Genomic DNA, 120899 nt, shown 5'->3' with positions numbered 1-120899 from the left:
CTTTAACCTCTTTGTGGCTAATAGAAGGTGAAGATCAATACTCTCCTGATCCTTGTCAAAACACAGATCAATAGACTGGGAATGCTGGAAGCAATTGGTGCCTTTGTAAAACAAAAACAGAGCAGGGATGGAGCTGGGTGATCTTGAAAGGTGCCTTCCAACCCAAACCATTCCCTGATTTTACAACTATTCTCACCAATGGCACCATTATCTGCAGCAGCCAAAACTTTGACTCTGCAGAAGAGGGAACAAAACTGGAAAAGGGAATTTTTTTTTTTTTTTAGATTCCTCATTAGCAACGTGAACCTCCTCACATTAGTGATGTATACCTTAATATGCTATTGTAAACTAATTAACAGCCCTGGAGCTGATGGTTTTTTTCCAAGGGACATTATCCTTTCAGCTGGCATCTCAGGCTGAATGCTGATAAGCCTCTTGAACTTTGCAAAACCACTCGACAAAAGTAGCAGGACCAGAATTCGTTAAGGTCTTCTAATTAAGAAGTACAAGGCCCAATTAAGCTCTCACTAATGTGCTGCCCAGCACAGTTGTGCTGAGGATTTTCTCAGCCCCACCAGGGCTGGTTCCTCACTTGAGTTCACCTCCAGCTGCTGGTTTGGGAGAATTTCTGTGAGAAATGGTGTGGGCAGCTGGAACCCTGCATTAACGCTCTGGGACATCTCACTGTTGTGCAGCTGGAATTGTTCTGGGCTCCCTGAGAGCAGCCCAGAGCTGCTTCCCTCTCCTGGGGGAGGCATAGAGCGTGCAGAGCTCAGCCTGATGCTGATTATTTCATTATTGGAACATAAAGAGGCCCCAAATTCCCAGCAGGGGAAATGTGTGTGCTCCCCTCAGCTCCCAGCCTGGATCGTGGCCACACCTCACAGAGCTCCCACCCTGCTTTTATTTCTGGGAGAACACAGCTCAGGACATGCAGCTTCCCCTTTCTACAAAAAAAAAATGTAGAAGAAAATGAAGTTACATCCTGTTGCTCTCCAAGACCTGGTTATAAATGAGCTAAAAAAGCCAATGATCTAAAAATGCCCTTGCCTGGAAAGAAGGATGAACCAAGAAATCTCAGATTTATCCTCAGGTTTGCAGGATCCAGGCAGAAGAGAGGCACCTCAGAAAACCCCTCATAAGCTGAACGATGTCAGGGGAGGAGTTGGTCAGTGCAGAACTCCAGAGGGCACCTGGAGGAATCCCACAGCCTTTTCCTACTGAAACCTCTCTGCTCGGGTGGCCCAGAGCATTCCCCACACACTCCAGTTTCCCCCACCTCGAAACTCTACCCTGCACTCCTCCCTCCTGCATTTTAAACCTAATTTCAATGCCCATTTACCTGTGTGAGTGACTGCTCAGCTCACAAATGAAATACTTTTCAATATGTATGCACTAAACTGAAAGACAATAACAGCCCCGGGGAAGTTCATTCCATCAGGCAATTACCTGTGTGTTTAAAATCACCGTGTAAGTAATCCACACAACCCACTGCTCCTGCACACAACAATAAACAACTTTATCAGCTGTGCCCTGCCTGGGCTGCTGTGCACCAGCTCATTTTATTTCCTAGAGAACCGCCACTAACCAGGGAAATTAATTGAAATCATAAGGCAGAGGGAGGGGGAGGTACCTGCTCTAACAGGAGCTGACAAAAGCACATTTCTGAGAGGGGAGTGATAAAACCACATCCCCCACGGGCAAATGGGCTGATTCCATCACAGAATCCAGGAGTCACTCTCAGATTTGCACCAGCCCGGAGCTCCTCTGCTCTAATTGCTCTGCTGTTGAACATTTAGTCAGAGCTTGAAGCCATTCCCAGGGCCAGCTCCATTTGCATGCCACACATCCCACTGAAATCTGCACACGGAGCTTTCCAGGCAAAACACTGAGAACCTCAATTTATAAATAGGCAACAGGGGAAAAAAAAAGAAGAGGGTTATGCACTCAAGGTACAGCAGCTACATCCTGGCAGCCCCAAGGCATCCATCCAGTGCTCCTGGGTAAAACTGTAATTTTCAGGGCAATACAGAAGGAAATCCATATTTTTGTTTGGAACTCCGGTCTGGGAAGAGCTTTGCAACATCTGACAATTACAAGAGATCAAATTATATCCATTAATTAAATTTTATATCCAGTGTTTCCAGCATCATAAAGGATTAGAAAAAGCAGCCTCTAGGCATTGTATATGTTCTTAATGTATCTGTGCTTCTAAACTATCTTTAATTAATGAAAGAACCCAAAATTACTTATTAATAAGGTTCTGTGGGCTTTGTAAACCTCAGACATTTTGCATGAATTAAAGAACAATATAATGAAGTTTTAATGAATACAAAGTCACAGTTAATGTAAAATTTATATATAGCAAGCCAGAAGGGGAAGGAATTTAAGAGTACTTTTAATCATAGGTTATTGGCAGCTTGGAGAGCTCCTTTTCATACCTTTCTAATGGGTGCTTGGTATTTTTATTATCACACCAGCATGGTCTGACTTGGTACAGTAGGGAAAGTACCAGCACAAAGTTTTGGACTAAGGTGGACTTGGATTAAGTTAAAATCAGAACCATTAAAACCCAAAACAAGGCATTAAAATCAGAAACACACTAAGCTAAAAATTATTTCAAGACAACCATTCAAAAGGAAAATAAAGACAGAAAGAGATGGGAGATATAATATATAATTATTATATATAAAGAATTTATTCCTTTTAATTAACTCTTTGTCAACGCTGAATGCATTCAACACAATTGTAAGTACAATAATATTTCACCCACAAAATTCAAATAGTGCAGGAGACACTGAATGCCAGAGGGTTGGTACAGCTACTGCAACTGTTTTTGATGATAAACAAAACATTTAGTGCTTCCATTTCCCTGTTTCAGTAAGCTCAGTTTTTTAATGACAGTATTTTTCCCTTTGTAAACTGGAGGGTTACAGACCTAGAAAAGGGGTCTCTCACTTTCAACACGACATTTAGTAAAAAAAGTTACAAAACCCATCAGCTTTTAATAAAGAAACACCCTGGAATTCCTCAGCCAAGCTTCGAGCCAATCAAGGACTTCAAGCAAGGAAGCAAAATGTCTTCAGATGTAATTCTGTCGATCCACAGTGATGTCAGCAATTCCATGGAAATAACCTGGAACACCCCAGGAATGAGGAGGAGGGAATGCTCCCTGCACCTTCTGAGCCCCACAGGTCTCTCAGGCAGCAGCTTCAAACCATGAGAAGGCTACAGCACAAAATGGAGCAGCAATTACCCCCAAAGGGACCATCAGCTATCTCAAGAAATGATTCTGAGTCAAATGGGTTCAGTGCATTATGGTTTGGCCTTATAAAAACACCTTAATGCACACTACACTGAGAACACTGCACGGTTCAGGGACACAGGGTTACCATTTAAAATCACTGTGCACTCCCTTACAGGGGACAAACACAGGGATTGAAAAGTGTTGCTAAAAATCCAGTTACAAAAAAGCAAATATTTTATGAAAGAAATATTCTATCTGCAACTATTGGTGCTCCCATTTGATGGGCTGCTGATGTAAATCTAACCAGAAAAGATGCACTCATATATATAAAAATCAAAACAGGCAGGTTTCTCCTTCCAGGCTGGAAAAAAACTCCAAAATATATGGCATATTTAACCAATAAAAGGGAGCTAAGCTTACCCAAGCCTTTCATAATGCACTTCATGAAATATTTTTTCCTTTTAAAAGAGCCACTGGTATTAAATAGAGCTTTTTCTTTACATACAGTATTGGTATATACAAAACAAATACAGAACAAAGACAGACACAAAAATAAAACCAAACCCAAAACAGTGACTTTAATAGTCTTGAAGCTCAGGAATATTTTGGTAGAGGTCCAAAGCCTCTGGGTTTGAGAAAGCTCCCCGCTGCTCCACTTCTTTCCCTGCAATTATTTGCTTCACAGCTACTTCCACTTTCTTCCCATTTACTGTATACTGAAAAACAAAACCAGCAAAGATAAAATTACTTTTTTTTTTCATGCAGTGGTTTTATGAAAATATTCATGAAACCCCCCCACCAACTCCAGAACTCTATCAAAATGTAGCAGAATGCCTTCTCTTTTGTTATACTTGAAGCACTTTCTTCTGAAAATCACTTGAAGAGTAGGTAGAATTCAAAGAGTTTGTGGCAGTTTATTACTCCTACTGGCAATTCTGTGAGAACATGATCAAGCTGCAATATAAAACAACAAAACCACAGTATAAACACTAAAAATATTTGGTTTTTATGTTCTGACACATCCAATGTTCAAACAGTTCTCAATTTTTTAAGAGTAGACACAAAAAACAAAGCCCAACTGCACTGGAAGAAGAAAACCAGGATTTTCTTATCTGAATTGGACAGTTTTCCTAAAAGGGCGAAATGAAACTGAGCTTAAACGGTCCTCTACAGTTAAACATCTCAAAACAAACCATAGCAAATAAAATAAGCTGGAACCAACAGAGGCTTCACCTCCACTTGTGAATCACACAAATTCTATTACATTGTGTGGCTCCAAGTAATAACCCTGCAGAAAAAAAACCCAAAATCTTCTCTTGGGATCAGAGCTGTGATTTCTGACCAGGAGGAAGATGTGCTCCAGGGTGAGCAGGAGCAGCCTAGGCCAGGCTTGGGGGATCTCTGCTTCTAGAGGCACCAAGAATTGCTGAGCCCAGGATCTCTGCTTCTAGAGGCACCAAGGCTTGCTGAGCCCAGGATCTCTGCTTTCACAGGCACCAAGGCTTGCTGAGCCCAGGATCTCTGCTTCTAGAGGCACCAAGGCTTGCTGAGCCCAGGATCTCTGGTTCTAGAGGCACCAAGGATTGCTGAGCCCAGGATCTCTGGTTTTAGAGGCACCAAGGCTTGCTGAGCCCAGGATCTCTGGTTCTAGAGGCACCAAGGCTTGCTGAGCCCAGGATCTCTGCTTCTAGAGGCACCAAGGATTGCTGAGCCCCTGATCTCTGCTTCTAGAGGCACCAAGGCTTGCTGAGCTCCTTCCTGGTGTCACTGGGATTTTGGGGTGGCAGTGTGGAAAAGCTGACACAGAAATCCCTCCTCAATGTCCCTGCTCTGGAACAGGATCCCACCTGCTCAATGTGCTGGGGGAGGAACCCAGGCTGGTCCTGGCTCCAAAGCCACTGAACCTCCTGAGTGAGCTCCAGGCACCCCATTTATCCTGGAGATCATTGAGAACAGGTGGAATAATCCTCAGCACCCCTTACAGTATTGTATCCATACCAAAAATCCAACTTTTCCTTATTAGATCTGCTGAAGTCATGGGTAACCCTGCCCTTCCTGAGCCACCTTCATCTCTCCTCAACAATCAGCAACCCAATTTTCACACATGCCCAGAAACCACAACAGCTCAGTGGCCTGCAAGGGAAATGCCCTCTTTAAAAAAAAGATAAGGCTGCCCCAAGTAAATTAATTTACTTTAATCTTGTGGATAATGACCAGAAGATTTATTTGGTCTGGACAGAACTAGACAGAGTCACACTATGTTTTAAACACTAAATATCCTACTAAAAGCATGTTTTGTGCTGCTAAATCACAGCTGTACTGTTTCTACCAGAACAGTGTCAGGATCAGATTGTTTGCAGATGAGGAGTCAAGCACATTTCCAAAAGGAGCAGAAAATCAGCAGCTTCCCTTCCTTCCAAGCAAAACTTTTAAAGAAAGATGAGAGACAGCTTTGATCACCTCACCACTGGCAGATTTACCTGAAAGGTAATTAAAATTCACTCAATTCAGTCAGTGTGAGCTAATTAATGATCTAGGCAGGCTCTCCTGAGGGGCAGCCCATCCCAAGCACCTCCCTGCTGAACACTCAGGTGATCCACACAGCTCACAAGTTCAGCACTCCACACAGAAGCTGAGCTACAGCCCAGAAAATGGGAACTTAAGGGAATTTTACACTCATGCAAAGACATTCTGAGCCAAGGACTCAAAATTTGCCAACAGCATCCTGAAACAAAATGAACTCAGGAGATCAAGACCAGATCCCTCTGTGGACCACACAGTGCTGCTGAGCCCTACAGCACTTCCACATGGAGAGCCACCCTGCAGGAAAGGGAACCAGGTTCAAATGATGCCTCTGAAGCCTCAACTCTTTGGTTTGGACACACTCAAGTCCATGTGCAAATGGAGTGGGGAAAACCACACTCTGCACCCCTATTCTGCTGCTCAGAGACACTGTAACATCAGAGAGAGCTGTAAAACAGATATTCCAACTGAGGAGTTCACACAAAGAGCTCCAGCAAAGCAGCTTCAACAGACTGAGCATGAAGAGCCTTCAGCTGCACAAGTTTCTCCTCCTGAACAAGCACAACAATTTCATTTTAATTACTGTTACAGTTAAGACAGTGACAGAGCTCCATTTAAGTGGCTAAACAGATGTAAAAGTGAAATGGTTTACAAGATGATCTTCTGAATTTGCCAAGTGCTCTCAGCTCTCCTAAGAAAGTCACTCGTAACAGGAAAACAAAAACAAAATATGCTTATGGATACCCAGAAAAGCTAAAGTTAAATGACCTTTTTAATATTTTCTCTCAAGAGGTTAAAGAACACACTATTGAGAAAAAAGCAACCCATTTAAAAAACAAAAACCACGCTTAGCTGAAGAGGAGATGAAAGGATGTTGCTAGGCAACATAGACAAACTATTTATAAAGCCCGAATACACTTTTGAGATGCTAAAATTTCCACGTACGTGGGCTTGAAGAGCAGTGACAACTGCTCCTTAATTACTATTCAAGGTGACAAAGAAAACAGCAGGCAGCCTCTCCCCTGGCATACCGGGATGCCTTTGGTTTCCAGGATGAGGCTGGGGACGTGGCGGGCGGAGAGCGCGGCGCGGATGGCGTCCTGGATGCGCCGCACCAGGCTGCGGCTGAAGGCGTGGCTGGAGGCCATCTTCAGGAACAGGATCACCCTCTCCTCGCCGTCCTTGTTGTACTGGGGCACACACAGGCTGTCAGACACCTCCTCGAAGGCTTCCACTGCAAGAGGGAGCTTTGTTAGGGACGGGGGATGCGTTTGTGGGGTGGTGTTGTATTTGCGGGGTGCCCCGACGGAGGGAGGAACGGTGAATCTGACTCCATGTTCTCAGGAGGCTGATTTATTGTTTTATGATACTACATTATATTGCAGAATACTAAACTAAAGAATATAGAAAAGATAGTTACAGAATGCTAAAAAGATAATAATGAAAACTTGTGACTCTTTCCAGAGCCTCGACCTTGATTGGCCAAAGAGTCAAAACAACTCACATGAAACCAATGAAACAATCTCCAAACACATTCCACATGTGAGCACAACACAGGAAAACATTCTTATCTCATTTGCTTCTCCTTTTTCTCTGAGGCTTCTCAGCTTCCCAGGAGAAGATCCTGGCCCAAGGGATTTTTCCAGAAAATGTGACTGCCCCAGCTGGGCTTTGCGGAGTGTTCTGGATGCTCAAACAAAACATCACCTCCCCTGCATGGGCAAAGGGAAACTGGCACCCTCTGCCTGCCTAGTTTCAGCTCTTATGTGAAAATCCAGGTTTAAAGCCCACTGAGGTCCATAACAAAGTTTACTGTTACTTTTAGATGAGGTTTTACACAAAGCTGTTTGCTCTGGCTTTGCAGCACACACAGGAGACAAAGTCCTGGTGGCACAAGAACAACCAGGCAGCAGCTCCTTGAGTCTCAGATCAGCACCTCTGCAGGGACAGCTCCCCCCGTCACAACACACTCTTTGAAATACAAAGCACAAGCTCAAGAACTACTTCTAATTACTGGGAAAGGTACAATAAAAACAGTGTCAAGAGCTTGCCTTGAGGGGAAGAAGAAAAGCCTGACAGGTTAGGGGAAAAAGAAAAATCTGCTCCATAAAATGTTGTTTTTGTATATCCTAGTGAGTCACTCCCCACCCTACAGATAGTTGAGGAAAGCAACCAGTTTCAAGTTTACAAAATGAAATTTTACTGATACTAACGTACTCTGTACTGTCTCATTTGAAAAACAGCAAGTTTTTTCCCAATTAATCCTTCTAAACAGCTTTGTAATGCTTGTATTTCACATTTGAGGCAACAATGTCATAGCTGGAAGAGGTGGAAAGTTGATTTCATACCTATGTTGTAGATTTCAGAACTTCCAAATCTTACACCATTTGGATTTAATGTACCATCACTGAAAAACCAGAAAGAAAACAAAGAAACATTAAAGTGTGATTACAGCTTGATCAAGAGGAAAAATTGATGCAATTAAGCAAGTCTCTCTAGTGAAAGCAAAACCACATTAGAAACAGAATTTTAAGAGAATTTGAGTCAAAAAGGCATTTTACTCATTAAAATGAATCTGTACAGAGAACAGCAACATTAATTCACTCAACTTTGTTTCAAACATGAAACATTTTGTTGAAATGCAAACAGTAAATTCAGCCCCAGTTGTGATCCTGAATGTCTGTGATCACTGACAGGCACAACTTCATACCTGACCTTCTCTAAGAAGTTTTGCTGTAAAACAAGGTGGTGGCAAAGCCAAGACCACAAAAGTTACCCAATTCCCCAGCCTGGATGTGCTGCACTCTCAACCCAAACTCCTGGGACCATTATGAACCATGGAACACAAAACCATGTCCAGTACAGTCTTGTGTTCATAAACACAAAAGTGAACCCTGAAATGAGCACCCTTCCCTCAAATCCAGCTGCTCTGATTAAGGGTTGAAACTCACAGTATGAGATTCAATAAAATTAATATAAAGCTAACAAGGGTGGCAGAACCACGTGTATTTTACTCCTAGGTGAAGGTGGCAAATTGTAACACTGGTTTCCTCCCAGCACTCCCACCAGAACCCTGTACCTGCGGCCCAGCATGACAATTCCTCCAGTCTTGGGGTTAATTTTGCAGTAATCACCATGGGCCCAGACACCTGGTGGGGAATGGCAAAGGTTAAGCAGGATTTCCTCATTCAGTCACTCAGCTGACATTAACTGAGTGAAATGCACAGAAATAAAGCTGACATTGAGTGAAACACACAGAAATACAGCTGATATCCTGAGTGAAACACACAGAAATACAGCTCACATTCTGAGTGAAACACACAGAAATACAGCTCACATTCTGAGTGAAACACACAGAAATACAGCTCACATTCTGAGTGAAACACACAGAAATACAGCTCACATTCTGAGTGAAACACACAGAAATACACCAACAATCCACACCACAGTTATGTAAGAACCAGCACACCCAGGAGCAGCTCAGAAATCAGGATCAAGCCCCAGGTTATCATCTGATGGCTTGTTTAAATCACTACACAGCATTCCTTACAAAACCAGCTGCTCTGAACACCTCATTTTGAATTACTGGAAGCCTATTCCACAGAAGTAACAACATTCCCACCCTCCTTTCACTGTCTTTCTTGATCCATTTTTTTATAATGCACAATTCCATACAAGAAGCTTTCTGGGCTTGTGTAATAGGTATCAACAATTCCCTAGGGAGCTTCTGTGCTTAATGTTCTTTATTTGTCTTAATGCAAAAGCAGATTTGACTTTTCAGTATTATTTAAGATTGATACTGCCACAGCAGCCTGCCAAAACCAGAAGTAACACCCAATTCTATTCAAGTTTTTCTGAGGAAAAACACCAATCTCAATTATTTGCACCTAAGACCATTTTCCAACTGAATTGTTACCATCTCAAGCCCATTTACAAGGAAAGACAGAAAAGGGGTCCAGACAGACCCTCAGTCATTTCAGTCCTTAAAGTGTCACACTGATTATTTTCTGTTTACTGCTGTCAGGCTTACATGCAGACTGCAACTTTCACATTCCTCAGGTTTCCTGTGTGACTGTCTCCTGCTGCACATCCTGACTTTTCTTGTGAATCCACTCTGCACTGTTGCTTTTTATTAAAAAAAAAGTTTCCACATCCAAAAAACAGCAGCTGGAGATCCTGCTCTTAAAAAATCCCTGCCCCAGAGGCACCAGGGGTTTTGGCATTGCTGTGCCACAGCAGGATGAGCAGAGTCCCCCACAATTACTCAGAAAAACCTCTGGTCCACTTTATCCTGTGGAAGGCCAAGGCTGCATGTCTGAGGCAGCAAATATTTAATATCTATTTAATCCTCATGCTAATAAGGAAGCAGGTCAGCACTTTTCTCTTGGGATTGACCCCTCCAGGCAGGCAGGAGCAGCCTGGCAGAGGTGCAGCAGCACTCACTGATTGCTCCCTGCCATGTTCATTCCTTCCAGCTCACATCTGTGCCTGCACTGCAGCCTGGGGCAGGCACAGCTGCAGCCAAACTGCATTGGAGCTTTGCAGAAATCCTTACAGCTTTTATTTGGATCTCTGGTCACAACAAAGCATGAGAAAACAGTGAGGTGTTATGAAATAGCTCACCCTGGAAATTGGGACTCAAAGCTGCACCTGTGGCTGTCACTGGGCAGCAGCAAATGAACCTGTGCCTTCCCTTACAGCCCCCAAAGGCCTTCAGGACATACCTGGGAATTTGGAAAAATAAGCTTTTCTGTATTTGCTGCCATTCTCATCGTTCCAGAAGTGTGTGGGCTGGCAGGGGATGGGCTTGGTGCAAACCAGCTCTCCACTTTCACCCCAAACTGGCTTTCCTGTTGAAAAAAAAAGAGGCATTTTCCACATTTCCTTTCTGTAAATAACAGAGTACCAAAGCAAAGAGCATCTACACTTACTACTTGTTGTCAAAGTTAAGATCACCTTGCTACTGTATTTTCAAAGTGTGCACAGTATTCTGGATCATAGTTACCTTCATCATTCCATGCTTCCACTGCCATGCCAAGATTTCTGGCCTGAATTTCTCCTTTGTAAACAGGAACTGTAACATTGTGACCCATGAAACATGAAATTATATCTGTTCCACCTGCAATAAAAGAAATCAATTTAGAATATACAATATTTTTTGGGAAAAGCCAACCTGAAAACTACAACTGCCAACCTTTGCCAAAGGCTTCTGATCCACACTAAGCAGCACAGAACAAACAGCATTATCTAGCATGTTGTGACTTTTATTAAAAGGTTTTCTTCCTTACTTTATATATCTTGTTCTATGTGTATGCCTTTCATGCAGAGCTATCCCTTAAGGCAAAACTTTTCTCCTTCCAACAGTGTCTTTAATCTCATTTAAGGAAATTTCCATTTATAGGAGAGAGAAAACAAACAGGGCCTGCTTTACAGATTTCAGATATTTACAGAATTACTTAGAAATGCTTTCTTGTTTGTTTTCATTAGTTTAAAGTAAGCAGTCAAGCTACATTTACTTAGCTTTTATACCTTATCAGCATGGGAGGAGGGGAGCCAGGCCTTCAGGAGGAACAGTTATCTTAAGAAAAATAGATACTGTCAAAGTGCTTACTTAACTGGAATATTTATAGTCCTTCTAGGACTTTATGGAAGAGAATTAAGACACAAATCAATCATGTTATCTTCTCTCAAAAATAGGCTTCTGCATTGGAGTCTATTAATGTCTGTAGTAGCAAGTTCTGGATTCAGCACTACTCTTACTGAGCCCAGAGTCTGAGATAACTTCAGTAGCAGAACAGTCACATTTTGAAAATCAAACTGAGTTAAAAAGCTCTTTGAAAAAGTCAGTCCTTGTTACAAAGCAAAATGAGGAGTGCTGTGGTGGACCTTATGTGAGCAGAAGTTGCCTCAGCCAGCACTGCTCACAACAAACTGCACAGCATGGGGGCTTGATATTTCTCTAATTATATAATCCACAAAAAAAATCCATCTGCAGTGCCAATTACTTGGCACAAAAGAACTGAAATGGGAACTCTCCAAGAGGTATTTTCTGCTAAAGTCAGCTATATGCAGAACAGTATGTTCTGTAGGTTAATAGACTGTGCTTGATCTCACCCTGCCACCCCTAAGGACAGCCAGTCAAAATAAATGATCATACTTAAAATCCAAAACATCCACCAAAACCACTTTGGAGTGCCTGAGTTTCATTATGGCACAGTGAATTATGCAGAAAACCTCAGCACTAAAGAGACAGCTCATTCCACTTTAACTCTAACCAATCCCAAATGATCCAAAGCTTCCCAAGCAAGCAGCAGGGAGCTGCACAGGCAATCAGAGCATTCCTGAGATGCTGCAGCATAAAAAGCCTCACCTGAAATGGATCCCAGGAGGACACTGCTTTTTATGTGTTTGTAGACATACTCATAGCTTTGAGATTTGAGAGGTGATCCTGTAGACAGGATAGTGTGGAGTGTTTGCAGATTGTGTGTTTCACCTTAAAGAGGAGGAAAGCAGCACAGGTTAAGGCAGAATTTCTCCAAGTGTTTGGAACTGTTTGTCACTACAATCCAGAATAATTACATAAAGGGCTGTGACAAGACAGGGAGCCAGAACCAGGAGAGGAAAGGTAGGAGGGAGGACAGAAGGGATTCACCAGCTTTTTGAGGCTTACATGGTTTTAAATTTTTCTCTTCTAGCACAGCCAGCCACTTTGCACCCGTTCCAAGGATGGTGATCCTAGAGGGAAGAGAAGTTTACATGCTTTGCATATTTAAATATGCTAAGATTCTAAAGACCTGCAATTCCCACTGCAGTGAGCAGAGGCTGTTACACACTCTGTACGTGGATTAGACAAACAATGCAGCCTCTCAGAGCTTTCCAAGTGCAAGGCACATCCTTTTGAACTATCAAAATCAGTCAGATCAAATGTCATCTCTGCAGCTTTGAAACTTTTAACTCTATCTTTAAATATTAAGCAAAGCCTTCCCATCTCCCAGAGACATTCACTTACATTTACAGGAATTTGTAACTGCAGAACACTCCAAAGACATCACAAAATGTTATCATGTTTACTTTATTAATGGGCCATAATTTTCCAAGAGTGCCTTGGTACAGGGAAACTTTGCCATTTCAAGGCACAGTTTGACAAAAAATTGCTCTGGGACAGCAACCAGACATTTTCTGGTGAAACCTGTTTAGTTCTCAGTGGTGAAAGCCTGAGCTGCCCATGCCTAAATGAACAGGAAATTTGGCCCAACTGAACAATTCCCTCCTGCCCTTTAAAAGGGTATTTTGAGCTCCTCAATACAATAGAATTAAAACCTGGTTTCTGCTGATTCCTTTTACATTACAACCATAAACTCACTCAAGAAAATGCAGAGCTAGGTGAGGATAAGGGACACAGCACAGAGCATGGGCAGGACCAACACCAGCAGAGCTGGAATAAGATCCTGCTGGGCTGGGCTCTCCTCCAAAGGCAGGGTGGGAGGTAGGACACTGTTCCAGGCAAGGAGAAGGGGATATTTCAGTGCTGCCCAAAGGGGGCCTCTCTCTTTGCCATGCTGGTGGAGGACTCCCCTCAGGTCGGAACAGGCTCCTTGCACAAACACAGCAGGGCACAGAGCAATTTGCCAGGCACATGGGAAGGGCACACAGAACGGTTTGGCCTGGAAGGAACCCTAGAGATCATCCAGTTCCAGCCCCTGCCATGGGCAGGGAACCTTCCAGCATGAGAGCCCCAGCCCAGAGCCCCTCAGCTCCCCTCTGTGCCAATCCTATGAACTATTTTTACTCTTGTGTAACATCTCACTTTCCTTCCATGCCTCAAACCAGTGCTTATTTTACATTAGAATACAAAATGCTTCTCTATTTTAAGCTCTTTGACACTTCCTCTACAGCACATGTAGAGCCAAATCTCCCTTTATTTCCTCCCAAATGCTACATAAGTGCCTTTAGTCACCACCCCCCAACTCCAGTCACTAATGGCTGTCCACTTGAGTCATTCCTGCCACGCAGGATGAGATATCCCCATGATCCCCTCAGAATATGCTCTCTGAAGGAAACTGTGCTGCATCTTCAGAGGAGAAGGTAATCTTCACATGTTGGAGCCTTTTTTTTTAACATATGAGTGAGCTGGGAACAGACTGCATGATGAAGTAGCACCCAGATGGCCACCGCTTTTAGCGCCAGATTACAAAAGTGAGACATGCAGACACATTTATCTTCACTTGCTCTTGGCATGTGGAGACAATGCTTAAAAATAAGCTGGGCTCTTTCTCGATTCTCATTTTTTTGCCTGTTGTTCCACTAGGGTTTCTTTGGGGGGTGAAGCATGGTTGAAGTTTGTGGGTTTCTTTTGTGCTTTTTACTGGAAGCATTTGGACTTGGCATTAAGCTTCAGTTATAATGGCCAGAGACAAAATGTCAGTCTTTAAATATTACATGTCACAAAAGACAGTGAAGTTTAAATTATTAATGATGCAGAGTCAGAAAGTGACTCTTTTGTCATCCACTTTCCACCACAAACAATTTTAATTATCAATTAAGAATGACACTCATTTTACTGATCATAAAATTCACATTTACTCCTTATGTGCAGCTGGCAAAATAGGAAAGTAACAAAATAAATTTTAAAAAATCCAAGTTTAACAAAGTGTACAAAGCTAAATGGAATCACGGGGTTTTAGAGGTGTTTATCTGCTACCTGCCATTTCTCTAAGCTTCAAGAAAGGGTGCTTTGAGCATTTTCAGGCACAAAAAATGGCAAAAAACAATTACTGAACAGCTTATCAGTATGAATTAGGCATTATAGGTTAAAAAGCAAAATATGAAAATATAAGCAGCCCTGCTGAGCCTTTCCAGTCAATTTATGTCTTTAAGTCAAAGTTCTATATTAAAATCTTAGGTTGAGCTGCTTGAAAAAAGAGTAAAAGAGTTCTTATTTACTAAGTTCTGAGTGTGCTGAGAAATTACTCTTCAGATTGCTCCCAATTACTGCCTTTTGAAAAGGCTGCTCTTGAAAACTATTGAACCAAAAGTCTTTGTTTGCCTGGAATTCTAATACCTGACTCCAATTTGAAACAATCAGCTCTTTGTCTCTCCCCCTCTCTCAGAAAATGTTTTAGTACAAATTTTCAAAAGCAGTTCCACCCAGGGCTGAGCCCAAAGACAAACTGTGCCATGCTGTGCACGAGCTCCTGCCCAAGGGAGCAGCACCTTCAGGGAGGCTGCCTGGGGCAGGGTGACAGGGTGACAGTGCCACCAGCCTGTATTTAACCCTGGATACATACCCCAGTCTGTCAGTCAGGTCCCAGAGCACGTTTGGGGAAGGAACTAGAGGAGATCCATCATACAGCACCACTGAAGCTCCTGTAGCAAGGGCAGACACCAGCCAGTTCCACATCATCCAGCCAGTCTGCAGGAGAGAAGGAACCCCCATGAGCTGGTGCCTGTCAGCTGGCACAGGAGCTGCACCAGCTCCACAAGGATGCAGATCCTGGCAGAAGCTGCACCCAAGCCCCATCCTGCCCTCATGCAGGAGGTGCCACCTTCCCCTCCACTCCCCTGCCTGGATTTCTCCTGCTGTTAAACCCACAGCAGTGGTTTTGTCAGATCACATCAGCACTAAGCTGAAGCTCTGCTCATCCTCTCACCTGCCCCAGCTGCCTGTTCTGATGGATGTTGATCCAAGTGATCCCTACAAACACCTAATGAGCTGGGGATCCCATGGCTCCCTGCACACACAGCTTCACAGCAGAGGCAGGACAAGGCAGAGACAAGGCAATTACCATGATCCCTCCATGGAGGCTCTGCCAGCTGACTAGTCATGTTAGAGTTCACAGGGGAACTCATGAGGAAACACATCAGCCTTCTCAGACTGCTACAGTCACACCAGGCTTAGCAACCACTCTGCTTGATCACAGCATTAGAAATAACCCCCCCACCACATAGGTGAGGTTTATCCCCTTTCCTTTATCAAGCTTGGAGCTGGGCAGCTTCTCTCCTCACAAACAAAACAGACATAAATTCTTGTCTTGAGTATGACCTAGCCCTGCAGGAAGGTGGAATCTGATTTGCAGGTGATATTGATGAGGCAGCTTGATCAATAAACCTAAGACTAGAAATCAATCCATTTTCCTCAGCAGTTAGGTCAGAAACATTTAACATGGGTTTGACCTTTCATCAGAAAGGTCCCTGCTGCGTTTTATCATTTCACCTGATTTTCTTTTCTAAACTCAGACAGGACAATCCCTTGTAGTAAAACAATTTAACACGCAAAGAAGTGTACTTGTGGATTTGTATGACAAGTTGTCCCATCTTTACAGGAAAAAGATGTTCCAGTGTTTCTAAAAATGCCCTAAGCCCCACTTGCCGTTGTGTAGTACATAATCACATCACTGCTGCTCATGTTGCCATGAAGAATGTGCTCCTTCAGGTGCTGGATGAGGGTACCCTGCAAAAACAAAGGAAAATACCAGATCACATCAATGAAAAACAAAACTCTGACAGCACATTAAGACTTAAAAAACACTAACAGTCAATAGCTTGCAGGATGTACTCCAGGATTAAAGCAAGCATTCCCTTCAACTCCAACTGAAGTAAATCCCAGGCCTATCTAACAGCAGCAGCAATTGCATTCTCCATTTTCTCACATAACTCTTCAGCCTCTCTCATTAGACCTCAGCAATTCCCACTGCACATCACTGTTAATCCATGGAATAAACAACTCCCTTCCCTCCCAGCTGCACACAGCCATCAGTGCAGAGTGCTCCATGCAGACCCTCATTTGAACAGCAGGCCTGCAGCAGCCAGCCTTTGCAAGAGGAGCCCTTGGACAGCTTCATTTTCAGTGAATTTGGGCAATGGGAGGAGTGGAGGACTGAGAGCTGCCATAAACTGCAGCAGCTGCTGAACATTAGCACCATGTGTCCAAATTATCTTATCTATTAACATCTGGGAGACAAAAGACCTGACAGCACAGATCTCTTGTAAACACTGGAGTGACTAGAAATGTGAAATGTCTCACTGCTCAGAGCATCAATATTAATAATCTTCTGAAATGCATTATTTCCTTTAGTTGGAAATGCTGCTAAACCACTTCCCTGATCGTCATTAAAGCACAACTTGCTAGGATAAATAAATTTACAGACTACTTCATTAAGTCACTTCACTGCAGTGACAAATTAATGTAGCCAATGTTAAAATAAAAAATGTTTTTTTCATTTATGCAAGGAGTCACAGTGAAACTATTAAGAGTCTCATAAGCATGAAACAAGATTTACACTGAAAGAAAACAGATTACAGATAAACATTCAAAATGAAAAAGGAGAGTCATAAAACTGGCACATGCTTCGGGAGAAAAAGCAGAAAACATTAAATAAAAATAAAGGAGTAAATCTTATTTTCACTTCACTGCTCAAAGGCAGCAGGTCTGAATTCACCTACTGCTGCTGCAACAGCCTCAGCTGTCACAACGCTGCCATCTAGCTACAGCTGCCCTCTCCTACAGCTGAAAACCACCCCAAAGTCGGGATTTGGAAACACTGTGTCGATCTGTATTGGAAAGGTTGCCAAAAGAATTGCAGGTGTTTACATAATTACTGCATTTATAAAGGAAAGCTCATTGTTCCTGCAGGAGATTCTGAAAGAGCCGCACAAAAGATCAAAATTAAAAGTTATATTCAATTCAGATAAATACTGGTTTTCTTTCTCCTTCATTTAGTCTTTGCTACTTCACAGCTTGGAACCAAAAGCGGATTTTTGAGAATGGTTTTAGGTGTAGGCTATGAACAATTTCCCTGCAAAACCTGGGGAGGCTACCTCTCAGGCTGTGGGAGAAGGCAGAGCTGCCCTAAACTCAGCCCAAAACGCTCTCTTGAGTTAATTTATGGGATTCATTTATTTACAGGACTTTTACAACCCTGAGCATTTATCACTTCACAGCAGATCTGGCAGCTGATAAAACTCCCTGGTGTCCTGCTGTGAATTTAAACTCCTGGGGCCAGGCCAGGCTGGGGAGGGGCTGAACATCTGGAGAGTGAGCCCAGCTGTGCAGAGCCCCAGCAGGGCAGGAGGGGCAGGGCTGGGCACTGCCACACTGGGGAGGTGCTGAACATCTGGAGAGTGAGCCCAGCTGTGCAGAGCCCCAGCAGGGCAGGAGGGGCAGGGCTGGGCACTGCCACACTCCTGGGCTGGGCTCTGGGCCCCAAACAGCCCCTGAGGGATCTGCCTGCAGCTGCACAGGGATATGCAGGGCTGCACAGCTTTAAACATAAGCCTTGCGAGTCCTTGAGATGCACAGATGTGAACTGAAGAGGATTCTAGCTCTAAATTCTCTCCTTTGATAGCTGGGAGCAGGGAATTACTGCAAAGGGGCCTGGTAGGAACGAGGCAAGAAGAAACACCAATGTTTTTAGGACTAAATAATAACATTACTAATGTTGTTCTGCAGCACACCCAACTGGCCAAAACCACACAGCTTTGCTTCCAGGATCAAAAAGAAAGCCTACTCCTCTGAGCCACCATTTTTATATCATCTCCCATGCCCTGGCTTCATTTTCTTTATTTATGGATGTCATTTCACTGTGTAGCAAGAAAACAGAGCAGAAACTTACTGCAGAATTAGAGAAACTGGGTTGTGAATTTAAACTAAGCTGCCTGTTGGCATCTAAAATCAGTACAGTAACAAACCAGCATTGGAGCATACTATAAATAAGCAATAACTGAAATGTCTTCACCAAAATGTCATCTCTTCTTGCTGTTTTCACTACCAGAAACACATTTGGTTTAAACTAAAGCTGGAAAATAAAACAAAGACAGTAGGCTAATTCTGCTTTTTTTTTAAATCAAATCAATGCAAATCATCCTATTAATTCCAGTGGAAACAAGATTAAGCCTAGAACAAACAGACAAAGCCAATCAAGTGTGTAAAAGACATCTAAGAATTTATTTGCATGGACTTTGTGTAGGCCCTATTCAAACACTGAGGTCCCTAGTTCAACAATTTGCTTTTCAGCCAGAGGTGCTAGCACCACAAAAAAAAAAAAAAAAGAAAAGAAATAATTCTGCACAACTACAGAGCTGCTCAGTGGAAACAATCATCACAAACAATAGATCTTACTCATCCATCCACCCAGCAAGGATGAGTAGTCTGGACCTAAACTCTAAGGTAGCTCTGCACATGATTCAGCTGGAGAGCAGAGGCATGATTCAGGACAAGCTAACAGGTAATATGGGAAAAGAAAGAACTTTGCAAGAGAAAACTCCCATTTTTTAATCTACAGCTATTTTTCATCTCTACTGTTTATCAGCCATCACTGAACAAAACACCTGTCCTCTTTTTACTAATCCACCTCTGCAAGTGTTTACCCAGTGTAAAGCCAGCACAGCTTCAAAACAGCTGTCAAGCTTCAAAACCCACCTTTCTTCTTCCCAAACACTGGGTTTGTGTCCCAAAGGGCCCACTTGGTACTGCCTGCTATGATCTCCTGCTGATTGGTAACACAGAGCAGAGTGTTTACAGCAGCAGGGCATTTGTCTGGGGGCAAATCCTCCAGTCCCTGCCATCAAAGGGAGGCAAGAACAGCCACACTGGGGCACAGCATCAAAGGATCCTGCCCTCAGGCCACCCAGCCCTGCAGGAGGCTCCCCCTGACTTGCAGAGCAAACAGCACAAATGGGGGACTGGCTAAAAGCTGTGCAGTTCCACTTACACACACTCTGCACAACACACCCTGCCTGCCCTAAATGGGGAAAACCTGCCTCCTATCAAGGATTATAGCAGAATTAAAGTTTCAACAATTGCTGCAATCACTTCCTCTATTTTTAGAGCTTTGGAACATCAACAGCAAGTGGAAAGCACCTGAGCAAGGGTCATTCTGGCACCAATATCAGATATTATCTTTATAATATCTGATTATTATACACAGGCCACTGCCTCAAGCAGTTTCCATGCAATGCAAAAACCACACTCAACGAGATCCCAACTTTTTGGCTTACCCTCCCCTTAAAGTACTATGAGGATGACATACTCTAAACTGATAAACATGAACCAGTGTTCAAGGTAAAAAATGATCCAGGTAATAAAAACTGCAAGCTCCCTATGGGCCTCAAGCTAACCATGTCCAAAAATCAGTTGCAAACACCCAATTGAAATTCTTTGACTTTTCTTCTTCACATATCAGTCAGGCCACTTCCACTGGTGCTTTTGTGAGTGACACTTGCTCCCAGGACACACCTGGAATCTGACAGGTCTCCACACTGATTTCTAAACCAAGGTATTTACTGTCCTTACCAACCCACACTTGCTTTCAAATAGCCACTAACAAATAAAAAGCTTCACTGTCAAGTTACTGAAAAACCACCAGCAATCAATTCTTCCTTAAAGTATATCAGAGTGATGCTGTTAAAGGCAAAATGTAGGGCAAGCAGCAAAGCTCCAGGAGGGAGGACATACCCCTGCTGAGTGAACCATGCACTTTGGTGCCCCTGTGGTGCCTGAGGAATACATGATGAACAGAGGATGGCTGAAAGGCAGCTGCTCAAACTCCAGCTGGGGAGCCTGGTCTCCTTTCCCAGTGGCAAGGAAGTCTTCTAAAAAGACACTGCATAAGAAGGAGGGGGAAAAAAAAAACATTTCAAAACTTTCTGAAAGCATGACCTCAGGCCATGTGTAAGATCACCTCTGTACCCAGCAGTGCTCCCATTACCTGTTTGGAATCTTAGAAATATCTATGGTTTCTCTTGAGGACACATATGGAATCACCACCACTTTCTTTAGGTCTGGAAGCCCTGCAAGAAGGAAGAAAATTATTTCTTACATTCAGTTACATAAGCAAAGGTCTGTTCTGCCTGATTGAATCATAGTGTAATGCACCAAGTAAGAGAAGTAATTCTAATGCACTGAGTATTGAAACCCCAGAGGACTGGATTGTTACCCAAGATATAATTTCCTCAATGCTGCCAGCCTTTTATGTGCAAAGCTGCAAGCCTTAGTGCTGTAATACCTCCCCATTTATCTTCAGCAGCACTTTGCTTAAAAACACCATCATCAGCCCCTGCTCCCACTGCTGGCTAATTCCTGATGATCTATTAAAGTTAAGCAAGCAGAAGAATGCCAAAATTACAGAAAAGACCATTCAGCTTTTACCCAAATCTGTTCTGAAAGCCTCAGTGGCCACTGTGACGCTGCAAAGAAGGAAGAACAGCAACGAGCAGTGGCAGGGCAGGCTCTGAGTGCTCACAGAGCAGATGGGATGCAGTGAAATACCTTTTACCACCCTCAGCAGCTTTTCCAAGTGGTTGTGCTCTTTGCCATTGTATATGACAGCTTCAACAGAGAAGATGAGCTTGGGCTGAATTTGGGAAAATCTGTCCAGCACACCCTAGGGATAAAGAGAAAAGTGGGTTAAAAAATGAAATTAACTGCTAGAGTAGGAAACTTCAGTGGGAGCTAAATGCAAATTTCAAAACAAGCAAGGAATAAGGACAGGAATTAACAGCAGAGTTGTTAAATGACTGGCTGCTTGTCCTTCACTCACACAAGATCTCTGAAGCACAACAGGTTTGTAACAATCCATTTCATGACCCCCAACCAGATCACAATGATAAAACCCCCACGGATCACTTAGGGAAGGGCCAAGCCCACAAAGTCCTAAACAGCTAAAAAATCACCTTGCAGGTCAGATTAGACTCATGTGAAGGGGAGAAGGAGCGGTGATGTGGGCAGAATTGGGCACCTGGTGCTCATGAAGGTGCCCAGGACTCCTGAAGGTGCAGCAGGAGCCCCAGGTGCCCCGGCTGCTCTGACAGGGGGACAAACACCATCCTGGGCGAGAGGGGCCCCCACATGAACTGGCAGCTTTGTTCTGCCACCTCTAACAAAAGAAACCTCACCACTGGTTTTTTAGCAAAATAAATTGATGTTGAACACACACAGACTACCAACAAAAGATACCACAGCTCCTTTAGTATCTCTGCAGCACAACGCATTCAAATGCTAAGTTTTCAGGTGTCTCCTCCAGCTTCCACAGTGTTCAGTAATTTACCACAGCTATCATCCCATTTGAGATTAAAACCCTTCTGGCATTTACTGTTTTCCATGTACACTGCATGCAGCAGCCTATCAGAAATGGATCTTTTTGTATTCAACAGCAAGAAGCAAATCCTTTCAATAAAAGCTCTCAGCACACTGATGTTCAAACCTCTCTAGCTCCATTACTTGAAGCATTAAGAAGTACAAGATTACACAATACTGTAAAATTGTCAGCAAGTCTTCAAGAACAATCTCCTAAATCATGTTGCAGAAATCAGACTTGAGTCATCTGCTTATTCTTCCCAGCATTCTTTATTTTTCTGTTTTCTATTTTGCCCTCTACATTGCAGCCAAAATGAGAAACAAATTATTACCAAATCTGAAGATGAAAGCAAAAACATCACGATCAACTCATCTCTGTTCAACTCCTTTCCAAGCTGAGCTGCTCAGCATTGCAAAGAAATCTGCTGCAAATGGACAGGAGTTCTGTCCTGACAATCCCTCCATGCCACAGGAAAGCACAGGTAAGGGATATGGCTAATTATAAATGTATTACCTGAGAATGTCCCTTACCAGCTTTCCTTCCTATCAAACATGTATTTCCTTTTCCTTGTTCACATTATAAGAAAATACAGTGACAATGCACTGACATTCAAATTTCCCAATTACTTTAAAAAAAAAGCACCAGAATCTGTTCTGGTGACAGAAGAAATTTTCAAGAAGCCCCTGGTGTGTTACCTAACAAACTCAGAAATGGAGATTTATAGTTAATACATTACAGTTACTCTCTAAGGGAGTATGAAGTCAGATTTCCTGCTTTTCTGGTAAATTCTCTGCCTCCTCCTTTGCTCCATTTCTCAGGAGCAGACCAAGCAGCCACACTTGTGCTGTGTGCATTTGTACACGTGTGCAGGGCACACACATCCATTTCCATCATGCCTGGTGTTTAAAAATTCAGACCAATGAGCACTAAGGGGACTCTAAAGAGAAGAATCAAATCTGAAGAGAAGTGTGAATCAGAAGAGAGATGGCTCCAGCTCTCAGGGTCCTAGCAAAGCTGCTAACACACCCAGTCAGATTCATTAGCACTGGCAGCACCAAACCCCACGGGGCAGCCTGCTCTGCCACAAAGGCAACACAAACAGATGGAACACGGAATTGCTACACCGCAACTCCAACCCAACCAGATGGCTCAGCAAGGAATTCCTTCCACAAAAAGCTCAGGTGCAGCAGACATGGCTCATTCTATTCCAGTTCAGTCCAAAAAATTCTGCAGGGCCCCCAAATGGAGCTGCACTGAGCTCACCAAAGGCTGAACTTACAAATGCAACCATTTCTCATGCCCAGGCCAGCACTTTGCCATTAATTGATGGGAATGGGTAACAGGGAGCAGAGAGATGAAGCAGCAGCTGCCAAGAGTGCTGAGGTGCGTGGGAGGCAGCTCAGTGGTGCTCTGACAGCAACTTCCTCAAGGCTGGAAGCCTTTGGAGGGATGGCATTCAGAGCCTGCAGTGTGTAGGCAGCTCTGAGGAGTGACATTTCTGAGCTGCACAAAACACATACATGCAATTGGACTTCAGATGTTGGAAATGCTACACTATTCCCCCAAGCACAAAAAAAATCTTTGTGTATATTAACAGGAATGATGCAACTTCACAAAAAGAGGAATAGCTTTTGCTCAGGGTGGAAGGCAATGTCTCTGAGGGCCTCTGCTGATCTCCTTCATGATTTTAGGATTTGAATTCATGCCAACACACGCTGCCAAAGGAAAATAAATTATATTGATGGCACTGCAGCTCCAAGGCCAAGTTCCATTAAAAAGCTATCACAAAAAACTAAAAGCTGGGCACTGAAAACAACAGCACACCAACATGGCCAGAAAACACACCAGCCCTTTGTAATGCAAGCAAAGTGAGCAATCTTCCCCCAGATAAGAGATCGAATCACATTGCACCAAACACTCCATACCATCATTTTCTGAGCAAGCAGAAAATATTTGTAGAACAGATTGATCATTACATGCTGTAATGATTTTTAATCATTTTTTTTCCCAATTATACACCCCCAAGTGTAAGAACATGGAATGCTGCTGCCCTCTAGTGCTAATCCAGGAATGATTATTCCATACATTTCCCAGACACTGGGGTTAAACACTGAAATTGAGGGGTTTATCTAAAAACATTGTTCTTTGCACTGTGCAATTCAAAACCACTACACTTTCCACATGTAAACTTTTAGATAGAAGAAAGGTTTAATACCCCCCTTAGAAGTTTAGATGCATTGTTGATGTGTGCAAAAAACTTTCCAAAAGAAGCAGAATACATTAATACATTCCCAAAGTTTCTAGGGCACATCTGTTTGGACATCATAACTTCACACAGAGCATTTATTTCTACACTAAAAAGAGCTAATCAGGTCAGTGAGATTAGTATGAAACTCCTCACTGTTGGCAAATAAAGCCTTGTGGAACAGACCCACCAGGGTGGTGCTGAGCTCACCCTGACAGGAGGCAAAGGACGGGACTACCTGGGCAAAGAACCTGGAGTGTGGAAATTGGAGTGAGGCTGCCTGGGGCAGGGTTTGGGAAGAAGAGCCAAGCTCAGATAACTCTGCTGCTCATTTGCACATTTAATATGATAAAAGCTCACCAAGACCATGGAGTGAATGTGAAAATATCCCAACAGTGAGCGGCTAAAGCCACTCAAATCACCCAGATCAGCAGTGACACTGACAGCAGCAGGAGAAGCTCTGAGTGCTGGGCTGTGCCAGGAGGTGGCAGCAAGGCTGAAGGGACAGAAGCCATCTGCCACCTGAATTCATCATCCCCACGTTGGTGTGGGGCTCAGCAAGGCTGCTCTGCACAGGCTCTGGGCTACTCACGTTAATGCCAAAGTCTGGGGAGGTGGAGCTCCAGATGGCACCGATGCTCGCGGCTGCCAGCATTGCCTCCACTGCGTGGATGCTGTTGGGCAAGTAACCTAGGGCAGAGGGGAATGGTTAGAGTGGAACAGCACTAAAAATATATATATAATAGATACAGTGAACAGGCTTTAAAAATCAAAAATCTAGACTGAAGCACCCTTTGAAGTTTTCCACACAATCAATGTTGTACCTTGAAGCCAAATCAGTTACACAAAGAATTAGTAATAAATTCATTTGCAGAACAATTTGTATCTGGGTTTTTATCTCAATATTACTCCCAATTTACAAGTGTTCCTGCTTGATTACTAAGCCTTGCAGAATAAGAGGGCAGCACAGGGAAAAGAGTAACTGGGAGAGAAAATCAGTGCATTGGTTAGGGTACACAGAGACTGAGAACACAGCAGCATGCAGGGCACAGAACAAGTCTGCAGGAGCAGACATCAGAGAAAGAACCAGTATCTGTAAGGAAAGATTATAAATAGCTCAAGAGCAGAGATTCAGCTTCACAAAGCTAAACGCTGGCTGGTAGACACTGCCAGAATCTTAAACACAAACAAGCAAAACCAGTGTCTCAGCTGATAAGGGAGTAACAGAGTGGGGCAAGCCCTGGAACATTCCCACACAAATGTGGCTCTTCAGGTTTCTCTCATTAGCCCGCAGCAAGATTTCAAGATTTAAATTCAATTTATCACGGCATACAGAATAAATTGATGTCAGGAAAGTCAGATTTTAGTTTCAGTGAGCTCAGTTTGAGCAACTCTCCAGAGGGGGCTGGTGCCCAAGTCTGACTGCACTGCTCAGAATCCAGCCCACAAATGGAAAAGTGCAACTGGAATTCACAAACTACACTGAGATGGGTCAAAGACCTGGAGTTTCAGATCACCTTTCTTAAGCAACCAAAAAGATGCCTAAGTACTTTAAAAAAAGCACAGGATGGGCCTAATTGCAGTACTCTGACACGTAATTAGAATTTCACATTTGAAAGCTGAAGTTAAATGGCAATAAAAATGCTTTCCAACCTGTTCAACGGCAGAGGTGGGCACTGAGATCTCAGGCTGCAGGTGCACCACAAGGATCTACAGCCAGCAAACACTCAGCAGTACAAACTTCTCAAAGAAGGATGTTTATGGATGTACATTTCAGGACAGGAACTCAGATCTTAACAGCAATTTCTGCTATGTTTAATATTACAGTTAGGGGGTACCAAGATGGATTTTTGTGAGGTTTTTCTACATTGATTGAAAAAAATCCACCCTTTTTCAACTTTGTAAAAAGTGAATTTTAAGACTTAAACAGAGATTGAAAAATCAGTTTCTTAACCAGCAGTGCCACTGCAGTTACTGAGAGCTGCTGTGCTTTTGGGAGCAGTAACTTTTAAAACAGCATTATGACTTAAGCCAAACAATTTCTGGAAAACACACAACTGTGAACAAAAGCTTCATGCCATGCTAAGGTATAAATTGCTCCCTAGAACTGCCTACAGCTTATAGTGGTTTGTTCAGTGAAGTTCTTCAGCACATAAATGCAGCAAAAGCTCATGCCCATAAAAGCATTATTTATTTTGCTATTTTCCCCTTGGGGTCAAGGCTTATACAAGGCACAGGACCCCAAAATCTCAGTGACGTTTCTTGTAAGACAAATATTCCTCCCTAAATAATTTGAAATCTATGAACCAGAACAGACCAAAACGTCATTTTGGTGTGACAAAAGCAGTTCTTTAACTGATGCCAAATATTTCCACTGAGCAGTTCTTGGATGGGATCACCAGGGGGCCAGAGGGCAAGGAAAACAGAGATCTCTGCCTGTGCTTTGCAGCAGCTGTTCCTTTGCCACAAGCTTCACTTCTGTTCTAAGCAATTCTCCTTCTCACCTCTCCACACAAAAGCCTTCAAGGCAAGATCACAGCTCTCTGCTGATTATTGTGAGGCAGACAATGAAATCATTGCTCTCATCTCTCAGCTGGCTTGGAGTGTGGTTGAGTGTTGGAGGATGCCAGCCAGAAGTGCCCAAAGGTACAAACCATGCTCAGCAACTGACTCTGCATTTCTGTGCCCTCACCTGATCCCAGAGCCCTGCTGCTCTCTGGGCTCTCACAGATTCATCCCAACTCCACCACAGATAAAAATATGGGTCTGTTCTGGCTGGAGATGCTCCAAACACAGCAGAGGAAGAACTGCTCCTTTTCTCTCAACAGCTAAATGACAAACTACTTCTAAATGACACACTACTTCTCTAGTATAGATTAATACTAGATTCTCATTTAGAAGTAAAGTTAATTTTTTCTTCCTGCCACATCTGAGATTTTCCAGCTGATCACAACAACTCCATGCATGAAAAGCTCCCTGCATTTGTCTGTGCCCCTGGAGATACCACACACCCCTCAGGGTCTAAAACTGAAAAAATAGGAATGTTGCAGACAAAGAGGATGAAAAAAGCAACTTCATCTGGATTAGCATCAGAGCAGTGACCACTGTACAAACAGCTCTGTATTATAGAGGAATAATGGTGCTGCTGGTTTAAATATTTATCATGTTTGCTCACATATTTAACTAGGGCCTCCATGTTCCCTGATATAATATTTCAGTTAAGGATCAAAGCTAGGGTTTGTCAGCATGGGGAAGGCTACAGAAAGTATTTCTCTATCTCTGAATCTTTCCTTACCCCTTTCTTGAACCTTCTGTTACCAGAAAGAAAAGGCTCTTCCTCCTTTGGGTGAACTGGAAAGCAACTGAATAAAGGGCTCAAAACTCAGGAGCTGGGAACTCATCAAGCAGGAATATCAGAGTATTACACACAAGGGTTCCAGCAGCACTCCTCCTGACTGAGAAAAATGTATAGTCTCCATAAAAACAGAGAAATGAAAGCTTTACCTGACATAAAACCTGTGAAATCTCTAAGCAGGACAAGCAGCATTTTAAAAACACTGTCTGGATTTTTTTAAGAGGCACTTACAGCCTGATCTGCTCAGGACTAAGTGCCTCAGCATTTTCTGTCAGTTGCTATTTGCTTAATCTAGCACACACCAAGATTACTCGTACATGTGTTCATCTACACTGCAGCACCTTACCAAGAGAATTGGTAAAAACTGTAGTCCAAAAATTGGATAGAATTATGCTGAAAACTATGGCAAAAGTCTGATTTCTCAGAGTGCTGAGAACACATTTGTGCAAGCACCTAATGCCTTCATCAAGTTTAATAAAAGTTTCCTCTTGGAAAAACAGGCACCCAAACATCCAGTTTTGGGCATGGAGAAAAAAAAAAAAACAATTGAACTGGGACCCTGCATCAAAGGTTTTGTCTGAGCCTTGAAAGAATACACCAGGAAGAAGGAAAATAGGGAGCAGCAACTGCAGTATCTTCTCAATGTCTTCTATTACTGAACTACACCAGCTCTTAAACTGCACAGAATTGAGACCAGACTCCTATTTTCCCTTTTCAGCATTTCCTGCTCCTGCAGGACCTTCAAGTGGCCACCCTGCCCAACATGACAGTGGCCTGAAACCATCAGCACCCTGTAATCTCCTTACAAAGCTTTAAAACCCACGTAAGCAGCAGGGCTAATGCAGTTGCTATAGATAAAATAGCAGCTTTAGACAATGTAACTCAATATTTGTTGAGGATGTTTTTGTGTGGAGAAGATCAGATTGTTTCCAACTGCTGACTTGTAACAGAGGAAAGCTGGCTACAAGGATGGAGCAGAAGCAACCCAGAGAAGAGAAATATCCTCCCAGTTGTGTTTTGCTCTTCTTCTAGTCATTATCATTTGCCAGATGGCCACTGGGAGACCAGGAGCACCTCACATGTGGATCTGGGAGCTTGCAGTGGGTATTCCATGCCTCTTCCAACTGTTCAAGCATCATTGACAGCACTGCAAGACATCTTCAGAGGAAGAACTATGTTTCACAACACATCTGCTTCAATTATGTTCACTGTTAAGTGCTCTCAGTGAAGGAAAGGGAAGACTGGAATGAAATGAAGCTGAAAAAAAGTGCTGACACCAGAGCCTGTCCACCCACACTCAGCCACCTCCAGCTCCAACGTGCTATTACTGTCATGATGCAAGCAGAAATTGCACTGAACAAACCAGGGGGGATGTTAAGCGTAATGAGAAGTTAAAGCAGCCTTGTCTTAGAGGCAGCAAAGCGTGGAGATGAAACTCACAGGAAAACAACAGTAAGAGTCATGTGTAATTCACACAGCTCAGATTTGAAGAGAAAGTGTCAACAAAGGGTGTCAGAACCTGACAGGCTGACTGCATGTTAGGCAGCTGTAATGAAGTTCGTAGAGTAGCTCCTTTCCATTTAAAACCTGATTTTTCAGAAGCAGCAGAAGCATGCCCTGTGTTACTACAATGAAACAGCAAGAACTGCCTTTCCCTCTGCCATCTGCTCTAAGTTTTGGGACAAATTACATCCCTGTGGATTCTGGCAAGTTCTGGAGAGCCTGATTTTTGATACTACAAGTGGGTGTAGGACTCCAGCTTCCCCACCCAACACTTAATGGCTCTTGCCCAACTCAGTTTGGGAAGCTTCAGCCTCTGACTGAAGTGTTACATTTGAGCTCTTCCAGTGACTGCCAATATCCTCTGGGATAGCAAAGAAATTGAGACCCTCATAGAAGTACCTAAAGTGACTTTATTAATACTTGACAAATACTATCAACTATGCTTTTTAATTTAAATGAGAGGTAAGCCAGCCACCAAAACAAAAAATCAAAACTCAGCCAGCCTGCAGTGCTAAACAAGACAGTCATTAACTAAAAGGAACTGTCAGTAAAATTATAATAGCATTATTAGCAGCACAGGCTACAGCTGTATTTCAAGATCACATTTTCTCTCCAGCTGCTGAGTACATTTTCCCTGGTGCTGCTGAAGAAATGAACAGATATGACAGCATTAAAGTTGAAAATTGAGATAAAATCCAAGCATCTTCATTCAGACAAACCTTCTCAACTTCACTGTATGGCTCATACCTAATTAAGGATTTAGCTCTAATTCCATGTTAAAAACCAAGCCACCAGCTGTGATAATTTCATGTTTCCAGTTACAGAGCATACTCAAACCATATGCAAGAAATGAGCTCTACTAGAGGAGATTTACATTTCCAGGTCATAGCTGTGGGTTTAAAATTCAGTTTTCAAGACACACGTTCAAGTTTGCAGTATGCAGAAAACAAACCAGAGTTTCATCACTGTGGGTTTGCATCATGTAAGAATTTACACACACTTCTTTAGGATAATGGCCAAGTGTTGCTGAAAGAACATGGGATTCACAATGACACAAACCCCAGAACTGCCAGGTAGGAGCCAAGGAGCTTCAAGGATATTGCAGCTCTGACCTGCACTACACTGACAAATTAATGAGTATCAGAGCACACAAAATAGAGGTGAAGCAGCTCAGCTGGGAGATCAAACCCAGCAGTTTAGAAACCAATGGAACTCCTTTCCAAGCCTGGACTGCACACTGGACAAGCTGTTCACAGCACAAAAACCTGTTTGTACAGAAAACCACACATGACAGTCTCTTGACAGGAAACACTGCTGCAGAAGATGTGGAGAGCTGCTGAAAGCATCTCAGGGTTTAACTCATCTCTGCACTGGTGACTTGAGGAGCTCCTGCCCAGCAGCTGCTCACTGTCCCCACTCTGGGGGCAGGACAGGCTCTCCAGACCCGCAGCTCCCTGAGCACTGGGGCCACAGGCTCAGGAACTGCCAGTGGCACCAGGACAAACAGCCCTGGACCAGCATTTCCCTGACTGCCCCACATCAATCTGCCAGACCTTGTGACTCGGGGCTCAGCCACAGGCACAGCTTCCATCTCCTCTGCTTCCACAGAGTGTTTCTGGAGCAGACCTTGGTGAATGAAGCATTTTCCTTCCCCCTTCAGTGCTAGAGAACCCACAGGCTAGTCCAGGTTCCTTCCCTCTAGAAATGCATTTCTTACAAATGTAAATACAGCAGCACAAGAGCCTTTTCTTTACAATGTTTATTGACATTTTCTGTGAAACACTATTGCACAGGCATGTTTCTGTAACTCTCACTACTCACATGCACATTTCAAAAAAAATTCCACCTCCTGTCCCTTAAGAAAATTACTCACCCACAACTCTGTCTCCTACTTTTACTCCCATCTTCCTCATGGCTGCAGCATACAAAGCTACAGCTTGTCTCAGTTCTTCAAAAGTAACTTTGAGGATTTCTTCTTTGCCTTCCCCTAAGGAAAGAAAAGTAAAGCAATCACTCAGAAATCAGGCATTGCAATGTGAGTCTAGCACAAACAACCAATCCTAGTACAAAGCAATTCTAAGAAAACAGCTTCCACTAAATATTTATAATTTTGTTTATGAAGTTACTCTTAAGCTGCACCAAAAGCTCTTCTTTTTAATGGGAAACAAGTATTAATCAGTGGTGTTTGCTCAGTAGGTATGAGGGCATTCCTAAAGATAAACACCTCTGCAGAAACACAAACTATTCCCTGGAGAAATGTGTGCTCTCAAGGCAGATTCATGGTAAATAGATTGCACTCACCAAGGCTAATTTTCACCATAAGAACCTCATTTTCCCTTTTTGCTCAGTTTTCTCATCAGGTCTAGGAAGCAGCACAAGCTCAAGTTAAGGTTTTATTACAGCAAGTCAGTGACTAGAAAATCATGCACATCCAGGCCTGACTTTTGCTGTGCTTTTGGAACATCTGCCTCTGCCAATGTAGCACAAAGCAAACAAACTAAACTGGACTCAACTCCCCCCTGAAAGGATCTGCAGGGTGTTTTCCCCATTGTACTGAATGTCAGGTGTTACATAAGCCCTTAATAAATCACTCGTGAAACAAAACAAACAAACCTAAACGTTATGAAAGCAAAAATCTGTCACCTTGAAGTCCCTTCCTGCACCTCCTCAGCGTGCCCTATTGCTGCCCTATTTCCACCACCCAGCCCTTGCCATCAAGAACACACACCAAGGATGGCACAGGAGAGGTGAGCTGCACTCCCTGCTCCTTTCACAACAGCTGCCCTCAGCAGGGAATGGCATTTTTCACTCTTTGGCCTTCTCAGACCTTCACAGCAGTAACTCTGGACTCGCACAGAGCAAGGGAGCAGCTCGTGATGCAGAACAGCCCAAGTCCCTGCTCCATGTGGTTCATACACTGAGCAGGGACTGCCAGCAGAGCCTGGGCTCCCACAGGGCAACAGGAAATGAGAACTGATCTTTCTCCATGATTAAAGCCCCAGGAGAGGGGAATCACAAAAAAGACTCACCATGGGAGCCAGGGACAAGTGAAACTGTTTAGGAAAGTTATATTTACACTCCTATGCCCTGTGCCATCCCCAGTGAGCACAAACCTGAGCCAGAGCCCCCAGCCACCACTGTGACCTAGCAGCAGGGAGTTACCAAGAAATACCCTGACTTAAGAGGCCTTAAGAAGATTAAACACAGCAGAAGGTCACAAAAGAGATGCAGGTGGAATTCTGCTCACCACAGAGGAGCCAACTGCTCATTCCAGCATTCATACAATGATCAACTAGGAAATAGTTCTGCTCCTTTTGCTGTCACCACCTGTGATTATGTGACAAAGCAATTTCTGATACACCTCATGACTTCCTAACAAAAAGGCCTACAGGACAATAACCACATGTCAAATCAAGCAATTATGACAAATGTGAAATAACACTTCAAATACCGAGTGATGTTAAACACAGCATGACCTCCACTACCTCTAATAAAACTTCATTTAGCTTGGACAGGATTTTCCAGATCTAGATTCCCAAAGCTGTTTTGCTGGGGTTTTTTGCAGAGCTGTATCACAGACTGTGCAGTGTCACTGACTTTATCACCCTTTTTTCTCTCCTCATCCAAACCAGTTTATTTCCACGTTTCATCAGAGCTGTTTCATCAGGCCTAGCCCTGTGAGCAGCAGAGAAACACAAGGCATTGATGTTCCTTACTTGCTGCATACAGTGCAATCTTGTCATTGTCCTTGTGCTTCAGCAGATTCTCTGCATAGTTCAGGCGGCTGCCCTTGAACCACTCGGGGATCTCTGCGATGCTTTTGGATGTATCCACCACCTGAAAGAGACACACCATCACTCCTGGCAGCTCAGACAAAACTGCATTTTCACAGCACTGTACACAAGTCAGCTCAGCAGTTCCAAGCTCTTTGCAGACCCTGTTAGGCAAGAATCACTTCTCCCAGCTCACAGATGGCAAACAGACACTGATCCTGTAATTAGAGGCCTGGAAAGTTTAATTATTTGTCAACTGTCACATGCAAACACGTCATTACAACAAAACCAGGGAAAATTCCCTGCTGACAGTCCTACCTTTGCACCAGCCTTTAACACACAAGTAAAACAAACCACTGTGACTACACCCAGAGCAGGAGATGCACACAGAGCTCAGGGACACTGGGGGTTTGCCCCTGGGAACCCACATCTGAACTGTGCCAGGCCTTCCTGCCCCCTTGTTTGGGGACTGTGAGCATCCCCCCTGCCCCACCAACAGCAGGAGCTCACACAATGGGAATTCAAAATAATTCATTGTACAGTCAAATGTAACTGAAGAGTTCCAGCTTTTTATCCAAGTTCTCAATTTCTGAGAATTAACAGGATCCAACAACATAATAAACCTGTATTAACTCCCCACTTAGGACTAAGACATGCGAGGAACTGAAAAATGCAATGAAAAATAATAAAATATATAGTCAGCTGAAATAACTTCCCCCATCCTGAACTAATTAAGCCTCAAAGTATTAAACCCCCTCATAAATCACAGGTAAGGCTAACTTTAATAACACTGAGCCCCTTAGCATTAGCCCAAGGTCTAAATTCTTCCCAAAATGGCCCTCTGCTTCTGATTCAGCTGCTCAGCAGCACATTTCTTTGGAAATCTTTAAATAGAAACTTTATTTTACAGCTGTGTTTTTGAAAGCTTCAGTTTGTACCCTCAGGTTCTCTCTCATGGATTGCACATACATTACAGGAACAGCATTCCTCCAGCCCAAGTGAAAGGCTCTTCTGAAAGCCAAGCAAGCCCCAAAATACATCCCACTCCAGCAAACCCAAAGGTTTTTGCTTTGAGAGCAGTGTATGTATTACTGGAGGCAATCTTAAAATTAACTTTTAAGTTAAAACTCATGTTGAAGTGCACTGCTGCATTATTTTATTTCAAATGTATTTTCTAAAAAACAGAGCTCAGATTTCTCTGCTCCTAACAATTGGCACGAACTGAGTTATAACATCTACATCAACTCAGGCTGCACAAATGATTTTTATACTAACACACATTACTGCAGCAATTAGAAGGTGCTCTTGAAACTGACTCATTTCTGGCTTTCTCAGCTTGAAGAAAAGTGAGCAGAATGTTTCCAACGTTTTCCAGGACAAGATCCAAAATAACTGTGTTTTTCTGAAGTGGCAGCAATCCTTCACAGAGTTTCTAGGAGCTGCACTAGCACAGGGAGCTGGAGTCACAGCCAGTATTGGCACAGGTAACACCAGTGAGTCCCAGTTAAGCTCAGTCTTTGGTGCTCTGTGAGATGAACAACTGATCCCTCCCTGAGAGCCCCCGCACAGCACCAACAGGAGTCAGGAGCTGCTCATTCAGACACGTCCTTCATTCACAAGCAGCTGCCTGGAGCGACATTGCCAGCAAGTGACAAAGCCCTGCCAGCACAGCTCTGCACACTGAATTCCTCTGCTCATGTCACAGGTGACACAGATGTCACTCAGAACCTTCACAAGGATTAAATAAAATCCTGGCTGCTTTTACTCTGTGTACACAAGGTTTTATTGTTTTTCTTAGGATGACCTGCGGAAGTAGAGGCCATTTCACTGCTTGGGAACAAAAGAGTCAACTCTGTTTCATTAAAAATTTTAGTCACCTCAAAACAATGTTTACTTCCAGCACACAGCCAGGATCAAGCTGTAAAACTTCAAACTTTTCATCCTTCTAGGTAGCAAAGACCAGCTCAGCTACTCTGACAGTTGCCAGAGTTTGAGTTAGCATCTACAGAAAATGTTAAGTGTTGATAAGGCTCAGACTACACACCCCAAGGCAGGCTAGCTCTTACACTCTTGCTGCATTCTCTCTTCTGAAGGGTGCACCACAGTAAATGAGACAGCTGAGCACACAGCCCCATGGCAGGAAGAACCACTTGATCTACCCTATCAGTACAGAAATCAATAAAACGGGAAAAGCCAAAAGAAACTTGCCAGTCCCCTCTGCAGGACTGCCAGTACTGAGGGCTCTGGAAGAGAGGGACTCCAGGCATTAAGACAAGTCCAGTCCTCCCTACTAAAGGCCAGGAAGGTTCCACTGCATCAAGCTGTTCTAGTAATCAGCCCAACATCTCCCTCAGATGGAGAAGCACAGAGGGATATTGATATCCTACACCAGGGCTAGGCAAGGGCTCCACTGGCAAGAGCTGCAGAGTCACCTTTGTTCCACAGGAGCTCTGTGGCACTGCCTGGCGTTCCACCCGTGCCTGTGTCCAACCACCACCATTTCCCCAGAGATATTCCAAGCCTGCACCTGACTGCAGAGCCTCCACAACCAGTTCTACAAAGCCAGAGTGTAACACTTGTGCTTATCAGGTAAGCTGACTCAGGGAAGGCAAACATGGACTTGACCGAATGCCAGCACGTACAAAACCAGGATGATATTCCCTAAGGCAGAGCACTGGCAGACTCCCCACAAGCAGTCAGGAATGACAAGGTGTGCAAGAGCACAAGGACACAGCAGAACTGTTTAGGACAACAAAACTCGAGGGTTTCACTGCCCTAAAGTGTGCCAGCAACAGAACACCACCATCCACCACACCAGGAAAGCCAGGACTGGGCTGATTCCTTGTATGACTCCCCAGAGTTCTAAGAAGAGGTCAAAAGGCTGATTGTAACATCAGTTTATTTCCCCTTTGTGCTGCACTTGCTGCGAGATAAGCACTGAACTTACCTCATCGTAGAGGCGAGAGCAGATGATGTTACTGAACTTCCAGAATTCTGCCCAGAAGTCTGAGTAGGACTCCACTGACCACTGGTATAATTCATCATAGTTGGCTGGAAGCAACAGATATGTGTCAGCATTATGAGAGAATCACAGGGATCCACACAAACTACACTTAGGGAAAACCCAGATAAAGAAATTTGTGGCTAAAACAATTAGGAAGATAAATGTGACCCCAGAGCGGATCACACTGCTCAAAGCAAGTGGCTACAGAACCAACAGGGTCTGCCTGGACACCTGAACAGATGGCAGCACTTCAGCTGAGTGCCACGAGCCATTTGCCACCACAGAGCCAGCGACCTTTCCTAATAACTCCCTGCAATACCTGCACACTGCCCTCCCATCAGTGCAACTGGAGATTAAACAAGGCCTGCCTGTTGACACTTCCTATCTATCAACAGGACACTTTCACACAGCAAGAGATAAACAAGGCTTCCTGACAAGGGACGTTTGCTGTAAGGTCCCAGATGGGGCCAAAGGGCTCTGATAGCTCAGGGACACAGAGATTAGAGGCACTCTTTATCCAACTGTGGCATCACAGCAAGCACGGCTGATTTTCAGTGAGTATGAGCTCTGACAGACTGCAGCTCTCCTTTTCATGCTGAAACAGCATGGATGAAGTCAAACAAGAGGTTTATTAACTAAACATTAACACCATGGTCTGGCATTAAAAACATGCAAATAAGCAGTTTAAGTCCTACCTGACTGTGAGACACCTGAAGTAACCTGAAGCATCCACAGCAAACCCCCCCAGTTCAAACTGAATGCTGAAAATTAGTGTAAAGCAGCTCTAGTATGAATAACTGAAGCCAATTCTCACTGCAAGCTTGGAAGTGACATTTCCCCATCATGTCCACAATATCTGAAGCTGTGCCAGCAACCAATTAAATCTTTCTGCCATCAGTGACAGTAAGTTTCCTGCTCTGCCAACTGTTCCCTATCTGATGCTTTCAGCTAAACCATTCAAAGGCATTTCACCAATTATCTCTGGGTTTTCAGCCTGTTAACCAGCCAATTGCTGCAAAAGTGAACTCTGCAATCCCTTTTCTAGAAGGAGGGCATCTTCCAGCTTTTTAAAAGAAAAATATTCAAAACAATCTCTGCACTGTTACTCACACTTGGCCAGTGCTTAACTGCTTCCCTACACAGTCTGTCCTTTCCACATCTTATTCCCACATCAATCCTTTCCATCACAGTGAGATTATCCTCACGGAATTATTGATAGACAAGGCAAAGGCTCTTCTATGTGATGCAGATTTTATCCACACATTGGCAAAATCCCAGCCTCTACACACCCTTTTTACACCCCAAAGTTACTCATCACTATCCCCTACTCCACACTTCAGCTGCACAGAGATAAGACTTGACACAAGAAGAATTCAAGTTTCCATCTCCTTCAAAACCCAGTTGTACCATCTGCTCCAAATCATTTGATACGTGCAAGAAGCTGCAGGTCACTACTAATTTGGTTTCCTACAGCACAAACAGTTTGTTCTGGTTTGTCTATACAGTTTGTTCCAAATAAGCTGCAGCATGCAAGTCCTTCAGGGCACAGGCCTGTTACTCAGCAATCAAACTGATTTTTGTGACTGCATTTCCAGGGCCCAGCAGAGGCATTGTCTGGGGTCTATATTGCCCTCAGCTCTCCTCAGAGTCCGCTTCTTAATGCTGGAGAGCATCCATTCTTTGTTGTGAATAGCACTCATGCCAACAAGCACCAGTGCAAGCCTAATGGAAGCTGACAAAGGTTTCTAAATATACACAGGCATCCACCTTCCAACAGAGAAAGCCACTTCCAAGTGGGATGACAAGAGCTCTGGTTGTTCCAGCCATAAACACAGGCAGCCCATCTGAAACTACATTTGCTCTTGATTGTCCGTGCACCACTTACATCATTCCACTCAGGAGCTGCCTAAAACCCTGAATTAATGGCTTCCCATCCAGCAGGAGGGTTAGGATACTACACACCTGGATTCCAATGGGAAAGCACCACAACCAAAACAATGACCTGGCTCACCCACACAGTAACAAAGTTAAGGAAGTGCTTCCCAGACATGAACTGCCAGAAGCACTATTGACACTGCTCCCACTCCAGAACGTGCCTGCTCACACCACTGACACTATAATAGACTGACAAACTTCCAAACCACCTACCAAAACTACTCCTTTCAGCCCACATCAGACAAATGACTACAGGAAAGCTACACAAGAAACTGACATAGGCCCCAAATATCTAGGGAGAATGACATAAAACTGACTAGTTGGAACTGAAGGGTTTGATATCCACATGTACTGAAAATGACACAGCCCATTGATGCACCTGAGCCCCCAGAGCCAGCACCACTGACTCCTGAGAGCCCAGCGGCACCGAAATCTACAGGCAGCACTTAAGGAAAAAACAACCCTGAATTGGAAACACCTCTGCACATCAAACCCCTGCCCAAAGCAGGTCTCATTTCAGCACAACAGGTTGTTTCCAAGTCAAAAAACCACACAGGTATATCTGAACAAGCACAAAGCAGGGATGGCAGTTCAAGAGTAGTGGAAGATGCATAGCAACTTCCACCTCTGAACAAGCTTGTGTATCACCATTCACCTCCCTACTCACCATTCACTTCCCAGCATACCTGACTATTTTAAGACACATACTCCTCATACCGAAATGACCGTAACTGCACTCTCACACGCCTCTGCTGCTGAAGGATCACGCTAAGGCTCACACTCACCTCAGCCATGGCGACAGTGATCCCGCCTTCCCTTTAAAACACGAAGTGACTCGGGTGCCGCTGCCGGTCCCAGCGCTGCCCGCACCCCGGGCGGCTCCGCAGGCAGCGCTGCCCGGGCCGCCATCCAGCCGCACAGCGGGCACGGATAAGGCTGTTTGCCTTTCCCATCCGCACACACCTGCGCTCCAGCGGATGCTGCCCCGGAGGCCTCTGGCTGCGGCTCAAGCGGAGCATCCCTCCCGCAGCTCCGTGCCCACGGGGACCGAGAGCGGAGCGGCACACGGACGGGCCTCACGGTGAGGCCACCGCGGGGCGGCAGCGCCTGCCGGCCCCCACCCCCCGAGCACGGCCCCGGGAAGCGCCCGCCCGCCCCCGCCCAGCGCTCACCCAGGCGGAGCCCACAGCTGCTAGCCACGGCGGCGCGGAACCGGTCCATGTGGGTGTTGCGCTTCGTGTCGGGCTCCCACATCACCTGCGACTCCATGATCTCGGGCTCCCGGGACATGGCGGCGGCGGCAGCGGAGCGAGGCGAGCACCGTCCGTCCCGCAGGCACCCTGACAGCCCGAACCGCACGGCTCCCACCGCGCCCCGGCGCTGACTGCGGCCCCTCCTCCGGGCGCACCCTTTAAAGCGCCGCTGATCGCATCACTCCGTAACCTTCCGCCGCGGAGAAAAGTGCGGGTCGGTGCGCCCCGCCCCGCCCGCCGAGGGGCGGTGGGGACAGCGGGACAGGGGGACGGACAGCGGGACAGCGGGATGGGCGGGCAGGGGCGGCGGGGACGGCCCGGGCAGCGCGGGGGCGCCGGGAGGCGCGGGCGGTGCGGGATGAATGGGGAGCGGCCGCCCGGACAGCCGAGAGCCGCCGCGCCGTCCCTGTCACCTCTAAAGGTCACCAGACGGCCCCGGGAGGAACCATCGCTCCGCGCTCCTCACGGCATCGCCGCAAAAACTCCGCCGCTCTGATTGTTTATTTTTTCCCCAAAGAGGCATGAAGAAGTACCAACAAGTGTCTTTGAGCCAAAATTGAGGCAAGAAACGCGTTTCTCCGTGGCCTCGCCATCCCGGCTGTGCTTGTGTAACGCTCCCAGCCTGCACAGCTTGTGCCTTGGATTAAAACTTAATATTGGTGCTCTGCTTTCTAAATGTGCAATTTGCTGGTGACCATCGAGATTTTGCAGCAACCGATTTCAGTCGGGAGTTGGTGGTAATAAAGCACTTAATGTGCAATTCGCTGCTAGTCCTTGATCTTTAAGGGTCTTTTAGAACCTAAAGGACTCCACGATTCACTGTGTACCCATGCTGCTTATGTAATTTATTTTCAAGGTCATGGTTTGCTTCTAATTAATGGAAACCTCAAAAACAGGAATTTGATGGGAAATTATGCTGGCATACAGTATACGAAAGCAAAGTACATGTACTACATTGTATACTTGCTCTACATGTCATTTACATTTTGGTGCTGCCAGAATACAACTCCTTTATTAAATCTGAAGGCCATGGAAATGTGATTTAAACAATCCACAATTTTTATTTGCATCGAGACAGACCTTAAATCTGGTGTATTTTTAAATAACTCTCCCCAGAGTGACTCGGGGAGGCAGAATGGGAACACGTTATCTGCCTGACGTGCCTCCCTGGCCTTGGCAGTGCCCGGAGGTCAGTGGAAGTGTGAAATCCATGGCCGGACACCTGCCAAGCACAGAGATAAGGGAGAAGGCAGGGCAGGAGCTGCAGTGTCCAGGTCCCAGAGGGTTGGGACCTGGGGATCCACAGCCCATAGTGGGGAAACTGCCTGGAGAATCCATCTTCCTGCAATCTGACGAAGGGGTAACTTAGATTGTTTGCCCGCATGTCGTGTAGCAGTGGATGCACCCACACAGGTTAATGCTCTGTTAATGTCATAAACACTTCACAACCCAAAAGGGGCAGTAGGATTTTGCCTCAGACCCCCAGGCAGCCCCTCTGCGCCGTTCACCTGGGGATGAATGTTATAACAATGAACAAACAGCTCTGGGGCGAGCTTAGGGCCAGGTGTGGGACAGGTGGAGAGTGACACCTCAGCAAACACCTGCTGGATGCCCTCTATGGCTGCAGCGCTCCTTGTCGGGACTGGAAACAGAACTGTAATTTGTGATTTTTACTGAGGGGGTCCCAGCTCAGGAATGTGGGGCTGCCTACTAACCCCAGTGCTCTGGTGAGGCCACACACGAGTCCTGTACCCAGGCTGGGCCTCTCTGGTCAGGGAGGACATTAAAAGTGTGTCCAGGGAAGGGAATGGAGCTGGGGAGGGCCTGGAGCACCAGGAGAGGCTGAGGGAACTGGAAAAGGACTCAGCTTGGAGAAAAGGAGCCTTAGGGGGGTTCCTTGTGGCTCTACACCGCTCCTGACAGGAGAGGACAGCCACGGGGGTCAGGCTCTGCTCCCAGGGAACAAGTGATAGCACAGAGCCTTAAGCTGTGCCAGGAGAGAGGTTTAGCTTAATATTTTTATTTCCACAGACAGTAAATACTGGACTGTACTTCCCAGGGAGGTGATGGAATCACGGTGCTTAAGGACACGTCTGACACGGCACTGAGGGCTCTGGTGTGGATGACAAGGCGGTGTTTGGGTGGCAGACGGGCCCCGGTGCTCACCGCAGCGTTCCCCACCCAGCCATGCCGTGACTCCGCGCCCCGCCCGCCGCCGCCGCGCCCCTCAGGGCCGGGCGGGCCCGCGCTGCGGACGGATCCCGCGCGGCGCACCGCGGCCCGCACGCCGCCGCTCCTGATTGGCTGCGGCGCGCCTGGCCCCACATCAGCCCAGAGCGCGCTCTCCTCGCGGCTGGCCCGACGGGGGAAGAGCCGACGCCAGCAGGGACCAATCAGCGCAGAGGTTTCTCAAGCTGCTCTCCCCGCCGACCAATGAGCGGCCGGATCAGGGGGAGGTGTGCCCAATCAGAGGAGCGCTCTCATGCTCTCGGCGGGAGGGGCGGGGGTCCCTCGGGTCCCCTCAGCGCCGGGGCGGTGCCGAAATTTCCCGTTTTAGCATTAAAAAATCGATTCGGCTGGCAAAGCCGCCTGAGGCCATCGATTCCAGCCTGTGACTCAACATCCCCCTGTGAACCCGACCACGGCAGTGAGCGCCTCATGCAACCTTTCCTGAAACGCCTCCAGGGCCGGTCATTCACCCACCTTCCTTCCCGAATAGCCGCTCTAATGTCTAAAATATCCTTTCTGCTAAATATTCCTCCTAAAAGCAGAGGCAAAACTGCCGCTTTCTCCCACCCAAAGCAACCTGAACTCCTAAAAAGAAAATGAGCAGCTAAATCACCTGAGAAGGGACCCAAAAATCCTCTCGCTGAGCTGAAAAAGGTGTAATTTATAAAGGACTGGCCCGGTTATAGCTCAGGGAGGAAGGGGAACGATGGATTTGCTGATAGAACTGGGCTTTTGGGAAAGCCTGCTAGCACTTCCTCACTTACTAGCAGCAGTTCTACTCTTGTAAAGGAGTTTTACTCCTTATTTAAGAGGAGGTTATGCATCCACGTTCCCTGCCTCCGTTCCAGTTTTCCCTTATCCAAACCAGTTTTTCCCTCTTTCAAAAGCGACTTTGGAAAAATCGGAAGTAAAAGAAGGAAAATTAAACAAACCTTTAATGAGAAAATAGGTATTAACAGGACTGCAGTACTACTGCAATTAAGATTGGAGACTACATTAGGAGGAGGAAAATAGCCTGAATGAGATTAACTGGAATTGCCCATTCCCAAATCTTTTTAAGCCTTGCCTTATGCCTGCTAATAGTAACAATAGGGTAGAAATGAAATCATGTTTTCTGCCTCAGATTAGATTAGGGGCCATTCTAAAGAATCATGCTGCTGATGACATTACCCCACTGAGGGCTCTGAGGTAACCTGGAGTCACCTGCAAGACTAAATTGATGAAATGCCAGAATCTATGAGATAAAAGTTTTGTAATAATACCTCAGGGCAATCTCTGCAATACGCCAAGGCCTGACCATGATCCCTTGAACCAACAGCTGGATTAAGACATCTAAAGATTTTGGAAATTAAAAAATAAAAAAAAAATCCTATATTCAGAGCATCAGCCAGCTGGTTAATGAATCTGGATAAGAATAAGAAATTCCTGGCTCATTTGATATCTGCAGCCTCTATATTGTGTCAGGAGTACAAATAACCAGAATCAAAATCAAAGGTGTTTGGAGAAAAGGAAAAAGAAATAAAAGGAAAAGGAAATGGAAAAAAGGAAAAGAAGAAAAGAAATGTTGACACACTGCAAGAAAACCCTCATGGGGAGGACATTAAGGAAAAAAGGCCTAAATGACAAATGGCCATAAAGAGATCAGCTGTGACAGCTTGAGGCTGTGAGATGAAGCAAAGACAGAAATATGAGGGTCAGGGAGGTTAGGAACTGTAACATCAGCTGGCTTTCTTTAAGGCCATGCCACTTTTTTGAGCATAATGATAATTTTAAAAGAGAGAACCCTGTGATTTGCTAAAACTCAGAGCCCTAGAAGCCCCCGATTTTTTCTAAACACTGCTCAAATTGTTGTTAAATCTCTATTTCTGAGTAAAATAACTTACGGAGTTTTTAGTGCAGATGAGGAAATAGAGAAGCACACCCATGCCTCCTCTGTACAGTGAGACCCTCACCAAAGGACCTTTCCAGAAAGTGAGACCCTTTCCAGAGGACATTCCTCACAGAGAAGCCGAGTGTGGCTGAGATCTGTGTTTCATGCCATGATGCAATGTATTCTTTGGGCAGACACTGTTTCATTTATTTAAACGAGGAGGGTGAAATATCCTGTCATTTCATAAGAGCTGGGCATTTGGAGAGATAAACTCACCTGAAATGGGCTCATTGAGACAGGCCAGGATATCAATGAAATACCAGGAATTTTCCCAAATTGTCCTGACCTCGTGCAAAGGACAGCCACTACCACAGGCCTCTGGAACTCCATGGAGAACAGATGGGAAGACACAACAGAAGGGATTTTGAGGGGATTCCTCCACAGAAATTCACACAGAGAAATAGGAATGTTCCCAAATGTGCACAAACAAGACCCATTGAATCATAAACAGCACAAGGGAAGGCCATGGCAACTGGAAACAAAGCAAAGAAATATACCAGGCACAGAAAACTACACTGATTATCATCAAGGTTATTTTGTATGATGTAACTTGCAAGAAATGCCCCGGAAGCCGACATTTAGTGTGTGCTCAGAGGATAAGCACAACGTGGAATTGACAGAAACCTCCTAAGAACCTCCAAAATATCATCAGTTACCAACCTGTTCTGGGAGAGCATGAGGCTTCAGACTGTACACAGGTAACAACAGATCAGCAAATCTTAAATGAAAGCAAAATTTATAAATGTACAAAGCATCTATATCCTGCTGAAATCGAATCCTAAGTACCTTCCTGGATATGGGCCCGAGCCTTCCAGGGCCAAATAGAAAACAATGCTGAAATGTCCAGGCTGTTCTGCTAAATGTGAAAATAAGTGCTTTGGCCAGACTAAAACTGGGAAAAAGGCCATGGCAGAGATGTCTATATTCTAAATGTCTACTCAGCTATCAGTCCTAGGCTGAGCCACACGGTTTAAACTCCAGGAACATGGAGTATAAAATCAGGTCCCACAGTCTCTCCTCATAAGAGATGCTCCAAACCCCAAATCATCTTTGTGGCCTCAGCTGGACCCTGTCCAGCAGCTCCTTATCTCTCCTGCACCCAGCAGCCCCGAGCTGGGCACGGTGCCCTGTGCAGGCTGCCCTGGAACAGAGGCCAGGCAGAGTCACAGAATAAAGCAGGGATTTATTAGAAGGCCTCCATGGATCCACCTTGGGCAGCACAGGAGCCCAGACAGGGCTACACCCTGGTCAGGGGATCTCTCACTTTTGTAAATTCTGCTCCATTCACGTATTGGAGTTAATTCTGCAATTATAGTTTTAGATTATTAAGTCCCTTGCTGCTTGTTTTTCTCTTTTCATTCCACATTGTTTCTGCTCTTGGGCCTGAGACTTGGATCATTTATCCTCAGTCCCCAGACAGAGATGGAATTGCTTTATCTTACTAATGTGAAGCTCACAACTACACCTTAAAGCAGCCCAGAACCTCAAAACTATAAAATCTAACCCTGTGGCACCAGGCACAGTGCTCTAGCCGTGTGTGTGTGTGGTGGAGGAGTGGGGTTGGTTGGACCCTGTGAAAAACGCCAATCACTTGGTTTTAAAATTTTAATAGTAATAAAATGGTTATAAAAATAGTAATACAATTAGAGTAATAATAATTTGGACAATTTGAATTAGGACAATATGAGACAATAGAAATAAAGAGTTACGGATGTCCAGGTACCTTTTTCGGGGCAGCACAAGCCTGAAGAAGGACCCACGTTAACAGAGGATTAACCCTTAAAAACAATAACCTGTTGCATATTCATACACCTCATCCATGATGCGTAATTTCCATTCAAACACGGGATTCTGTCTGGGCAGTGTCAGCTTCTTCCTCTGAATCCTGACAGCATCGTCCCGACCGAGCGAGGTGGGAAGAAGCTCGTGTCTCCTGATAATGGAGCAATAAATTCTTTTTCTCTGAAAGATTCAGGTGTCCTGTGGCTGCTGCCTCAGTGCGTAGGATGCTTTAGAAGAAAAGCATCCTACATAGCATAGCTTCTATTTTAACATTTTGTTACAACCTAAAACTATATTTAACACACTACTTAAGAGAATTAATAGAACATAACTTTCTAACACAACACATATAATATTTATTTGAATATTTGCGAAAGGCCATTTATAAACCACGCGTTTTTCCCAGCCCCGCCGTGCCGCTCTCGGCTCTCTCCCCTCAGGGCCGCTCTCTCCCCTCAGGGCCGCTCTCGGCTCTCTCCCCTCAGGGCCGCTCTCCGCTCTCTCCCCTCAGGGCCGCTCCCCGCTCTCTCCCCTCAGGGCCGTTCGTCCCCGTGATTTCCTCCCGCCGCGGGAGCCCCGCCCGTGCGGCCGCAGTTGCGGCGCGGGGCCGGCGGGCGGCGCTGCGGCGGGCGCGGCGGGGCGGCCATGGCGGCGGCGCGGCGGGTGCAGCTCCGGGGCCCGGCGCTGCTGCTGCTGCTGCTGCTGCTGCTCGGCGCGGCGGGGCCCGGCGTGCGGGCCGCACGGAGCCGCGGGGCCGACCGCCAGAACAGCCTGCGCCGCGCCGCCAGCGGCCTCTACCAGGGCGTCAGCGGCCTCTTCGGCGAGGACAACGTGCGGGCCCTGCAGAAGGTGAGGTGCCGCTCGCCGCCCCCCTCTGCCCTCCGGCTCCCTCGCCTCGCTGCTCCGGCGCTGAGCGGGCGGCTCTGAGGCCGCAGCCCCGCGTCCCCATCGCCCCGCTCGGTGCGGCACCGGCCGTGGCCTCGTCAGCCACCTCAGGAGCGCTGCTCTGGGGAGCAAACCGGGAGGCCGGGCTTGCAGGAAAGCGGGGGGAAATAGCAGCTAAAGGCTTAAATAGAGGTGGTGTGAGGTGGGGAGGCGGCCGGGCCGCTGGGTGAGGAGCTGAAATCGCTCTGGCTGCAGGGCAGAGCATCCTGTGCTCGTGGGGCCAGCGGAACTGGCAGGGAAGCAGGCGTGCATCCATTCCTCTGTGCCTGCTGTCCTCAGGCTGAGATAAATTCTCTTGGATTGACCTCTGAGCGCACCTGAGACATTTGCGTGTGATGCTGGGGACATCTCTCAGTTGCTCGATGAAAGGAATTCTTTGGTTTGCTTTGCCAGTTGTTGGTAATAGTGTTATCTCTAATCTTCAAAACGATAGTAAAGCCAATAAAGTGCATTTTAAAATCCTGCCAAGATGTGCATTTACATGCCAAAATACCTACAATAACGATAATTGCAACGCATAAATTCATGATTCACAGAGTTAAAAAAAATCAGATTTACAATTTTTCCCATGAGGACTACAAGATAATCTGCAAATCTTGCCTAATGAATTATGATTCTACTCATGACAAATAAGTCTCAAAGTGTTACTTTAGGAATTGAGGATTTTTTTAATTTTCAATTTTATTTCTCAGTTTTTCTCAAGGTTGACAGAGAGGTTTGTGAATGGGGTGGATGTATTAATGGACACATTCTGGAGAATATGGACTGATTTGTTAGATGTTCTTGGAATTGATGGTAAGTTGATGCCTGCTTACCCTTGAACTGTCTCAGCCCGTATCAGTGTTTACAAGCAAATGGGAAAACAGTTACATTTTATCATGCTGCTTGAACATCCATCAGTGGTGTGTCTCTCAGCTTCACATGGCTTTGATTTTCCTATTAGTATCTTCAAACAAGGAGACTGAACCCCACCATTCCATTTCTGTCTGTGTATCTACAGGATGTGTATAGAATGAATTACCAGGCACGGCTGGTTCCTTGGTGAATCCATCATTAAATGGATTCACACAGCCAGGAACAGTGCAGAGAAATCAATGAGGACTAGAGAAATGAAAGGTGCAGTTGAGAGCCTTTAGAATGTCACTTTTACAAAGCAGGATCTGTAGCCCCAGTATGAGTTTTGACCTCAGGCTCTAGAGTGGTTTGTCTTTAAAGAGCCTTTACCACCTTTCCTGGAACGAATTCAGTTGAATCCTTGGAGCTGAGCCTGTGATTTGAAGGAAGGTTCATCCAGAAATAGGTGAACCAGCTTTACCCTTTACTTTAGAAAGCAGTGCTGTGACCCCACTGCTGTGGGGGTTTGGCCCTTTGGATCTGTGCTCATGTTTTTGCCCCAGTGCTGTGGGAGTGGAGCTGTGCCTGTGTCTTTGCCCCATTGCTGTGGGGTTTGATCCTTTGGAGCTGTGCTCGTGTTTTGCCCCACTACTGTGGGGTTTGACCCTTTAGATTTGTGCCTGTTTTTGCCTCACTGCTGGGGGGTTTGACCCTTTGTATTTGTGCTCATGTTTTTGCCCCATTGCTATGGGGATGGAGCTGTGCCTGTTTTTGCCCCAGGGCTGTGGGGGTTTGGCCCTTTGTATTTGTGCTCATGTTTTTGCCCCATTGCTATGGGGATGGAGCTGTGCCTGTTTTTGCCCCAGGGCTGTGGGGGTTTGGCCCTTTGTATTTGTGCTCATGTTTTTGCCCCATTGCTATGGGGATGGAGCTGTGCCTGGTTTTGCCCCAGTGCTGGAGGGGTTTGACCCTTTGGAGCTGTGCTCTGTGTTTTCGCCCCATTTCTGTGGGGGTTTGGCTCTGTGGATTTGTGCTCATGTTTTTGCCCCATTGCTATGGGGATGGAGCTGTGCCTGTTTTTGCCCCACGGCTGTGGGGATGTGACCCTTTGGAGCTGTGCTCTGTGTGTTTTTGCCCCAGTGCTGTGGGGATGTGACCCTTTGGAGCTGTGCTCTGTGTGTTTTTGCCCCGTGCACCTCCAGCCCACTCTCATTAACATCCTGTTCATTTCCCTTTGTTTTCCAGCCTCCAACCTGACTCATTATTTCAGCCCAGCAGCCATTGCCAACAACCCGACGCGCGCCCTGCTGCTGATCGGTGCCATTTTGCTGGCCTACTGGTTTTTATCTCTGTTCCTCGGATTCTTCTTCTATCTGCTGCACATGCTGTTTGGCCGCTTCTTCTGGATCGCCAGGGTGGCGCTGTTCACCCTGTCCTGTGTGTACATCCTGCAGAAGTACGAGGGGGACCCCGAGCACGCCGTGCTGCCCCTCTGCTTCGTCGTGGCCGTCTACTTCATGACGGGTCCCGTCGGCTTTTACTGGAGGAGGAACAGCAACAGCAGCCTGGAGGAGAAGATGGACCACCTGGACAGCCAGATCAGGCTGCTGAACATCCGCCTCTCCAGGGTGATTGAGAACCTGGACAGGGGCGCTGAGCAATGAGCCAGCCCCCGCTGACCACTGAACACCAGCTCTGGAAAAACCCTTAGCACTGTCTCATCCGAAGTTACAAAGCAACAAAACATCACATGGTAAAAAGTGTGCAAAGTTATAACTTTTCATCGTGTCTAAGACTAATTTATCTAGGTTAAACACTCAGCCGTTAGACTTCTAGGAGAAAGAAAAAACATTTACAAAATTCAGCTGTATATTCAGAGTTTTATCCAGTACTAGAATTTTCTCAGTAGATAAACGCTTACTTTTACAAGCATTTAAAAACATCTTTTGTAAGGTTTTTATAAAAGCAAATTGAGTAGTCTTTCAGATATTGAAATTGAGTTAAACATATGCAAATTTGACACTTTAACAGTTAAAAAGAAAAAAAAAATCTCAAGCTACCAAGCACTTCCATTGAGAAGTAACTGCTGTGGGTCCATATTTTTTCTTCAGAGTTGTGAATGTTTTTATGTTTTTGTTGGCTTATTTCATTGCCTTGAAGTTGCCTTTCATAGAGTATCAGATGAGGAATTTTCTGGTATCCAGGCCAAAAAATTCACACCATAGCTTTTAACAGGAGGTGGGGAATGAGGGAGAAGGAAGATCTGAAGTCCTTAAATGCCAGTCCAATGTGAGGAAGCACACGTGTGGCATTTTATCATTGCATTTCATCCCGAGAACTTTAATTTGTTAGTGTCTGGAAGGAAATCTGCTTTAATAAATTGGCACAGAAGGAAGATGTAGCGTGACAAATTGTAATTCATATTTGATCTGCACAGTGAAGCATTTTCCAAGCTTAAGTGCATAGAGTAAAACATGGTTTTTAATCTCAGGACCCACGTACCTTCTCAGAAAAGGCAGCAGTTAAAACACGTGCAAATGTATTGTTGCTTAAAGCTTTCTCAGGACCAATCAGCGGCAATAAATTATCTTCAGGAAGATCTGGATTTTTTTCTAAAATTCCAATAGTTTTATAGGAGCTTTTTGCTTGAAGTCTCTGTCCTCATTAGGTTTTGGGAAAGGCGAGTCACCTTTAGGAGGAGGGTGTAGGAAACGGTTCTCTTTCAAAGCAGTGGAGCTTTGGAGCAATTTTTATTTTGCAGGATTTCTGTGTTTCTTACTTGGTAGGGCATCACTGGCTGTGCTGGTTTACTGAAACAAAGGGAAGCTCAGGGAAGGAAGCCTGGAATGTGGTTTCACCTGGAAACAGCAGCATGCAAGGACACAGATGTGAGGAGGGAGGGAAGCACCTGCCCCTGGTGATGAGCACAGTTCTGATAGCACCAGGGGTAGGATGGAGCACAGCTGGAGCATTCCATATCCCATAGGGTCCAAACAAACAGCTGCATCAAAAAACGCAACAAAAATTGGTCTGGGATGGGGCCTGGCTGCAAAGCAAGGGAACCAGGAGGAGGAGGAGGAGGAGGAGGAGGAGGAGGTTCCCAGGTGTGCCTGCCAGTGCCAGCCCCAGTGGGACAGGCTGGGCACAGCTTGTCCTCCACTGGGCAAAGCTTCTGGGTGTGATGCTTAACTGAATGTAACTGTGGGGCGAGTTTATTTTTCTCTTTATGCTGAAGTTTTAATGTTCTTCTTGGAATGTGTGTGTTACTTGCCTGAACCTCTTTGGGTCTGTCTGTGTGTGGCATTTCCATGGGGGTTGTTTTTAAATCCATGTTAATGGCCTTTACTCCTGGTGATCACTTCTGTTCAACACGGTTGAAGTTCATATGCACTTGGCACGGTTGGAATGCATTTTAATTTTTTATGTCACCTGTAAATCCCCCTGCACCCCAGTTGTTAACAAGTTTAGAGTTGTTAAATAACTGGTTATCACAACTTAAAATCATTCCTGTGATCAGATAGGGACTATGGCAGCAAATAGTCCATTAGGTCAAGCTGAAAATGTAAATGACAGTAAATTCCTTTTTTCAGCTCATTTTCCATAGTATTACAGAGTCTTCCCTGTAGACTCAGTTCTCCCTACTGTTGTGCACTGAGGACTGGGCTAAAATGCCAACCTGGAAATTAGGAATTGACTAGAAAAGCTTGTCAGGTCTTGATGTGTTTTGCCAAATGTGAGACCTGAGGACCAAAGTTTGCAAACCTTGCTCGTGTCAGTGGCTCCATTGCCTTCTTAGGACAATGTGCCTGGGTCAGTTTGCATAGATTGTATTTTGTGTAATCCATATTTAACGTTAAAGTTTAAGTACTGAACATTTATATATTAAGAGGTGTCTATGATAAAGACTTCTTTGAAAGTATTATATAAAAGTTAATTTGGATTATGGTTTCTCCCTGTCTAATCATTTATCTTACTTTTGTAAAATCAGCCCTCCTATATTAATACTCTTTATTTGGATCACCCTGCTGCTTGAAAAATGGTATTTTTATATTTACTTGCATCCCATGTATAGCAAAATGTTATGTGAAAAGCAGTATATATAAAATTGGGTATTTTTAATCAGTATTTTTCCCAGCACTCAGTTTTCACATTAGTCAAATTCAGAAGTAATGATTTTTTTAAAGCACAATCTAATCTTCAATATATATATATATACATATATAAATATATACTTTAAAAATGCTCTGTATTTTTAAACATGCACTGTAGTGAAAGCGCTTTTGGGGACATGAATGTGGTATTATTGTATTTAATCTCTTTTGACTTTTGTAAATACCTTTTACAAGTATTTTCCATACTGGGCCATCTACTTTATCCATGGAGGATTTTGCTGTTTTTTAGAAACCCGTGCCAGTGGCTGCAATGCTTTTGTATCCCACAGAGCATCTCAGAGACAGGCAGGGCTCTGTGTCACCTGTGGGCAAACCCTGGCAGTGACACCTGCAGGGTGGCACAGGACAACCCTCAGCAGGTGACACCTGGCCAGGGCAGGGATGGCGTGGGACAACCCTGGTGGCTTTGGCTTTTTGCTGTGACTTGATGGAGCTCTGCCACAGCCATGCCCATGGTGCCCTGCTGGGAGCTGCTGCTGGGGCACAGGTGACACAGGGACAGTCCCGCCTGGCTGCTCCTGCAGGACAGGACCTGGCCCTGCTCCTGGACCTTCCTGTGGCCGCTGGAGAGCCCATCCCTGTGTGAGCAGCGGGCACAAGCACCCAGGATGGGCTCTGGCTGCTGGCATCGGGAACTCCACGGGGTTTCAGCTGCCTCCTCTAGGACCCAGCTTTGCAATCCTGCAGGGTTCTTCCCGTTCCTGAAGGTTTCCATCTGCCTGCTCTGGGACCCAGCCTGTGCCATCCTGCAGTGCTTTTCCCATTCCTGAAGGTTTTCAGCTGCCTGCTTCAAGACCCAGCCTTTGCAATCCTGCAGGGTCCTTCCTGCTCTCGAGGCTTTTCACCTGCCTGCTCTGGTACCCAGCCTTGGCAATCCTGCAGTTCTCTTCCCATTCCTGAGGGTTGCAGCTGCCTGCTCTGGGACCTAGCTTTTGGAATCCTGCAGGTTTCTTCCCATTCCTGAAGGTTTCACCTGCCTGCTCTGGGAGCCAGCTTTGCAATCCTGTAGTGCTTTTCCCATTCCAGAAGATTTTTACCTGCCTGTTTTAGCACCCAGCCTCTGCAATCCTGCAGTTTTCCCGCTCAGGCAGGGCGGCTCCTCCGGACGCACACAGCTGTAATACCCGATGTGTCCTGTGGGATGTGACGCTTTCCCAGTGGTTTTTGGGTGTCAGAGTGCAGTGTACAAACCTGGTGTGGCTCAGTGCTGTGCTTCTAGCGCGTCCTTCACGTCGTGCTTTGCTTCTCGAGGCTCGTTGCATCGTCGCTGTGGATAGACCGGTATCAACCTTAGCTCTTCGGTGGTGTAGAAGTGTTTAAGTGTGGTTTGCCTCACATACTGATCCGTATTTGGCAGCTAATGGCGTTAAGTGACCATGAGTTCTCTTTGTCTGGGTTGGAAAATAAAAGGTTTTGTTGTATCCGCATGTATTTTAAACTTTTTGGATAATTCCATCGACCTGTGATGACAGCACATGTAAAAACCGATCTTTTCCTTTTATTCAGAAGTTCTATTTGCTGTGGTAGCACTTGTTGTTGGCACTGATGGTAGTGATTTCACATCCTGTTTTGTACATCAGGTTTCATGATTACAGTGTTTCAGTTTGTACAATTGTTTATGTAAAAACGATTTGGTCTGAAGAGATGCCGTGTGTTCACTTCTGATCCTAGACACATACGAGATCCTACTGGTAATACTGTTAGTAGTTACAACTGTACCAGACTTATTTTTTACAGAGCTTTACATGCCTTTATTTATTCCTTTATCGGACCATCCAAACCATGTACTCCGTAGTTCAGTATTTGTAGACCAGTTTCACAAATCAACTTAAGGTATTGTGGCAAAGCTTCGAATAAATGTTTACTGAGACTTTGCACTGAGCTGCGAGTGCCTGCCGAGGCTCTGAGGGGAGGGGTGGGATGGGATCCATGGGATGGGATGGGGTGGGGTGGAATGGGAGAGAATGGGTGGGATGGGATCCATGGGATGGGATGGGGTGGGGTGGAATGGGAGGGAATGGGTGGGATGGGATCCATGGGGTGGGATGGAATGGGAGGGAATGGGTGGGATGGCATCTATGGGATGGGTGGGATGGGATGGGATGGGGTGGGAGGGAGGGAAGGGATGGGATGGGATCCATGGGGTGGGATGGGGTGGAATTGGGGGGAATGGGTGGAATGGGAGGGTATGGGTGGGATGGGATGGGATCCATGGGGTGGGATGGGGTGGGGTGGAATGGGAGGGAATGGGTGGAATGGCATTTATGGGATGGATGGGATGGCGTGGGGTGGGGTGGGGTGGGAGGGAAGGGATGGGATGGGATCCATGGGGTGGGATGGGATGGAATGGAATGGAATGGGAAGGAAGGGGTGGGGTGAGATGGGGTGGGGCGGGATCGGGGGTCCTAGTATGGGTTGAGGGGTCCCGATCCCCGCGCATGATCCCGCGCATGATCCCGCGCATGATCCCGCCCCCTCCCGCCCCTTCTCCGCCCCTTTCCCGCCTTTTCCCCGCCCCTTCCCCGCCCTATCTCGCTCTTTTCCCGCCCATTCCCGCCCCTTTCCCGTCTTCTCGCGAGATCCCTGTGTTCCGGAAGTGGCGGCGCCGCGGGCCGCACGTGGGTCCGTACGGTACCATACCGGGCCGCACGTGGATCCGTACCGTACCATACCGGGCCCCACCGTACCGTACCGGGCCGGGCCCGTTTGAGCCGTGTCCCCGCCGCCGCCATGGGCCGAGCGCGCCGGCGGCACAACTGGAAGGCGCGGCAGTCGCAGGGGGCACCGGCCGCCGCTGAACCGGAGCTGCCGCTGGAGCTGCCGCTGGAGCTGGGAGGTGCGGCCGGGCCGGGCCGGGCCGGGCTGGGCTCGCTGGGGTCACACCCGCGCTGGAAGGGACCGGAGCTGCTGCCCTGCTCTGCTGTGTTTTATTAGATTTTAGTTAGAAGCGTTGTTGTTGTTGTTTTAACCCCCGGGAGGCGGTGGGTTCCCGTCCCTGCGTGTGCCTCTCACCCCACCCTGGGCTCGGTCCCAGGCTGGGCTCGGTGAGCTCAGAGCTCTTTTCCAGCCGAATCCATTCCCCGGTTCCGTGATCTCTGATCAGCTCTGTTACAGCAGCGCTGCCTCCGGGGAGCTCAGGAGTTGAGCTTGGGTTCCTTCCCAATCACTCAGTGGCTCCATCATTTATTAAAACAGCTACTAAACATATCTCTTATGTTAAACATTCGCCTTCTCAAACTTCAAAAAAAAGGCATTACTTCAAAAAAAAATACGTTTATTATTCTATTTTTATTACTCTATTAATGCGGTTTTTTAGTATTAAAATCCACTGGTGCCCGGGTGAAGCAGGACACTGAGGAGTCACCCCAGGGCACACTGTGTCCTGACCCTGGGGGATTGAGTAAAAAGGCAAAAATTGCATAATATTGTTACATAAATCTTGGAGAGTCGCCCTCAGGGCTATAGAAAGCTCAGGGTTATTGAATGCCCAGTTTCGAGGTCTTTTGCCCCTGCTGATGTTGCAGGATTTTCTCTTGGCTGGGCATGAGGGTTGTGTTTGTTAGAGGCAGCTAAATCTGGCCTGGTGCTTGATAAGCCTGCTAAGCACAGTGCTGAAAATAATCCACCTGGCACGGGAGAATAATGCAACCCTTCCTTCAGATGGAGCAACGCTGAAGGGAATCGACCAAAGCAATGCCCTGGTCCTGCCAGCAAAAAAAGCCAAGAAGAAAAAAGCCCCGTGTGTTGTGCAGCAGCAGAAGAAACCCCTGAGCAAGAAACAGAAGAAAAACCTGCAGAAGGTTTTGGAGCAGAAGGAGAAGAAAAAGCAGGTATGTTGCTGTCTCTGGCAGCAGCAGCTTCTCAAATCTTGAATTCTCTTAAAATGAGGGTTTGGTATTGGTGTGCAGGGAGGGCGGGTGATGATGAGGATGGTGAGGGGTGTGAGCTGTCAGGGGTGCCTGAGGTGTGAAATCCCAGGGCTGTGCAGGTGCTGGGGTGATGCTGCAGCAGCTGCAGCCCCCCTTTGCTGGGCATTGGGGCAGAGATGCAGCTCCCAGGGGCTGCTGAGGGCAGCTCCAGGGGAGGAAGGCACTCCTGCCCTCTCAGGGGCTGCAGGAATGCATCCTCTGTGGGGCCAGGGTCTGTTCTGCACAAGTGTTGTGGAGTACATTGGTGGCAGGCAGTGATATATTTTCATTTTTCAAGCACTCTGTGGAATGGGTGCTGTGAGCTCCTGCAAACCTCCCTGCACCCCAAGACCTGTCAGTGCTTCTGAAATGCCTGTTGTGTATTTTCAGCATGCAAACACATTTTTTCTGTCTTTGTAAAACCTTTCCAGGCAGAGTCCCTGCTGCTGTCAGTGCCTGGACAATGACTCTCAGAGCAGCTCTGGTTTTGAGGCAGGTTCACCCTGTGGCTCACACCTCTGCCATGCCATGTCCCAGGGCAGGGATTTGGGGCTCCCTTTGCTCCAGGCCTCATTCCAGTGCTTCAGATCCAATCTCTTTTCCTTTGCTGCTGTTTCTGGGGTGCAGCTGAGCTGCTCACTGCTCTGATGTCAAGTCCCCATTTCTATTTTTGCTCTGGTACAGGGCTGAAATCAGGGAGGACTCACCCAGGAGCTTTTCCAGCTGCACAGCAGGGTTTGCCAGAGCACAGAGCACACCTTGGAATGCTCAGATCTTGCCATGAAATCCTTTCCTGGTCAAAGCAAGCACTGATTTTGGTTGTTTTCCCCAAACAGAGAGCTGAGCTGCTGAGCAAGCTGAATGAGGTGCAGGCTTCTGAGGCAGAAATGAAACTCCTGTACACAACTTCCAAACTGGGGACTGGGGGACGCATGTTTCAGGCTAAAAGGTAAAGGGATTTTGGGGTGGAACCATTGCAACTGATCATTCTGTTTGAACAGCACCATCCTGAGCTTTCCCTTGAGTTGTTTTTCTTCTTCTTGGTGCAAACAGGTTCTTCAGAATGGATGGAGTTAAATAATTTGGTATTTTTGTCTGATAATGGGATAGTTATTTTCTTGGTCTTTCCTACAGGATGAGGAGGGTGACACAATCTGCAGGCTTTTAGCAATTGTGCTAAACTGCAAAATTGGTGGATGAACACTTACTTTCTTGTGCTGGAAGACATCTGCTGATGTTGACCATAGCTGCTGGATTTATCAAGAGATGGATTTATCAAGAGCTGCATTTGTAGATTAAACTACAAAGCAGTTCTATCCTTCAGAAGAAATGGATAAAAAATCCAGGATAGAAAATGCTTAGATACAAATCCATCAATCAAAGCCAAGGCTTTACCTGGCAGAGTTGTGAAAACCTCCAGGAGTGGAGATCTGGTTTTTGGGGACGTCCTGTCTGGTTTGAGGTGCCAGAGCACAGCTCACAGGTGGATGTTTTGTTTCCAGGGTGACTCAGGAGCCAAGGACTGATGTCCCTGAAAGGATCAGGAGCATCAGCGGTGCCAACAAGAGAAGGCACAGCCCAGAGCCAGAGCCTGAGGAAGAGCCCAGCAGCTCTGAGGAGGAGGAGGAGGAGCAGAAGGAGGACACTGAGAAGTCCTCAGGCAGTGCTGTGGGTGCTGCTGAGGAGGCAGAGGGAGGAGTGGGCAGGGCAGGGGCCGAGCAGCCTCCGGCTGGTCCCAGAGCCCCAGAGCCCCAGGCAGCCCCCAGCAGGGCTCCCTGCAAGCCTGCAGTGTTCATCCCTGTGCACAGGACTCCTGAGATCCAGGTGAGCCTCTGGGAACAGCGCAGTTTGTCACAGGGGCTGGGGAGGGTGGTGGGCTCCAGCAGCTGGGTGCGCTCAGCTCTGCGCCAGCAGCAGGAAAACTCAGCTTGTTTCAGGGTATTAGCATTTACCTTCAGTTTTACATCCAGAATCTGCTAACAGTCCTTTATTGTCCTTTGCTAGAAAATCTTCTGAAGTCCCTTTCAGCTCTCTGCTGTTCTGTACCTTATGCTGAGTGGTTTTGTCCCATTTGTTGTGGGCAGGGCATTGTGCAGGAACAGGAAAAGCTCTGCACCAGCCCCAGCAGACGAGGCAGTTGTGAAATGAGTTTTCCCTTGAAGTGCTGTATTAAGAAACTCGAGGGACTCTGAAATTTCACAAATTACAGCGCAGGGCTTGCCCTGTGCTTGCTGGGAATCTGCTCTGATGTCTCTGGTTCTCAGCCATGTTTGTGTGGTTTGGACTGTTTCAGAGATTTCTGAGTCACGGGATTGCAGAATTCCTTTTATGGTCTGAGGAAGGGAACAGGTTTCAATCCCGAGGAAAACAAAAAAGGAGTGAGAAACAATGCAGCTAAAATGTGTGTTTTGCACTGTTTAGGAGGCAAGACTAAAGCTCCCCATCCTTGCTGAAGAGCAAGTGGTCATGGAAGCCATCAATGACAATCCCATTGTGATCATATGTGGAGAGACAGGGAGTGGCAAAACCACCCAGGTGCCCCAGTTCCTCTATGAGGCTGGGTATGCCAGGTAGGACTTGGATTTTATTTGCAGGGACAGCATTTTGGGAAAAACTTGGCTGTAACTCACCCATCTCCAGATCAGTACAGATACAACAGAAGGGAATCCCAAAGCTCCCTGACTGTGTTTTCATTCCAACTCTAACTAAGACTGAGGCTGTGTGACTGATGCCATTAATCTAGAGCCATCAGTGAGAAATCCTGTTGTCATTTTTTGGGTCTGCTGCTCTGTTTAATGAAAACAATTCCTCTTTTCCTCCCCTCACCCCTTTAGCTCTGGGGGCATCATCGGGATCACGGAGCCTCGGCGCGTGGCCGCCGTGTCCATGTCCCAGAGGGTGGCCAAGGAGATGAACCTGTCACACAGGTGAGCCTCAGGAGGCCTTGGGACCTCGCTGGGGGGTGGCACTGAGGTGCCCTGTGGGTGACAAGGACTCTGTGCTTGTTCCTGGTGTTTCCCCACAGGGTGGTTTCCTATCAGATCCGCTACGAGGGGAACGTCACCGATGAGACACAGATCAAGTTCATGACTGATGGTGTGCTGCTCAAGGAGATCCAGAAGGTAACTTGCTGTCCTCAGGGTTAAAAAAAGGGAATTTTTTGTATAGCTGGGAAGAGAGGCCTATGTGGACTTGTTGCCAGTCTTTGAAATCAGAATCCCTTTCAGCATCAGGGATTTGTTTCATCTCCACCCTTGATATTCCTGCCCAAGCCCCTAAACATTAGGTTATCTTGCTGTGGAAAATGGGAGCAAGAGGAGGCTTGGGAACCAGGCTGTCTTGTGTAGGGTGAGTGCATTAAACTGAGTGAGAACAGAGCTGGGGATGGGCTCAGTGCTTGTGGTGTGTCCTCACTCACATTTCCTTGCTGGGGCCTCCTGTGCTGAAACCCATCTCTCCCCTCAGGACTTTCTGCTTTCCAAGTACAAAGTGATCATCATTGATGAGGCCCACGAGAGGAGCATGTACACAGACATCCTGATAGGCCTCCTGTCCCGCATCGTGCCCCTCCGGAGCAAGGTGATGCCATCCCTCAGGGTTCATTCTGGGTTTTTTTTTTAATTCTGTTTTTTAATTCTATTTTTCACATTCTGTGCTGCTTTAGGGTGTGGGCCTGGGTTCACATCAGGGCACGGTGAGCTCTGTGCACAGAGCAGGGAGACAAAACAATTCCTGCTCCAGCTGGGCACAAATGATCCAAATCTCAGCCCAGGAGCACAAACCCCGTGGGCTGGAGAGAGAAAAACAAGCAGGGTGGGACTGCCTGGGCTAAAGCTTATGAATTAATTATGAATGAAATGTGAGTAATTGGACAATTAACTCCAAGATGAAAATGGAGCAGAACTGATCAAAGTAAGAGACCCCATGACCCGTGGAGCATTTTGGGACCATTTTGGTTCATCCTGGGTTCATTTTGGGACCATTTTGGTTCATCTTGGGTGCAGCCCTGGCTGGGCTCTTGTGCTGCCCAATGTGCATCCATTCAGGCCTTCTAACAAATCCCTGCTTTATTCTTTAACTCCATCTAGTCTCTGTTCTAGGGCAGCCTGCACAGGGCATCAGGAGGGGCAGGGCTCCTGCTCTGGACGTGGATGTGCCAGGGAGGGGATGTTCCACATGAAGAGGCTCTGTGGTGTGGAATTCCAAGGAAATCTGACAGAAATCACACTCAGTTAACACATCTCTCTTTCTGTATGGTTGAAGAGGTACAGAGGTTGCACCAAGGGGGAAATAGTACAGATCAGTACCAAGAGGTGCCTTTTCAGGCAGAATCCAGTTCATTTGAGAATTACAGTGCAGATAATTGAACTCCAGCAGCCTGGGGGGAAGCAGGGTGTTTGTTGGTGCCCTGGGGAGGAGCTGTGGGGCACAGGGTGACAGATGTGTGTCCCTGCAGAAGGGGCTGCCCCTGAAGCTGATCATCATGTCTGCAACTCTGCGTGTGGAGGATTTCACTGCCAACACCAGGCTGTTCTCTGTGCAGCCTCCTGTCATCCAGGTACTGTCCCCTCCCTGGGAGCCTCTATAAAACCAGTGACAAAGCAGGGGCACTCCAGTCTTTCCAGCTGGTGCTGAAATCCCTCAGATAACCCATTTAAAAACAGTCATTTTGCTTAGGCTATTGTTTCTTTTGGGACTTGGTGTTTTTCTTTCCACCTTTATCAGAAAACCACCCTGGCAGAATCTGATTATCTTGAAAAACTTTGAAGTTATGGTTCAGGGGAACTAGAAAGCCTCAATCTGAGTTGAGGAGGTGAAAGGGGGGAAAGATTTCGTTTCTAGCCTGGTTTTATGGTGGAGCAAACAGCAGTGATTTCTGTGGGTTTGGTGTTTTGTAGGGTACCAAACCCTGGATGTGAGCAGAAATACGGGTGAGCTTTTCTGGCTGTAATGGTTGTGTGGAGTTATGACAGCACACAAACCCTTTATTTATTTCTATTAATACCTTAATTTGGTGTTTTCTCTGCAGGTAGATGCAAGGCAGTTCCCTGTGACTGTTCATTTCAACAAGAAAACCCCCCTGGATGATTACAGTGGGGAGTGCTTCAGGAAGGTGTGCAAAATCCATCGGATGCTGCCTGCAGGTAAGGGAGCTTCACTGCTGAGACCTCTCACTATGCTCATATTGAACATGCCCAAACTTTGGGGGTTTGTTGCTGATTTTTTTTTTTTTTCCTCTTTTTTTTTTTTTACCTTTTTTTTTTTCTTTTTTCTTTTTTTTTTTTTTTTTCCCTTCTTTTTTTTTTTTTTTTTTTCTTTTTTTCTTTTTTTTTTTTTTCTTTTTTTCTTTTTTTCTTTCCTCTTGCAGGTGGGATTTTGGTGTTTTTAACAGGCCAGGCAGAAGTTCACTCTCTGTGTAGAAGATTAAGGAAAGCATTCCCATACCAAAAGAACAGCACTGCAGGTAATGCTGTAGAAACTTAAACTTCAAATTATCCTGCTGAGAAGTGAGCTTGCTTTGCATCTAAAAATAAGAACTTTTATTTTAAAACCACAAAATACAAGGTTTGGGGGAAGTTTTGGGTGATTGCCATGACTGATGTTAAATTTTGTGCTGGTTTGAGTTTGGGAAAAAATCCTTTGCAGCTTCTCTCTGCCTTCAGTTTGCTTTTTCCACACTGTGCCTCCCAGAAGGGTGGGAGTGGGACCAGACCCCTCCACCTTTCCCCAGAGGAAGGAACGCCCAGCTCACAGTGCTCCACTGCTGTTTTCAGGAGGAGAGGATGACAGGGAAGACTCAGTGGAAGAAATGAGGAAATTCAAGAGCTCGAGGAAGCGCAGGAGAGTGCTGGTAATGTGTGAGGGGCAGAGTTCCCCCTGCAGCAGCTCTGCTCTGTGGCTGTGCCTCCCTCAGCTCCTCCAGCCCTGCCTGCAGCCCGCAGGTGTCCCCTCAGTGCTGCTCTCACTGCTGCAGAATGCTGCTGAAACTCTGCATGTCGTGGGCAGGAGATTGATTTAGATTTAGAGTTCTGACCACTCAAACTCAAATGCAAGGAGCTCCAGACTTGCTGGCTGCTCCTCATCTTAGCATTTGTTAACCAAAATTTGGACTGGATCTGACAGAGAGATTAAATTCTCAGACTAACCCATCTTGACAGAAACTGTTGAACATTTGTTTGACATATCTGGATTAGGAGGCCAGTTCTTTCTAAGAGCGTTACAAAAAATGACAATACATAGAGGTGGAATGGGATTTGGCATTGTATGCTTTTGCAATGCCTCCAATTTAAAAAATGTCTAATTTGGAAATACTTTATTTTGCACCTAAGAAATGTGAGTCCTTGTCTCAGCTTTGCTTCCACAGCAATGCAAAGTGCTGCTTGTGTCCCCCTGTTAATGTGCTGTTTTCACCTTCCCTCCCTCTCTCAGACACTCCCCAAAATTGATCTGAACAGTTACTCTGTGGTGCCACCAGATGAAGGCGATGAGGACAGAGACTTTGACAGTGATGATGATGCTGCAGGCTCTGATCTTGACCTGGACTTAGGAGATGGAGACTCAGGAGAAGGTTTGGCATGTGGGACAGAGGGAATCCCTGTCTCTGTGAAAGGAGTGACTTGGGTTGTGGCACCAGAGCAGCAGTGTCATGGCAAAGCTGTTCAGGTTTGCCAGTCCCAGTTACTGGGACCAGTTTGTACCAGTTGCTTTCCTGGTTTTGTGCAGATGTTGCTGGGGCTGAGCAGTGCTGGTTTGTTTCCCCACAGATGAGAAATCTGACTCGTCCCTGCCCCTGTATGTGCTCCCACTCTACTCCTTGCTGGCACCAGAGAAACAGGCAAAGGTAAAGGATTTATTGTCACAGTGAGCAGGAGATCTGACAGATAACAGTGATCATGGTCTGAAATCACAAGAGAGATAAAATTCCCATCTTGGGCTATTCTGCCAGCTGGAATGGCCCAGTGGGCAGGTTGGGCTGGGGTGTCCCTGATGTGTCCCTTCAGCAGGGTGGGAGAGGTGATCAGCCACAGCCTGCAGGGTCTCTGAATCCATCCTGGCTCCTCCTGCAGCCCCTGGGGTCATTTCTGAGGCTTAACCCAGCTGGACAAAGAGCTTCAGAGCTGGAGACAGGGGGTTAGGGCTGTGCTCTGACTCCTGCCTTCCCCTTGCAGTGCCATGTGCACTGCCATGCCTTTGCAGCCCATCCAGGACCACGCCTGCCTCTTCCTTGTACCCTTTCCTTGTCCCTCTTCTTGTCCCTTTTCCTTGGTGGTGTTTGAGGGTCCCCAGGATGAGGGAAGAGATGAGAATCTTGACTCCATGTTTCAGAAGGCTGATTTATTATTTTATGATGTAATATTAAAAGCAAATTATATACGAAAACTGTACTAAAGGAAAGAGAAAGGAGACATCAGAAGGCTGGGAAAGGAAGTGAATAATAAAATCTTGTGACTGCTCAAAGTCCTGACACAGCTGGACTGTGATTGGCCATTAATTAGGAACAACCACATGAGCCCAATCCCAGATGCACCTGTTGCATTCCACAGCAGCAGATAACCATTGGTTACATTTCTTTTCTGAGGCCTCTCAGCTTCTCAGGAGGAAAAATCCTAAGGAAAGGATTTTTCATAGACGTCTGTGACACTTTCCTTGCCCCCTTGTTCCTTGTCCCTTTTCCTTGTCTCTTTCCTTGTTCCTTGTCTCTTTCCTTGTCTCTTTCCTTGTCTCTTTCCTTGTCTCTTTCCTTGTCTCTTTCCTTGTCTCTTTCCTTGTCTCTTTCCTTGTTCCTTGTCTCTTTCCTTGTCTCTTTCCTTGTTCCTTGTCTCTTTCCTTGTCTCTTTCCTTGTTCCTTGTCTCTTTCCTTGTCTCTTTCCTTGTTCCTTGCCCCTTTCCTTGTCCCTTGCTGCTTTCCCATGCCCGCCCCTGTCCCGCAGGTGTTCCGCCCCGCTCCCGCCGGCACCAGGCTGTGCGTGGTGGCCACCAACGTGGCCGAGACGTCGCTGACCATCCCCGGCATCAAGTACGTGGTGGACAGCGGGCGGGAGAAGCGGCGCTGCTACGACAGGGTGACGGGGGTGTCGTCCTTCAGGGTGTGCTGGGTGAGCCAGGCCTCGGCCCAGCAGCGCGCAGGCCGCGCAGGCCGCACCGAGCCCGGCCACTGCTACCGGTGAGCACAGGGCCCTGCATGCACAGCCAGGAGCCTCCCCTGGGAAATGGAGTGGGAAATGTAAACCCCCAAACCCTCCCTCTTCCAGTTTGTTATGCGTTTTAAATTAAGGGGCTCTGATGTGGTGGTGTTCGCAGGGGTCCCAGGATGAGGGAAGGGATGAGAATCTTGGCTCCGTGTTTCAGGAGGCTGATTTATTATTTTATGATGCATATTATATTAAAAGAAAATTATATATTAAAAATAATTACTATTAAAAATATATAAATAATCTGACCAGAGAGTCTGAGATAGCTGCGCTGTGATTGGCCATTACCTGTTACATCCCACAGCAGCAGATAACCATTGTTTACATTTCATTTCTGAGGGCCTCTCAGCTTCTCAGGAGAAAAGATCCTAACAAAAGGATTTTTCATAAAATATGTCTGTGACACTCTCAGGGAAAAAATATGGGAGCAGGGAATAACAGTTCTTTACTAGGGAAGAAAATAAAAAAGAAAAACAATGCAGTAAATCAAAACAACACTGGCAGAGTCAGAACACAACCTGACACCCTGTGGGTCAGGGTGTTGGTAGCAGTCCTGTTGGAGATGTGGCTGCAGCCCTCCTGCATTTCTCTTGCTGAAAACTCTTGTTTTCATGGTCAGGTTAGATTTCACTATGGCCAGGTGGATTTAACTCTGAGCCAAGTTAACTTGTGAATAAGGCAAATGCCCCAACCTGTAAATAATGATGTGATGATGTAAATACTGTCCATGACTGCCTTTTTGGTTTTTTATTCCCTTGCTAATTTTTCCTGTATATCCTTTGAATTAAAATTTCATTTAAATATCTAATAACACTTCTGGTCCATTAGGTTATACTCTTCAGCAGTTTTCATGGACTTTGAGAAATTTTCTGCTCCAGAAATAACAAAGCGACCAGTGGAAGACTTGATTCTGCAAATGAAGGCATTAAATATAGAAAAGGTGAGTTGGAAAGGGCTTTGTACCGCAGCACCCATTAAAGTGGTTGCCCTTAGGAGCCAGAAACAAACAGAAATGTATTTTATTGCCATTGCTTGGAGCTGTGCCTTGTGGCAGAAATTCAGATCCTGAGAGTCCATTTTGGGTCTGCACATTGCAGAAACTGCTCTGAATTCCTCTAGGCCTTAGCAGACATGTTTGTTCAAGCTGTAAATGCTTTCTTATGTTCTTAGAGGTTAAAAAAAACCAAAACCCTGTCTAAGCAGGGTCTGTGTTTTGGAGATAGTGGAGCACTTTCAGAGATCACAACACTCAAATGCAGCCCCTGAGCAGCCTGCCCTGGGCGGTGCCTGCAGTCAGTGGGTGCTGGGGGTGATTCGGCCGTTCCTGTTTCCTCCTGTTCTTGTTCCAAGCATTTCCTGCCATTCTGTGTCCTTTCCTTTCGCTCCTGGCAAACATCCTGAGTGTTTTTCTTGGTCCCACGTAAGCAGAGGGGAGGATTCCACTGCCTTGCAGGGCTCCTGGCTGTGCCCACACTGGGATGCTGTGTCACTGTGGGCTGAGGGGCTTTGCTCTTGTTTCCCTAGGTCATCAACTTCCCCTTCCCAACCCCTCCTCCCACGGAAGCTCTGGCAGCAGCAGAGGAGCTGCTGATAGCCCTGGGTGCCCTGAAGGAGCCCCCCATGACAGGAAGGTAATGCCAGTGCCCCCCACTGATGCCCTGCACTGTGGGCTCTGCTGTGCTGCTGCTGCCCTCCCACCACACCCAGGGCTGTCCTGTGGCTCACAAACTGCCACCAGCTCAGCTCTGGTGCCCTCTGTTTGATCCACTGGCCCTGGTGTGTGTGGGCAGGGAAACACTGAGCTGGGAGCAAGAGGAACCTTTCCCCTGGCCGTTGGCACCAGCACACACAAAACCTGAGAAATCACCTCAAATTAACTGGGCTGCCAGAGCGGGGAGCACAAACTTAGAGTTACTTCATGACATGAGCTCTCTTTTCCCTGGCCCAGGCTGAAGCAGCAGCTGGCAGCAAAGCTGAGCTGCCCCATCAGTCCCCTGGGCAGGGTGATGGCCACTTTCCCCGTGGCCCCTCGCTATGCCAAGATGCTGGCCCTGAGCAGGCAGCAGCAGTGCCTGCCCTACACCATCACCATCGTGTCTGCCATGACTGTCAGGGAGCTCTTCGAGGAGCTGGACAGGTCAGTGGCTGAGCCTGCCTGTGTCCCAGTGTCACCCTGTGTCCCTGTCACCCCGTGTCCCTGGCACAGCTCTCAGAGCTGCTGCTCTGTGTCCCAGTGTCACCCTGTGTCCCTGTCACCCTGTGTGCCTGGCACAGCTCTCGCAGGTGCTGCCCTGTGTTCCTTGCAGGCCTGCAGGCGGTGAGGAGGAGGCAGCCCAGCTGAAGGCAAGGAGAGCCAGGTTCTTGCAGATGCAGAAGGTCTGGGCTGGGCAGGGGCCCATGCAGAAGCTGGGGGACCTCATGGTGATGTTAGGTAAGTACCTGTGAGTATCCTCTCTGTGTTCTTTAGCATAGTTTAGAAGAATAGAAATAGAATAGAAATAGAAATAGAAATAGAATAGAATAGAAATAGAATAGAATAGAATAGAATAGAATAGAACAGAACAGAATAGAAGTATATATAGTATAGTATATATAGCATATATAGTATAATATATAATATAGTATAATATAACATAGTATATATACTATATATAGTATATATAGTATAGTATATATAGTATAGTATATATAGCATATATAGTATAATATATAGTATAATATAACATAGTATATATAGTATATATAGTATAGTATATATAGCATATATAGTATAACATATAATATAGTATAATATAACATAGTATATATACTATATATACTATAGTATATATAGTATAGTATAGATAGTATATATAGTATAGATAGTATAGTATAGATAGTATAATATAATGTAGTATATATAGTATAATATAATATAGTATATATTATCTTAAAATAATAAATCAGCCTTCTAAGAACATGGAGTCGGATTTATCATTCCTCCCTTCATCGGGACACCCCACTAATACAATAGCTGCCCTGAATGACTCCTTGCCTGGGACAGTGGTGTCCCCATGGTTCCCTGAGGAGCCCTGACCCCCTGTGTCACCCCAGGAGCAGTGGGGGCCTGTGAGTACTCCGGGTGCACCCGGGAGTTCTGCGAGCAGAACGGGCTGAGGCACAAAGCCATGCTGGAGATCCGGCGCCTGCGAGGGCAGCTCACCACGGCAGGTGAGGGGCTGGGGGGATCTGTGCTGGGGGAAATGCTGTGCTGGCTCTGTGCTGGGGGCTGCACAGCCTCCCCGAGCTGGGGAAATGCTGTGCTGGCTCTGTGCTGGGGGCTGCACAGCCTCCCTGAGCTGGTCCCTGTCCTGCTGCCCCCCTCTCACCTGTGTGCCCGCAGTGAACTCGGTGTGCAGGGACGCCGGGCTCTACGTGGACCCCAAGATGGAGCCCCCCACGGAAGCTCAGGTCACCTACCTGAGGCAGATCGTGCTGGCGGGGCTGGGGGATCACCTGGCCAGAAGGGTTCAGGCAGAGGAGCAGCTGGATGACAAGTGGAAGAATGCCTACAAGGTGAGCAGCTTGCCTGGCCTCAGTTCCTCCTCCCCTGTGGCAGAAACCTGTGCCAGCCCAGCTGTGTGGCTGGGTGCAGCTCTGAGATGTCTGCTGCCTTCCTGCAGCTCCTCTCTGTGGAACTGGAGTTTGCAGTGGTGCCATTTCTTGGTGTTCATGTAGGAAATGTTGTAAAAGGGCTGAGAAGTACCCTGGGTTCACCTTGTGTACCCTTAGACATCTTGCTTGGTGTCTGCAGAGAAGGTGGAGCAGAAAATGATGGGGTTATTAAAAACCTCCCTCACTTCAGGAAAGCTTACAGATGCACACCTGAAATGAGGTGCAGTGAGGACATGGGATTGTCAGTAACTGCTCTTGCTCTGCTTCAATCTTTGTGCCTCTTTCAGACTGCCCTCCTGGAGGACCCCGTGTTCATCCACCCCAGCTCAGTCCTCTTCAAGGAGCTGCCAGAGTTTGTGGTGTACCAGGAGATTGTGGAGACCACCAAGCTCTACATGAAAGGTGAGTGCTGTGGGTGCTGCAGCCCTGCTGAGCAGCTCACAATGCCTTGGCAGTTCCCCCTGTGCTGTGCTTTCTGAGTGACTCCTGGGATTTGGATCCTTAAGGCTTCCTAGGTCTGGATCAGGAGATAAATTGGCATTTTTAATTATTATTTACCTGGCAGAATTGGCTGGAGCAAAACTCAGCTTCTGAAATACCTGCTTTGCCCCAGCCCTGCCAACCACAGCTGCCTGCTGCTGATCTCTAAACAGATATTTTACAACATAAAAAGTTTGAAAAGCATTAAGGACAAATAAATGTGTGGAGATCAGACCCTGACCGTGCCCTGTACCCCTGGGGCTGCCAGTGAGCCGTGGCCCCGGGCAGCAAACCTGCATGCAGGTGTGTTTTCCCTCCCCAGGTGTGTCTGCAGTGGAGCCTGAGTGGATCCCTGCCCTGCTGCCACCCTACTGCCACTTTGGGAAGCCTCTGGAGGATCCCCCTCCCTCCTACTGCCCTGGCACGGGCCGGGTGCGCTGCCACAGAGCCAGTGTCTTCTGTAAGTGTCCCTGGAGCTCCCCCAGTGTCTTCTGTAAGTGTCCCTGGAGCTCCCCCAGTGTCTTCTGTAAGTGTCCCTGGAGCTCCTGCCTCTGCCAGGAGGGCCCAGAGAGGGGCTGTGAGCACCTCCATGGGGTTTGCAGCATTCAAACATTGCATTTCCCACTGAATTGATGCCTACATGGGGTTTGTAGCATTCAAACATTGGATTTCCCACTGAGATGGGCACCTCCACGGGGTTTGCAGCATTTAAACATTGCATTTCCCACTGAGATGGGCACATCCACGGGGTTTGCAGAATTTAAATACTGCATTTCCCGCTGAGATGGGCACTCCACGGGGTTTGCAGAATTTAAATACTGCATTTCCCGCTGAGATGGGCACTGTGCAGGCTGGCAGTGCCCTGCCCTCTGTCCTGGCCCCTGTGCTGTCCCCCTGCCTGGCCAGGTGCCCCAGTGGGGGAGCAGGGAGGAGATTTGGGGTGTTGTGTGTTGTTTGCAGACCGGGTGGGCTGGCAGCTCCCTGCTGTGGAAGTTGATTTTCCCCCAGGGATCGAGCGCTACAAACACTTTGCCAGGTTCCTGCTGGAAGGAAAGGTGAGTGTGCTCCACTTCTGTGATATAATCATTAATTTTTTAGCCCAGTTTTTGGAGGAGATGAACCTTATGGCTTCAGTTTTTGCTCATCACTTGTTGGTGGATGGAAGAGCTTGTTGTGGTTGATGAGGTGGGGAAGGGATCTTTAAAACACAAAAACAAATCAGGAAAAATCAGTATTTCAGTGAAAGACATCCACAAATTTAAGTGCTGTTTTTGCAAAGTAAAGAAAAGCCAATAGCCCATGTGTTTGTCTAGTATGGGACAGGAGAATTGTCCAACAAGTCGGGACAAGATTATGGACACAGGGATAGGAGGAGATGGTGATGGAGGATATGACGTGGAATATGCTCATTGATGGTTGTTATCATATCACAATTAATTCACTTTAGTCATTATATAATTGCTGTAACCAATCTTCCAGGTCATTAAAAAGCTGAGTTCTTACAGCCAGTGCCTGCTGTCCAGCCCCCTCATAATGCTGAAGACATGGTCCAAGTAAGTGGCTAAAAACAAACCTCAGGTTCTTTTCTCCACCAAACACTTTTCACTTCCTTTCTAAATTAAAAATAATCAGTGCTGAGAAGGGTGGTGGAGATTGTGGTCTTGGGAAAATGAGTTTCCTCAGCGGGAAAAGCTGTGTCCCAGGAGAGTTGGGGTGGTGAGGGCAGGGCAGGACATGCAGCCTGCTGGGCTCATGAACACTGGTTTACTGCTCCATTTCTGTGATTCAGACTTCAGCCCAGGACAGAAGCCCTCCTGCAGGCTCTGGTTAAAGAAAACTGTGATAACCGTGATGCTTTGGTGGCTGCATGGAAGAAAAATCCCAAATGTGAGTGTTGTGCTTGCCTAATTATCAGTCACGTCAGTGGGGTGCCTTGAGAACTACTGAATTATAATTTCAAAAAATGAACTATTTAATTTGTTAAGCTTAAAATATTTCTATTTTCTTACCAGAAGCAGGAGTGCCCTGTGCTTGATTCTTGTGAAAAATGACACAAAGCACTTCAGAAAGCAACATTTATTTGTATGCTAAGATTTTTTTTTTCTGTAGTTGTAACCACAGTTAAAATGTACAGACTATGGTGGTACTGTCCATGGATATATTGAAGGGCTTTTTCCTGGTAAAATGGATTTTTTTCAATATTGGGGTGCCAGATGATAAGAATTCCTTCACAGGAGCAGCAGCAAGGTGCTGCAGGGATGGCACAGAGATTGCTGTGGGTGCTGTCACCTGTGCCTGGCAGCATCCAAGCTCCAGCAGCATCCCTGCAGTGAGTGCTGGCCCTGTCTCCAGTGGACCTGGTGATCCCTCAGGGGGTTTTTCCAGCCAAGCTCAGTGTCTCTCCTCTCCCCCCAGATCTGCTCGCAGCCTATTGCCAGTGGGTGCCCGAGGCCCTGCACCAGGAGCTCGCCCTGAGGTGGCCACCAGTGGCCCTGTGACCCTCGATGCTGATGGACTCCTTGGCTCCAGGGTGTTTGGAGAGCTTTCCAGGGCTTTCCTTGGAAATCTGAAACTGATGGACTCACCAGCTGTAGGAGTATCTTTTGTTATTCTGCTTTCCCAGAAGCCCTGCCAGCTGTTTGGCTGGTATTCCATAATATTAATGTTTGGATAATTTTATCCATTGTATTTTATGGAGATTTTTCTTTTTTTTTTAACCTGAAGTTTCTCTTTGGACTATATTAGTCATATGAACTGTAATAAATATGTAAAATTCTTGGTCTGGATGGGAGAAATGTTTCTGTGAGGGATGCTGCAGTGAGCAGAATATCAGAGCTGTGCAGGAACATCCTCATGGGTGTCAGACAGAACCTGGGCAGCAGCTCAGGGCAGGAACACAAAAATGAGGAAAGTCTTGGGTTGGGATAGGAATGGTTTAATTAGTGAAGGGAAGAAGGTTCAGTTTACCTTCCCCTTCACCTGATCCTTTTGGGCTTGGTAAACCCAGTGCTCACACTGTGCCAATGGGCTGCTGCTTATGACACTGCTGCAGGAGAGGGTGTGGACAGGGACCCTCCTGTTCCTGTGTTCTGCAGGAAACTGGTGCAGCCCAGCTGGCTGGATGCGTGTCCATAATTCCCACATGCTTCAGGGGCAATGTCAGAGCACAAGCAAGCATTAAAAACATCCAAAGCTGAAGAAACAGCAACTTTAGATCTGCAGCCAGAAGGAAAATAGCCCCTCGGTGTGTTTTCAGTCAAACACTGGGGTTTTGGGGTTTTTTTTCAGCACCACTGGGTTTGGGATGTCCCCAGGCAGGAGGGTGCTGGGGGCTCCTGGCAGGGCTCCTTTCTTTAGCAGGAATTGCAGCACAAGTCTGCACACTCTGCTGCGGGGAGGGAAGAAAATAAACAGGCAGTTAAGGAGTGTATTGGGAAATTTCGGCTCCTCTCGAAAACAAAGCAGAAAAAAGCAAAATGCAGCAGCCTGCATGGCAGGGGCAAAAAAATGGAGATGCCGGGGATTGAACCCGGGGCCTCATACATGCAAAGCATGCGCTCTACCACTGAGCTACATCCCCGCGATGGTACTGCGGCCGCTCGCAGTGTATACACCAATAGCGGGGGCCGCAGGCCGAGCCCGGCGGTGACATCGTGATGCGAGCGCTGCCACCCCGCGTGCCCCGAGCCCCGCGCTGCGCCCCGGCCGCGGGAGGGGAGCGGGACAGCGACAGCTCCGCCGGAGGCGGACGATACCTTTATAAAGCGAGACAAAAGAACTGCCGATGTACCCGTCCTCGTTAGTATAGTGGTGAGTATCCCCGCCTGTCACGCGGGAGACCGGGGTTCGATTCCCCGACGGGGAGGTACAATCAATTTTGTCTCCGGAGGCCATTTTTTGTCGGTGACCTCGGGAAGGTGTTTGTCGGCGGCGCTGCCGTGGAACCGCCGCCGGAGAGGCCGGACAAAGCCGGCAGAGCCGTGTTTTGCGCCAGGAGACGGGAGCGAAGTGCCCCGGGGTGCGCGAGGAACACCCCGCCGCTGCGGAAATGGGATGCCCGCGGGAAGGTGCGAAACCCCGCACAGCCCCGGTACCGGGCAGCGGGACCCGTGCGGGACGGCGGGCAGCAGCGCCCGGGGGGGCGCGGGGCGGGGTCGTAGCCAAGGCCAGCGAGGGCGCCCCTCGCCCGCCGAAATAGCTCAGTTGGGAGAGCGTTAGACTGAAGATCTAAAGGTCCCTGGTTCGATCCCGGGTTTCGGCAGAAACTTTTGGTTTTTACGAGTGGTTTTTTTGGGGGGGTTGTTTTTTTGGTTATGGTATTTTTTTTTGTTTTGTTTTTTTGTTTTTTTTCTTTCTCCTTACCATCAAAACGGTTCCTTTTGCTGCCGAGCGGAGGGAGAGAGGGATGCTGTCCCTGCGTCAGGCGGCTCAGGCGGTGCCATCGCAGGCGCTCCCGCGTGCGGGAGTTTTGTGTCAGGAGCCGCTTCCCGAAGGCGATGGAGCAGGTCCTACGGCCGCCGCTCGGACATGGCCTGGCCTCCGGGAAAGTTGATTTCAACCGTCCTCGTTAGTATAGTGGTGAGTATCCCCGCCTGTCACGCGGGAGACCGGGGTTCGATTCCCCGACGGGGAGGTTGCTAATCCTTTTAGTCCTCTAATTTATTTTTTTCCTCACGGATTTCTCTGATTTCCGACGGAGCAAAACCATTCGTTTTCTGTGTGCGAACCAGCACGTTCTTGTCTTTTTGAGGGCTGCCTGCGGATCGCACCAGGCTCTGTACACCGCAGCGCTGCCGGGGCTGCCGGGGCTCGGTGCCCGCCGCTCCCCGCACGGGGGCGGGCTCAGCACGGACCTGGCCGGCGGGCAGGGAGCAAACGGTGGGCAGGGGGACGTAGCTCAGCGGTAGAGCGCATGCTTTGCATGTATGAGGTCCCGGGTTCAATCCCCGGCGTCTCCACGTGGTTGCTGCTCTTTTTCCCGTTTATTTGGAGATGTTTTGTCCAAAGTCCCTGAATCTCGCTTAGCAGCAGCAAACGGACCGTGCGGCCGAAATGGGCCCACAGCGGCACTTCCCAGCAGCATAAAGTGCGGGCCTTTTGGTTTTTTTTGTTTTTTTTTTTTCCATTTGGTTCTCCTCAGGCCTGTGCAAACACACATGGTTTTTGATCCCATCTGTTGATTATGAGACACAAGAGGCCCCAAAAGAAGCACAAATCATCAAACCCTGCAATGCAGGGGAACAGAGGCCACTCATGCCAGGCTGACACTGTCACACCACACAGCCTGGCAGACATGCAGCCCTGCAGCCACACGGAGCACTGGGCTCTGCTCCACATTCCCAGAGACAGAGGGGAAGGACAGAAGCCAGGACACCACAGCTGGCTGCACTCCTGAACACTCAGGAGCTTCTCCTGGCTCTGCAGTGCCCACTCACCCTGCTGCCCTGAGCTCTCAGGGAAACAACTGCCCTGCTTTGAGCTCCTCAGTCTCATGGGGAAACTCTGTGGGGCTGGTAAGGCTGGGAACCATGGCACAGCTGAGAGGTTTGCTCCAGAGAGACCAAAGCCCTCGCAGAACCTGCTTGAGACAGCTTTGATGGACACAGCTCAGGGGCAGCTGCTCCCTCTCACTGCCTGGTTACCAGCAGCAGCAGGAGCTGCCCGCTGACAAATGCAAAGTGACATTTCCTGCCATGGTGGCTGGAAAGCTCCTTGTGCTGTTTATTTACTCATCTTACTTCCAGTTGTTATTTTGAGCCAGTGTTTGGCCACAGCGCTGCTAAGCGTGAAGATCCCTGTTGTAAATTACTCCCTGGCAGCTACGCTTCTGGAATGTGCCCTGCATGTGAATGTAAGAGACAGTTTGCAGTCACTGGCATGCAGTAACAGACTTTTCTCACAAAACACTTTCCCATGTGCCTTTTTGATGACTTTCTGACCAGTCCTAAGCGCTCACCTTGTAACTAAAAGAACAAACGTAACATTATTAAGCTTAACATTATTATTCACTTTCTGCTGAGGAAAGACCTAAACCTGCAAGGATTCTCCAGTTTCTGATATTTGTACAATCCCAATGCACAGCATCAGCCACTGAGCACTGAGAAGTAACCAAAAGACTTCTGTGGGGCTTTTTTGAGATGGTTATCACTACAGCTGTGGTGTTAATACAAACACAAAGCAGCAGAGGCCAAAGAGCTCCCCAGAGCATTCCCATCAATGTGCAGGCAGACACAGGCATTTTTCTTCAAATCACAAAGCTTTCGCCGGACCCCTGCTCCTTTCCTGCTGGTGAGCAGCCCTGGGTGTTATCAGTGTCCCTTCCACTTTCCTTGGGAGCTGCCAAATGAATGATTTTGTGGGCGAATCAAAGCGAACGACACTGCCTGGATCTTGCAGACAAAGCTCCATTCTGTTCCCAGCTGCAGCCTGGAGTTGCTGTGCAGTTTGGGTTCTCTCACACAGAAATAACACTCGAGGCGTCCCTCGGGATAAAGCCACGAACTCCTTCCCTCAGGAACCCCCTCACGGTGTGGCCGCAGGCAGAGCTGGCCCTCACCTTGCCCTAGGGGCAGAAGCCAAGGAGGTGTTTATCAACCAGGGGCGCAACTGCAGTGTTTAAGCCCCTGAACATAATGAAACTTTTTATCTTTTCTACTTTAACGTGCGGCTATGTCTCCTAATTGGGGTCACTGAGATGGCGCAGCCGCGGCCCCGCTCCGCCGGCTCCAGGCCGGGTTTTCCCGCCGCTCGCCGTCCCGCGCGCGGAAGCCTCAGCACAGCCGCACGAGGCGCCGATCCTTCCGCGCAGCCCGGCCGCGCTGCCCCCTCACCCAACGCCGGAGAGCGGAGGCGCGCGGCGCGAGGAAAATAGTGCGCAGCGGAGTGATCCGAAGGCGGGGGCGGGGCGCCGGGGGCCATATAAGCACCTAGCGGAGGGATGCGTGGCGCAGTTGGCGCTGGGTGAGGTTTGTGGTGTCGGCTTGGCCGAGCGGCGTGCCGCGGTGAGAACGGGGTGGGGGAGGGCCTAGATACGGGCTGGGCGTCCGGGTGGAACGGAGGGGTGTGTCCGCTGAGGAGACGCGGCTGGGGGCCATGGCGGACAGTGATGGCGGGGGCAGGGCTGGGAACGTTGCCTTCCCTTCAACGGCCGCACCGCGAGGCGGTGGCGGGCAAGGGCCGGGCCCACCGGCCACTGGCAAGATGGCGGCCGCGCAGGCGCAGCGGTGCTGCAAGATGGAGGTGGGCGCGCGCCTCGGGCGGGAAGGGGAAGCGGTGGAGACCCCGCCTCTCTGGATGTGGGCGGGGCTTGTTCTGTGACGTCACGGACGGGGCGCAGCCCCGGATGCGGGAAGCGGTTCCTAAACCACGGCGGGTTTTCCCTTTTCCAGGGAAAAATGCAGATCTTCGTCAAGACCCTGACTGGCAAGACCATCACCCTTGAGGTCGAGCCCAGTGACACCATTGAGAATGTCAAAGCCAAGATCCAGGACAAGGAGGGCATTCCCCCAGACCAGCAGAGGCTGATCTTCGCAGGGAAGCAGCTGGAAGATGGCCGTACCCTGTCCGACTACAACATCCAAAAGGAATCTACCCTGCATCTCGTGCTGCGCCTGCGCGGTGGGATGCAGATCTTTGTCAAGACCCTGACTGGCAAGACCATCACCCTTGAAGTCGAGCCCAGTGACACCATTGAGAATGTCAAAGCCAAGATCCAGGACAAGGAAGGCATCCCTCCTGACCAGCAGAGGCTGATCTTCGCAGGGAAGCAGCTCGAGGATGGCCGTACCCTGTCTGACTACAACATCCAGAAGGAATCTACCCTGCACCTCGTGCTGCGCCTGCGCGGTGGGATGCAGATCTTTGTCAAGACCCTGACGGGCAAGACCATCACCCTTGAAGTTGAGCCCAGTGACACTATTGAAAATGTCAAGGCCAAGATCCAGGACAAGGAAGGCATCCCTCCTGACCAGCAGAGGCTGATCTTTGCTGGCAAGCAGCTGGAAGATGGCCGCACCCTGTCTGACTACAACATCCAGAAGGAATCTACCCTGCACCTCGTCCTGCGCCTGCGGGGTGGTAACTGAACCAGCAGTTGTTCCAATTAAAGGTTCCCTGCACTTGTTCATTCCAATAAAGCTGTTGCATCTGTAAAAGTCTGTGTCCCATGTTACACGAGCAGTCGTTCGTGACATTGCCCAACCCCAGATTTCTAATAAACAATAATTACGTAGCTTTCCACAGACAAAGGGCTTGCAAAACTGCCTTATGCAAGCAAGGCTTCCACATTCCTGGTGATTGTAGCTAATCCCTCGGCCGTGCTTTTCCTGGGGTTGTGTAAGTGCTCTGATACCTGGCTGCAGCTCAGTGCCCGCCTGCAGATGTTGTGCAGCTGTGGTGTTGTGTAAGCAGGGATGTGCATTGGGGAGCTGTGCGTGCTCCCCAGTCAGAGGGCTTTGAGATAGCTCTTGGTTGCCCAGCAACTGCCCTTATTTTGGGATTAGTGGAGGAACATCAAAGGGTGATCCCGCAGCTCCAGCTCGGTGACAGGATGGTCCTGCAGCCCGTGGGGTGGGAAGTGCAGATCTCATCAGGTACGGGGTGGACTTGTTTTTTTGTCAAGCTTAATGGCATTAAGCAAGCAGTAGTTTCAGATGTACCTACTGGAAACGTGAATGTGCTTCATTCCAGCTGTGCCCCAAATGGAAATGCTGCTGAGCTGAGCTGTCACAGCAGTTCCTGTGCTGCAGAAGCCCTGGCAAAAAGGAAGTTGCCTCTGAAGTATTTGTGGGGGTTGCAGCAGGGCTGATGAGTTAACCATGGCTGTGCTGGGTGTGTGGAGAGGGAAAGGGAGAGTGACACAGAAATGCTCTTTCCAGGAGTGGTGACGCGGGCTCACCTGTGGGAGGGGATGCGGTGGGAGCTGAAGGGTCTCGGCTGGTGGCTGGTTCAGGGCACCCAAAGGCATCCCAAAGGGATCCTGCACTGCCTGGGTGGGGTGGCAGGGTGTGGCTCCAGTAACACCAGTTCCTTTCGCTAGTCCGGCCTGTACAGAGCAAGTTCAGAGCACCAAGGTCTGTGCTGTGCTGGAGGAAACATTGGAATGCTAAAGAGCTGAATCCCGTGTGGGTGGGAGCTGGTGCTGTGCCACCCTGGACATCCTGTTCTCCCCCGCAGGAGTGCCCCGGGCTCTGCCCACGCTGCCCTGGCTCCTGGGCTGAGCCCCAACAACTGCAGGGAGCAGCTGGCCAGATGTGGGGTGTCTGTCCTCTGGGACAGCAGAATCCCCAAACTGAGCATCTGGAACACGAGTGCAGGGGAGCCTGTCTGCAATGCAGGGAGCGTAACTGCACGTGGTTCTGATTTGAAGGCACCTGACTGCCACTGGGGAGAGCTGCAGGAGGACACAGGGTGCTTGATAATGTCAAAGCCTCCACAAATGACTGCATAGCCGTGCTTTAAGAAATCGTTTTATTTCAATGTCTCAGTAACAAACCTTTACAATGTCCTACTTAAAAACCCAATGCTGTAACGGCCTGGAGCAGGCTGCAGCAGGCAGAGCAGCAAGCCTGGAGGAGAAGCCTGTGCTGTGGCCTCGTGAGCAGGGTCAGCTCTGCTGAGCACTCAGGAATGGTGGGAAGATGTGCCAGGAGGGTTGGAATGGGTGTTAGGGAAAAGTTCTCCCACAAAGGGAGGGCTGAACATCCTGGGGCTGGCCACAGCACCAGCCTGCCACACTCCAGGATGAGTTTGGACAACACTCCCATGCCCATGGTGGGATTTTGGAGCTGGTCTGTGCAGGTTTTTGACTCGATCCTCGTGGCTCCCTTCCAGCCCAGCACATTCTACAGTTCTGTGACCTCTGCAGGGTTTGAGGAACCTCAGGGCTCAGTGTGGCAGTGCCAGCGCTCCAGAGGCAGCACCCGCGAGCAGAGACCACAGCTGGGGTGGGATCAGCCATGCAACAGCAAAATCTGCTGAGAACAGCAAAGCCTGTTGTCAGCTTTAAGGGTGTTTTGTTCAAACCATGGCAGAACACGCTGTTCCCAGAGATCTTCTCACAGTCGTGTTTCTCTGCAGCGCCTCAGGGAATCTCCTGGATTTTATGGGGAAATTTGGGGATTCAAAAAAAAATCCCTTTCACTGTGTTTCTTTGTAAAAAATGTCTTAAAAAAGTAAAAGTAAATCCAGTGCCTACTTTGTGCTGTTCTGAAGGCATTGCTGCTGGGAAAGGGGGCCCATCCCACACCAGAGACCAGCCAGGATTGAACAGAGACATTGGTTAATTGATCTGGTAATTAAACTGGCAACTATCAGGGTAAAAGGTTTAGAAGGGGAAAAAAAAAAAAAAAAGACCCAATTCAGTGTAAAGATACAAATGGAAATGTTCCACCGAGGTGGGGGCCATGGCAGGAGACAGGTCCTGTGCTGTGCTGGGCCCTGCCTGGTGGCAGCCATGAGATTGTCCCCTCTCTGTGCAGGACAGAGTGTGGCAGGTGGAACCACTCCAGCTGCCAGATGTGTTTGCTCAGCTGGGACAATGGGATGTTGTACATCATTGATTTAAAACAGGCTGTCACAAACTGGACTCTTTATGTTCTGCTGCCTTCTGGATGCCTCTGGGGATGAGTCTCAGCAAGGTTTTTATTCCGGGCCATGTTCAGATGCAGAAGATGGAAAAAAGACTCATTTTTTTTTGGAAAAGCAAAGTTGGGTTACACAGAAAAACAGAGGCAGGTTAATGGGTGATGGATGCTTACTCCTCAGGCAAGACATACATATATATATATATATATACACATGAATAGAAACATGGTTTATGTTTGTTTTTTTTTTTTTGTCTAGTGACAGAACAAGAAGGAATGACTTCAAACTGAAATATATATACATATACGCATGAACACAAGCACTTTTATGTATTTTTTGTCTAGCATGTAATGACAGAACAAGAAGGAATGGCTTATAAACTGTAAAAAATAGGTTTAGATCAGATATTAGGATAAAAATCTTTACTGTGGTGATGGTGAGGCACGGGGACATATTTCCCAGAGAAGCTGTGGCTGCCCCTGGATCCCTGGCAGTGCCCAAGCCCAGGTTGGATGGGGTTGGAGCAGCCTGGGACAGTGGAAGGTGTCCCTGCCCACGAGATGATCTTTAAAGTCCCGTCCAACGCAAACCACTCTATTCTACAATTGCATGACTGAGCGATATTTTATCCGTCTATATATTTATTTATACATTTCCTCTCAGTGTTTTACCGTTGTGCCCGTTTTGCCGTGCTCACACACGGGTTCACATCGACGCTCGCCTTCCCTTTCCCGTCGCGCCTCCCGCGGGGGGGGGGGCGTGGCCGCGGGCGTGGCCTTCCTCACCAGCCCCGCCCCGTCCGCGCGGCCCCGCCCCCTGGTCCGGGCCGGGCCGGGCCGCGGGGCCATCCATAAAGCGGCGGGGCCCGCTCCGCTCCCGGTACCGGCTCCGCTTCCGGTACCGGCTCCGCCCCGCCATGGCCGTGGCCCGCCGCAGGCTGTCCGTGGGGCTGGGGCTGGCCGGGCTGGCCTGCGCGCTCCTGGGGGGCTGCCTGCTGCTGCTGGGGCCGCTCATCGTCCGGCAGCAGGTCATCAAGGTCAGCGGGGCGCGGCGGGGGCTCCGCTCGGTGCGGGCTCGCTGGAAGTGGGGCTGGAGGGTGCGCTGGAGGCCGTGTGCGCTGCGGGGCTCGGCTCGGTGCGGCATGCGGTGCGGAGCGGGGTCGGGGCAGGGGCCCACAGGGGTGCGGTGCGGGGCTCGGGGCGGTGCTGTCGGTGGCCGGGGCCGGTGCGCTGCGGGCTGGGGCTGCTGAGCCTTTCCCTTGTGCAGTGTGCTCCGGAGAGCCGAGCGCTGGAAGAGGCAGCGTCGCTGCTGCAGCTCCGAGCAGCCTCTGGGCAAATGTGGTTTGGGGTGTTCCACCCTTGGTGACAGCAAATATGCCCGCAGTGAGCAGGTGAAGCAGCCCTGGGTAGCTAACGAGGGCTCTTTGCATCGCTGGGATTAGCTGGGGATGCTTGGCAGAGCATCACCCTGAGCACCGACACTTCCCCTGCCCTCCTGCCTCTACCTGCGGCACCAGTCATTCCTTTCATAAGTAGATGAGCACACTGCCGGGCTACACGTGAGATGCTTTCCCGGCTGGAAACAGGAGCTCTCCAGAGGATCCCTGTGCATGGAGCAGACTCCCAGTTATCCTCTCTCCTTCAGAAAGAAGTCCTTTAGACTGAAATCCTGAAGAGTTGCTTCTCTGAACACCTGTTTTATCCAGAGGAGAGGTCCTGAGGCTGAAGGGGGTTTGTCCCCAGAATGTGGGGCTGTGGATGGAGTTGTTGCTCTGCTCAGTAACTCTGCACAGTTTTATGCAGCAGCACTCCTGTCCCACCTGCTGTAATGTAGAGCTCATCCCCACATTTAGCCAAACCTTTTTCTCCCTGTCCAAGGCAGATGTGCTCCGTGCCTTGGCCTTTCTCCAAGCTTCCACCTACCCAGGTCAGCCCCTGAAAATTTGCTTCTGATGAAAGAGGTGAACAAACAGCTCGTAGCCAATGGCTGGCGCCGCGTGTGGCGCAAAGGCTGTGCCGAAAATGACCTACTTAAACTCACCCCTCGCAAGGGCAGAGCCCACAGCCCTGTGCATTAAACAGCACAAAGCCTTTGTTCAGCTTCAGCACATCAGGAACTGGTACCTGCAAATAAAAGGCCGAATGGCCCCTGCAGGACAGAAATGACACTTTTTGTGCAAAAGCCTCTCTGCCCTCTTTTTAGCTAATCCTGATTTTTTCAACCTAATTAGCTAAGTTCTAATAATTTGCAATGAGAACAGAAGATGAAAAAAAGATCAACCCTTGTTTTTCCTCCCTTCACCTCAAGCCCTTGGTCTCCCCATCTTCAACATGACACAAAATTACCCTCCGCTCATTATTTTCCATTTCACATCAAGCCTAATAACTGAGTGATGACAGGTGATGAGAAACATTCAGGTCCTTGCTGAAACTCCTGGGTTGGTCTTCAGTGTGGGTAAGGGGAGCTAGAAGGGCTGGGGTTGGGCAGGTAAAGGCTGGTTTGCCCATCCTGAGCTCTGTCAGGATGGTGAATCCTGATGGAAAAGCACTTACCTATGGACAGGTGGTTGTTACCAGGATATCTTTGGGTGGAGCCTGCAGGGAAAGCAGGGAGCGTGGAGCCTGCCCCATCTGCACTGGGCTGCCTGTGGGGCTGGCCCTGCGAAACCTGGGGAATTTTGCTTTTCTGGGAGCATCTGGAACGGCACAGACCTGCACACAGTGATTGAGGCTGCATCAGCTCTGCTCCCCTTGGCAGCTCAGGTGCTGTCCTGGGAGCAGGAGCAGCATGGTCCTGGCCCCATCTGGAGCTGATGGGCAGTAACCAGTTCCTTTCAGTTCCCCAGGAACAAAGATCAGCCTGGTCAGGAGGGGTCAAACAACTCAGTGACCCTTTGCAAGCCATTTGGTTGACAAATACTCTGTTTTTATCTCAGACAAATGACTGTGTTTGTTTTGACCTAAAAATAGCTTAATTTTAAGCTCTTTTACCCCGTTTTGGGGATCTTAGGAGCACCTGAGGAGTACCTTGAGCTGGTGAGCCCAGGTGGGGAGGGAGCTGGGATGTAGCTCCATCTGACTGGGTGCTTCTTACAAAAGTAAATACATCTGCAACAAGTGGTCAAGGGAGTGCGAGACAGAACAAGCAACTAAAGGAATGAGATGTTCTTGGTCATAAATCCATTTTATGCTTGGAAATTGGGGTCGTAAAGCAGACTAAATAAAAATCTGCCCTATTGCTGCTCCTTTCTACCTTGAAATCCTTGAGGCTGGCAAAATGAGAGCAGCATGTGGTGGGGAGGGTTTGCCAGGTTAGATGGGTTCCACAGCGTTGTGGAGATGTGTTCCCAGGGATTGGGGTGGATGAGGGGCTTGCAGGGGCTTGCTGCTCACAGGTAGCTCAGCTTTCCCATAAAATTCCTCAAGAGAGAAGAGGTGGTGTGGGGAAACCTCTGGCACCTCAACCCCCTGTGTCAGCAAATTTGTGCCCAGTGAGATGGAGCTGCTCCAGAGCAGGAGCTGCTGAGCTGCACCAGCACAAAGCCCACATCCCTCCTCCTGCTCATGGATCAGCCCCACTTCCATAATCTGCCTGGGTTACCTAAGCAGGGACATGGATCTCTGCTCCCAGGAGAAAAGATTAGGGTGGAACCCATCCAAAGTGGGTGTTCAAGAAGGAACAGGCTCCTGCCCTCCTGCAGCGCCCTGGAGGCAGGGAGGGAGTGCAGGGGATCTGGGCTGGGGAGGGCTTAGGCTGTCTCTGAGCTCCTGCAGGCATTTCCCAGCACTCAGGACAGTGATATGGGAGCAGGATTGTGCCTTGCCTTTGACCTGCCTCATCATCAGCTGTGAGTCAATGCAGGCTGGCAGCTGAGAGCAGCCACGGGTGTCCTGGGCTGGGCTGCTTTGCCCTCCCAGTTCTCCATCTTCCTTTTGGCAATCTGGGGGGCTCTCCCTGCTGGTGCCCAGGCAGCTGTGAGGATAGCTGTGCCACTTCTCCCTGCTGGCTCTTAGCTGTGTGGAGCTGCCAAAGCCACGAGCAGAGGCCTTTGGGACAGACAAGTAAAACGTGCAGAGTAGTGAATAATTCAGAGCCCAGTCTGCAGCACATCAAACACTCGGAAGCCCTGTGGGCAGGATTAGGAAAGTTAAGCCTGAATAAATAAGCCAGCGGACATCCTGGCTTCTAAGCATAAACCTGATGCTTCTGCACCCACAGGATTTCTCACTGTATATCTAGCTGGGTTTGTCTGCCAAAAACACCTGGATCCTCTGGAGAGCATCTGTGCCTGCCACCTTCAGCTGTGCCTTACACTGAGCCGAGGGTGGATGTGTTCACCTGCAGCCACAGAGCCCCAATGTTGTGTCCCTTTATTTCTTCTGCCTTACAGAACGTCAGGATCGACCCCAGCAGCATCTCCTTCCAGATGTGGAAAGACATCCCTGTCCCCTTCTACTTGTCAGTGCATTTCTTCGAGGTGCTGAACCCCAAGCAGGTCCTGCGGGGAGAGAAGCCAGTGCTGAGCCAGCGTGGGCCCTACGTGTACAGGTCAGGTGCCCCTGTGCCCCAGCCTGGCACGGGCCTGACCTCTGTCTGTCTGTCTGTCTGACCCTACATGTACAGGTCAGGTGCCCCTGTGCCCCAGCCTGGCACGGGCCTGACCTCTGTCTGTCTGTCTGACCCTACGTGTACAGGTCAGGTGCCCCTGTGCCCCAGCCTGGCACGGGCCTGACCTGTGCTGCCTGCCAGCCTGCTGCCTGGCTCCTCTGGCAGGAGGACATGGCATCAGCAGCCTCACTGAGAGCCCAGGGGCAATGGACCTTGGAGGGACCCAGATGTGCTCTAGTTGCTCTGATCTTGCTGAAGACACAGGCAGGAGCCCTGGCCACTGAGACAGGGAGGTTGGTGGGTGCTCCACTGAGTTGTGGAGCTCAGCCTTTTTCTGGGGCCTGTTGGGCAGGCAGACCTGGGCTGGTACGGCCCAAATGTGGGTATGAGGGGTGTTGGTGTGGTGGTGGGTGACCCTGTCTTCAGAGTGCTCTTCTTTTATCTTCACTGTGCATTGAAGAGCCCAGCTCCTGAGCTGGAGTCGCCTCAATATCAAATTTATGGGCCAGCCTAAGTCCTTATCTAACGTGATACCTGAACATGCCCAAAATGAGTGCTCTGCTCATGGGAGCCAGCATGGAGCACCAGCACCGGGTCAGGCCCACACACAGCAGGGCTGGGCCTGTTTGAGGGTGCTGCCTGAAGCCCCAGGTGGTTCTCAGCACCTCAAAGTGATTGATGTTGAGTTGAATGCGTGAACTTGCCATGAGCAGTGATTTCCAGTGTATTAGTACCTGCAGTAGTGGGGTGAGGTTGAACAGCAGCATAAGCAAGCTCATGTGGGAAGCTTACTGGTTAATCCAAAGCTGTTTGAGCAGTGTGAGGGGACACCTGCAGTATGTATGTGCCCTTGTTTGCCCTGGCCTTGCCAGGTCCCCCCTGTGGGTTCTGTATGTTTCCACTGCATCTCTTTGTTGGCTTGGGGAAAAGCCTCACTTGCTGTAAATAAGAATAAACAAAGGGGCAAAGCTTATTAGTGTCCTTGTGTTCCTGCTGAGCAAGATTAGTGCCCTTCCCTAATGTGGGCTGTAAAACAGAGGCTCCACAGTGGAGGACTTTGTTTTTGCTGGTGAGCTGAGCTTCAGCTCCTCCAGGAGCAGTGACAGGGTTGTGATGCTGGGGACAGAGCCCTGCAGCCCCCACGAGGCTGGGGATGCTCCTGTGGTGTGAGCTCTAAAGTCCAGAGCACTGGGCTGGTGCCTTGAGAGGCTCCCTGGAACAGAGTTAAATTAATAAAGTAGAGATTTATTAAAAGGCCTTCAAAGGATGCACCTTGGGCAGTGCAAGAGCCCAGCCAGGGCTACACCCAAGCTGGATGACATGTAATGGGTTTTCACACTTTTATAAGTTTTGGTTCATTTCCATATTGACGTTCATTGTCCAATCCCAGCTCCAGGTTGTGCAGTCCCATCCTCCCAGTTTGCTCCCCTTAATTCCCTGTTGATTGCACTTGTTGGGGCTGGAGCTGCAGCTGTGCCCTTGGTTCTGGGGCTGGAAAAGGATTGAGAGTGACTGAGGAGAGGCAAAGGATTGTGCTGTGGGACTGAGGAGAGGAAAAGGATTGTGCTGTGGGACTGGGGAGAGGCAAAGGATTGAGAGTGACTGAGGAGAGGCAAAGGATTGTGCTGTGGGACTGAGGAGAGGAAAAGGATTGTGCTGTGGGACTGGGGAGAGGCAAAGGATTGTGCTGTGGGACTGAGGAGAGGAAAAGGATTGAGAGTGACTGAGGAGAGGAAAAGGATTGAGAGTGACTGAGGAGAGGAAAAGGATTGAGAGTGACTGAGGAGAGGCAAAGGATTGAGAGTGACTGAGGAGAGGCAAAGGATTGTGCTGTGGGACTGGGGAGAGGCAAAGGATTGTGCTGTGGGACTGGGGAGAGGAAAAGGATTGTGCTGTGGGACTGGGGAGAGGAAAAGGATTGTGCTGTGGGACTGAGCTGTGAGGAGAGCTGCTGACGCTTCATATGGAGTTCAGAAATACACACTAACACAGTACAGAATGTGGAAATCATGCAAGCTGGAAGGCATCAGGCGGTGTGCAGGACATGGATGGCCTGAAGCCCTGAGGAGCAGCAGGGCCATGATGCTGTGTGGGGGCTGCCCTGAGCCCAGGAGCCATCCCATCTGCTTGGGAGCAAACTCCTGGTGGCACATGGGGCACCTTGGCCACTCCTCTCCTGCGTGCAGCTTGTTTGGTGTGTGGGTGCTGTGGCTCTGCGTGCCTGGGCACCTCTCTGCTGTGCCTGGGCTTTACAGGGACTGTGGGTGAAGCAACAGAGGGGATTTGCTGTTTTGCCTTCAATTTCTTGGGTAATGAGTTGGGAAAGAACACTTTGTGCCTGCAAGAATCCAACCTGTCAGGGATGCGTGGCTCTTGGGCTGCTCTCTCCTGACAGACCCTAACCCTGCTTGGGGTGGGGGGTTTATATCTGGTTTATATCTGTTCCCACACTGCAGACCCTAACCCTGGCTGGGGTGGGGGGTTTATATCTGGTTTATATCTGTTCCCACACTGCAGACCCTAACCCTGGTTGGGGTGGGGGGTTTATATCTGGTTTATATCTGTTCCCACACTGCAGACCCTAACCCTGCTTGGGGTGGGGGGTTTATATCTGGTTTATATCTGTTCCCACACTGCAAACCCTAACCCTGCTTGGGGTGGGGGGTTTATATCTGGTTTATATCTGTCCCTTACTGCCTCCCCAGCTGCCCCATGGCTCCTCACTGGGCTTCTTTGGTCTCCCCCAGCACCAGCCCAGGCCTGTGCAGCCCATTCTGTTTGAGGGGCTCTGCCTGGGGGTGGTTGCCATGATCTGCCATCTCTTTGCAGGGAGTACAGGGTTAAAACAAATATCACATTCCATGACAACGACACTGTTTCCTACCTGGAGTACCGACAGCTTTTCTTCCAGCCCCACCTGTCCAATGGCACGGAGGACGAGTACATTGTGGTGCCAAACATCATGCTGATGGTAAGTGCTTCTTGCCTGGATGGGTTCCACCTTCTGAGCTTGCAGGGAGGGTGGTGATAGCCAGCATTGAATCACTGAATCACTTTCTTGTAGGGCTTGGGGCTGATCAAGCAATGAGGTGGTTAAGCTTATATAATGCAATTTTCTGCTTTATGAGTGTTAATTGTTCTGTTAGGCTGCTCTGTTCCAAAACCAGAGCGTGCAGAGCAGCTGGTCTGGAGTCTGCAGCCTCATCTGAGCATCCTGTGGGGAAATCAAGCCTGTGAGCCCACAACTGCTTCCTTCCCCAGCTGGGAACAAATGAAGAACCTCAGTCTGTCCAGAGCATTCCTCTGGGGATATGGATGGGAGCAGCAGAACAATTTGGGTTAACACCAAAAATGCTTCATCTTTGCTAAAGATGGGCCTCTCGTTGCAGACATTTGTTTCCTTTCTCAGGGAGCAGCTGTGATGGTGGAAAAACTGCCAGACCTGTTGAAGCTTTTGCTGAGTGGAGCCCTGGCCAGCCTGAAGCAGGAGGCGTTCATGAACCGCACCGTGGGCGAGATCATGTGGGGCTACGAAGACCCCCTGATAGATGCAATAAATATGATTGTTCCTGGCCTGCTCCCTTTCAAGGGGAAGTTTGGATTATTCATGGATGTAAGTGTTGGTTGGGAATGCGAAAATCCCAGCAATATTGATCGTGGGGTAGCTCAGAAACTGAGCTGAGCAGAAGCTGATGGGGCACCCAGAGTCAGGCACGTGTTGTGTGCAGGAGATTAAACAGTCATTCCTTCCTTCTCTCTGCAGTTCAACAACTCCAACTCGGGGCTGTTCACAGTAAACACGGGCATGAACAACATCAGCCAGGTTCACATGGTGGATTCATGGAATGGGCTCAAGAAGGTGAGAGTCTGGCAGCCAACCTTGAATTATGGGCAGTGCCTGGTTAAAGCAGGGTCACCTGAAAGCTCTGGGGTGAAGAAAAGTTTCTACAGGACTTCAAGTGCTGCAATTTCTGTTTCAGCAAGTTGCCAGGAGGCAGCCATGTGGCAAGGGGCTATTCAGGAAGCAGTAAATTCATCTCCTCATGGGTTTTTCACTTGCACTCCCTTGCAGTGCTGTTGGGGCTGGTTGCCTCTATTGGTTGAAATCTCAGGCTCCTGTGGGCTGTGTTGAAGGTGTTAAAGGATGCTTTACTCTTCCCTTGTGGAATTGTGCTCCTAACTAAAATCAGCTGTAGAACTCAGGCTCTGGGGGCAGAGGGATCTTGTCCATTAATTGTTTGGTTCACAGAATCTTGGAGGATGGGAAATATGCCTAAGATGGGAAAGAACTTTGGTGCTGCTGTGGAAGCAGTGTGGGGTGGTGGACGTTCCATGCAGGGAATCCTTCTGAGTTCTTCTCTCTCCCCCTGTCCCACAGGTGGATTACTGGAGGAGCAGCCAGTGCAACATGATCAACGGGACAGCAGGGGAGATGTGGCCACCCTTCATGTCCCCAACCTCCCTGCAGTTCTACAGCCCTGATGCCTGCAGGTGAGGCCACACTGCCGGCCTGTCCCCGTGCAGGTGGCAGGACAGCTGCTCCCATCCTGCACACACAGAGGCCTCAGGAATTGTTTTTGGTAGCTAAAGTTCAGTTTGGGTCTGCATTATCTCTGAGCTTTGCAAACAGGGTAGTTGTCTCATTGTCAGCATCTTGTGGTGTCCATAAATATTTTCCAGATCGCTGGAGATGTCCAGCTTGCCCACTTTAATCAGCAGAAAAGAACCAGATGTGGTTATCTGATCTAGATAAGATGTGGACAGTCGGAAGGAGAAGTAAGGGTTGTCAGAGGGAAATGCAACTGGAACTGCAGAACTCTTTCAGCTGACTAAACCCTTGGAGAAATTATGTCTGGGAGGAAACTCGTGCCACCATCTCCAGGCTCTGCCTTAGCTGATCACCCAGGGGTTAAAGCACCCCTCAGAGCTGGCCTGTGTGCCTGTCCCTGAGGCTGGAAGGAGGGAAGCAGGCACAAAACCCCTGTCCCTAGCCTGGGGAAGATAATGCTAATTCCAGCTTTGTAGATAGAGCTGCAAAACAAGCAAGTGAACAGGGAACAATGAGCAGTGAACAAACAGCTGAGCTGGGAGCAGCACAGGGATTCCTCTGCACAAGGGACATCAGCAAACACCAGAGTGACCTGGAGCCAGGAGTTTACACAGAAGTTTACCTGTAGCTGAAGTTTAAACACATTCCTGTTCCTGTCAGACTCCAGGAACCTCTGGAACAGAGCATGCTCCCAGTGAAGTGAAGGAAACCCAGCTTGGTTTCTTGCTGGCACAGGAGTTTCCTGTCACACAGAACTGTGGGGAAGTGGCTCAGCCTCTCAGACAGAGCTGTGTCTCCTCCCCAGACCTCTGCCTCAGCCTCTGTGGACAGTCACACACATCAGTTGGGCTCAGAGCATTGCTGCCTCTCTGTGCAGCTGATGCTGAGGCAGCCACCAAGGTTTTGTCCTGCTGCTGGGCTGCAGCGAGTTCTGCCTCTTCACTGGGAGGTGAGCAGAGCCAAGAGGCCCGCCTGTAACTGCTGAACATGCCCTGAACCCCCATCCTTGCTCCCAGCATCAGGAGGGACCATCCCTCTGTGGGAATGAGCATCCCCTTGGCCTGCCCAGGCTGTCCTGGCAGCCCACTGTGACCCATTCTGTGATTCTCTGATCCCTGCAAGCCTCACTCAAGTGTGAAGGGAGCCAATTTTTGTCCTGGAAGCTTGGCCAAACCTGGCCAGCAATATTGCAGCACAGTATCAACAGCCTCTAGTAGGAAGCAAAAAATCTTGCTGTGTCATGCAGGGAAATTTTCCACTGTCCTGGTGCTGGAGTTGGCTTGCAAAAGAGATTTCTGCAGTGTCCCTGCCCTGTAACGGAGCACCTCAGAGCCAGGGCTTGCATAAAGTGGGTATTATCTCTTGGAGAGCAGCCCTGGGGATTACTGCATGCCTTTAAACAAATCTCACCTGGATATAGCAAACAGACTTCTTATAAGCTTGTGGTTTCTCTGCCTGACTAGTCCTGACCAACCCTTTAGATGTGCTTAAAACATGGAAAGCAAAAGGTTTCAATCCTCATTCCCCGAAGCACTGCTGAGGGTTTATCTTGATCTCAAAGTCTAAGTTACATTGCAACTGCGTCTTATCCGGGCAAGATAAGCAGCCAGTGCTGTGCTGGGAGCCTGTTGGCCAATGCTGATCCCTCTCCCCTGAACCATTGCAGGTCCATGACGCTGGTGTACGAGGAGTCGGGGCAGTTCCAGGGTGTGCCCACCTTCCGCTTCGTGGCACCCAAAACCCTCTTTGCCAACGGCACAGACTACCCACCCAACGAGGGCTTCTGCCCCTGCATGCAGTCTGGCATCCAGAACGTCAGCACCTGCAGGCTCAGTAAGTCCTTTCCCCCACCCTGGCTCTCCTCAGTGGACCTGTATTAAATTTGAGATGCAGCAGAAGCTTGATTGTCTGGAAAAACAGCTCTAGTGCCTGCTGGGGTGCTGAGAAGTACTGGTGGGCTCTCTGCACTCCCACAGACCTCTCAGCAGCGAGGGGAAACCCTTTGTGCCTGATCTTTAGTGCCCAGCCCTGTGAGAGCCTGGCATTTGTGGGAATGCCTGGGGTACAGCGGGAGCATTGCATCCCCTGGGCTGCTGGGGGAGCAAGGAGGAGGCAGCCCACACAGATCCCAAATTAAATGTCAGCTTTGGACACTGAGTGTGTGTCTGACAGGCCAGTGTGTCCCTAACTGGTGTCTGGGCACAGGGGTTACCATGGCATGGTGGTGGGACAGAGTGGGTGGTCCTGAGCCCTCCCAGATCAGTGGAACAACCTGCAGGGAAGGAGGGGGAGGAAATTACTGGCTGGGAGGAGAAATTATAAAAGCCTGTTCAGAACAAGTACTGCAAGGCGGTAAAGACCTCAAATAAAGCTTTTAGTTGGGTGTGGAGCAGCTGAAGATGCCTTTAATCTCCCCCAGATGCACCGATGTTCATTTCCCACCCTCACTTCTACAACGCCGACCCGTCCCTGGTGGATGCAGTGGAAGGCCTGCACCCCAGCAAGGAGCAGCACGGGCTTTTCCTGGATGTGCACCCTGTGAGTGAGCCCCCCCAGGGTCCCCCGTGAGCCCAGGGACCAGCCCAGCCCAGGGGGACCCGAGTGCTGGCACCGCTCTGCTCTCGTGGCGCTGATCCCAGCAGGTTCCAGAGTGCAAAGACTGGCGAGGGCATGTGCAGATAAAAATGTCAAAGCCATAAGCTAATTGAATAATTAGCCTGGCTCCTGGAGAATTGCAGAACTAATTATAAACATAATTGTTTTGATAAGCACAGTGAAACTCTTTCCACTGACTCAGGCCTATAACACCAGGAGGTGTATCTGGCAGCAGTGCAGCTCTGCCCCAACTCTGCCAGTGCACATTGCCATGAGAGCTGGCTGGCAGAGCCTGAGGAGCACGCTGTGCCTCAAGCTGGCACCTCCATTTTTGGGCTGGCACCTCCATTTTTGGGCTGGCACCTCCATTTCTGGGCTGGCTTCTTCCCTTCTCTCAGCCTGCCCATCTGGAACTGCTCTTGCACTGGGCTGCTGTATTACACCCCTCCTGTACCCCCAGTGTGAGGGTGAAGTCACCACTCCAGAGGGGAGATTTGGGCTGTCCTGAGGTATCCCTGTCCTAGCTGCTGATGGCAAAGGGACTTTGAGATTTTCCACCCACAGCCCGTGTTGTGTGAGGTCAGTTTTTCTAAATGTTCTGTGATATTTGCTCAAGCAAAAAAAAAACCTGTTTTCCTCTTGAGGTGAGGTAAACTGTGTGTGTTATCTCGACATTGGGTTCTGACTGCTGTTCTTATCGTAGTTATGAAAATCTAATTAAGTTTATTACAGTATCAAACATCTCCTGATAACAGTACAGTTAACTGCATTTTTATCTAGCTGTAGGCTGCTGACTGCAAACAGGGACAGTCCAACAAAAATTCTCTGCTTGTAAAAATGTGTTGCAAAACTGCAGAGTCATGAGAAACCAATGTCTTAATGGGTGTCAACATGACCAGCTTTGAAGTGTGATGTTTTTCATGGGCTTGGAATGCTGGACAGGGTCTGTTGGTCCCAGGAAGTCACTGATGAACTGGTTGTTCTCTTCCCCTGCAGATGACAGGCATCCCCATGAACTGCTCCATCAAGCTGCAGCTGAACCTGTACATAAAGCACGTGTCTGGTATCATGTAAGTGCTCACCTCCCAGAAATGTCCATCTGCCCTCCCTGAGCAGGGAGCTCTGCTGGTGCTGAGCTTGCTGCAGAGTTTACTCTCTGCAAAGCTTTGCCATGGGCAGTTGTCCCATTGCTGGAGCCAGCTGGCTCCTGTTGAAACATCAGCCATTGCAGTGGCCACAAGTTCATCCCTTAGCAGTGCAGAGAGTGGCTGCCTGTTTGCTCAGCTGGGGCAGTGTCCCTGTCCCTCACAGACAGCTGAGGGAGGGATTGTTCCTCCTGGTGGGGCAGGAGGTTCACCTTGTTCTCCTCCACTGTGCTGCCTCTCAGATGAGGCAAAACCCACTTTGCCTGAGGGGTAGAGAGTGAAACCTGTGTCCACAAGGCACTTCCAGCTCTGTGAAAGCAAACAAGAGGTCTCTGTAACCAAACTGTGGTGCCAGATGTTAAATACCAGCAAGGGTGGGAGTGTGCTCTTGCTGCTTGGGCTGGGAGGCAAACCCCCAGGCAGCCCCATGGTGCCCCCCAGGTGACTGAGACAGAAACTTTGGCATTCTGCTGCACTCAGTTTCATCTCCCAGTGTTGGGATGGTACTTCCTGCTGTCCTTGGTCAGTTAAATCCCCATGGAAGCACAAGCTCTGCTCCTGCATGGGAAGCACCTGGTCCCCAAGGTGGGAGCAGCTCACCTTGGGATTGCCACCCCCTCATGGTTTCCTGGCCACTGTCAGTGTGTCAGACGTGTCCCCTCAGGAAGAATTGTGCTGCTAATTGTGACCTGATCAACCATAAACCTAAGCTTGTGTTTCTTTTTTGATTTTCTTCCCTCCCAGTCAAACAGGGCAGATTAAGCCCGTGGTCCTGCCGCTGCTGTGGTTTGCAGAGGTGAGCTGCCTTCCTCAGCCTGGTTCTCTCCCCATCACCCAGTGCTGGGGAAACTCCACTTTGCATAAAGCTTTAAGCCAGCCAGACTAATTAAGCACCAACAGAAGGCTTTTCAATACTTGGCTATGCCATTAATCCCTCTGAGCTGAACAAACCCTGCTCTATACTTGGTAAATCTCTGGCTCTGCCCTAGATGTGGGGTTAAGTGGGGCCCTGGACAGAGCTGCCAGCATCCCTGTCCTCCTGTGGGCGTGGGAGTGCAGCCTCCAGCTGACTCCTGCTATTCAGTAAAAGCTTTTAGCCTGGCTGAATTTTGGATAACTTCCCTAATTTATGCTGGGAGGTGGTGGGAAGGGAATCATTCAGCTGGCCTCAGCCTGGATGGAGGGAGATGCCACTGACAGGTTGCTTTTTTGGGCAGAGTGGATCCATTGAAGGCTCAGTGCTGAAGCAGTTTTACACCAACCTGGTGCTGCTGCCCTCGGTGCTGGAGTACCTGCAGTACATCCTCCTTGGCCTCAGTGTCCCTCTCCTTGTCTCAGCAGCTCTCCTCATGGCAAGGAGGAAGGTAAGGCCCTGCAGGTGCCTGTGGGAAGTGCTGTCAGTCAAATCACACTCAATCAGAGGATGCAGTTTGGGCTGCCAATCTAACCTGTGTGAGGAAACACTGGCTGATGCCACCAACCATCTCCTGCTGGTGCCAGGTGCCAGCAGACAGCAACAGGGCTTCCTGAGCCATCTAGAAACTGGGCTGCAGATAGGTAACATGAAGCATTCCTATTGTTTTTGGTGCACGGCAGTGTTGGACGTGGCTGCCTGGAGGAGCAGGTATTTCTCAGCTCACCCAGCTAATGGAGGAACAATCTTGGTTTATCAAGCCAGTCTCCCTAGAAGGCAGCAGCAGGTCTGTGCTGTTGCATCTCTGCAGGCTCCCAGTGTTTTTCCAGTCAGAACAGAGCCTTCTCCAGAGGATGGAGCTGTCTGAACACAGCCTGCTAATGAAATGCACTTGCTGTGTTCTTGCAGAGGGGACAGAGCCACTGTGGCTGCTCCTCAGCCCAGCACAGATTCTGTGTTTCCTTGGAACTCCCTTGCTGTGCAAACTGCTCCAAAGAGTCTGTGACCGTGTTCACAGGGGTCTGAGGATGAGGGAAGAGACGAGGATCTGACTCCATGTTTCAGAAGGCTGATTGATTATTTTATTATATATTATATTAAAACTATACTAGAAGAAAGGATTTCATCAGAAGGCTAGCTAAGAATAGAAAAAGAAAGAATGATAACAAAGGCTTGTGGCTCGGACAGAAAGTCCAAGTCAGCTGACTGTGATTGGCCATTAATTACAAACAACCACATGAGCCCAATCCCAGATGCACCTGTTGCATTCCACAGCAGCAGATAACCATTGTTCACATTTTGTTCCTGAGGCCTCTCAGCTTCTCAGGAGAAAAAATCCTAAGGAAAGGATTTTTCATAGAAGATGTCTGTGACAGAGCTCTGGAAGTGAAACCCTCAGATGGGAAACCCTTTGTGGGTCTGGGTTTGCTGAGAAGTGAAGACCTTTGAGGCCTGCTGGGAGCTGGGCTGTGGGGCAGGCAGTGGGGTGAGGCTGAGCTGTCAGGACTGAATATGGAACAGCCAAAACAGTCAGTGCAGATCTGTGCCTCTGGCACCACCGTGATGTGGTGACACTGAGCTCTGCCACCTTTAGTTCTGGAAGCAGGGATCTAACTTCTACCCTAACCCTATAGCAAAGGAAGCTGATTTAGCTTTGCACTGCAGTCAGGTGGCTTAGGCTGGCTCCAAAGCTGCAGAGGTGAAGAGGCTGTTATGGGGATAAAAGGCAGCTCTGGGATGAGAGCAGGATGAGGGGAGCCTATGAGAGGAGGATGAGGGCAGCATGTGTGAGGGGATGAGGGGCAGGATGAGGGGAGGCCTGTGTAAGGGGATGAGAGCAGGATGAGGGCAGGATGAGGGGCAGCCTGTGTGAGGGGATGAGAGCGGGATGAGGGGAGCCTGTGTGAGGGGATGACAGGAGCCTGTGTGAGGGGCTGAGAGCAGGATGAGGGGCGGCCTGTGTGAGGGGATGAGAGCAGGATGAGGGGAGCCTATGAGAGGAGGATGAGGGCAGCATGTGTGAGGGGATGAGGGGCAGGATGAGGGGAGCCTGTGTGTGGGGATGAGGGCAGGATGAGGGGCAGCCTGTGTGAGGGGATGAGAGCGGGATGAGGGGGGCAGCCTGTGTTAGGGGATGAGAGCAGGATGAGGGCAGGATGAGGGGCAGCCTGTGTTAGGGGATGAGAGCAGGATGAGGGGCAGCCTGTGTGAGGGGATGAGAGCGGGATGAGGGGGGCAGCCTGTGTTAGGGGATGAGAGCAGGATGAGGGGAGCCTGTGTGTGGGGATGAGAGCAGGATGAGGGGCGGCCTGTGTGAGGGGATGAGAGCAGGATGAGGGCAGCCTGTGTGAGGGGCTGCCTCTGCTCAGCTGCTTCCTGCCCTCCCTGGAACACCCATGCAAACCCACCTCACACAGTGCCAGGGTTCTCAGAGTTCCACCTAATTGGATTTTAATCAAGTCTACAATTACTTAAGTGACTTAAACACATGATCCCAAATCCCCTTGTTCCTCCGCACACTTCCCTGCAGGTGGGAGTGATGCTAGGGCCCAGGAGGAGCCCAGAGCTCAGCACCAAGCCCTAAATGTGCTGCCAGGATGGTTCTGGGGTGAACTGCTCCCCTTCAGCACACATCAGTGGTTGTTGGCTGGCACACAGGCTGCACTCTGCTGGTGAGCCCAGGGGCTCTGAAAAGGGCCTGGGCAGCTCTTTCTAACACCTTGTGCAGCCCTGAGCTGGCATTTCCTCACCCTGCTTTGTGCAAGTCTTAATTCCTGCTATCAAAGAGGTTTAGCCATGCTAGAAAGGGTCAGGGAGAAAAGCTGGATTTGTACTCGTTGAAGCCAACTGAATATCTGCTTGTGAAATATCCCAAGCCCAGGCATAAGCCAGCTGTATTTCTGTGCTCAGCCAAAAGAGTCGTGAAGTGTTAGAACCAAAAATCCACAGCAGGAAGTGCCTGGCTACCTGGAAAGTGACTAAAAAGTCTCAATGACTTCCCAAATCTCTAAGAAAGCTGCACAACAACACATGAACGTCTCCACCTAATGAGCAGATAAGGGGTTGTAAAGTGGAAGCCAGCGATTTGCAGCCAAGGTGTGTTCCTCATTTGATTGATTGAAGTGTTGCTGATCTAGCTCTGATTGCCTAATCGTGCACAGTTCTGCCTCCCGGAGCCACAGGCGATGTCAGAGGGGACACTGAGCAGGGACATTGTCCCCACCTTCACGTGTCTGCCAGCGTGAAGGGCTCCCTGACCCAGCTCCTGCCTGGCTGTCCTGTCTCCCTCTGGCTTCTGAGGCCAGTGCAGATGAGGTGCTGTGAAACACTCAAATCTTAGTGTAGTTTATGGTGGAGCCAGTTTGAAATGCATCTGTTGGACTCACAGCTCTAAAAATGCATAATCTGGGTGTAAAATGCCCCCAGGTGTTGTAGCTCCCTGCCATTGTGGCATAATGTGTGCTGACACTTTCAAAAGGCAAACAGAACCATTTTAAAACTGGCTTGACACTGAACAAAATCCTAAATAGGACTTAGCTTAATCTAAATTTCAAAATCTTCATTAATAACTAGATTCTAGTTGAACAGTGATTTCTCAAATCTCCTCTGAAAATTGGAACCCTGATGAAACCCATGTCTAAGTGCACCATAAACCAGACTGATTGTCTTCTAGGAAAAGTGCTCTTTATTTTGGAGTAGCAATAAAAAGAGCTCAGACAGTAATAAGGCAAATCAGGCCACCTCTGCCACAAAGCTGCCTCCAGTTAAGGGGACGGTGTTGCAGGAAGCCAGACTGTAGGTGGGTACCCAGTCAAGGTAACACGCTTTTCCCTCCTCCTGATGTGATTAAACTTCACTCCAAACCAATCAAATGAAACCTTTTGCTGTCCACATCTCCCAGCCATGCCCTCCTGGTGAGCTTTGATGGAGCAATGCTGTCTCATGGCTTTATTTGGGGCAATTTAGATGTCTTAATACTGGTGTTTAACCCGGTTGCAAGCACATGCTCTTATTGTTTCTCCTGGTGTACCTGATCTGCAGCCCTAATAATGTCAGCAGGGATCAGGGGAACAGTAGGATTGGTGTGAGGAAATACTTTTCCTGCCTGTTTTCCCCCATCTCTGAGTGTTTGAGCTCCAGAGGTAAGTTTATTTGAATGGGGTAACAGAGATCAGTCCACTGGTGATGTCACCCCTCCCCTGACCAGAGGAGGGAATTTCTGATGTATAAAATATCTGGGTTTGTATTACAGGAACACAAAGTCACTGAGTCGTTGAGGTTGAAGGGGCCTCTGGAGGTCATCCCCAATCCCTGTGCTCAGGCAGAGTCACCTAGCTCAGCACCATCTCCAGATGTCTCTTAAGGTCTTCAGGAGTGGAGATTCCCCAGGGCAGCTGTTCTCGTTTTTACACTTTTCACAGGAAAAACAAAAAGGAAAAAAAAGTATTTCTTAATGTGCAGATGGAATCCCCTTTAGGTGTCCCTTTGCTCTTGTCCTGGACACCACCAAGAAGAGCCTGGCTCTGTACTTACACCTTCCCTTCAGAACCTTGTTTCCAGGGCTGAGATCTCCTGAGCCTTCTCTTTTGGAGGCTGGACAGGCCCAGTTCTCTCAGCCTCTGCTCACATCAGAGTCTCCAGTCCCAAAATCACTCCAGTGCTCCTTTGCTGGGCTCTTCCCAGCAGCTCCATCTCTCTCTTGTGCTGGGAAGCCCAGAGCTGCACACAGTGCTCATGGGTGGCCCCTCCAGTGATGAGCAGAGGGCAAGGACCACTCCAGGAGCTGCTGGCAACACTCCCAGAGCAGCCCAGGACTCAGCTGGCTGCCTTTGCCACCCAGCTCACCCTCAGCTCGCTGTCCCCAAGGCCCTCAGGTCCTTTTCTGCCATCCTGCTGCAGAGCTGGTGACCTTTAGGGTGTGCTGCTGTGTGGGGCTGTTCATCCCAAGTGAAATCCTTGTACATCCTCTTGTTGGACTTCATGAGGCTCCTTCCAGGCTCTTTCTCAGCCTGCTGAGGGCCCTCTGGTGTACCAGCCACTCCCCCAGGTTTTTCAGATCATTAATAAAGATGTTCAACAGGCCTGGACCCAGATTGACCCCTGGTGTACACTGATGGTTGCTGGCCTCCAACTCAGCTCTGGGCCTGGATGTTTGGCCAGTTCTCAGTCCCCCTCACTGCCTGCTCAAACAATCCCAACCTCATCAGCTTCCCTGGAAGGTTTTGATGGCAGATGGTGCCCAAAGCCTGGAGTGCAGGTAGACAACAGCCCTGTTCTCCCCTGGTCTGCCAAGCCACTCATTCCATCACAGGTGATCAAGCACAGCTGCCCCTTGGTGAAGCCCAGGGGCTGCACTTGATGGTTTAATTGTCCTTCATTGCTGGGAGTGGTTCCTGGAATTACCTGCTGCATCACTTTCTGGAGGATGAAGGGAGGCTGGCTGCTCTGTAGCTCCTGAGATTTTCCTTCTTAATCCTTTTCAAGATCTGCTTTCCTTCAGTCTTTGAGCCAGGACTGGTCAAAGACAGCAGGGGATGGCCTTGCTGTGACATGAGCCCACTCATCCCATCTTGGCCCATGGATTTGTGCATGTCTTGGCTCCTTCATGTTCTCTGACCTCATCCTCTTCCACCAAGGGTTCAAATTCCTTGCTCTGGACTTGGCCCTGGTTTCTGGGGTCCCCTGCCTCATTCAGGCCCTCGTGGTTCCTCCTCTTTCCTTGGTTACCTGGGTACTCAGAGAAGCCTTTCTTGTCTGACATCCTTGGCTGGATTCAGTTCCAGTTGGGTTTTGACTTTCCTCTCTTCATCCCTGCATGCTGGGAGAGTTTCCCTGTGTTCCTGCCAGGTTTTGTGTCCCTGCTCCCACCTTCCACGTGCCTGCTTTCTGCATTTGTGTGAGGAGCGCCTGGTTCATCCCTGTTGTCCTGCTGGCATTTTTCCCTGGCTCGGGATCCTCGTTAGGGTGGAGTGTTCTTCAGCTTGGAGGAGGTGACTCTTGAATATTAACCATCCATTCTGCCCTGACTGCATCCCCTCACCAGAGGTCTGTAGACACTTTTAGACTCAATAAGGTTGAAAATTCCTCCAGGATTCTCAAATCCAAGCTTCAGCCAAATGCCACCACGCCCGAAGAGTCTCCAGGTGTGCCTGGTGGTATCACTGGTGGAGCAGCAATGGTCAGAGGGTTAGAGAAGCCTCACAGTCCCTCCACAACACCCCAATCCATGTCCCCAGCCAGCAGTAGGCTCTGGCTGAGGGCCAGGTTGGTGTCCCTGTCCCCAGCAGCAGGAAGTGACCCAGGCCTGTCACCTGCTGCTTCCTCCTGAGGTTCTTGCATTAATTAGGGCCAGGGCCCACGTGGTCTGTTGGAGGGTGTATCTGGCTCCTGCTCAGCCCTGAGGGTGGTGAACCTGTTCTGTAGGTGTGTTTGGCTGAGGAGGAGCCATCCTGGTGCCCGAAGGCCCCACCTTCCCCCTTCCCCAGAGGCTGCACCTGCATTGTCCTGGGGAGGAGGCTGCCTGTGCGTGCTGCAGCTCCTGCCTGGGGCTCTCCAGGCTCTTGTGTCCCTCAGCAGAGTGTCCTGTCCCTTCCATCTGGATGACTGTCCCACAGCTCTTCAGGCTGGGTGCTTGGGTGGTGGTACAGATGGGCAGGGATGGAAATAATCTGGTTTGGGTGAGAGGTACAGAAAGGAAGTACAGATATGTTCCATTGAAGAAATGGGTCCTTGGCCACTGCAGGAGGTTTGGGGCGTGCATGGCCTGGGTGGGGACGTGTGGCACTGCTGTGTGTGGCCAGGCTGTGACCTCTGTCCCTCCCCTGCAGAGAGGAGCTGCCCAGAAGAGCCCCCGAGCCCCCGCCAGAGCCACCCCCTCCTCTGAGACCACCCCGCTGCTGCAGGACAGCGACAGCCCCGGGCAGCACGGAGCCCAGGCATGAGCCAGGACAGCCCCGGGCAGCACGGAGCTGAACCAGCCTGGGACACCTTCCTGCTGCTGGGACAGCTCCTGCAGGACAGCAACGGCCCCAGGCAGCACAGAGCCCAGGCGTGAACCAGCCTGGGACACCTTCCTGCTGGGACACTGATCCCACTGGGACACCTTCCCACTGACACAGCTCCTGGCGGGACAGCTCTCCACTGGGACATGACCACACTGCAGGTGACACTGCTTCAGCTCCCCAGAGCCCTCTGGAAGGTGAAGTCCTGGGCAGCTCGGCAGAGATCCTGCACAGCACAGCACAGCCATGGGATGGTCCTGCTGCTCAGCATTCCTGCTCATCCAGAAACCTCAACACAGTGTTCAAGAACCCTTTTTGTCCCCAAGGGCCAGCCTGAGCCACTGCCCTTCTCTCCGGTGGAATGAAGGAATGAAGATTGTTGCTCACTGATCTGAGAAGTTATTTGCAATTTAAAACTGCCTACTGCTAGGGATAACAGGCACTTTAATGGCAGCCTTTAAAATAAATGAGGTTTGTATAGGTAGCAGTGATGGGATTTAGTGATCTTTTTAAAAGCCACTGTTCATCTCCCCAAATGGGGCACGCTGTCCTGGAGCCACTCTCAGTTTTATTGCCACTTGATGTCACTGGGCTGTGCTGCAAATCATTTCTGGGGGCTGTCACTCCAGTGATGTCTCTTCCCACAGTACCTGGAGCCTGCCTGGGGTTGCTGCAGCCTCTGCCTGTTTTGGGGAGCAGTGGTGCCTTTGGGAACCCCACTTCTGTGCCATGACCTTGTGCTCCACAGCCACCCCAGCTCTCAGCCCTGCTGCTTCATCTCTCCTGGCTCTGGTGCCTGTGTGAGATGAGCCTTGGCAGGAGCTCAGGGTGCATCTGAGCTGTCACTCAGCTCCTGGCACTGTCCCTGCTGCCTGCTCAGCCATCTGGGATCAGCTCCTCTGGCCGTGGGCGCTGGGGGGCACTGGGGGGCACTGGTCACCCTGGCTGGCCACAGGGAGGGGGAGGCTTGGCCCTGTCCTGGTGTGTTAATAAAGATATTTGTGCTTTTGAGAAGCAGGAATATGTGCAATCATGGAAGTAACAATGGCCTTAAGTAGGGTTTGATTAAAGTATTGCAGATTTCTGAACCGGTGTGTTTGGGTGAGCTGGGGCTGGATCTCACCTGGGGGAGGGTGGTCTTGGGCCACACTTTGGTGGGGAGGAACCCCAAAGCCCAGGAATATTTTTGGAAAATGCCTAGCCTGTAGTGGTCTACCACACCTGCCTTGCCCACTTCCAGCCAGGAGCTTGGGAAAACCAAAGGGGGCAGTGCTGGAGCACTGACCAAGCCCTTTTTGTGGCCACTGATGCGGGTTATCCCCGTGGCTCAAATCCCCACTGAGAGTGATCCTTAACCTGCAGCTGTGAGCTCGCTCTGGCCTCGAATCCGGATGCATCCATGGGCAAAGGGCGGCTCACACTGGAGCCGGGAGTGGGACACCGGAGGGTGCAGCATGGGTGGGCTCCTGTGGGAGGCTGTGATGGCATTGCGGTGCCAACTGCAGCCGGGCACGAATAAAGCACGGGAACAGCGCTCTGAGCAGCAGCCCTGGCGGTGTTTTTGGGGGGTTTACAGAAGATAACGGGACAGGAGCGGGACCGGAGCGGTACCAGAGCTCCGCGCTCTGAGCGCGCTGCGGCCCCGCCGGGAGCCACCGGAGGGCGCTGTGGGGCTGCGGACACTGCGGGGAGAGGGGACGGGGGATGAGGGGACAGAGGGGCTGATCCTGGGGGACAGAGGGACTGATCCTGGGGGACAGAGGGACACTGGGACTGATCCTGGGGGACAGAGGGACACAGAGACTGATCCTGGGGGACAGAGGGGCTGATCCTGGGGGACAGAGGGACACAGGGACTGATCCTGGGGGACAGAGGGACACAGAGACTGATCCTGGGGGACAGAGGGGACAGAGGGACTGATCCTGGGGGACAGAGGGACACAGAGACTGATCCTGGGGGACAGAGGGACACAGGGTCTGATCCTGGGGGACAGAGGGGCTGATCCTGGGGGACAGAGGGACACAGGGACTGATCCTGGGGGACAGAGGGGACAGAGGGACTGATCCTGGGGGACAGAGGGACTGATCCTGGGGGACAGAGGGACTGATCCTGGGGGACAGAGGGACACAGAGACTGATCCTGGGGGACAGAGGGGCTGATCCTGGGGGACAGAGGGGACACAGGGACTGATCCTGGGGGACAGAGGGACACGGGGTCTGATCCTGGGGGACAGAGGGGACACAGGGACTGATCCTGGGGGACAGAGGGACACAGGGACTGATCCTGGGGGACAGAGGGACACAGAGACTGATCCTGGGGGACAGAGGGGACAGAGGGACTGATCCTGGGGGACAGAGGGACACAGAGACTGATCCTGGGGGACAGAGGGACTGATCCTGGGGGACAGAGGGGACACAGGGACTGATCCTGGGGGACAGAGGGACACGGGGTCTGATCCTGGGGGACAGAGGGACACAGAGACTGATCCTGGGGGACAGAGGGACACAGAGACTGATCCTGGGGGACAGAGGGGACAGAGGGACTGATCCTGGGGGACAGAGGGACACAGAGACTGATCCTGGGGGACAGAGGGACACGGGGTCTGATCCTGGGGGACAGAGGGACTGATCCTGGGGGCCAGAGGGACACAGGGACTGATCCTGGGGGACACAGGGACTCGGTAACGGGTGGAACAGGGGGGTCTCATCCTGGGAGACAGGGGTTCTGATCCTGGGGGACAGAGGGCCCCGGGCACGGTCAGGGATCCTCAGCACTGATCCCCTGTCCCAAACCCCACCGTGTGTCTGTCCATGGGCACGCAGCAGCAGCACTCAGGTTGTTTTTCCCCTGTACTTCAGTCACCTTGTTGGCTGGTTGTGAATTTTCCAGCTCGTTTTAAAATGCTTCTCACACGCTGAGTCCGTCCCTGGCCCTGAGTCACTGTCCCTTGCCAGTTCCCTCCGTACAGGGCGTGCAGGGCTGCCCCTGGTGCAGCACACTCCCTCCCTCCCTGTGCCAGGCCAGGCTGGAGTCATTCACCCTCTCCCGAGGATGTTAATTGGCCCCCACAGGCTCAGTTATCATCACAACAATCTCGATTTACTGTGGGAGCCGCCTTTCACCCGGCCTGGCACAGCCATGGGAAATGAGCGAGTCATCTCCATCCTCCAGGCACTTCATCACACGGGGAGCTGTCGGGGCTTGGTGTCACTTCCCCCACCGTGTGACAGAGGCTCCAGTGTCCCCTCTGCAAGGGAGGAAAGAGATAACACAACCCCCTCCATCCACACTGGGGCTGGGGTGCTTTTATAAATGCAGCACAGAGGATTTCCCATTCCCTGCATCCATCTCTATCTCACTTTACTGCAGCCCCAGAGGAGGGCCAGGCTGGGGGGGCTGCAGGGGTGATGGGACAGGGCAGAGCTTCAGTAACCTGGGTGTTATCCCCTTCACCTGTGCCCCACCTACAGCAGGAGAAATCTGTGTATCCCCTTCACCTGTGCCCATCTACACCAGAAATAATCCGTGTTATCACCTGCACCTGTGCCCCACCTGCAGCAGGAGAAATCTGTGTGTTATCCCCTTCACCTGTGCCCCATCTGCAGCAGGGACAATCTGTGTGTTATCCCCTTCAGCTGTGCCCATCTACACCAGAAATAATCTGTGTTATCACCTTCACCTGTGCCCCACCTGCAGCAGGAGAAATCTGTGTTATCCCCTTCACCTGTGCCCATCTACACCAGAAATAATCTGTGTTATCACCTGCACCTGTGCCCCACCTGCAGCAGGAGAAATCTGTGTGTTATCCCCTTCACCTGTGCCCATCACTGCCAGGTGTTCCTTGTTACCTGGGCTAGGGGGGGCGGGGTTAAACCATCACTGCCAGGTGTTCCTTGTTACCTGGGCTGGGTTAAACATCACTGCCAGGTGTTCCTTGTTACCTGGGCTAGGGGGGGCGGGGTTAAACCATCACTGCCAGGTGTTCCTTGTTACCTGGGCGGGGTTAAACCATCACTGCCAGGTGTTCCTTGTTACCTGGGCTGGGTTAAACATCACTGCCAGGTGTTCCTTGTTACCTGGGCTGGGTTAAACCCTGCTGGGCGCCCGGGGCTCAGTTTTGGGCTCTGTGAGTTCCTGCTCTGGTGCGTGGCTGCTCTGCTGCTCCCCATGGCAGCCAGGGCTGTTCCTGAGCTGTGGCTCTGCCCTCCTGCACAGGCTCCTCCAGCAGTGACCGAGTCCCACAGAGCTGCAGAGTGGTGAGTGGGGCTGGTGCTGGGGGGGTTGTGGGCATCTGGGTCTCTTGGGGCAGGGTTTGGGCTCTTCTTGTTTAAAAAAAACCCAACAAACAACCAAACAGCAACGTGGGGCTGTTGCAGTTATTGGTGGTGTTTGATGGGAAGTGTTTTCCTTCCTGGATGCTGTAGGGTATCCAGGTTTGTGGGCCTGCAGGACCCAAATCCAGGCAGGAGATGCCTGGAGGAGTTGTGGTGACTTGTGGCACCTGGTTTCTCTAGTGTTTGGCCACGATGAACCTCTCTGTCTGGGAGAGAATTGCTGGAGGGAGGACAAGCAGCTCGTGTGACTTTGGAGCAGAGCCTGGGCTGTGTTGGGCACTGCGGGGTTTGTGCTCCTGTGCTGGGTGGGTTTAGCCCTTGGCCAGGGCTCTGCGGCGCAGGATCCGGCCCAAAGCCATCCCCTGCTGTGTGCAGCAGCCTGGGCCCTGCTCCCAGGCTGTCCGAGGCTCTCTGTGGTGCAGGATCCACCATCGCCCCTCACCCTGCCCTGGGCATCCCCCGTGTGTTGAGTCCTGGTGTGTTTTTGTGGCAGACAGCAAACAGAGGCTCTCAGGGGTGTGTTGGATATTAAACTTCACGGTGCTTAATGCCTCATTGAAGGAGTGTGACCCAGTGTCCTTCCTCCTCCTGTTCTTGAGGATGCAGGAGCTTCATTTTATTGCCTTGCCAGTCACCAGAGTCAGGGCTGGGCCGTTTCTGGGAATCAGCCTGGCTGCGTGCAAGTTCCTCCACCCAGGGCTGCCAGAAACTCTCCTGCCCTTCAAAAAGGGAAACAAAACCCCTTGGACTCGTTGCTTTGGGCTGTTGTTTTTACTGAGGTGCCCTGGCAGTGAGAGCTGGGGGCTCAGCCCATCCCTTTGGGGTGCCCCCTCCTTGCTGCTGGGGGCACAGGGCTTCCCAAACCACCCCAGTGAATGTTTGTGTCCCAAATCCTGGTTCTGCTGGGGCAAACCAGAGTGCAGCCCCACGTGAAGCCCCTGTTTCCCTTCCCCACCCAGGGATCAATTGGTCCCACTGACCCCAGGCCCTGGGTTTCAGGCTGTGCTTAGATCCCTGCTCCCTGTGCTTGGGAGCACCACAGACCATTCCTAAAAAGGAGCAGCCAGATGGAAAATGGATACCAAATGGTGCTCTCAGCCCCTTGGGGAGCAAAGTTTGATCCCTCAGCCTGCAGTTCCTGGGGGCTGGGACAGAGGCACACAACGCTATTTTAGAGGAATTTCCTTTTATAAAGTTTATCATTTCCCTCCTTTTGTAAGTTCCTGATTTTCCCAGATATAAACTGGGTTCAGGTGTGGTGCTGATGGTCCGAGCTGGTGCTGAGGGTATGTGTGGTGTCTGCAGGATGGGGAGGGTCTGGAGAGCTGTGCCCATGTCTGAGAGCTGTGCCCAGCCCTTGCCCAGCTGCTTTTTGGGTTCTGCATCCCCAGCAGCTGATACCACACCAGGGGCTTTGCCCCACAGGTTCTCCTCAGGTGGAGACAGTCCTCATCAGGCACCCCTCAAGGGCTGCCTGCCTGGTTCCCAGCCTGGTGGTCCCTCCCATCCCCCTGAGTGTTCCTGGGGGTGTCCAGCTGCATTTCTGGCCTCCCTGACCCTGTTTGCAGCACTGTAAAATCCCCATCTCCCGAGGTGACCCAGCTGCTCTCTGTCTCCTCCATCTGCTCTGGCTCCCAGAGCAGCTCCTGCAGGAAATTCCCTCCCGAGCCAGCAGTGCCACACACACAGGGTTCCCCTGGTGCCCAGGAGCTGGGCATGGTGTGTCACAAAGTGCCACCACTGCCAGCCCGGGGCCATCAGGGGGAGAGAGCTGAGCTGAGCTTCCAGGGCAGGAACTTCCAGCAGCTGCAGATCCCTCCCAAAGACAGCATTTCAAGGAATTACCCTCTCCCCTCACTGCAGACTTCCTCTGCTTTTCCAAGTAATTCTCTGGCGGGGGGCCAGGGCTGCAGTAACCCGAGCAGGGCAGAGCCCTGGGAACATCCGGGGCTGGAATTTGGTGTTTCCCAGGTTCCCAGCCCGTGGCTCTTATCTGCATTCGTGCCCCAGCTCCAGCACTGAGCCCCCCTCTCTCTCAGCTGTCTCCCTTGGGAGTGCTGTGCTTCCAGGGCTCTGCATGCCACGAGGAGCAGGAAAAGCACCTTCAGTGACGACTAAAATAATTAATGATTTGGGTTTTTGAGCTCTGCTTTGGCAAACAGTAATTGCTGTGTTGGTAACTCAGTCCCCCCGTCATGATCCAGGTCCTGATGCAGGGGGATCCCCTGAGGGTGACCAAACAGAGGGGAAGAGGGATTCTTATTAATGGAAAAGTCTCAGTTTCTTTGGAGGAAAGACTGGGAGGGACAGCTATAAACACAACTGCAAAACTTGAGCAGGAATTCCACAGCCGTGAAAAGCCGTGTGGATGGTAAAATTCTAATCTTGCAAGAGGGGGGAAGCAGAGCTTGTGAGAACAGTTTGTGGATCTCTGAGGAATTGTGTTTTCTCCTGGAGATGGGAGTCCTGAGACACCTCTTTGGTCACATGTGGGTGACCAAACAGACCAGGGGACAGTCCCTGCCTGCCTGCAGAGAGCTGCCAGACAGCTCCTGGTGGTGCTTCCCCCTCTCTGTGCTCACAAGGTTAATTCCCATGTTCACAGGGTTAATTCCCATGCCCTGATGGGAATAGGGAATGGTCTGGGGGCTCTGCAGAAGTGACCCCTGTCCCTGGGCAGGGACTGAGGGCAGGGATCACATTCCCCCTCCCCACCTGAGCAGCACTCCTGCAGACATACCTTATGGATTTTCTTCAGCTCATAAATACTGCCCTGCCCTCCTCAGTGCCCCTGGCAAATAAATTATCTGAAGCTACATTTCCCCATTTCAAAGCCCCGTGAAAGAAAGCAGAGGGTTTAGCAGCCCTGGCTGGCTGGAGAGGTTCACATTCCATGCACCCACTTGCATTTGATCTCCTTCATCCTGTGTGAAGCAATCCCTGAGAGCCCAGTGGGCTGCAGGCCCTCTTGGTGCCTGTAAATCACTGGGGCATGTCACAGGCTGTAAATGAGTGAGGTCAGAGCATGTCCCACCCCTCCCTGTCATCCAAAACCTCCCTTTGCTCCCAAAAATCCATCCTGGTTAAATCAGAGCTGCAGCTTGGGGTGGGAGTGTGCTGGCCCCAAGGGTGTGTTCATGTGGGGCTGGATGCTCTCCTCAAGCCTTTAAAAAAATCTGAGTCTTTACTGCTGTCATCTCTCATGCAGGAGCTGCAGGGTCAGGAGGGGAAGAGGGATTTTATTCGTGGAAAAGTCTCAATTCCTTTGGAGGAAAGACCGGGGGTTCAGCTATAAATACAACTGCAAAACTAGAGCAGTGATTCTGCAGCCATGAAAAACCACGTGGATGGTAAAATTCTAATCTTGCAAAAGGAGAGAAGCAGAGCTTGTGGAAACAGCTTGTGGATCTCTGAGGCATTGTGTTTTCTCCTGGAGAGGAGTGTCCTGTGTCCATGTGCCTTGTCCTAGAGAATAGTGTGCAATAATTTCACTGAAGCTATGGTGCTGAATAGGTCCATGATGGAAGAGATGATTTGGTGCAGTTTGGGGATGGGTTTGGTGTTCTCCAGGTGCCTGTGCATGCCTTGGTCCGAGAGCTCCCAGCTCACCCCTGCTTGTGTCCCCGGAACCTCCCTCAGTAACTGGGGCTGCCCTGTGGCACCTCCTGCCCTGCTCAGTTTGCTTTCCCACCCCTGGAATTTCCTGGGACAGAGGAGGAGCTCTGCCTCTGCCCAGCCCTGCTGGCATTACCTGTGTGATGCCACCAGTCCCTCCTGCAGCCGGGCTGGGCTCTCTCCCTTGCAATAAATCAAACATTATTCCCTTTTCCCATCACCTCCCCTCAAAGCTTGCTATTGCTCTGCTGTGGCCTGACTTTAATTACGTATTAAGAGCAGCTGGGAGGGCACTGGGTGCTGTTAATTGGCTTTCCAGGAGAGGTTCCAGGGGGAAGATGAAGCACCAGAGTTGGTTCCTTGTGTGCAGCAGCTCGGCCCTGTGCCAGCTCCCAGATTCATCCCTCTGGCTGTCATTCACCCAAAAACTCATCCAACCTCCAGGCTCCAAGGTCCTTTCCCCTGTAATTGAAGCCTCAGAGCCCCCCTGGCTGCCCTGGGATGGGTTTTGAGCTGCTGAGGGCACATTCCAGGGGAGGATGGGGAATGGAGGGCTGGCTGGGGAGGTCAGGGAGGAGGGGATGCTGTGCCAGGCACGGGGTGATGGAAGCACACCCACCGCCGCAGCTGCCAGAGCCCCGACAGACCGGGCCCAAGGAGCGTGCAGGGATCTCATTTACCTGCTAATTAATGGCAATCGTGAGACAAATCAGCACACGCTCCCTGCGGAGAGCTCCGAGCTCCATTGCCAGCTGCTGAGGGCACAGCTGGATTGTCAGGGCTGCTGTGGGCTGGGACAGGGCTCTGTCCCTCCCTGAGCCCCTGACAGAGCCACGGGGACCTGGCATGTCCCCAGTGCCAGCCCGGGGTGTCCCCTCGCTGCCCTGTCATTAGGGCACCGCTAATTGGCGCCGCTAATTGCTCTGCTGGGGCTGGGAGTGAAGATGTTGAGGGGAGCCCCATATTGTGGATTTTTTTTTTTGGTATATATTATTTTTGGTGGATATTTTGTATTTTTTTTGGTGGATTTTTAATGGATTTTTTGTGGATTTTTTTGTGTATGTTATTTCTGGTGGGTTTCTCTTTTTTTTTGGGGTGGGTTTCTTTTTTTTTTGGGGTGGTTTCTTTTTTTTTTGGGTGGATTTCTCTTTTTTTTTGGGTGAATTTTGGCAGCCCAGCGCTCCTGGCACTCCCAGCCCCGCCGGTGCTGTGGCAGCCGGAGCTGGCACCTTCACCTTTCCTGCTGGGGAGAAACCTCACCCCAAAAAAGGCCGAGTCATTTTCTTGTGCAAGTTAATTAATTTGGCTGGCTTTAAATGTTAAAAATGCTCTTTGCTGGATCGGGGTTTTTGGGTTTTTGTTGGTTTGTTTCCCGCTTTGGGATTTTTTTTGTTGCTTGGTGTTTTGGTTTTTGTTTGTTTTGGTTTTTTTGTTTGGTTTTTGGGGATGTTTTGTTTTTGGATTTTTTTTGCCTCTTTTTTGTTTTGGGTTTTTTTTTTGCTTGTTTTTTTTTTTTTTTTTTTTTTATTTTGGTTTATTTGGTTTATCTATTTGGGGGTTTTTTGTTGGTTTTTTTGGGTTTTTTTTTTGTTTTTTTTTTGTTTTGGGGTCTTTTTTTGTTTGTTTTTTGCTTAATTTTTTTGTTTGTTTGGTTTTGGTTTTTTGTTTGTGTTCTTTTTTGGTTTTTTGGGTTTTTTTTGTTTGTTTTGTTTCTTTTTGTTTGTTTTAATTTTTTCTTTTGGACGTTTTGTGTTTTGTTTTGGTTTTTGGCATTTGTTTTTTTGTTTTGTTTAGGGTTTTTTGGTTTGGTTTGGGTTTTTTGGGGGGGGTTTTTTTTGGAGAGGTTTGGGGGTTGTTTCCTTGTGGGGTTTTTTTGGGAGGGTGAATTTTTTTGGTGTTTTTGGGGGTTTTACGGTTTTTGCGGGGGTTGGGGGGTTTTTGGGTCTTGTTTAGGGTTTTGGTCTTTTGTTTTGGATTTTTTTTGTTTGTTTCTGTTTTTTTTTTTAAATTTTATTTTATTTCCCTGTGCTCTGCAGGGCTCTGGGACAGGAGCAGGGATGCTCTCTGTGCTTCAGGGATTCGGGGCAGCGCTTTGGTTCCCCTCCTTCTTGTTTATTCACTGCGTCGGGAAAGGGTTTTTTGGTTGTTGTTTTTTGCAAAACAAAGCCTTTCAAACAATTAATGCCAATCAGACTCGCTGACAGCCCAGCCCCGGGCATGGGCTGAGCTCTGGGGGGAAAAATCCCCCCAAAATAGCCCAGGTGAGCACAGAACTCACCTCCTGCCAGCAGTTAGCAACTGGCAGAACGCCTGAAGCATAAGGTTTGTGATCCCTTCCAAAAATCGCATCTGAATGTTAAGTGATGTACAGTAAATGCCAAATCCCTTTTGAATCTTGCTTAAAATCTCAGTTTAAAATATGCAAGTGACCTTTCTGCCTTTCTGAAAAGCTCTTTGCTTCTGGAAATGTGAAAAAAAGGAAAGGAAAAGGGAAGGAAGCAGAGCTGCAATCTCTTGCTGCTGGATAAAACCAGATTTTGTTAACAGAGGTGGGGCAGGGTCCCCTTTGCAGGCTGGGCTGGGGCAGATCATTGAATAAACCTCCCCCAGATAACCCTGACAGGAGAAACTCCAGGAACTCAGCCTGAGGGATTGGTGGGCTCCTGCTCCCTCTGATATCCCTCACATTATAATTAAGAGATAATGTCAATGGAATAAAACATTGTCTCAGGGTAATGGTCTCCTGCTGCTGCAGGCGCGTCAAGGTGAAGTCGAATCATTTATCAAAAATGAGCGTTGAGGCAGGTCTGGGACGTTTGTTTCCACAGCAAGAGGCATCAATCCTGCAACAACAATATTCCAGAGCTGTTATTGCTCCTGTGCCTGGTGATGGATGCCAGGGCATCATCATCACTGAGAGCCGGGGGGCTGAGCTGTGGGCTCTGCTCCAGCTGGGCTGACCGGGGGGTTTGCCTTGGCAGAGCAGATAACAGCAAATCCAGCAGCGCTGGGTGTGCATCAGAAATGGGATTTTTCCCTCCAGAGGTGAGCAGGGCTCTGTGAGGGTTGGCCCTGCCTGACAGGGGCTGTTTTGGGGGTGTGGGAGAGCTGCTTGTTCATTTTCTGTGCAGGGCTCCTGCTTCCAGTCCTGGTTCACGCTGCTTTAAGACTTTTGGGGTCCCCTCTGAGCAGTGGGGCTGAGCAGCTTGCAGGCTTTATGCATTTATTGAAATAGTGCTGAGCATAAATACTCACACCCTCCTCACAGATGTGGGGAGTGGATCCAGGTCCTGCAGCAGGGGCAGCCTCAGCCCCATCCCTGGCACCCAAAAAGGGCTGAGAGAACCGTTCTGGACTGACACAGCAGCAAAAAGGGCTGGGAGAACCATTCCTGGGTGATATAGGAGCAAAAAGAGCTGGAGAACCATTCCTGTGTGCCTCAGCACCAAAAAGGGCTGGGAAAGTCATTCCTGTGTGACCCAGGAGCAAAAAGGGCTGGGAGAACCATTCCTGGAGCAAAAAGCATTGGGAAAGCCATTCCTGTGTGACCCAGGAGCAAAAAGGGCTGGGAGAACCATTCCTGGAGCAAAAAGCATTGGGAAAGCCATTCCTGTGTGACCCAGGAGCCGCTGCTGTCTGGGCTGGGCAGAGGAGCAGCCTCTGCCTCCCGTGCTCAGTTTGCACTGAGAAATTGTGAGCTCAACCCTTGGAACTGAATGTGTGTGAGTGGCAATTAGACTTGAAACCGAGCCCCAGGAGGGTGCACATAAACTCTTTCAGGATTTATTTATTTTTTTCCCCCTCCTGGGTTTGTTAGCAGAGAGAATTGCACATGCAGCAAACATTTGGGCTGCGGAGGAGCACAAGTGCTTTGTGCTGCCTCCAAATGGCAGATCTGTTTTTCTGAGGCTGCCCTGGCACCTCCTGCTGCTGCTGGCAGGAGCTTGGCCAGGTCTGTGACACCTGAGAGGGGACAGTCCCCTCTGCCAGCGTGCTCTCCACAATTCTGTGCCTTTTGCAGCAGAGGCAGAGTTGTCAGGCTGGGGCAAAACTCTCCCACACGCAGGGTGGTCCCAGAAGAACTAATTGGAGGTGATTTTGACTCATTATATGCTCTTAAACTTACTGTAAACTTGAAAATTACATACTCTGAACCCACGGGCTCCTTGCAGTACCACAGGGCTCCAAGCCCTGTGGCAGCAGGCTGTGTCCAGATGAGCAATTTCCAATTTATTGGTGCTGTGAGTGCTCCTGTGCAGCATTTCGTGCAGCATTCTGCACTGAGAGGCCATCAGCAGCTGGGTCAGGACAAGGGCTGGGATGCACGGGGGCTTTTGGGTGCAGATCCTGCCTTTTGAAGCTCTGGGTGGTCCTGGTCCCCTCCAATGGCTCCCAGATGTGTCTGAGCAGCCAGAGGGGCTGGGCAGGGCCAGTGCATCCTGCTGGGGCAGGACTGGGGCACTTCTTGGGCAGCTTTTTACTGTTTGCTCTTGTTTTCTGCCTGTAGGAAGGGGCAGGGGCCATGGAAAACTCTCTTTTAAGGGATGGGATGGTTTGGAGTGTAACTGGGTTGTTCTGCCCAGCTTGTACAGGACAGACCCAGGCTTAGAAAAAAACATTTGTAATGCGAGTTTTCAACTGAGAGCCCCAGATCCATGCATTTCAAGACGGTAGTGGAGGCAGAACTGGTTCTCTGTCTGGGACTGAGGACAATGAATGAAGAGTTTATAACTATATTTTATATATATATTAAAAACATATATACACATTATAATATATATGCATTATACATATTATATAATATATAAAATATATTCATTATATATACATTATAATATGTCTATATAATGTATGTATATGTGTAACTATAATTACATTTGTGCAGCATTGGGCAGGTTAACTAGAGGAGGGGAGGGAAGAACTCTGCATTTTCTGGGCTGGTGTTAAACGCTGAGGCCAAGGAGTTTGTTTGAAAAGGAACAATTTCTGCCTCCTTCCACTCAGGCTAAGCTCAAATGTGGGCACTGGAGAACAAAACCAGGGGAAAGCCTTGCCCTGCACCCAGCACAGGGCGCTCCTGCAGCATGGCCAGGAGTGATTCAGGAGATGATTCCTGCCCAGTGCGGGATGCTCAGGGTGCTGCAGGAGCACGATTCCCTGCCAGGTCTGTGTGTGCAGAGCTGTGCCTGCTGCAGGCACCAATGAAGATGTCAGGCTGCTGTGTGTGGGGAGATAAATCACAGCATTATTGTCCTGCCCACAGCCCCGAGGTGTCTGCTGGAGCAGCATCGGGGCAGGCAGGGATTTTGGGTTTGTGCTGTGCTGATTTTGGATCTGTGCTGGGGTGAGGGCTGCTGGTGCTGCCCACACCCCCACTGCTGCTTGCAGCCCCTTCATCAGCCCTGGTGGGATTTTGGGGGCTGTGGTCCCTCAGGGAATTTGGGGCTGTGGTCCCTCAGGGAATTTGGGGCTGTGGTCCCTCAGGGGATTTGGGGCTGTGGTCCCTCAGGGGATTTGGGGATTGTGGCCCCCAGGAATTTGGGATGTGTTGCCCGTCACTCAGGGTGGGCACAGGCAGCAGCTGCTCTCACCTGGGACTCTGTGTCCCCTCATCTCCACTCTGCAGTGGAAGGCACGACCATAATGTGCTGCCAGGGCCTGAGAGTGGTCAGAGAGCAACAGAAGAGGTGGAAACCCTGAAATGCTGGAGTGCAGGTGGAAAATCTGAAATGCTGGAGTGCTCTGGGGCAGAGCTTTGCTGTCAGAGCCGAGCAGCCCCTCAGTGCCTGACCTCCACAGAACAAATCCATTTACAGTGTCTTGTTTCTCCTCCCTGCTTCACTGCCAGGGTTCAGAGACGATTCCTTAAATGTTAATGGTGCAGGAATTTGGAAACTCTCCCGGAGTTGCTGGGGGAGCTGTGCAGGAGCGTTTCTGCTGTGCTGGTGCAGCTCCATTTCCTGCTGGACATCAGGCAGGCTGTTCTCACCCCGTGCTCTGTAATTCATGTGCTGAAAGCCCATCACTGTTCAGGCTTTGCTCAGGGTCACCCCGGGTGGGGCCAGCTCTGTGCCCACCTGCCAGCAGGACAGCTTGCAAAATATTTATAGATCGGTGCCAGCCTGGTGCCATCCTGCTCCTGCTGTGCCAGGGCTGGAGTGGGGCTGGCTGGAAAACACCCCGGGGCCTCTCTGCACTGGGGAATTTTTCATCACGCAGGGTCACCAATTGTGGTGGTGCTCACAGGGGTCCCAGGATGAGGGAGGAGATGAGAATCTTGACTCCATGTTTCAGAAGGCTGATTTATTATGTTATGATATATATTATATTAAAAGAAAATTATATATTAAAACTATACTAAAAGTATAGTGTTAATATATCATGGTTTAAAGTCAAGTCCTGGGATTTTTCCCTTTTGAAAGCTACATCTGGCTGAATTGGCAGTGGAGTTGTATTGCCATGTTTCGTGTTAGCTTCAGGTTTATTCTATATGATAAATACAGTTAAGTAAGAGAATACCTCAGAAGTGATGGAGATTCTGGGAATATCGGGAATATCATTCTTCTAAAACAATAGAAGAAAGGATTTCATCAGAAGGCTTGAAAGGAATGATGATAAAATCTTTGACTGACCAGAGTCCAAGGAGCAGCTGGTTTGGTGCTGGGCTCCCCCAGAGCTGAGCTCAGGGCAGTGGCCCAGCCGGGACAGGTCACTGTCCCTCTGTGGGATGGGCTCACAGTAAAGGCACCAAATCCCTGAAGGGCAGGGTGGAGAGCCCCACACTGGGCATGCAGAGCTCTTCCTCAGTCCCTGCTCCCTGTGTGTGCCTGGAGCACCCTCTGTGCTGTCAGGGATGTCCTGCAGGGCAGCAGAGCCTCCCCTCTGTGCTGGATCCTGCCCTGACAGCACCAGGGGAAAAGGGGGGAATAGGGCTTTAAAAGGAGCCAGGAGTGCTGAGCTGGCCTGGCCTCCCCCAGCTCTTTTGTCTCTAAACTTGGAGCTGACTCTTTCCACCATCTCGTTAGGAACAAGTGCTTGGCCCGGGCCTCGTGGCAAATTTTGACATTTTAAAAACTGATGCCTTTTTCTGCTCATAACTTAAGCTGTCTAGTTTATCAGAGACATATGGAAAGTTTATTACATTCTTATTGCAGAGCCAGCCAAGTGAGCTGACTAATGAATGTGGTTTTATTATTTTCTTTTTATTATTTATTTTTGAGTTAGGACTTGGCATGGAAGGTCTCCTCCAAAAGGGATAGCTTTGGGTCAAGAAATAAATCCCCAGATGTTTTTTCCCTGCTGTCCTGACAGTCCAGCTTGGCATGTGTGACTGGGGGATGGGAAGTGAGGTCCAGGAGGAAATCGGGAGGGTTGCAGATTTATTGTGCTGCCCCATGACCATCCCAGCAGCTCTGGCACTGTGGGACCCTTGGTGCTCCTGCTCTGGGCTGTGGGCAGGATGGGCTGCCAGGATGAATTGTGCAAATTCACAGAAAAATGAGGTTTTGCTGCTTAGAACAACTTGGGGTTGATGAAAAGGGGTGCTGCTGTCCTTGGAGGGCTGGGGCAGCTGGGGCACGGAGGGTGCAGCCTGGGGTGTGGGTTTAGGCAGCTGAGGGAAGTGTGAAGCTCCTTGGGGGCTGCTTTGGGTGAGCTCAGCTGGTGCCAGGTGTGAGGGAATGGAAACAGCCACAGACCCCAGTGCTGGGGACCCTCCTGTGCCCCCCACCCTGGCCAGCAGCTCCCCCTGGCCCGGCCATCTGCCTGTGTGCAGCTCTGAGGGTGGTTTTGGGTTGAAAACAGCGTGTTTGTGTCCTGTAGAGGCTGCTTCTCTCCTCCTGCTCCTCTCCCTCCCTTTCAGTGCCAGGTGTCCCCACAGGGTTCACCCTGCTCAGCTTCAGAGCTGATGCTGCAGTTTCACATTTTCCAACCCAAACTTGCCCTCAGAAGATGTTCCATCCCTCCCAGCCATGCCCTGCTAACCTGAGGGCAGGTCTCCCTGGGTTTTAACAGCTGTGAGCACAAATTTCAGTTTTTCCCTTGTAGGAACCACTGGCTTTGGCTTTGGGCTCACTTGATTCATGAATTCAGTTGGTTGTGAGTTATTGCAGGTTCTGCAGTGCTCACAGCGCCCTGCTGTGCCCCTGTGCTGCTCTGTGGTTTCTGGATGGTGACAGCAGCCCTGCAGAATGCAGCTTTTGGCTGGGCTCTGGGGTTTTACTGCCTTGCACAATGCAGAGCTCTCCAGGCTGTCCTGCATTTACAGCCCAGCTTTCCTGGCTCCTTCCATCGCCTCCTCTGCTGCTGCTGGTGGCCTTTTCCACTCCTCTCTGCCCCCTTCACAGCTTTCTGCTGTGCTTCTACCATCTATAGGCAAAATCCTTCCTCTGACTCACTGCTCAGTGCTTTCCTCCCTTTGGGCTGCTGGCTTTGGCACAATTCCCCCTTCTGTGCCCATGGCAGGGTTTAACACACACAGGACCCTTCTCTGTGAGAGAGTTTTCTTCACAGCACATCAGGAATCAGCCTTGGCTGGTTTTCCTCCTGTTTACTCCTCCTCCATCTCATTTTTGTGGGAGGTGAGAGGTGTGTTTCCCTGTGCAGCCTGGTGACCCTGCTCTGCTCCCTCCCTGGGAATCCATCTCCTTCCAGCCCAATAAATCTCCTTCCCTCTCCTTGGAGGGCACTTTTGGGGTTGTGGATGTGTTGGTAGGTGTTGGCAGAGCAGAGTTCCCTGCAGGGTGAGGCAGGGAGGGATGTCACCCCCATTATCTCTGAGTCCTTGTGGCTCCACGCCCTGAGCTCTCCCTGAGCCTGGGGCTGCTCTGTTCCTCATCCTGCTCCTCTCTGCAGCTCTCAGTGCATCCTCAGCCTTGGATGCTCCCAGCCCAGGCCATCTGGTGTGTTTTAGCCCTGCAAAGAGCCGTTGTTTGCTGGGGGATCCGTGCTCTGCCGAGGTGGCTCTGCCTCTGGAGCTCTCTGTGGGCTCTGCCAAGGCTCCTCCTGCTCTGCTGGCAAGGGCAGGTGCCTCTGGAGCAGCCTTTGGCACTCCCTGCCCTCACTGGGGCCCAGCCATGCTCCAAAGCACTTAGGAGTTTTGCTGCCGACTCCTTGAGCGGCTTCTTCATCCCTCTCTGTGTGCCTGAGGCTCCTGGAGCCAGCCCCAAACCCACCGTGGGGCTGATTAAAATACAGAAACGCCTCAGGAGCTCTTTGTCTCCCTTCCACTGTCTTTGGGTCTCCAGGGCTTGTGCAGGGATGGGAGTCAGTTTGGAGGTGGCCCTGCTGGGCTCAGGCCTTGGACGTTCTGCTTCCTGCAGCCAAGCCAGGCCTTGCCCAGCACTGCAGTTCCCTGCAATCCTGGCCTCCAGCAGCACAGCCTGGCTTCCCTTTTCTTGCTTTCCCTTGTCTAATCACAATGCTTTAGTTTCCCACAGTGGGATGTGCCCCTGTTCTCTGCCAGGGATGGACCTGGGGCTGATCCCTGGCTGCCTTTCAGTGGGAGCTGTGCTCTGAGCTTTGGCCTTGAAATGTCTCTTTTAGCACTAAATCTATTCATGTCCTTTAGCATCCAAAATCCTCGCTGTCAGGGTGTCAGCCAGAAAGCATTGCCCAAAGCATCCCCTGTGGGAAGAGGAAATCAGAGGGTTAAAAGCAGAGCCCTGCTGCCAGCTGGGGACACTGGTGCATGACAAATGCGGCTTTTGCATTTCCCTCTGCAAATGAGCCCGGAGCCAGCCTAATTTCGGAGAGAGCCGGCTGTGAACCCTCGGAGTGACTCAGAGGGATGTGCTGCTGCCGCCCTGGCAGGCTGGGAAGTGCAGGTTTCATTTGCAAACGCTGACACTCGGCATTTCCCCAGCGCCTCCCCGCGAAGGGCGCTCCGTCTGCCCGCGCTCCCATTTGTCACTGTCAGGGCTGGCCCCGTCTCCTGCTCGTCTCTGAAATGCCTTCTGATCGCTGCTGAGACGCTTATTGGCACCTAATTTATCATTTCATATTACCAGAAGGGTTTCTTCTGCAAACATCCCAGAAATGATTGCCCAGATCGTGTTTGGGAGCTTCACCTGCAAAAACATCCTGGTGTCTGTTTGCTGCCTTGCCCTGGTGCTGGGGAGGAAAACTGCCCTTGATGCGATGGGTGCTTCCCCAAAAAGCCTTGATTAACCCCTGGCTGAGGCTGCCTGGGTGCTGAGCGCATAATTTATCATTTAGTATTAATAATTGGCACATAATTTATCATTTCGTATTACCAGAAGGGTTTCTTCTGCAAACATCCCGGAAGTGATTACTCAGGTAATGTTTGGGAGCTCTTCCTTTGCACCTGCAAAAACCTCCTGGTGTCTGTTTGCTGCTCTGCTCTGGGGAGAAAACTGCCCTTGATGTGATGTCTCCTTCTCCAAAAAGCCTTGATTAACACCTGGCAGCAGCAGCTCCCTGTAAGATCACAGATTTTGCATTAGGGACTCTTTCAGGACTGCACTGTTGGCATTTCTTATCAGGCAGCTGGGGAAAATATTTCCCCAGACCTTATTCCTCCCTATGGAAAAAGGATTTGGGGGTGAATAAAGGGCATGCAGTGTCCTGGGTGGTGTTAGGGGGCTGGTTCTGGGATGCTGTGCCCCAGGAATAGAGAATTTTCTGCATTGCTGTTACAGAGGTGGCAGCCTGCTCCTGCAGAGGGGTGCTGGGGTGGTGCTTGGCACTCGGGGAAAGCAAATCTGTCCCCAAAGGCTGGCACAGAGAGGGCAGGAGGGCTGCTGGGCTGGTTCAGACCCCTCTGGTGCAGCGGGAAGGGCTGATCCTGGTGCTCCCAGGTTGTACCATATGGGCTGTGAGGAGGCAGCTGACCTGCACACACACCCAAAGGTGGGATGTGGGAGCCTCTTTTGGGGCTAAAGCACAGTATTTCTCAAAATGGGCACTGCAGAAATTTCTGATGCCACATTGCTGGGGCGGGGTTGGTGCTGGCCCAGCTCAGCCCTCCCCTCAGGCTCTTTTGGCTGCTGCTCTCTCCATGTCCTGCCTGTCCTGGGCTCAGCCCTCATCCCCATCCCTGCTGCTCCTGGCTCGCCCAGGTCAGCTTTCCCTGCGAGCTGCGTCGTGCTTTTACAGTTCTGCTTTATTGGAGACATGAAAGTGATTTTTGTTGTTGCTGCTTTATGAGCCAGACTTCAAAGAATGCAATTACACAGAGAGGGCAGGAGCTGCTGGTATCTCCTGGAAATCTGTGGAAAACCACTTCCCTGCAGAGCTCAGTGCACAGCCAGGCTGCCCTGCTGCTCCCAGTGCAGGTTTCTGAGGGACATGGCGTGTCACCATCATATTTTCTGAAAAATCCCTTTGCCAGGGTTTTTTCTCCTGAGAAGCCTCAGAAAAGAAATGTAAACAATAATTATCTGATCACTTCTCCCTGTGTTTTGCTGCTTTGGAATGTGGCAAGTGCATATTTGATTGGTTCCATGTGAATTGTTTTTACTTAATCTCCAATCGTGGTCCAGCTGTGTCAGACTCTCTGGTCAGTCACAAGTTTATTACCGTTCTTGTTTTAGCCTTCTGATGTCTCCTTTCTCTTTCTTTAGTATAGTTTTAGTATATAATTGTCATATAATATAATAACAATAATATAGAAGATAAAATATATATTAAATATAATATATTACATATATTACACATATTACATATATTATATACAATATAAAATACAATATACAATCTAAAATACAATATATTATATGCAATATATAAAATTTATATATATTCTATAATGTGTATTATAGAATATATATAAATATATTCTATATATGTATTAAATATATATAAATATATAGAATATATATAAATATATTCTATATATATTAAATATATTTTTATATATATTTGATATATATTTATATATATAAATATATATATCAGCCTTCTGAGAACTTGGAGTCAAATTCTCATCTCTCACCTCGTCCTGTGGACTCTCACACCACCACAACTCTGGCAGGCAGACAGGGTCTTTGGAGGCTGTGGTGAATGGTTCCTTGGCTGGACATCCCCACCCCTGTGACATTTCAGCTGGATGCCAGTGCTGCGTGATGGCTTTAGGGCTGGGGAGTTTGAACTTATGGGAGACCAAAGAGCCATTGCTGGGGAATCACCTCAGGAAAGAGCAAAATGGCTGGGAAAGGGATGTTTGTCCCTGCAGTGCTCCTGCTGCAGGCAGACAGCGCTGCAGGCACAGCTCTCTCCCTCTCTGCATTGCCAGGGCAAGGTGCCAGCTCCCCATCCTGCCCTGTGCAGCTGGACATGCCAGGGGACCCTGTCTGCACCACAGACAGTGCCTGTGCTGGGTGTGGGGCTGGTTCCCATCAGGTCAGGAAATGTCCAGGATCAGTGAAATAATGATAATTTAATTGCAGAGGGATTGTGCTCTCAGGTGTCACAGGAAAGCCAGCTTTCCTTGTGGTGCTTAGCTTCCTAATGAAGATATTCCCCTAAACAATCCCCATCCCCTATGCCCAAAAGGAGAATCTGGCACAGGGCAGCTTCCCGAAAGCAGACAGGTCTCTCCCTCCTGGCTGCATTCTGCTCCCTCCCAAGGCTGCACGTGTGGGGATCTGAGCCCTCTATCAGCTCCTGTACACCAGGAAATTCTGCAAGTGTCTGAGAAGACCCTGAGGCTATATAAAAGTTCAGCTCGTGATTCATTTCCTTCCTATTCAGGGATAGGCTAATTTGAGAGTATGTGCTAAACATTAATTACTTTCCTTGCCATGGTTTCCTAGTCAGGCATCCTTTCCCAGATGACTTTCTGCTCGCTCAGGTCCAAGGCCATAAAAGCTTCCCTATTAGGAAAGGAAATATTTTACATCAGGTTTATACTGTATGCCTGAGGTCATCAGAAGCACAGATCGAGTGGCAGAAATACACACTGAGCTCCCCTTCCTGCACGAAAAATGAATCAATAACTCATTGATTTAAATTAAAATGTCTGCCTTGCAAAATGCCTCCCAGGGCTGATATTTGTAGCCCCCGTGTTTTGCAGCAGGGATTGGAAACCCGCTGCCCCCGTGGCACGTGCAGGGATCCATCTCTGCCAGCAGCATCCGAGTGCTGACACCCAGGAAAAAAACCTGCCCTGCCCTCCCCTGCAAGGATCCAGCAAGGTGAACTTTGGGAAATTGCTTCTCCTGGCGCATGAATTATGGATTGAACAGGTGGCAGTCAATATATCTGACTTCTTCATGAGGTAATTAGGAATAAATGTGGGAATTCAGGCAGAACTGGTGCCCTGTGCAGGAGGGGAGCTTAACAATGTGGAGCCAGCTCTGGCGGTGATGAGGAAAGGGAGGGATACAGGGAGATTACAGCTCAGGGGAGCTCTGTTGGTCCCACTGCTGTCTCCATGTCCTTCTGCTGCTGGCCCAGCTGCCTGCCCAGAGTGGGGGTATCCTGCTTTTTCCTGAATTCCTGGGGTTATTGGCTGCTCTGGTGTACCTCTGTGTGCTGAAATGAGCCTGAATCCGTCTCTATCCAAGCCTATATGGGGTCATGGTCCCCAAACTGCTGGGTTTGGGGTGGCAAGGAGGATGGGTCCTTTAGTGCTGTCTCAGTTATCCTGGGATAGCATTAACTCACATTTAAAAAATCCAAGCATTCCTCTCTGCTCAAATTTCTTATTGAGATCTAATTGAAAAGTAGCTGTATTAGTGAACACATCCATGGTCATTAGCAAACAGTTAAGTAACTAATTTTAAAGATTTATGGTGTTGGTAGCAGGTAAATTATAGTCTTCAGAGGGTTTTCTTGCAAATGAGCTGAAAATAAGGTTTGTTCTAGCCTCGGGGAAACATAAAGGAAATGCATTTAATGACCACAAATTGTATGTGCTGATAGTCTCAATAAGATATTTAATGCCTACTTGAAATTTTAGCAGCTGGAAAAGCACAAGAGCTTTAACAGCGTGTGTGGGTCGGGTGTCCTCTGCACGCCCTGGCTGGCGGCTCCAGGACCTGCCACCTCCAGGTGATCCCCAGGGAAGGGTTCCCCTCTCACCTGGCTGGGGTGGAGCTGCGATGCATTAAAAGGAGCTGTGTTGACCTTTTGTTTTCCAGCTTGGGTTACAAAACCCTGCTGGTCTCCGACTGTGGCAGGGGTTACAGGCTGGGGTTTGCAGTTAAAATCTTGTTTGGGTTGGCAGGGGAAGGCCTGGGTGTGCTGGCAGGGCGCAGACCCTGCTGCACTGGCTGGAAACTGCTCTGGGCACCCTCCTGCCCGGGCTGGGGGCTGTGCCAGGGTGGCAGGGGTGGCACTGGGTTTGTTTGCTTTGGTTTGGGGTCTCCTGGCTCTCCTCCATCCCAGAGTTGTCTTGGGGGTCTCTGTGCTCCTGGCTGACCCCAAGATGTGTCAGAGTCTCATTTTCCCAGCCCAGCAACCAAAGAAGGAGTCAGGATTCTTCTGCTCTGGTTTTCCGGGTTGTTTATTTATTTTTATTTATTTTTCAAGGTTGTTATCTATATAATTATTTCCC

General features: G+C 49.2%; 5 protein-coding genes and 5 non-coding genes across 14 annotated transcripts; 8 read left to right on the top strand and 2 right to left on the bottom strand.

Moving 5' to 3' along the window:
- Positions 1–2667: 2667 nt before the first annotated feature.
- AACS (acetoacetyl-CoA synthetase) lies at positions 2668–39045 on the bottom strand. Its single transcript, XM_063173202.1, has 18 exons — positions 38831–39045; positions 35667–35770; positions 32663–32783; positions 30820–30933; positions 24681–24778; positions 21036–21150; positions 20476–20557; positions 20223–20370; positions 16140–16220; positions 15058–15182; positions 12441–12505; positions 12141–12263; positions 10776–10889; positions 10495–10620; positions 8850–8919; positions 8119–8177; positions 6802–7004; positions 2668–3963 (listed from the first exon to the last, which is right to left on the bottom strand). The coding sequence occupies exons 1-18, from the start codon at positions 38946–38948 to the stop codon at positions 3826–3828; spliced, it is 2004 nt and encodes a 667-aa protein (XP_063029272.1). The 5' UTR covers positions 38949–39045; the 3' UTR covers positions 2668–3825.
- A 6452-nt stretch (positions 39046–45497) lies between these two features.
- BRI3BP (BRI3 binding protein) lies at positions 45498–52684 on the top strand. Its single transcript, XM_063173195.1, has 3 exons — positions 45498–45701; positions 46490–46592; positions 47877–52684. Exons 1-3 carry the CDS (start codon positions 45498–45500, stop codon positions 48293–48295), a joined length of 726 nt encoding a protein of 241 aa, XP_063029265.1. The 3' UTR covers positions 48296–52684.
- Positions 52685–53495: 811 nt separating this feature from the next.
- DHX37 (DEAH-box helicase 37) lies at positions 53496–69823 on the top strand. Of its 2 annotated transcripts, none has more exons than XM_063173194.1 (27): positions 53496–53639; positions 54464–54633; positions 55548–55660; positions 56214–56535; positions 57133–57281; positions 57546–57638; positions 57737–57833; positions 58177–58290; positions 59168–59269; positions 59741–59855; positions 60080–60175; positions 60486–60562; positions 61141–61279; positions 61476–61552; positions 62643–62728; positions 63732–63843; positions 64428–64534; positions 64852–65040; positions 65210–65334; positions 65997–66113; positions 66286–66458; positions 66845–66959; positions 67360–67497; positions 67998–68092; positions 68517–68590; positions 68827–68924; positions 69453–69823. In XM_063173194.1, exons 1-27 carry the CDS (start codon positions 53534–53536, stop codon positions 69533–69535), a joined length of 3282 nt encoding a protein of 1093 aa, XP_063029264.1. In that variant the 5' UTR covers positions 53496–53533; the 3' UTR covers positions 69536–69823. The 2 variants fall into 2 exon arrangements, with proteins under 2 accessions (XP_063029264.1, XP_063029263.1); XM_063173193.1 differs by having other exon boundaries at positions 62643–62875.
- A 722-nt stretch (positions 69824–70545) lies between these two features.
- On the bottom strand, positions 70546–70617 carry TRNAA-UGC (transfer RNA alanine (anticodon UGC)). Its single transcript has one exon. It is a non-coding gene; the product is annotated as a tRNA-Ala (tRNA).
- Positions 70618–70830: 213 nt separating this feature from the next.
- TRNAD-GUC (transfer RNA aspartic acid (anticodon GUC)) lies at positions 70831–70902 on the top strand. Its single transcript has one exon. It is a non-coding gene; the product is annotated as a tRNA-Asp (tRNA).
- A 323-nt stretch (positions 70903–71225) lies between these two features.
- On the top strand, positions 71226–71298 carry TRNAF-GAA (transfer RNA phenylalanine (anticodon GAA)). The gene has a single exon. It is a non-coding gene; the product is annotated as a tRNA-Phe (tRNA).
- A 300-nt stretch (positions 71299–71598) lies between these two features.
- Positions 71599–71670, top strand: TRNAD-GUC (transfer RNA aspartic acid (anticodon GUC)). The gene has a single exon. It is a non-coding gene; the product is annotated as a tRNA-Asp (tRNA).
- A 253-nt stretch (positions 71671–71923) lies between these two features.
- On the top strand, positions 71924–71995 carry TRNAA-UGC (transfer RNA alanine (anticodon UGC)). The gene has a single exon. It is a non-coding gene; the product is annotated as a tRNA-Ala (tRNA).
- A 1885-nt stretch (positions 71996–73880) lies between these two features.
- Positions 73881–75190, top strand: UBB (ubiquitin B). 2 transcript variants are annotated; one of them, XM_063173200.1, is made up of 2 exons: positions 73881–74038; positions 74426–75190. In XM_063173200.1, exon 2 carries the CDS (start codon positions 74432–74434, stop codon positions 75119–75121), a length of 690 nt encoding a protein of 229 aa, XP_063029270.1. In that variant the 5' UTR covers positions 73881–74038; positions 74426–74431; the 3' UTR covers positions 75122–75190. The 2 variants fall into 2 exon arrangements, with proteins under 2 accessions (XP_063029270.1, XP_063029268.1); XM_063173198.1 differs by having other exon boundaries at positions 73885–73997.
- Positions 75191–78521: 3331 nt separating this feature from the next.
- Positions 78522–99520, top strand: SCARB1 (scavenger receptor class B member 1). 3 transcript variants are annotated; one of them, XM_063173186.1, is made up of 12 exons: positions 78522–78657; positions 82012–82169; positions 85059–85200; positions 85639–85842; positions 85993–86088; positions 86608–86720; positions 88445–88611; positions 89198–89316; positions 90370–90443; positions 91263–91314; positions 91736–91882; positions 98259–99520. In XM_063173186.1, exons 1-12 carry the CDS (start codon positions 78538–78540, stop codon positions 98370–98372), a joined length of 1506 nt encoding a protein of 501 aa, XP_063029256.1. In that variant the 5' UTR covers positions 78522–78537; the 3' UTR covers positions 98373–99520. The 3 variants fall into 3 exon arrangements, with proteins under 3 accessions (XP_063029256.1, XP_063029257.1, XP_063029255.1); XM_063173187.1 differs by lacking the exon at positions 98259–99520 and adding an exon at positions 95684–96522; XM_063173185.1 differs by lacking the exon at positions 98259–99520 and adding an exon at positions 95105–95656.
- Positions 99521–120899: the final 21379 nt, after the last annotated feature.

The sequence above is a fragment of the Melospiza melodia genome, chromosome 20, assembly GCF_035770615.1.
Source record: "Melospiza melodia melodia isolate bMelMel2 chromosome 20, bMelMel2.pri, whole genome shotgun sequence".
In the NCBI taxonomy this organism is placed as follows: Eukaryota; Metazoa; Chordata; class Aves; order Passeriformes; family Passerellidae; genus Melospiza; species Melospiza melodia.
This window is presented reverse-complemented; position numbering and strand designations above follow the sequence as displayed.

What these genes read in the sequence shown, in the direction of transcription:
- AACS (XM_063173202.1), bottom strand. Translation starts at nt 38,948, where the DNA reads ATGTCCCGGGAGCCCGAGATCATGGAGTCGCAGGTGATGTGGGAGCCC. An exon ending in CCTCCTGGGATCCATTTCAG is followed by an intron (nt 10,890 to 12,140) that starts GTGAGGCTTTTT and finishes CTTTTATTGCAG; the next exon opens with GTGGAACAGATATAATTTCA. An exon ending in ATTGTCATGCTGGGCCGCAG is followed by an intron (nt 8,178 to 8,849) that starts GTACAGGGTTCT and finishes CTGGTTTTTCAG; the next exon opens with TGATGGTACATTAAATCCAA.
- BRI3BP (XM_063173195.1), top strand. Translation starts at nt 45,498, where the DNA reads ATGGCGGCGGCGCGGCGGGTGCAGCTCCGGGGCCCGGCGCTGCTGCTG. An exon ending in ACGTGCGGGCCCTGCAGAAG is followed by an intron (nt 45,702 to 46,489) that starts GTGAGGTGCCGC and finishes TTTATTTCTCAG; the next exon opens with TTTTTCTCAAGGTTGACAGA. An exon ending in AGATGTTCTTGGAATTGATG is followed by an intron (nt 46,593 to 47,876) that starts GTAAGTTGATGC and finishes TTTGTTTTCCAG; the next exon opens with CCTCCAACCTGACTCATTAT.
- DHX37 (XM_063173193.1), top strand. Translation starts at nt 53,534, where the DNA reads ATGGGCCGAGCGCGCCGGCGGCACAACTGGAAGGCGCGGCAGTCGCAG. An exon ending in TATGAGGCTGGGTATGCCAG is followed by an intron (nt 57,282 to 57,545) that starts GTAGGACTTGGA and finishes TCACCCCTTTAG; the next exon opens with CTCTGGGGGCATCATCGGGA. An exon ending in TCGTGCCCCTCCGGAGCAAG is followed by an intron (nt 58,291 to 59,167) that starts GTGATGCCATCC and finishes GTGTCCCTGCAG; the next exon opens with AAGGGGCTGCCCCTGAAGCT.
- UBB (XM_063173200.1), top strand. Translation starts at nt 74,432, where the DNA reads ATGCAGATCTTCGTCAAGACCCTGACTGGCAAGACCATCACCCTTGAG.
- SCARB1 (XM_063173185.1), top strand. Translation starts at nt 78,538, where the DNA reads ATGGCCGTGGCCCGCCGCAGGCTGTCCGTGGGGCTGGGGCTGGCCGGG. An exon ending in CATGGAATGGGCTCAAGAAG is followed by an intron (nt 86,089 to 86,607) that starts GTGAGAGTCTGG and finishes CCTGTCCCACAG; the next exon opens with GTGGATTACTGGAGGAGCAG. An exon ending in CGTCAGCACCTGCAGGCTCA is followed by an intron (nt 88,612 to 89,197) that starts GTAAGTCCTTTC and finishes AATCTCCCCCAG; the next exon opens with ATGCACCGATGTTCATTTCC.